The sequence below is a fragment of the Musca domestica genome, unplaced genomic scaffold (assembly GCF_030504385.1).
Source record: "Musca domestica strain aabys unplaced genomic scaffold, Musca_domestica.polishedcontigs.V.1.1 17, whole genome shotgun sequence".
Taxonomy (NCBI): Eukaryota; Metazoa; Arthropoda; class Insecta; order Diptera; family Muscidae; genus Musca; species Musca domestica.
The window spans coordinates 3,831,477-3,955,397 of NW_026712230.1; the positions used below are offsets into that span (position 1 = coordinate 3,831,477).

Genomic DNA, 123,921 nt, shown 5'->3' on the forward strand with positions numbered 1-123,921 from the left:
TCCACAAAAAATGGATAACATTCTAAATTCTCCAATTATCGCCCGACCAAATATGAAAATTATTTTTTCTTGGAAAGATTTCGTTTGCATCAATAACACTATGCGACAAAACTCAATGTTTTCAATAATTATCAAAAAATCCAGTAGGCCTAAGTAGGGCCAAAAGGAAGACACTTTTATCGGCGTTTTGAAAGTTTACTTTGAATAGTAACCTAAATAGAGAGGGAAATTCCCCCTACTTCCACACTTTTAAAAAATCTACTATGGGTTCTAAAAGACTAGAAGGATCTAAGTCTTAGCTACATTGCAGAAATCCATAAATATTAAAAAAACATTTTTCATAATCTGCTGGATTTTCCCCGTAATTTTTTTTTTGTGTTGCATAGTGTAATCAACTCAAATGACCTTATTTTTCAAATAAGCTTTATTTTTGCTATGGTAAAGTTGTTTATAAATAACACACATCAACTATTACTGACAAAGACATAACACCTTCCCAACTTTTTAATGCCACACTTTCCATACATCGTATCTTCTAATTTGAAAAGCCAAGAAATTTGTTTTGCCAAGAAATTCTTGCGATTTCACCCAATTCTAAAATCATTTATAGATTATTGGAATTAACTGCGCATCGTATTATGAAAGAACAGATATAACAGAAATTCAAATTTTTTCGCCAAATTTAGAATAAAATTGTCCAACTGTTTTTTTGTGAGTTTCTGTTTTTTTGTTTAGGAATTTGCTTAAGGTTATGTAATTAAATGCTGTCTGTAAGAACTCAATTAACAGTATCTTTCGTGGCTAATTAAATATCACGCTGAGACGCTATTGAAAAATAAAAAAAATGTTACTCCTTTGCGTCGTCTTTGTTGATAAATCACGATGTGCTTGTTTCTTAAGTCTTTCGATTGAACTCTCCCTCTCGCCAGGTGAGTAGCACAGAAAATGAGACAAGTTTGTGTCTTGAGTCTTTTGTGGAATTTCTACCAATCATTTCTTTAAAATCATTAACAATTCCAACGACATCAATAAGAAAAAAAAACAGACGACGAAGATGATGATGAAGACAACATGAACCACACACAAAAAGAAGACTACAAATATGCAAATTACATCAACATTTTGGGATCAGACAAACACCAACTTCTCTGGTATTTCAGTTGGTAGGCATCTTGAGCTGGAGAAGAAACAAAAAACCAAATTGTTGGTATTTTTATGTTTGGGACCCTATACAATTTTTATGCTTGGAGAGCGGAGATATCGGTTTCTCAGACGACACCCATACACAAGAAGAAGAGATGGCGAATCCCACCACACTTTCTTGTTTCTTTTACCACACAGCCTGTGCATGGCCATCTAGCCATGTGCTGGGGAGCTCCCCAACAGTTTAGTGCGAACCGTGCTTGAGTTAACAACGTCTTTTACCGAATTGGTAAGTGAACGCGAATTAAACGCTGGCGCAAGCGAGAAAGAAAAGTGAACAGCAAACAAACAAAAACAACAAAAGCAACAGTGTTGTGCAAGAAAAAAAAAACAACAACAACCGGCGGTTTGGTGTGCCTCAACAACAACGGTTATAATTTACACACGACAAGACAAGTGTTTGGGTATGTGTATTGGTGTGCTCCAACATCCATATGTTTTTTGGTATGTGTCGGAGAGTTTGTGTGAAAAGTGAATAATCAACAATTTGTGCAGGCGAATAGTTCGAAATTGATATATGTGTGTGTGTGTGTTCGTCTCTCCGTGATACTCCATATGTGAGGTGTAAAACGCAATATCGCAACAATAGTGCATGAATGACATGCTTGGCTGAGACCATACATACACACATGCTCGGTCGCTTGCTCAAACCATACATCTGTGCACAATTCAAACACATGTACAGTGGAGCTTAACAAAATTGCCTTTAGCCGCTGCTGTTGCTGCTGCCGTTGAGCATTGTTTGTAGAGCTACAAAACATATTTCAAAATGCGATTATAAAAAAAACTTTCTTTTTTGCCTTTTGCTTTGTTTTCCATTACATTTAACTTCACTATTTTTACTATACCATGCAAAAAATACAAAAAATAAACACAAAGTAAAATATTAAAAAAACAACAACAACATAAGAAAATATCATGTGAATGCGAATGTGTATTGAGGGGGTAAAAAGGAAATTGAATTAAATAAGAAAAATATCTCCAGTGTAACTTGAAAAAATAAAAAGAAGAAAACAAAAACACAAAAAGAAATTGAGAAAAGCTAGATGCAATTTAATTTAATACAAGAGAAAAACAAAAAGAAGTAGAGAAAAATCCAAATAAACCAAAGGATGAAAATATGTGCAATATAATTTGAAAAAGCCGCGTGCAGCAGCATAAAAGTGCAAACCCAAACGATTTTTGCAAGTGTATGCAAGTGCAAAGAAACAAATACACACACGCACACATAAATAAATTTTAATTAATTCCAATTAAATCAAGTGTTTAGAAAAGAATTCGCGTGTTCTGTATGCATGAGTGGTGTGTGAAAGATCTGTTTATTTTCTTTTGTGAGTTTGTTTTGTAATGCCAGCGAAAAACTCCATACATAAATTGTTTTTGACCTGCATGCTACACAAGATGGATGGTGAAGATTTTACACAGTAAAGAAACAAAATAATATTCGGATTTCTAAATATTATGGAATTTTTTTTGAATCGTACTGAAAATATCCTATCCAAACATTTCTGAATATTTGGGGATATTTTGCAAATGTTTAAATTTAAGGTAACCTTTTTAAACACCAAATGGTTTGTAATCCTGGATCACATCGATAACTAAGTAAAAATTAACAATTCATATACATTTTTCCAAATATTTTCCCTGTTTGGTTTTACTTTTCTTAAATAATAGGTATCTTACTAACCGATGGCATGAATTAAAAAAGGGTTTATTTCTTCGGCTGGATTTTCGTAAAAAATAAAAGGATATTTACATATTTTGTGGATTAAATGGTACGTTTGCCGATCAGCGGTTTTAGAATACACAGTGGATATAAATCGTCAAATCCATTGCATATACATCACATAAATCCCCATAAAGAATGTTAACCCGGCAAAAAGCTCAAATGTAAACATAGTATTAGATAGGCTTGTACAGGCTGCGGAAAATCAAAAATCATATTAAGAAGTTAAAAAGTATCAGTCTGATCTTCCGACAGATTCCTCTATGGAGGAGGTTCCGAAAGCGTTGTCCATTTCGAATTTGAAATAAGTCTGACATAAATGTTTAAAGGTTCCAGATTTGGCCTATATCGACTACTTCCTATACTTTATACGAGATTTGTAATAATTTTTGTAAAGTTTTGAAATATGCAGAATGAGGTCGCCGATAGACTCCACAATCACACCATGTCTCTGGTTGAGAAGTTAGAAAAGCATCGCTGACTTGATTGACAAATTATGAGAGATATAAATACTGAAAATTGTGACTCTTTGTGGGCGAGGTACCAGAAGGGCGATATCTACCGTTATCACAACAGATCCTGTGTTAGTAGAAATGTTGGAATTTGTCAAGTTTACAAAGATTTTCGCATTTTATGAGAGATAGAATTATTCAAAATTGTAACCCTTTGTGGGTCAGGTACCAGTTGTTCCATTTCCCACCTAACCTAACACTTCTAAAAATTTTTGGATTTGAAAAGTTTGAGTAGTGGTGCGATATTGCCCATACGATGTACCAAGTTTGGATCAAATCGGACACTCCCTTTGAGAGTTATAGTGCGCACCAGCCAGACAGATAGGCGAACACCCTTATGTCCTGAAACGGATTTGGTCCAAAGAGACCTAGGGCCTAAAATTGCAATAACGACTAGGCATGCCTAGTCATTGTAATTTCGACGATCTAGCCATATGATTGGTATTAAAGTATAGGAGCTTTACACCAATAAAAATGATTTTAATCAAATTAACATTTTCGGTTTTAATAGGGGTACACTGGCTCCCATAAAATTACAGATTTTAGGATTTTTAATGGTTTTAGTCGCTGTTTGTAATCTTTGCTCTTGATGGATTTCTATCCAACGAGAATCTACTATATATAGCATTTATAAAACGATTATCCTTAATTATACAACTATGCGCTGCCCAATTGCAACTCTTCGCTGAAGTGACAGTTATGAGACAGTTAGTGATCGCAGTATAAAAAATTCTACCTCAGAGAGTTTTTAGATAGAGTCCAATTTTAAATATCCTTCATAAAGCTATACGAAAATGACACATTTTCAATTTAAATGTCTCCAAATTGTGTTGAATGAGTCATATGAAAAATACAATATTGATACATATTTCAATATTCATTTATTTCAACCGAATCGAGTGATATTTCTCATTTGAGTTTTCAATTGGAAGTAAGTCCCATAGAACGGTATTGCCATACTAATGAGATTTTGAGAGCCTTATACGTATTTTCCAGGCGATCAATACTCAAATAAGTATTACTCCTTATTCTATTTATATGACTTATCAGTGCTTCCGGATTTTACTAATTCATGACTTCCGAATTCAAAGGAAATTTTAATTTTTCATAAATCCAGAAAAAGTCAGTCGATTTGTTCGAGCTTTACACATATCCATATCAGATACGCTGAAAAAGCGATAAATCTTTCTGGTACCACTGACATCTTTCAATCACAACTTCACAACTGCAACAAAGTCAAACGCCACATTTTTCACATTTTTTTTTAAATTTTATTGAATGAAAGCAAAAAATTTCGCATTATTTGGCACGAATTATGACCTTCAAACGGCCAATGAAACCGTCACACGCCATCCGAATTTTGTTCTGCGGTATTTGGCCCATTCCCGGCGAAGGGCTTGCTTGAGGTGATTGACACTTTGGTATTTTTTAGTGCCAACCTAGCATTCCAAAATACTCCAGACACAATAGTCCAACGGATTGGTATCCGTAGATTTTGGTGGCCATTGTGTGCAGGAAATGAAGCGAGGAACCTTATTTTGTAACCATTCTTGGGTGGTGCGTGCTGAGTGCGATGGTGCTGATTCCTGTTGGAATGTCCAAGGCCTGCGGCCAAAATGTTTGCATGCCCAAGGCTTTAAAACACCTTCCAGAATATTTTCGCGATAATATTCGGCATTTATTCTGATGATTAATACGAGCGGAGAGCGACCATCGGCTGTTATGGCGGCCCACACCATCACCATGGATGGCGCTTGAGTTCTGGTGGAAGGTGCACATTTTCAGCTGCCCTCTTTGGCAAGTAAACACGATCATTTTGTTTGTTTACAAACTGCTGCACAACGAATGTTTTCTCATCGGAGAAAACCAAATTCGGCAGTTCACCACTTTCGGCCAAGTATTTAGCTCCTTTGGGTCTATTTTCTTTCTGTTGCGGTGTAAGTTCTTGCATATTTTGGTATTTCAATGGGTTTACCTCGAGCTCATTTTTCAATATTTGGAATGGAATATTGTGATATGTTCAGCTCACGAGCCATTTTTCGGCCATATAGCTTCTTTACTTTTCGAACCATTTCTGATGATGATGATGTTTTCTTCCGTCCACTTCCTTGACGTCGGGCTACGCTACCAGTATCACGGTAACGAGCGATGGTACGAGAAACAAAAGATTGATTCACATTTAAATGCTGGAGTGCTCTTATGATAGCCACTTGTGGTTTTCCAGCCAAATGTGAAGAAATCACACTACCACGCTGGAATTCCATCACGAATAACTTTTTTTTTTGGAAAATTCTCACCAAAATGTTTTTGTACGCTTGTAAACAATATAATGAGCTGCCACTGGAATAATTTTAACGGCTGTCGGAAAAGTGGCTTAGAAATGACAGTAGTCTGAAGTTTGTTGCAGTTTTTTCATCTCACTCTGTATGGAAAATATTGCTCACTCACTACTTTCTAAAATATCGTACATATGTGTTATATAAAACGTATATTATTTAACATAAAATCTGAGGAGAGTGCCCGATACAGTCCAAACTTTCCACAATTGACAATATTGAACTACTCTGATCTTTCCACACAATATGTTAACATTTTGAAGAATAATTATTCTCTTAAATCAGGGAATCAATGACCGATTTTGTTTATATTTCACGTTCCAATCATTTTTGTTTATACAAGAGCAAATGTGAAAATTGAATATATCGGCTCACTTTTTCTAAGTTAAAAATTTTCGAAACATCTCAGATAAATGAGTCGAGTACCCGATATCTTTATCAGATTCAGGTCAGGAGAGAACATGGGAAATATAAGCCTTTTGTTTCTTAAACCTACCTCCCAAAGGTAAAGATTTGGATACTGAGGAGGTGATTCTCTGATGGTTCATATGTTTGTCTGTAATTTAAAGCACTTTTAATCATCGTAATAGGCGAAATTTTCAATACTTATTAATAGAACAGCCTCACCTGACAACGGGATCTTTTATATCAGTTCGACTTCCTAATCCAATCCTATTTGCCTGTTTCTCTTTCTGATTTAGCCAACAATAATTTATTTATGTCACTCCAAGTAACATCCATTATGATGCTTCTTTAGATGGAACCACTTTGTCAAATCCTAGCTCCAATTTTCTTTGCCAAAAATCTCCAGTTACCCATTCCACAATAAATTTATGCTCCATATACTTTCGTTTGTCGCTAATGAACCGCCTTGCTAATTATGTTCGTACGGTCGGATAATCTAGAAATCCAATGATTAATTGGCCAACATCTTTGTTAATGGCACTGCTAATAATTTAGAATTGGAAATCGAAGCAAAAATTCACGGACGTTTTACTCAACGCCAATTTATTGCAAATGATGTTGACCATTTTGAAGGAAAGAAAAAAAAAAAAAAAAAATCGAAAAAGAAACAGAAACAGAATAGTGTGTCCATTAAATAACTCAGTGTTCAACACGGATGTGGACAGGTACACCACATGTCCAGCGATGCTGTACTGTGTGTAACTGCACCACCAGCATGGTCTCCTCTAGAAAAACAAGAATCCAGTGGAAACAGGCAATGACCACAAGTTGTGCCCACCATCAGTGGTGGTTGGCCGCAAACGAAAAAAAACTAGAAATGTTATCTCCGCTCTGCTTTGCCATTTATTTGGATACATAGCCTCAATTTCCACGCACACACACACCAACACCAAGGAAAACAACGAAAAATCCGCTATAACCAGCTTTGGCAAAACTAGATGCTTTACATTGCTCGGTTTCAATATCAAAGTCATGGTGCAAAATGTTTTCCTACTTGTCATACTCACCCCAATCCCAACAAAAAACTTGATCTGAGGCAAATGGATACACTGTTGTCGGCAAATGAGTTTCAATTCTGCAAAGAAAAAACAAAACAACATCAAAAACGAGAATTTATTGATAACACCAAATGATAAATCGGATTCGTGTAACTATTTTTATTTTGGTTGCCATTGTTGTTGTGTTTTCAATTCAATTCTCTACTTCTTTTCTAGCCACAGTACTTTTATCTGTTTCTCTCTGTGGTAATCAAAAATCTCAATCTTTCCACAACCATTCACCATTGTCGACTTGTGTCCAAGATCATGGTAGTACCATTGAAATAATTTAGATTCTTTTTCATCGCTGATGGAGGAACCCCATTTATGTGCCATGCTAATGTTCACTCGTCTCCATCTCTTGTTGTTTTGAATATTTTCAAGGTTACATTTCCCTCCGCTTTCGTTTGTAACCAACTTGTCTCCGTTTCCAGTACTTCGAAGAAGAAATCTAAGAATATAAATCATTAATTTGATAGCCAGTCGGTTTTTTTTGTATGAATATTTTTTTGAGGGTTTATTACCTAATGTCTCTTGAGAAGCTTTTGTTGTTTGCTTTTTAGTGGTTAAATTTCTTAATTCTGTCATTCTGAAGTTCATTGCCAAAGATTATCTAATTTTTTTTAAACTACCTTTGTATAGAATTGCCGGTAGTTTTGTCAGATTAAAGAGATGAATTGTGTTACCTCCTTTGATGAGAACTGATATAGAAACAAGTAAAAAACATTAAGTTCGGCCGGGCCAAACTTTTAATACCCTCCACCTTAGGGTAATGGAAACACTAGAACCAATTATGACCCACAAATACCAATTTTTAGACATATTTGTGGGAAAATGTGGCAAAAATCATCAAAATACCGAATATCGGGAGGTACCGCTATATAGGGCTATACAAAATCGTGGACCTATACATATAATGTTTCGGCGCACGAACAAGGACCCATTATGACCTACAAATACCAATTTTCAGACAAATCCGTGAAAAATGTGGTAAAAATCATCAAAATACCGAATATCGGGAGGTACCGTTATATGGAGACTATACCAAAGCATGGACCGATACATACAATGTTTCGGCGCATGAACTAGTACAAATCCGTGAAAAAATGTGGTAAAAAACATCAAAATACCGAGAAGCGGGATGCACCGTTTTATGGGAACTATACCAAAACGTGGACCGATACAATAAAAATTATTTTGCTAAATTTTGACGTTCTACATCATATAATGTGGGCTGTATCGTGATTTCAACAGACAGACAGACGGACATTGTTAAATCGTCTTCAAACGCCGTCAAACGCGATGATTTTTTATTTTTTTTTTTTAATTTTATTAAATGAAAGCAAATAGCATTAAATTTTACAATAAGTTTAGATTTGTTCGAATTGTTCACCTTTAACACGAATTATGGCCTTCAAACGGCCAATGAAACCGTCACACGCTGCCTGAATGTTGCTCTGCGGTATTTTGGCCCATTCCCGGCGAAGCGCTTGCTTGAGGTGATCGACACTTTGGTATTTTTTAGTGCCAACCTTGCTTTTCAAAATACTCCAGATACAGTAGTCCAACGAATTGGTATCCGGAGATTTTGGCCATTGTGCGCTGGAAATGAAGCGAGGAACCTCATTTTGTAACCATTCTTGGGTAGCACATTCTGTGTGGAATGTCCAAGCTCTGCAGCCGAAATGGTTGCGTGTCCAAGGCTTTAATACACAGAATGTGCAGAATATTTTCGCGATAATATTCGGCATTTATTCTGATGCCACGGTCGATAATTACGAGCGGAGAGCGACCATCGGCTGTCATAGCGACCCATACCATCACCATGGCCGGCGCTTGAGTTCTGATGGCCAACCGAAGGTGCACATTTTCAGCTGACCTCTTTGACAAGTAAACACGATCATTTTGTTTGTTAAGAAACTACTGGACAACTAATGTTTTCTCATCGGAGAAAACCAAATTCAGCAGTTCACCACTTTCGGCCAAACGAAGCAACTCTTTAGCTGTGAGTTCTTGCACTTTTTGGAATTTCACGCTTTCTGGAAAATTCTCACCAAAATGCTTTTGTACGCTTGCAAACAATATAATGAACTGTCATGGAATAATTTTAACAGCTGTCGGACGAGTGGCTTAGATATGACAGCAGTCTAAAGTTGGTTGTAGTTTTTTCATCTCAGCCTGTATGTATGAAGTTTCTTTCGAAATTGTTTGTTTTTTATATTGGAAATATCAGAATGAGTAGAGCAATGTTGTCCATTTTCGTATCTGACATATTGCGATGCATCAAGTGTGGACTTTATCGGGTGCTCTTTTGGTCCAATATGAGATTTTTATGTTTTGTCCAGAACTTCGGAAATTTAATAGGGGTGGTGCCAGTGAGAGCAAATAACTTTTTTAAATTCACAATTAGTGCAATGGAATTTCTAAAGTAATATTTGAAAAAACAAACAGAATAATTTCTCATTCTTTGTCTCCGGAGTATAAGTATATCACACGAAGATATTGTTTTTCGGCGTGTTCTTAAGGGTTTTAAAACGAAAACAACAATTTAGGACCTGTTTGTATATGACGATAAGAAAACAATTAAGAAAAAAACTTTAAAAACTCTTTTGGAATTGGGTTTGTCAGTCGTTCTCACTTTCGTATCGTCATACAGAAGCAGGCCCTTATATATGTGACAAGTATGTTTTTCATAGAAGAACAATTGATTTTCTCGCAGAAGAGTTTGTTGTATACAAATAGAATAAAATTTAGTCCTCTATAGGGAAATAGAGGTTTCTCTTGAACTACCACTTACCATGGGTGAGCTATTTGAATAGTAGTTATAGTTCTTTACATTAGAGCTTTTTGGCGTGTTATCTTCCTTTAACTTCCAGTTTTGCCATGTAATTGAAATATTGAACAGTTTGGATAATTATTTTTCACATTTTTAACTAGTTTCAAAAAAGAGGGAAAAATAAAAGAATAACATATTGCAACCAGTTACAATAAAATATTTTCAAAATCAATGATTGGAAGAAACTTAAATTGCGGGGCGCGAATTAATAATATTAACGAGACTTGCCATGGAATTGAAAGATTGAACACTTAGGATCATAGTTTTGAAAGAACATTCAGGCATTTCATTCATCTTTCGTGCTATTTGACTCATTCTAGAAATGAACAAAAAATATCAAACAAATGAAAACAACTTGTTGCCTATAATTTTGAATAATTCTGACGGGAAGCGGGCATAGCCTCAGAACTGTATTTCTGTAGTTTTACGAAGCTGTTAAACCTCCTTATTGTACCAATTATGAATAATAGCCTCAGGGTTGTATTTCAGTAGTTTTTCGAAAGTGTTGTACTTCCTTACAGGGTGAGATGGAAAAACTGCAACCAACTTCAGACTGCTGTCATTTCTAAGCCTCTCGTCCGACAGCTGTTAAAAATATTATTCCAGTGACAGCTCATTATATTGTTTACAAGCGTACAAAAGCATTTTAGTGAGAATTTTCCAGAAAAAAGTTATTCTTTATATTTGGCTGGAAAACCACAAGCGGCTATCGTTAGAGCACTCCAGCATTTAAATGTGAATAAATCTTTTGTGTCTCGTACCATCGCTCGTTTCGGTGATACTGGTAGCATAGCCTGACGTCAAGGAAGTGGACGGAAGAAAACAATAACATCAGCAGAAATGGTTTGAAAAGTAAATGGTTTGAAAAGTGAGCTGAACATATCACAATATTCCATTCGGCAAATATTGAAAAATAAGTTCGGGGTAAAGCCATTAAAATTCCAGAAAGTGCAAGAACTTACACCACCACGCAAGTGGTGATCTGCCGAATTTGGTTTTCTCCTATGAGAAAATATTCGTTGTCCAGCAGTTTGTAAACAAACAAAATGATCGTGTTTACTTGCCAAAGAGGTCAGCTGAAAATGTGCACCTTCGGTTGGCCACCAGAACTCAAGCGCCGGACATGGTGATGGTGTGGGCCGCCATAACAGCCGATGGTTGCTATCCGCTCGTATTAATCGACAATGAAACCAGAAAAAATGTCGAATATTATCGCGAAAATATTCTGGAGGGAGTATTAAGGCCTTGGGCACGCAAACATTTCGGCCGCAGACCTTGGAAATTCCAACAGCACTCAGCACCATCGCACTCAGCACGTGCCACCCAAGAATAATTACAAAATGAGGTTCTCGCTTCATTTCCAGCTCACAATGGCCACTAAAATCTCCGAATGGACTATAGTGTCTGGAGTATTTTGGAAAGCAAGGTTCGGTCACTTCAAGCAAGCCCTTCGCCGGGAATGGGCCAAAATTTATGATTTTTTGGCAACATTCGGGCAGCGTGTGACGGTTTCATTGGCCGTTTGAAGGCCATAATTCGTGCCAAAGGTGACCGAACAAATTGGTCGAACAAATCTAAACTTATTATAAAATTTGATGCTATTTTCGACATTTTTTGCTTTCATTCAATAAAATTAAAAAAGTAAAAATTATGGCGTTTGACTTTGTTGCAGTTTCTTATTTCACCCTGTATAAGGCAAAAATTTCAAAAAAAAACCTTTTTCGTAATATGTCTACTATTGGCTTCCTAGTTCAAATTATGGAGCGAATTCAAAGTAGGCTATCCTAAATTAGTTTTTGTTTTATATTAAAAGCGGAGCGATGAGTTATGCCTGGCAAAATAGCTTATATCTAATTCATTACGATACAAATTCCTTTACATAAAAAAACGAATTGCAGTTAGACAATGCAGCCAAGAATGCAAGAACCTAACCAGTTACAACTGGTCAATCAACCAGCCAAGCGGTTAGAGTGGGCAAGTGAAAAAAATTCAAATATTCCAAAAAATATGTTGGCGTGCCATTTTCCTAAATACCTCTGACTCTGACTTAGCCAACACACTCACACAGACACAAACGGCCAAACACCAACTGGAGTTGGTGACTGACAAGAACCAAACAAGTTAAACGGCATTACAAAACAGGTCAACAAAAATAAATTTAGTACATTCTAATTCTGACACCCAAGAAAAAAAGTGATTTTATTTCTATAAAGAAAACCTTGCAAACTGTGTCAAAATATTTATTTTTTTTTGTAAATTCTTATTTGTGAAAACTAAGGCAAAAGGCAAATATTAAACTCTATGGAACATATCAATCAATATTGGAGGTGATGTGGTGTAACAGAAGAAAATTTACGTTATCAACGTTTTTCATTTTTGTAGATTAGCAGTCAAAAATAGTGGTGAACAAGAGTAAAAAAAACAAAACAAAAACAACAAATATTTAAAAAAGAGAGAAAGAAAAAATAAGTGATAATTACATTCTATCCAGCTGCAGCAAAAACAACAAACAAATAAACAACATTTAAGAAAACAAATCGTAAACTAAGCTAACGATCATCCATCCGTCCGTCCATCCATCCATCCGACCAGCCATCCAACTTTTCTTAGCAACCACGTTGAGTGCTGGCGGAGTTTGGCAAATTCATCTTCATCACCAAAAGCTAAAAAGAGACCTGTTCATATTCTTCCATTACATTCTGTTGCTGTCGCTGCTTCTCTTCTTCTTCTTCGTCTTCTGTTTCACTTGTTGTTGTGTATGCGGATTAAGGTGAATTCCAAGCTAATGTGGACCAACGATGCTGTAGTCTAAGGTATGTACATTTATTGCCAACAACGATAACTTGGCTAAAAAGCAAACATGAAAAATAAATGGCTAAATAAACGTAGGCAGCAAAGATGAGGAACGGGCGTTTTTACTTTTTTGTCTGTTCGTTGTTGTTATTTTTGCTGTGCGAGAAAGTTGCTTAAATACTTTCCTTGTTGTTGCAGCATCAGGTTATTGGGAATGCGAAATTTTGAATGTGATTTTGTTTTTGTTCATTTTCGCTCAACTTCATAAAACTTAGTTTTTGGATATGAAATAAAAAATAAAAAAAAAAAACGCATTTCTGCTCATACATTGCAGCACGCCTTTATGGGTGTTCACATTGTGGAAGGTTCATTGCCAAAATGTAAAACAGGATTTGGGAAAGTTTATTTTGTGTGGCACTGGTATTAGGCAAGGGAAAAATGCAATTTCATCAGTTTCAATCCAAATGATTGTCATTAATCAGGGCTTGAAGCGAGTTTGAGTTTTTTTCTGTTGATTGGGAGTAGCAATAAATAATGTTCATAACATATATCAGTGTATGTTTCAGATTATTATTTGGTTTAATATAATGTAATAAATTAAAAGCTAGCCACAAAATCATAGCTGAAACTTCCAGCCATGCATGTGCACATGTTGGCTAATAAATATTTCACCTGTATTTGGTGTACTATGTTGCGTATGCCCACTGTCGTAAAGTATACGTGTGAAAGGTTTTGTTGAGCCTCCAACTATATATATTTACAATTTTAGATATAAACAAGTAAACAAAGGCTACAGTCGAGCGGGGCCGACCGTTGAATACCCTACAACACTACAATAAACGATACAGTTTATATAGGCGAGATACTCGAAAGAATTCCACAAGATATTGTGACAAATAATAAAAGAAAACCATCAGGTTTCGTTCTTTAATTTTCGAATAATAGCAACTTAAACTAATTTGCTCATTTCCAATTTATTGGTTGGATGTTGCACTTAAATGGTCTTCCTAGATCTCGAACCAATATTTCCCAAAGACCTATAATCTCTCAGAAGTGGCAAAAGATTAACATTTATTATTGGTTTTTGACTGAACACATCTATATGAGATACAGCCATTTGACTATATTCTTCAACGAAATCAGCGTTAACGAAATAGTGAGAAGTGCGTCTTTCCTGTATTTGTGAATTCTCCAAAAAGTCACTGGAATGGACATTTTCGTATTTTGTCTACAAAAGTTGGCAAACTCCTTTACACATTGAATATTTTTGGATGGCCATCCAAAACTGCTTGGCTTTTGCAATGTCCGGTAACCCCCATTCAACTGTGCCTAAGGATCGGGCAATAATTACGACCTGCTGACAATTTTGCAGTTTTTTGGTCCATTTCAACCCCTAAATATATGGCGATCATCTCCAAAAATAGTAGGCTTCTATTCTGACCCTCATCTTATCCCCATGCAAAATTTCGTAAAGATCGGGCCATAAATGCGATCTGTATATGATATCCTGATATCCTAATTACTTAGTTTTGTTAGCTGTAGAAATATTACCAAATGTTTAATTCAAAATGAAAATATACCAAAAATATGACAAAATTGAAAAAATATGAGAAAATTTTACAAAATCAATATTTTCATCTTTAGAGAGATATTTTTATGCGATTTTTTTAGACCTTTTTTCTTTCCTGCCAAGAGGCCATTCTGAATTAATGAGAACTGTCGAAATCAGTTCAGCCGTTCTCGACATAAAATAGATCTTTCAAGCATATCTTCTTTGATAGACATATATATCGCACATATTTTGCTATATATTCGATTTGTTGGATCTCAACATCAATGTAAAGATCAGAAGTAACCTTTTCATGGCTTTGTGATTTCGCCGGGATTTAAAATATTCGCGGTTTAATGAAAAATTTTGAATTTTTTCAACAAAAAAGAAATGGTCTATTTTAGCCGCTAAATATTATCCGATGACCACCCAAATTGGTAGGCTTCTTCCCCGCCCTAAACTCTAGCTACATGCGAAATTCCGCGTCGATTGGTCTATAATTGCGACCTGTATAGCTACTGCAAAATCCGAAATTTTTTCAGTATTTGGTCCATTTCAACCCCTAAACATTTGGCGATCATCTCCAAAAGAAATAGGGTTCTATTCTGACCTTAACCCCACCTACGTTTTAAATTTCGTGAAGATCGGGCCATAATTGCGACCTGTAGAGTGATTACAAATTAACATGGACAGACGGACAGACGGACGGACGGACATACATAGCTAGATCGACTCAGCTCGGCGAGCTAGGAAGATCCATATATACTTTCCTATATGGGAAACCAATATTTCGAGGTGTTACATAATTTTTGGGCCAATCAAACTTATAATACCCCCAACACATAGTGTTGTAGGGTATAAATATAATATAATTATTTCTTCCTTTACCGAGGATGGCGGTACAAGAGTTGGAAACAAAAGAACACTATTTTAAAAATGTTTGTGTTGACAAAAAAAAGACTAATGTCTCTCCTGTAGAATTAAAAAAAAAAAACACACAAAATTATGTTTAAAATGTCAACATTTACACCAAAAATGTATATGTTTTCGTACAAATTCCCATTAAAATCAACAAATGAATATTTTGGAAAAAAGGGAATTATGTTACTATGAATTACGAATAGTGCCTATAGTTCTGAGAGCGAAAAACGTGATTGAAATTGCAATGAGAATATAATATACTGTAGGGGGTTTACCTCCGGTGTTCACCAGTTCACTCGTAGAACTGTGGGGGGTACCTTTATAAAAAGGTAAACTTACTAACTAGAGACGATACTTTTTGTGGACTATTTAAATCAAATCGTTGGGTCAATATTATGATTGAGATGAAATCATTTGTTTGGTGATAATCCCATATATATAATACTTATTTCATAAGTATTGTGCACCAAATGAGTAACATCTGTCCGAATCAAATGACTTTTAGCACATGAGGCAGTGTCCATAACTATGTCTGGCAATTTTGATGAATATCGGGTCCGATTTAGATATAGCTCCCATATGTACATACGTTTCATCCGATTTGGGGTTTTAATTGCCTCACATTCTTAATATGCTCCCCACAGCAATGATAGTTGGAACCATATAGCTCCCACACATATCTTTATACGATTTGAGGTTTATTGTGCACCAAATGGGTAATATCTGCCCAAATTGGATAAATTTTTAAAAATTTGGTAAAACACGGTTCCTATTTATCTATTGCTATGATATATATTTTCAATACAATCCTTCTCGAAGTTATATTATGCTCTCTATAACAATGTTACTAGATACGAGAGGTACAAATGCCTTTGTCAAATTTACTGAAAATCGATTGAGAGTTGAATAAACATCCTATATATTTGTTTCTTCTGATTCCGAATTTTAACTACTCTAAAGCTATACTACGCATTCAAAAGAGGTTGGTAATTGGTACGATCCCAATTACTTTTAATTCCCAATATAAATATTTATTTGTAACGGGTAGCTCTAAATAGTGGTGAAGGGTATCATAAAGTCGCACTCGTTGTATATTCAGCCATATGACTAAAGAGGGGAATATACCATTTGATACGGAAAAAATGTCTGTCTGTGTGTGCAATTACTATCGAAGGTTGATCGACTTCGGAGATGGGCAATATTGGTCCAGTCCTTCGATACCTCGCCCACAAACATTCAAAAATTTGTGAAAAAACACATCTGAAACAAACACTCCTTCTAATGGTTGATGTTTCAAGAGCTGTTTTTTTTTTTTTTTTCAATAAATAATAGAAAAAAGGAAAATTTATGAAATCTTTTATTTTATGCAAATATTAACCGCGACTGAACCTCAAATTGTGTATCCGCTAAGCCCAATTTTGGCATACTATTTTCAGCATTTTAGTCGGTAATTCAAAAATAAATGCTTCAATGTTGTCTTTTAGTGCGTCAATTAAAGCTGGCTCAATGATTTGCAAGCAATGTTCGCTTGTAAGACGATTCATGGTTAAATTATAGATCAAAACAAGTTAAAAAGCAATGAGTTCACCCGGGCCGAAGTTTGAATACCCTGCAACATTTGATGAATTTGCAAATTTCAAAAAAAAAATTACTGATAAAATTATTGAAATCATCGAAATGCCGAATATCCGGAGGTAAAGTTATATGGACAATTTTCTGTCATAGGATGTAGTACCAATTAGGAACTTCAAATTAAAAAATTTGAAACTTTTCCGGTAAAAAGTGTGACATAAATCCTCAAAACATCGAACAATTGGAGCTACAGTTATATGAGGACTATTTCAAAACTTAGACCTACTCTGACAGTTCCATACAAATATGTTTCTTACATAATGAGAACAATGGGAAACCAATTTTGAGAAAATTTGGGTTAAAATTGTGACTAAAGTAGACAAAACAAACCTTAAATCTGTACCTACAGTTGTGTGGGTCTATACCAAAACGTGGATCCATATAGTCCATTTTCAATACCAAATGTCCTGCAGACCAAACACACATTTGAGTAGAACTTTATCAAACTACTTCATTACTTTCGGGGGCTAGAGTGATTTCCACAGACGGACGGACATCGCTAAATCGATGCATACTTTTATGCTGATAATGAATAAAAATACTTTGTGGGGTCTAAAATGTATAATTCGAAGTGTTACAAATTGAATGACAAACTTAAAATACCCTCCATACTACGGTAGAGGGTAAAATGAAGATGTTTGACAGTTAAACAAAACGCGTAAAAAATCACCCTTGAAAACCTTCCCCACAAGACTAATAAATCTCGTAAAATTTCTTCAAAGTTTGCAAATATCAATTTTCGAACCAAATTAGAACCAATGTGAAAATGGATGTATTTCTACCATGGTCCATAGAAATATTTATATCAAATGTAGTTTTGGAGCGATCAAGGATAATATTGGTCCACGACTTTTTGTAATTGTAAAGCAAATAGTACAATTTTCTAATATTTTATGTAGTTGTACCACGATTATACCTACTGAAGTTCCAATCTTCATGGTACGTCCCATGACACAATTACCAAGGAAATCTCATGCAATCATAAGATTACAACTTTTAAAATATTTTGTAATTTTCAAGCCTTTTAGAGGGTACAAATGTCTAATATTCAAATTAAATGATTACCCTCAAAAGTCATGCAAGGCTTGATTATGGATGGGTTAAATCTTGTTTCAAAGTATCATTTTGCGGCAGCTATGACATGTATGAAGATCGACAATACCGCGAAGAGTGTCATCCCGAAATTTATACAGAATCCACAAAGCAGATATTGTGAAGATTTTGTCGGGATTTTACATTACGGTTATACTGGGGTTTTGATCCTTAAAGATTTACTCGTCAGATATAAAAAAGCCATCTGAATAATATCAAGGTCGAATCCTTAAGAAAAAGGTTGCCATATTCGAAGAGAAGTAGATTTTGTTAGTAGCTTTGATTTTCATTCATTTTTCGTGGGTTTCATGTGCTTATGGCAATTCTGTCAGTACAAGCCATACACAACTTTTCCAAACTTATCCTACTTTGTATTCATTGCACCATGACACTAATATATTTGCTAGTGTTAAGTCATTTGTCTTCAAAAGTGCCATTTCAAATATGTATAACAAATGGCTTTCCAAATTGTATCCAAGTTTTAATTTAACTGTGGGAAAAAATTGGCCCCAATTAAAAGTAATTTCTGTTCTGCTAAGCCATTATATATTCCTCACACATATGTAATAGGAAAGCAACTCCTTCAATTTCTTCTTTGCTAAAATCTTACAATCATAGGAAATTGCAATGAATTTGAAAATAAGTACAAGTCACTGCAACGAGCACAAGAAATAAAATGTAACCGAGTTCATGAACCTTTCACAAAACCTTTCAAAGGCCACACCAGAGAGAAAGAGGGAACGAAGGAGAGAGAGGGTTAGCGAGTGTAATAACAATTATCGCTTTCCACTCGACTGAACCGAACAAGAGAATAGACTTAAGAAAGACTTGCCAAAAATTACTTAATAAATGTAGTTAAAGTTGAATGTCGGCAAGGGGTGCCAGTTGCCGTTCAACTTCTTTAACTTTGCCTTCTTCGCCATCTTTGACTACCAAATAAGCCAACTAACTGCCTTATGACTTCATTACATGTATTTTGGCCAAGTATTTTTTCTATTTTACTACAAATGAAGCGAATAAATGAAAGTAAAAAGAAATGGATGCAAAGAAATAGTTTAAACCCTAACACCAACATGAGACTCAAAACTCACAGGAAAGCAATAACAATCGAACAACGAAAACAACAACAACGAGGTATAAACAAAGGCATTAAACATGGCCAATAATGGCAGGCAGTTTGTGTTGGGTCCTATGTTTCGAACACTCTCGTACACACATCGAACTATAAACTTCAAGCCATAACCTATACCAGGGCTCAAATATATAAAAATATTGTTCACCCATTTGCCAGACACACCACACCAACCAACAGACATGCAGATCCAAATCTATCCTCACCATAAAGTCTGGAAAGGCACAATGGATTAAAGCAAATGAAATAAAAGACAGCAACAACAACACAATTACGAGATCGCTGTTTTTTTTTCTTTTATTGCAAAATGAAAGTGAAAGCAATGCCATCGCACTATTGTTGTTGTTGTTGCTGCTGTTGTTACCTTTTATTTTTGGTTCAAAACAAAAAAAATCGCTTGTCTTGCATGTTTGCTGTTGTGGAAAGGTTAAACTCTAATAATTGTCTATGGCCCGCTAAATTTACCATCAACATTCAGACTAGACATTATTCGAAACAGAAGCTTAGTGTTTGGTGGCCGTTGTTCGTTGTTGTTGTTGAAAGAAAATAACGGATATTGCCCTAGCCAACGGACCAGCCAACCATCCAGACTTACGTTATTTCCGGCGTTATTCTTCAAGGTGATGGCTAGCATTTACAAAAGGGCCTTAATTTGACACATGAAACATTTAACGTTTTTGTTTGTTTGGGGGCATTTACAGCTGGGTGATTAATTGATCGGCGACGATTATGTAAACCTTACACGGAATGGGTAGTAGTAAAGCTCTTTCTTTTATGGTCATTTCTTTGTGTATTCGTATGGACTTTCAAATTTAACGGATAATTTAAGTTGTATTGTTTCAGATATAATGGTTTGTGTATGTAATAGGTGTATCGAATAAGATTTTGTGTGTGGGGTTAGGTGTTTAATAGGCTTGCCAGAGTGTAAAACCTGATTAATCCCAAAAATACTTTGTGTCGTAAAGTCGGACCACATTTCTTAACATATTTATTTTCCACGGGATTTATATTATAATATGGGTTTAATCATAGAGTTTTTAGAATTTAAAATGGCATACGTACATATAATGCAAACAAAAATTTTCTGGAAATCGATACAGATTAAGTTCAACCACTTCGATATCGAAATTCAACCAATATGAAGCTTTAGTACACATTCCATAACGTTCTGAGTTCGTATAATTTACTCCATACATATATCAATGTATATTTATTTACGGGTCGGACGCGTTCTTGTATTTTTTTTTTGCTGTTCCTTACTCACAATAAAAAATGAATAACACTATTGAACCATAGATACTGTATCCGATTTAATCCGAATTTATAAAATATTATTCAAATTTATATTATGTTCGATGATAGACTACATCAGGTTCTCCTTCATAGATGGATATTTCTACAGAAATTTAATAATTGAAGGAAAGTATCCCATATTCGAAATGACAAGGCACAATCGCCTTCGGTTCAAAAATGAGGGTTGGTCCTAAAATTGTTTTCAGTTGGTGCCCAAAATACAAATAATTTGCACATAGGGTCATATTGAACCTAGACCTTAGACCTATTTTTATACCCTACACACTGCTTGTAACTCCTCGAAATAACAATTTTAGACCTTACAAAATAAAAATATGCTATTGATCAGCTCAGCTCTTTATCTGTAATTCACTTTAGTGGAACGAAATGAGCTAGGTGTTCGTAGAATTGTATTGAAAATGGAATATGTAGATGTAAGGCTTTTTACAGCCCCATATAATGGTGTAACCAGGGGATAGAAAACGTTCTTGTAAAGAACTGACCATAAAGGTCCATAGTGTGATGTTGACACCGTGTAACGACACCTCCCGATATTCGGTATTTAAGACACATTTTTCAGCGGAATTTTATAAAGCTTGGTGTTTGGAAGATAATTGTCTATGTATGTCTACGTTTTCGTATAGCCTCGATATGAGATTAGATTTATGACACCATTTCAACCAAATTTTCTCAAGGTTGCTATTTGGAGTTCTTAATAGGTACAATTTTCTCAGACAGATAATTGAATACTATCAATGATCTTTGATAGATAATTGTCAGACAGGTCCACGTTTCGTGTAGCCCCCATATAAAAAATCATCCGAAACTCAGTATTTCAATGATGATGAGTGATCTTCATAAAGAAATGCATAATTGTACTACAAAATTTAGTACCATTTAGTACAGTTCTTACGCTTAGTACACATTTCCAAAACCAACTAATTATATCTACCCGTTTTCTACGAATTAAATCTTATAAAAATTTTCAATTTTTTATCTCTATCCCGTCACATGATTAAAATTTAGTGAATTTTAGTACGTATGGTACACGTATTCTTCGAATTTCGAAAAACCCTTTAGTTTGCATATCCTACACAACATCAAAGACGCTCATTCAAATTTCAGATTTTCAGCTGCATTCCTTCCCCAAATACCAAAGTTAATGCTATTTAGTAATTTTCGTACTTGTTTTCGTACTGCACACGATGTGATCTAAATGCCAAATTTTAGACTTCCAAATCAATCTCTTACCCAAATACCAAATTTAATACCATTTAGTACATATTTCCGAAACCACCTCAAAATCTCAACCATACACACTAACAGTGATCCTAATGCCATATTTCATAGTTCAAGCAGTATCCGTTCGCGAAATACCAAATTTAGTACCATTGTCTATCTTAAGTTCACATAAGTACGAATTTCCAAAACTACCTCCATATCTAAATACTACACGCCGACAGTAATATTGTTTCCAAATTTAAGGATACCAGCTCTCTTCGTTCACCTAAATCCAAAGTGTACCAAACTAAGGACCATTCAATACACATAAGTACAAATTTCCATAACTATCTAGATTATACAATGTAATAGAAATCTTATTATGGGTGGAGAGCCTAGGACTTTCGTCGCGTTAATTAGATGTAAAACCGTCAGTTGCATCGAAAACTCGAACCCTAGTCGTGTGATCTCGTCTACACATATCTAGCTGCAGAGCTCTGAAATGTAGCTCAATAGTGCTGTGTCTAGAATAATGGGTAGTAAAAAATATTTTATCGTTTCATGTCTAGGCAAATACCAAGGACGAATGTACCTCCCTACCTTTGGTATTCTAAATTTTCAGTCACAATTTCTAACCAGGTAAAATTTCAATTTTGTGAACCTTGGAAATATTGTCTCATAAATTAAAATATGGCCAAGCTCCACATTTGTTAATGGGGTTTGAGACAATTGATTTTACCACAATTTTCGTTTTTTCGTGGTGAGAGGTATATAAAGTTTGGTCTGGGTGAAACTACGTGGTGTTTACTAGTGTTACATTGACTTTAGTTTTTAATATTACTTCAAATAAATTAAATACTGATTCTTCTGGGCATATTTTGTTTGGTCCAGAAGTTTGTATCAGATTTTCAAACCCCTTGCTTATCTAGCCGATTAGGGACAGTTATCAAAACCTTTTAAAGTTTTAAATTTTTCAAAACTTGTAGAATTGGTCTTCTATCCTTGATTGAATAAACTCCCGTCTATTACAATTATCGAATATTACACAAGTAACCCTACATATTCACCCCATTTTTAAAAATTTCGAACTATTTAAAATTGACAACAAACTTAGTGTGATGTTCCTCTCTTAGAAGTACGTTTAATATGATCTTCTTTTGACTTTCACCCTTATTCTAGTTCAGCGTGGAATTCCTTAATTTATTGTATTCTTACCATTACGCTTCTAAATCAGTTTCTCTCTTTTCACAAGAAAATGAGTTTTTTTCATAATGTTTTTTGACGGCCTATTTTTGGGAACAAATTTGTTTTGATAAAATCTCTAAGATAAAAGTTTCTAATGTCACGTTTTGACAATTGATAATGATGTCAATATCAATGAGTCGTAGGTGTGTGACGGCAGACATTTAGACTTATGACACATTTTGTGTCGTGTATTCTTTCTTTTGTTTCGTCATGGCAATTGAATTTTTCTATTAAGAAAAGAATGGGGGAGAAAAAGTTGTGGTAATTCTTTCATCATTGAGTCGAAAGATTTAGGCCACAAACTTAGTCTTCTTCGCTCATTTCACATTACACTTCTCTTTCATTGTCATCCATGCCGTACCTACATCGGCACAGTCGGTGTAATAGATATTTTCAAAACCACAGACAATGAAAATAAATGTGATCGCATTACATTTGGCACACTTCTTCTATTATTAGTATGTATGTATGCACGTATGTAGGAGCGTCTGATACGCATAGACATGTCGAGTTGACATTAAGACTTTGCCAAGAGAGTTGTTATTTTTGATGGAGGGAAATATTGGGTCAATAGGTTGTGTATGTTGTGATATATAAATTAGGTGAAATTGTGTGAAATTATTTTAAAACGCAAATATAAAAGATAGCACGTGGAGAATATTGGAAAAGAAATTTGAATCTGGTATCTATCATTGAATAGCGTTTAAAATTTCCATAGGATTAAGTTTTAAGTCCCTTCCCTTACGTAGAAAGTTTGAGACCTTTTGAGATTAATTTATTTGGTTGTTCCGGTTCAGTCTAAGGATGTTCCAAGGACTCAATTTATGATAGTTCTTTTTTGTTCGAGCTATTGGTTTTTTATACTCTCCACCATAGTATGGAGGGTTGATGAAGTAGGTTGATAAAATTTTACTCAATGTGTATTATGTCTGCAGGACTTTGGGTATTCAAAATGGGTGATGTAGGTCCTCGTTTTTGAATAGCCCCCATATGTGATACCTCCTTTTTCGGTATTTTGGTGATTTAAGCGACATTATTCACCGGAAATGTTTCAAATTTGGCATTTGAAGTTCGTAACGGATGCTACAGCCTATGACAGAAAATTGTCTGTGCAAGTCCACGTCTTCATATAGCCTCCATAAAACGGTACCTTCCGATATTCAGTACTTTGATGATTTTAGCGACATTATTCACCGGTAGCATCCGTTACGAACTTCAAATTTGGTATATGAAGTTCGTAACGGATGCTCCAGCATATGACAGAAAATTGTCTGTGCATGTCCACGTCTTTATATAGCCCACATATAACGGTACCTCCCGATATTCGGTACTTTCATGATTTTAGCGATTTTATTCACCGGTATTGTTTCAAATTTGGAATTTGAAGTTCGTAATGGATACTACAGTCAATGCCAGAAATTTGTCTGTGCAGGTCCACGTCTTCGTATAGCTGCCATATAATGGTACCCCCGATATTCGGTATTTTGATGATTTTAGCTACATTGTTAATAGAATTTTTTTATTCAAGTCTCGCATTTGAATATTGTAATGATTTATTATTAAAGTTGCCTATGCAGGTCCACGTCGTCGTGTAGACCCTAATATAACGGCTACATTCGGTATTTTTATGACTTTAATAAAATTTTTAACGGATTTTCTGTTTTTGAAAATTGCCAAAATCGTTCCAAATGGTGGGGGTATTCATAGATTGGCCTTACCGAACTTACAGCTTTTTATACCTTACACCACAAGGTGGTCAGGGTATTATGCCTTTGTTCATTTGTTTGTAACAGGCAAAAGGAAACGAGATAGACCCATAGTTCCTTTAGATGATCTGCATAGAATCACATTCTGAGTCGATTTATGCATGTCCGTCCGTCCGTCCGTCCGTCCTTCTGTCCATGTATTTTTGTAAACAAAGTACAGTTCGCATTTATTGCCCTATCCGGATGAAATTTTGCACAAATCATTTGTTTGGCCCAAGGACGAACCCCATTGAAATTGGAGATAATCGGTCAAAATTTAGATATAGCTCCTATATATCTCTTCGTCCGATTTGCTTTTTATTGTGCACCAAACGTTTAATATCAGCCCGAATAGTATGAAATTATGCACATCAAAACAACCAAATTAGGCCTGGAAATAATTTTATCGAGATTGGTTATGATTTGGATATAGCTCCGATATAAATCTTCGACCGATTTACGTTTTATTGTGCACCAAATGGGATGGAATTTGGCACTTACGACCGAATTGAGTCTAAGCTAGTATGTCAAATTTGGTGAAGATCGGTTCAGATATAGCTATAGCTCCCATATATACTGTTCATCCGATTTGTTATATTTGTTTATAATAATTATAATTATATATAATTATAATTATGATTATAATTATAGAGTGTATGTTGAATTCTCCCATTAAAACGTTTAATTGTTATGCGGAGCTCTACTAAAACAGCAAAGTGGTGTAGGTATCATAAAGTCGGCCCGCCCGACTTTAAGACTTTCTTTACTGGTTTTACTTGTTTTTACTCCATTCGCTTTTTATTGTAGAACACCCATAATCAGATTCTTAACGTCATTATCCGAACTCAGGAGTTTGTCTTTAAGCTTCTTTGTAAGCATGATAACTAAACGGTATATTGAATGAAATCTTTGATTAGGTGAAATCTTTGATTGGTTTGCGAACTAATTTTATTGTTTGGTTCAAATATGGTCTGTTCCAGAACTGGGAGAATGTTCAAATTTTTACTACTATAACCGATAATAGAAAAAAATTCTAAAATAGTAGATTCTTGAAGGTTATGAAATAGAGCAATAATATGTATTGCAGACCACCCTGATTGATATGTTCTCTTATACTTTCTGAAATATTCACAATAAAACATTTTCTAAGGGAGAGAAATCAACAAATTTTCTTCTACCTAATTACGAGTATATGTCCACCTCGCTGTAGTTGTCTGTGAAATAATTAATTGTTGGGGGATACAACATTTTTAATGAGTTTGGCATTGAACTGAATTGCTTGACTGACTCATTTCACTTTCCTTTGCTCAAGAGACCCGTCAATTTACATTTTACGTTTGTGTCTTAAGTCTTTCGTATTTTCCCATGTGTGTGTGTCTCTCTCCCATGCAACCAAAATGAAAACAAAAGTAACGCCACCAAATCAAATCAAAACAAAACGAATAACACAATCCCTCATGATTAATATTATTTTCCGAAAAAAAAACCCAAGCAACAAAGGCACGCACGATTACAAAATCGATGAAAGTCCAGCAAAAGAGACCAAAATAAAATAAATAAAACACTTTAAGCAAATGGCTCTTACATAATATCGGTTATATGGTTAGCGTTGTCCAGTGACCACCAAATAGGCACACTCACCATTACTGGGTCAGAAAAACAAAAAAATATTGAATGCATTTGTAATGAATCATTTAACAGCACTTCAAATATAACACAAACTGACATACATGTGTATGACACAGTCTGAAGTGGCTTGGCAAAGGTTAATCAGGGAAATACCAACACCACCACAATAGCCACCACCGTCATCATTGTCGTCATTGTGGACGAAAAAAAATAAACATCCAGAAACCTCAATTATTTCTAGGAAATGGGTTTGTTGATGTGGTTACATACCCATATAAATACATATTTGGGTGTTTTAATTTGGTTGTGAACTTTTAAGTGTTTTATTTTTTGAAAACATAAAAACCGGTTTCAATTTCAATTGCTGTAATAAAAAACCCATACTCATTGTCTAAATATAAATGAAAACATACAAATTGGGTTAATTTAATGGAAACATAAACGGGTAGTTGTGATAAATTCTCAGAAAATTTTGAAAAATTTACTTCAAAAATTAAAGAATATGGTTTCAATATTTTAATGTTCGCCGCTAATTTGGACGGTTTTATAGCCGAAGATTTTAATATGATCTGCTTATTTGTCATTTCGTTTGCAACATTTAGGAATATTCGTCGGAGGTTATCTAGCGTCTATTGGGTAAATACCCTGGTATTTGCTCAAATGCTGGTTATGGATTAATATTAAGAGTATTTTGCTAAAAAAAAATCCTTTATTCTGTGGAATTTCCGCATTTAATAGTGAACTTTAAGAAAAAAGTAATAGAACTGTGTTGACATGTTCGTTCGGGATACCGTAGTATTTTATTGTTGCAAAATAGTCAGGCTTAATCCCATTATTGTGGGTTTTATAAATACAACGTTTGTTTATTAGTTGTTGTTGTTGTAGCAGTTTTACACGTTCTGTTGTTTTTTTTTTTCCGACTAATCTGGTTCTTCCTCAATGTCCAGGTTTAGGAATTCTGCTACCTTTATGGGCTGTAGCCATAGATCCTCTGGACGGAGTTGGGTAGGTTTGGCAGGACAATTAAACAAGTGCAGCGTGTTGTGCGGGCCTGTATCACACGCTGGGCAGGCGTTCCGCACATCCTCATCAATTCGTGCCCAATACGAATTGAGACGGCTGCACCATCCTGAACGTAGTTGGGCCAAAACTACCCTGGTTTGCCTAGGCAGCCGACGTTCTTCAGCTGCAATGGATGGGGGGTGGACTCCGAGTATGGCATTCATACTGTAATTATTAACTACCTCTGTGACTGCATCAGTATGAATGCTATTCAGACCCGCTTGATAGGCTTCATGATCTAGAGGCTCTCTCTTATATCGCTGGACCTCTCTCTCTAGATCGTGCAGGTCCTTCCTGACACGCCTGGGTGGAGGAGTTCTATCCACCATATGGTGGTTAGGGTGACTCCCGCGATAACACCCAAGCAGGTACTGCAACGAAAGCATATGATTATGCTGACGTAAGGGAAGAACCTTCGTCTCCTCATGTAAGTGGTCCACAGGTGTCATGAGGAGGCACCCTGTTGCAGTTCTCAGGGCGGCATTCTGGCAGGTCTGAATACATTTCCACTGCGTTGCACTTGTATTCGCCGACCACACTGGAGCCGCATAGCTAACCACAGACCGACCTATCGCTTTATAAGAGGTCAACAAGGTTTCCTTATCCGCACCCCAAGTGCTGCCGGCTAGCGCCTTGAGGACCTTGTTCCTACTTTTCATTTTATCGCAAATAGCTGTGGCTTGCGCGGAAGACTTGAACATGCTATCGAATGTGACCCCAAGGATTTTGGGGTAGTTGGTGGTCGGAATTATATGCCCCTCGACCTGCACATTCAGCTGTGTTCTCATCTCCGCAGTCCATGTGGTAAATAGTGTGGCCGTCGATTTAGTGGCGGATATTTTCATATTCCTCGCGTGGAAGAAGGCGGCAAGCTCCGCGAGATAGTTATTCACCCTGACACATATGTCATCAACTACAGGACCCGACGCCATGATCGTACAATCATCCGCATAAGTTACGATCTCGATGCCGTCTGGAGGGCGCGGAATTCCGGAAAGGTAGAGGTTAAACAGTTCCGGAGATATCACCCCACCTTGGGGAACTCCCTGTTTCACTCTACGAGGCTTGTACTTCTTATTCCGGAATTCCACGTACGACTGGCGTCCACACATATAGTTGACTATCCAACGTTTCAAACTTGGCCGGAGGGTAGTGTTCTCAACGTCCTCGAACAGCGTGGCATGGTTGACCGTATCAAAGGCCTTTGATAGGTCAAGAGCCACCACTACTGTTCTGTGGCACGGCCTGTTCTGGTTGAGTCCTCGACTGATATGTGTGGATATGGCGTGCAATGCTGTTGTAGTGCTATGTAGTGGACGGAAACCGTGTTGATGGTTAGCAACTGAATAGCTTCCTCTAATACTGGGGAGGAGTAAAGCCTCGAGAGTCTTTGCTACTGGCGACAAAAGCGAAATTGGCCTGTATGATTCGCCTTTGCTGGCATCCTTGCCAGGCTTCAGTAGCGGGACCACCCTGCCCATTTTCCAGGCTTCGGGAACTATGTGGGTGGCTAACGACAAGTTAAGGACTTTGGTTAAATACTCAACTCCCGGCGTATCCAGTTGCTTCAACATTACCATTGATATTCCGTCCGGGCCCAACGCTTTAGATGACTTAGCGTTTCGGATGACATTCGCAACATCACCCATCGTAAACTGTGGAGGTACATCCTCGGCGGGAAGAGCTCTTATACGACGTAGTACTCTTCGCCTTGCCCTATCACTCTCGGGGTGCTCGACAAATTGGCGGTTAAAACAGCCAGCGCACCTCTTCGGATCAATCACAGTTACGTCGTTAAATGTGACTGCTGTCCTATCATCCTTTTTTCCAGGGTTCGAGAGTGACTTTACCGTTACCCACAGTTTACTCAAATCGGTTCCAATGTTGCAACACTTCAGATTGTCTAGCCACTTTTTCCGCTTATGCTCCTGTACCAACCGGTTGACTTCCACTGTCAGTTCACTGACTCTGGGATCAGTAGGGTTGGTACGTCGGAGCTCATCACGCTCATTCGCTAATCCCGCTGCCTCTGCTGGGAAATTTGGTCTTACTTCGGGTATTCGACCAGCAGGTATATAGCGAGCGGCTGCAGCTTTGATGATGTCCCGGAAAATCCTTTCAGCCGAACATCAGAAGGATTGGGCAGTTCTCTGAAGCGAAGGTTGGTGAACTCTCTGAACTCGGGCCAGTGGGCTTTCCCATGGTTAAGGAAAGTGCGGCGTTCAGAGGTTATGAAATCGGGCGATCTGCTGATGGAGACGATTATCGGGAGATGGTCTGAGCCAAGAGAAATGACGGGTTGCCAAGTCACGTCATTTATCAGACCGGGTGACACGATGGTTAAATCTGGCGAACTGTGACACTCTCCTCTTATTCGGGTGGGGGCATCCTCGTTTACCGTGCAAAATGTGGAGCAGTCAATCTGCTCTGCCAACGCTGATCCCCTCTGGTCATTACCTAGGACGGAATGCCACAACTCATGGTGGGCATTGAAGTCCCCTAGTACCAGGCGGTTATTGCCTTCCAAAAGTGGGCTTATATTAGGCAAGTAACGCGGTTCACAGCTATTAACCGGCGGGATATACACATTAAGCACCTCTACCTCGGCAGTACCACACTTGACTGCTACCCCCATACACTCCATGTACGGGTCACTAGAGACTAGCTCAAGCGAGATAGGTCTGTATTGAACAGAATGGTGTATCAGGAACGCTAATCCCCCACCTCCACTTCTGGTGCGATCTTTCCTCAATACGTTGTAACCATTGCAACGTTGTAAGCTACAATTTTCATTGAGCTTGGTTTCCTGCACCGCTGCGATCTTAATATTCCTCCGATTCATAAAATCCACTATCTCATCAATTTTACCTCGGAGTCCGTTGCAATTGAACTGCAAGAACGATGCATTGTCCGGAATTGGAACAGCAACATGTGGCGTTAAGTGCTGCGGTAGAGGTTGCTGTTCTGGAGACTGCGGGGGAGTTCCATACTCCGACGACGACTCGGAAGTTGACGACGAGGTCGTGGACTCACTGGGGACTACGTTGGTGCAGCACGAAGCAACATAGTCCCTATCGCTATAGTCTCGCAACCGGGTTAAACCGGAACAATTTCTAAAATGCACCCATCCTCTGCATCCATTACATCGCACCGAGACTGATCTATGGTGGATGGTGTTTTGGCAAACCGTACAGAACCATGGTCCGGGGTTTTCCTCAAGCCCGGCACGGACCAAAAGAATCCGGAGCAAGCATTCCGGGATGTGCTGCTCCCAAAACAGAAAAATAAACAAACACGAACATGTATACACTGGGTTGGCAGCCGCTGGCCGAAACTGGAGTGTTGTTGTTTCGGGTCAATCCGGTGTCGTAGCTGCCGTGGGATTGTTTGTTTATTAGTGGGGAAAGGTGGTGACGTTTGCCAGGGGTAAGACAGGGAATACCTAGTTTTCGGAAAGAGCCACCAATTCTCACCAGTTCCTGTTTTTTTTTTTGTCTGGGATATTCTCCCCAAAAGTTATTTTTAAAATAACTCTTATGACAAAAAACTTTTTTTACCCAAATGAGATCGTAAGCTCAATAGAAGAGGAACCAAACAGTTACATTAAACTAAAATTCTTTTGGAAAATCTTCTAAATCTTACAACCGCACTTATAAACATTTTCATCTCTTCAGCGTATGAATTGTAATATTGGTACATCATAGGAAAATATTTGTACCAAACTAAGATCGAGTTGGGAGATGGACAATATCGCCCCACTCCTGGAACGTTTTTGACAGTAACTCAAAATATTGCAATAAACCAATGAATAAATAAAAAATCTCATACAAAGAAATTGGAGTACCCGATATAGTTGAAAGTTGCCACACTGTAGGATTTGACTGTCTTAGGTCAGGTGGGAGAATTGACAATATTTTTTGGTACTTTTCCGACAAATGACCAAAATCTTGAAAAAATACCCTCGTAATATATGATATCAGTGTATGATATTCTTCAAACTTAACCTCCTAATATAATATTCATATATTTTTTCCTCATTTAGAACAAGTGTTAAAATAAAATATATTGTTCCTCTCCTTTTGGTACCTCCCCCAAAAATTGAAAAATTTTCCAAAAAAAAAAAAAAAAAAAAAAAGAAAAAAACAATAATAATAACAAGTAAGAAAGCTGTAAGCCCGGGCCGAAACTTTAATACCCTCCACCATTTCGAATCATTTAGGCAATTTTCAAAAATATAATCCGTTAAAAGTTTTCTTAAAATCTTAAAAATAACGAATGTAGCCATTATATTAGGGTCTATACGACGACGTGGACCTGCATAGGCAACTTTCGTCATAAGCCATTACAATATTCAAATGCGAAATTTGAAAAAATTGGTGAATAATGTAGCTAAAATCATCAAAATACCGAATAACGGGGGGTACTATTATATTGGGGGGCTACACCAAAACGTAGACCAGCACAGACAATTTTCTGTTATAGGCTGCAGTATCCTGTATCCATTACGAACTTCCAATACCCAATTTGAAACAATCCCGGTGAATAATGTCGCTAAAATCATCAAAATACGGAATATCGGGAGGTACCGTTATATGGGGGTTATACGAAGACGTGGACCTGCATGGACAATTTTCTGTCATAGGCTGTAGTATCCATTAAGAACTTCAAATACCAAATTTGAGACATTTTCGCTGAATGATGTCGCTAAAATGATCAAAATACCGAATATCGGGTGGTACCATTAAATGCGGGCTATTCCAAAACGTGGGCCTACATGGCCCATTTTCAATACCAAAAGTCCTGCAGACATAATATACAGTTGAGTAAAATTTTATCAACCTGCTTCATTTCGTTCGGAATCTAGAGAGAATTCCACAGACGGACGGACGTCGCTAAATCGACATATCGACATTTTATGGTGATCAGGAATATATACTTTGCGGGGTCGAAAATGTATATTTCGATGTGTTACAAACGGAATGACAAACTTAATATACTCTCCATATTATGGTGGAGGATATAAAAATTCTCAGGTTGAGCTAAAAGAGTACCTAATATAATCATCATAAAAATATATTCCACTTTTTCTAGTATCCCCCCCCCCCTTCATCATCCCCCTAATAGGATAAAGTTCGTATAATAAAATCTATAGTAAAATGTTTAATCAGTTTGCGATTTTCTTTGAACTTTCCACAACACAAACTGCTAGAATTATACCTTACAAGATGGTGTGATTTTTTCGGATTACTTTCTCAGGTATCTTATCCACTTTGCAATGTTTGAACTAATGTTAAACCTAATGTAGGGTTGGGATATGTAGATTAAATTTTTTTGGTACGAATCGATCAAATGCTGTTGATATGTACCGTCGAAATATATTAAAATTCAAACCAGTAAAGAATGTCTAAATGTCGGTCGACCCGACTTTATGATACTCTACACCCCTTTGCATATAGTAGAGCTTCACATAATTATGGGGAACTTGTGAGAATTAAATCATACCAATTATGATTATAGTTATAATTTAGAGTCCAAAGGAACTGATATATGAGAGGAATATCCTCCTCTGAATCGATTCCACTTGATTGGCCGAGGCATTTGAGCCTTTCGATTCGGGCTCATATGTTCATATATTTGGTGCACAATTAACTTGAAATCGGATAAAGATATATATCAAATTTGAACCGATTTCGATAAAATTTTTCGTAGGTGTTTCTGAGTTGTATTTGATATATTTCCCCGAATATTGTTGTTAAGCAGTGCATATTACGGCTGTGAAGAACAAATGTAACAAATCGGATGAACAATATATATGGGAGCTATAGCTATATTTGAACCGATTTCGATCAAATATATAATTATTGCCAAGCTTAATTTGGTTGTATATACAAAATACCATACTATTTGGGCTGATGTTACACGTTTGATGCATAATAAAAAGCAAATCGAACGAATATATACATATATGGGAGCTATATCTAAATTTTGACCGATTGTCTCCAATAGGGTTCGTCCTTGGATCACGCTCAGCTAGTGGCATGTATATTTAAGCTGCAAAGTACTTGGATATTAAATTGGATGAATATATATATGGTTGCTATAGCTATATTCGGACAATCCAGCTAAATTACTCGACTCTGGTTTAAATCCAATCCAATAAGAGTACATATATTTTTCTTAACTCTCATAGATTACTTTCCACACACACACACATAAACACAACTCCTATGTCTCACCTTCACCCAAATTCTCATAACTCAATTATCCAAAACAAGTAATTACACTACAAGAAATTCAACCACAGAGACGTGAACAATTTCAACACCCAAAATAATGAAATTATCAACAAATCATTACCTGACTTGAACTCAGCAACATCACTCAACTATAATTACCCACAATCTGCATAGCTCTTCTAACCGACAAAAAAAATGTGACAGTCAGAAACAAACAAAACAAAACCTAACCTAACTTAATTTGTGAAGATGACAGAGAGAAATGTGCAGGGCCAGCGAGAAAAACGAAACAATTTCATTCAATTGGAACACAAAGAAGACAACAAATTCCACTGCTCCAGTAAAATAGCTGTTGAGATCTTGTGAATGGAATGGAAATTGTAGGTACTGAAGGGGTGGACAAAAAAATGAAGTCTTGTTTCATTAACTTTCTATTTCGTTGGCATTCTGTTCACAATGTCGCCGTTGCAGTCCACGGCCACTTTGTCCGTTTGTTTCTCTGGCTGTCTCACTGTCTTATGCCTGATGTCTTATCTCACATTTCAGACTCATTTTTTTGGTCGTGGTTTGTTTGTTTATTTTCTTTGATTCGTTTTCTGTTGATGTTAATTTTATGGTATTTTTGATTTGAATGATAGTCGTTACCAAAGATGAAGAAAAAAAACATTCAATCAATTTTGTTGAGACAAAAACCAAACATAGACAAAAAGGCGTTTTCAGTGATGGATGAGTGGGTATTATGAAGTTTCTAACGGTGGAATTTCTATTGCAAAAATAAAACAACAAAATTGCAATACATTGGAATCGAAGTTTTGAACAATGACATGTTATAACTTAAAAAAATCGAAAAACACCTGAACAGACCATGAAGAGACAACAATGTATTTAATGACAAATGTTTTAGGGAAATTATGTAGAAATATGAGAGCATCGGAGAAATATTTAAAATGTCGGAAATAGCCTTCAAACGGCTAATGAAACCGTCACACGCTGCCCGAATGTTGCTCTGCGGTATTTTAAAATTCCCGCCTTGCTTGAGGCTATCAAGACTTTGGTATTTTTAGTGCCAACCTTGCTTTCCAAAATACTTCAGACACAATAGTCCAATGGATTGCAATCCGGAGATTTTGGTGGTCATTGAGCGCTGGAAATGAAGCGAGGAACCTCATTTTTTAAGCATTCTTGGGTGGCGCGTGCTAAGTGCTGAGTTCAGTTGGAATATCCAAGGTCTGCGACCAAAATGTTTGCGTGCCCAAGGCTTTAAGACCCTCCAGAATATTTTCGCGACAATATTCGGCATTTATTCTGATGCCACGGTCGATTAATACAAGGGGAGAGCGACCATCGGATGTTATGGCGGCCCACACCATCACCATGGCCGGCGTTTGAGTTCTGGTGGCATTTTCAGCTGACCTCTTTGGCAATTAAACACTATCATTTTGTTTGTTTACAAACTGCTGCCAAGCAAAGCAATTCTTTAGCTCTTTTGAGTCTATTTTCTTTCTGTTGCAGTGTAAGTTCTTGCACTTTTTGGAATTTCGACGGCTTTACCCCGAGCTCATTTTTCAATAATTGCCGAATAGAGTATTGCGATATGTTCAACTCACGAGCAGTTTTTCGGCCACTGCGACGCGGATTAAGTCGCTTCTTTTTTTCTGGCAAATTCTCAACAAAATGCTTTTGTAGCTGTAGCTGTCACTGGAATAATTTTTACAGATGTCGAGTGCAGTTTTTTTCATCTCACCCTGTATATAGGCAATTTTTAACTAGGGAAAGACAATACCAAAATTTATAAAGGGGCTATATGTAATCGTAGGCCTATCTGCACAATTATTTGTTAGAGTTATAGGTACCTATTAAGTGCTTTTCATATCGGATTTCAGACAAAATCATTGTAAAATTTAGCTAAAGTCATTAGAATATCGAATATTCGGAAGTACAGTAAAATGGAGGCTATATACTATCATGGACCTATATAAACCATTCTATAAAGTAGCTAAATGAACTTCATGTGCAGAATTTCTGAAAATTCCTTTAAAAAATATGAGGGTACCGTTATATGGAGGCTACAGGCAATAGCAGATTTATTTACACAATATTTGTCAGATTCATAAGTACCTTTTTACTTACTTACCTTCGACTTCACACATCAGATTCCAGAAAAATCCATTTAAAAATGTGATTACAATCATCATAATACCGAATATCGAGAGCTACAGTTACTCAAAAAAATTCTTTTCTCGGTGAAAAAAAAAATAATTTTTAGGGTTGGCAATTTTTAATTAATTTAATAGGGATTAATTAATTGGATAGGGAATTAAAAATCAAAACTAGCTTGTAATTTTAGAGTTTTGCCTCAAAATTTTTACGCATGAATACTAAAATTCTGCATATGTTTTCCTACATGCACTGCTATATAATGTAATTTATATAAGTAGGATTGAAAGTTCTTCCTCATAGAAGCAAACTTTTGTTTGAAAATTATCAAAGGCGTTACCTATTTTGACTTTTGTACAACACCTATTCTCAAAAAACTAATTAGTGCTTTTTACAACAGATGGTGCTATGCGTTTCAATATTTTTTTTCACTTTCATATTTTTACAGTTTTTTTTTTAGTTCCCTAAACTTTCAAAAATAGATCACTGTTCAACACCCTACTTCCCAAATCCCTGCACTTCTATCAATATTCAATTTACTCGCGTACATTTTTTGTTTAGTATGTTTTAACTACTTTCCATTTTATCGTTAGCAAGCAAATTAAATGTGTGATATATAATATTTTAAATAACCCACACAAATGCATACCTTTCTTTCTTTTCTTACTTCGCTAAACACACACACACGCAACATTATCTACGCTTATTAATACATTAGAAAAATTTCACTTTTTTCTTCATCTTCGTCTAATTTGGCAAATTAGAAAGACACGCAACCAACGCACAATTGTCGATGTATCTTTAAGATTGATTTGTTATTGATTTTTTTATTTTTTGTTTTTTTTTATTTCTTTAAAATATTTATCAATAAATTGTAATCATCAATAGCTAAAAAGGCTCTTACAATTTGTGCAAACTGTCAAAAGAAAGAAAAAAAAAAAACGGCATCAATGACCACCCTCTCCCTCTGGTTTGGCCTTCCTCCAGCCACCAACTAATCGAATAAATAAACAATGGCAATAATGGCGTAGCACAAAAGCATCGTTACGATGATTTGACGCAGGCGCAACTTTCGCCCATTAATGTTTGCAAAAGACACATACAGACAGCGCATAGACACAAGTAGCCGGTTATTTATTCGCATAGCGTCTTGAATTTAAATTGTTTTTTTTTTTGTTTGAGTCTGGTATTCTCTTACTGTCTGCGAACCTGTGAAGTACTTCATGCAGTGGTCATGTAAGTCCTCGGGTTATGGATATGAGATAAAGAATTTGGCGGAAAATTTATGTTTTTAACTCTACACAATGTTCCATGAACATTTGCGGTTCCTTTAGAATACAGGTCCGGTATGTACATAATAGTAAAATCTGTAATAATTTTCCCACTAAAAATTTGGTCAGTCCTGAAAAGAAGAAAATCGTTTTAAAATTGATATTTTGGTGGTGAAAAATTAATTATGTATAATACAATGTTGTATGCTTCTTTTCTGAAGATAATTTAAAAATATATGATTTGTATCCTGACATTTTAAACATTTTCACATGTGTCACAAAAGAGCTAATTTTCAATCAACTGCTTATACTGGATAATTCTTACCGTGAAACGTGTAACATTGAAATTAAGATTTTAGAAAGTATGCCTTTTTGTGGGAAATCCGTTTCAGTAAAATTTAAGGCTATCTTGTCATGGCCGTCCTTCTAGTTTTCTGTTTGGCTGGGGAAACATCGGTCCATTCCTTCTGGCACATACGAGGTACGAGAAGCAGATGCCCTATGTTCCCTCCTAACCTATGTCTGAAAAAAATATTACCAAGGACCAAGTTTGTACTATGTCGGTCGACATCAACTCGACTTTTCCAAAATTTTGTGTGGGAAGTTTTGTGGGAGAACTACCGGAATGATATGGTCAAATTTCGATTTTTCCAAAATTTTGTGTAGGAAGTTTTGTGGGGGAAGTATTTCCATTTCACACTTTCTCTCACATAGTCATATATATTAGGATGCACAAATTCGAATATTGATCTGCCACTCTAAGACTGTTATTATTTTTCAAAATTTTGACCTTTTACTGTTACAAACTGTGGCTAAAATCATCAGAATACCGAATATATATCCAATATTCTACTGTAGGTAAAATCCACTATGAACTTAAGTACCAATTTCTAGACAAATCCTTTATAAAATGTGATTTAAATCGTCAAGATGCCGAAGGTAGGGAAGTATCGTCGTATGGGAGCTGTAAAAATACCTATAATAAGAAGGCTATCGTCCTATGGAGTGTAATCCAAAATTTCAAGTTAAATTAAACAAATTTTGTGAGAGGGTTTTCTATCTATTGCTATAGGAAACTACATCCTCTAAAGCTACCAATATGACCAGAGCCTTAAAAACCCTCAAATCGGTCGATGCCCCTATGTACCTTACGAAAATATTGAATATCGAACCACGTTTTGAGATATGAAGCTGACCTGATATTCAACAATTTTCATAAGGTGCATTTGCGGTTTAAAATTGTGGCCGACATATTCGAAATACTGAATATCAGGAAAGACCAGAATATGGAGGCATTACCTACAAGGCATCTTCATCAAAAATGTTCTCGGTAGGGGTTTATTCCATTGAGAATTGAAATCATATATAAATTAGTTAACAATGCGAATAAAACTTACAAAATACTTCAAATCCGCAGTTACAGTTATGTGGTGTCGATACCAATTAATGGACCTATACTGCAAATCTTTGTAGAGAGAGAATCTGGTTGATGTCCCCATATGAAGATGGTGACAAAACATGGACCGATATTTTATAATTTTCTATTGGTCATTTTTCTTCCAGTTAGATCATAATCAAAACAGATGCTTTCGAAACACAAAATATCAGAAGGTATCACAATAAGGGCCCAATACCAAAAAAGAGAACTGAGTCGTAAATACAACTAATATCGTTCCAAAACTCTTCTGGACCCACAAAACGCTTAAATTTGGAAATTTCAGTTATGGCGTGTCCACACCAATAAGTGGACCTATACTGAACATATTTGTAAATGGGGAATATGACCTACCCATAGCTCTCACTATAAGATATGGTTGGAAATTGTGGCTGAAATATTAAAAAAAAAAAAAACGAAAAATTCAATAATTCAAATATACGGTAATAAGGAGGTATATAAATATAGACTAACACAGCCTATTTTTAACAACAATTATCCTTGAAGTACATCAAACGTTTGTATCAATTTTTATTTATTCTTATTAAATATTATAACTTCTATCTTGATTTCAACTGACGGATCAGGAGAGAGACGAAAGGAAATTGTTAGATCGATATAGAACTGTATTCTGAACATGAATATAAACATTACAGGGTGAGATGAAACAAAACAATAAAATTAAAAAAATGTAAATATTATAGTGTTTCACTTTGTTGCAGTTTTTTATATCACCTTGTGTAGAGTCCAATATAATTATATTAAGATATTGGAAAGGGGAATGACAAAGTTAATAATATACCCTGAGATAATAATATCATTTTTAAGTGGTCACTGGCTATTTTTCAGTAGTAGCCAGACGTTTTACTAAGCTGAGGACAAATCCCTCTTGTTGTTTTTTAAAATCGCATGCATTTCAAAACTTTTAACCATTAATCAGACTTACAATAAAGTTTAAAAATACTTGAATGTGGTTTTGAAAGATTTTTTTTATTTTAAAAAAAAATATGTATTTTTTATGGCATACTTTATGACATAATTCTGCAAAATTATTGTGAGAGAAATATAATTCAGTGCAAACAAAAGAACTGTTATTTTGATTTATGCAAGAACCAACATTTTAAATCAAAAATTATATCATCGGCTTAAATAGACCAATTGATTTAATTAGTTGAAGGGTATTTATTCCTTTTCGCCGAAAGGTTATTGCACCAAAAAGCAAATGGAAGATGTTTTCTTATCTTTTGATTTAATGCCTCTAAACATGTCAAAATATAGAATTAAGTGTTGTTTAGCAAACGTCAAAAACCACATTAATTCGTCTATCAAATAGCCACACATTCATCTAAGTCATTTATAATTAATTCAAGAGAAGAAACAAAAGACTTAAGAAACGAACTTTTTAAAGAAAAAAAAAACTACAATATTAAATCGCCTAATGTAGATAAATGTTAATTATATATCTAAAACGACTCGTTTAGGTTTATGCAGCAATAAAAAACATTTGATGATTTTTTAAAAAAAATTGCATTTCATTAATATTATAGAACACATTTCTTAGACTTTATTCAAATTAGTGTGGGTTGTTAGACAGGCGAATGTACTGTTTGCTAACCAAAGAGAAAGTTTGCAAAATACGCTACAAAAAACATTTGAATTGTTTTTGAAAATTTACATATGAATCTTTATCTTTTTAGAGAAAATATATTTGAATATTCGTGTATTGTTAGAGATTGCATAAACTTGATTCTATTTTAAACCGCTTTTGGTTCAATAAAATACCGAATTTTTGAATTGGTTACATCAGCATAGCGCACAATTCTCCATTTTTATTAAACAAGACATGAGATTTGTATTCGTCATTTAAAGATAAAAATTTGATTTAATTGATTTGAAAAAAATTGTTTGCCATTTTGACCTTGAAATATTATTAATAGGAAAGTCTTCACTGATATCATATAAATACTTGTGTAGCTGATAGTCTTGTAAAACTTTCAACTGTTTGGTATTTATGGACCGGACAAGTAGAGAAAGTTGGAAAAAATATTTATTTCTAAAATTTCTTTTGCAATTTTTTCCTGTTCATATGTTCCTACCAAGAAAATTTGCTTTTAAAAATCGAATTTTCAATTTTTAGATCGATATTTTTGTTGAATATTTCTGCTACCTTTGATGCTTCTGTTTTTTTTTTTATGTTCTGCCCATAAAAGAAAGCGTATGTCAAATTTATAACTATTATTTTGATTATTCCTATTATACCCGAAATATTCGTCGTTGAACCTGTTTGTAAGGTATATATTTATCATAAAAATATTTGTCTATTTAGTTACCACCCTCTATTGAATTTATCATGGACTTCACACTATTAAATATAAGATATTCACAAATATTTATATTGGGGAGGATTTTGCCCCAATTTCCAACCAAATCTACAGCCGAATAGAGTTACTTCCCAATGTAGGTTAATTTTCTGATAAAGACGTCATATAACGTCCTCCCGATCTTCGGTATTTTTGGAACTTTCAAAAATATTTAATAGAGACTTATTTTTCTTGGAATAGCACCAAAGAGCAGATTAACTTCTTTCAATATAAGTGTAGTTCCCATATAAAGGAATTTCTAAGACTTAAGGAAAGGACCTTAAATTTGGGGATAGCCCAACATGGTAGCCCGCTTGACTCAATCTCACGGTGCTCTAAACGCCAGATGAATAAAATGCGTTGACCTGCGCCCACACCGAAGTATGAGTACCAATTTTTTCATACGTATTTCGACATATGTCACCCCCTTGTTTAGGGAACGAGCCAATCTAAACACCGGCCTTTCTATAGGGCAGGCACCCAAATACACATTCAGCAGCATCGGATTGGCCCCTTCTATGCAAAAACCATTTAGGAAACCGTGACCTTTCAAATTAATCCCAAGGCTGAGTCGAAACCATTGATGACAAATGTCACATCCGGAATAAAAGCGAACGTGACTCTCTTTCATTTGGTCTCTCATTCCATCTATTTGGCCAACCAAACACTCTGGAAAAATAGCCTTATTCCTCCTTACGTCATGAGAAATACCCACCCAGTCATTCGCCCTCTTAATTTTAAATTTAGCTCGGGGACCCCTTCTAAAATGGTCAATTAATTTCGGAACATTTAGCTTGAAAAATATTTTTATTGTTTATGGGGCCTTCGCACAATGGTTTCGCAAGATATTTTTGGCTGTGTAAAGAGTCGATGTACCAATGCCTGTTAACTGAATATTTTTTTCAAATAATTTTTACAGCCTATCATTTTAAACATTGGAGCAGATTAGACTTACCGAACATTAGGATGTACCTCTACATTGGCGCTATGTTACTGAACATTTTCTGACTGTGGCTAAAATAATATGGCCCTTGACTTGATTTTAAGATGCATACAGCCGGACATAGCTAAATTGAACTAGACGTGATCATACACGATTATCTCGATAAGCAGTGCTGAATTTAAAATAACTCCCATCTTATGTATAGAAACAGCAGATGAACATTCTCATTCCTCTCCCTTTCCCCTTAATTAATTTGCTGTTTTCAATATATCATTCATATATTTATATAATTTTCTTGATTTTCTTTACTAATTAAATATTTTTTTTTCTATTTTTCATTTCAGAATGGATGGTGTGAATGAGATCAACATAAAATTACCAAATAGGTTGTTGATAATATCAATTGAAAATTATACTTAAAGAAATATTTATAACATCAACAATTAAGAACATTGCAGAACAATTAAAACATTCCATCTATCTGGCTCAAATATAAACACAGATCATGGGCCGGAAAGTTCAACCCAAAATTAGTAGTCTCACAACAACAACAACAAGTAAACAAATGCCGCTCAAAATGTTAAAACATCAGAAAAACAATAAAACTTTTGTTGCCATCAAGAGTTGGCAACTCTTCCACATTTCAATGCTGCTCACTGTTATTGCCCTGTTCGCAAGCAATGCTGGTAAGTGGAGTGAATTTGAAATGAATTCCAAATTAAAAAATGTTATCAAGTTTATATGCAACCCAAGCCAGCAGAATGCTAGCTGGCTTTATTGTTATTTTAATTGTTATTGTAAAATATTTCTTATCTTGGCAAAGTTTTTGATGATGGCAACCTGCTTTCTGTCCCCAGAATTTATGCATTTGGGTTCATTTTTCGAAATTGCTCTGAGAAAGTTTAGTTATTTGCATTCATACAAGGAAGGAATGAAGTATTTGTCAGATAAGACTGTAAACACATTTGTAGTGTATGTATGTCAAACTTGTCAACGATGAGAGAGGTTTGGCAGTAACCGATGTTTTGTTTTGAAGGGGTTAATAAATTTTAACTGTTCTTGTTTTGGATTGTGGTAATGTTTGCTAAATTAAAATTCACACGAAAAAGTAACAAACAAAGTCCACAGGCAATTGTGTTCTTTATTCAAGTTTAGTTTTGTTAGTGTTTAATACTAAGATCAGATAATATGCTTTCATTAAAAAAACAAGGTATCCTATTACTAATGTTAATCGTCAGATATTAGCAACACCGCGCAATTTTTCTGTGTATTTTTTATTCGCTCTGTCGCATGGCCTTAGAAGGCATACATCCTTTGAAACGTCCAGCCAAAATGACTGTTTGGCTGGCCGGCTGGAAATCTCTATAACCCTCGAAGGGAGAATTAGGCTCAAAGTAAGCACATCCTTATATTTATACCCTCTGCCATATGGCTAGAGAGGGTATATATCATTTGATACGGTCAAAAGCGTCCCTAGGTCTCTTTGGATCAAATCCGTTTTAGGACATTTGGAGTCGATTTAGCGATATCCGTACGTCCGTCCGTCTGTCTGGCTGGTGCGCAAGATAACTCTTGAAGGGAGTATCCGATTTTGTCCAAAATTGGTACATCGTAATATTATTATCAAACTTAGATCCTTCTGGTATCTCCCCCCCAAAAGGTCGAAATTATAAAAAAAAAAAACAAATCATTTCACTGCACTGAAAGAGAAAGGATAATCCGATTTTGCTCCAACTTTGCAAATCCTAGTATTTGCATCAGCGCAAAAAATGGACAATGTCGGTCCGCTCCATCAAGTACCTCCCCCACAAAGGGTTAACATTTTGAATAATTATAACTCTTATAAAATGTGATGTAAGAGCCCGATTGTTTTCAAATTTCACACATGGTAATATTTTTATTAACCCAAGCTCTGGTGATAAGATGGAATATATCGGTCCACTCCTTCTGGTACCTCCCCCACAAAGGGTCGAAGTTTTGAATATCAATGAAGCTCATAAAACATCCGATTCCATTCAGACTCCTTCTGGTACCTCCTCCACAAAGGGTCGAAATTTTGAATATCAATGAAGCTCATAAAACATCCGATTCCATTCAGACATGGCACATCTGAATATTTCCCTCAACACAGGATCTGTTATTAAGATGGTAGAGATCGGACCATTCCTTCTGGTACCTTCCTCACAAATGGTCAAAGTTTTGAATAACCAAAACGATTATAACTTCCGAAAATGCATCCGGTTTTCTTCATATTTCACACATCTTTTTATTTACTTACTTAAGACCTGCTGTGAATATGGGAGGTACATCCCCTACAAAGCGTCAAAATTTTAAATATCAATGAATTAACATCCGATTCCATTCAGACTTAGTACATCTCAATATTTTCTTTAATATAAGATCTGTTATAAAGATGGTAAAATCGGACCATTTCTTCTGGTAACTCTCCCACATAGGGCTTAATATTTTGAAAAACAAAACGCGAAATAAGCATCCGACTCTCTTCAAATTTCACACATACCAACATTTGTGCTCAAGATCTCTTGTGAAGATGATACATATGTATCTTCGAACCCCTGGTACTTCACCCACAAAGGGTCACAATTCTCAATACTTTTATCTACCATAACATGCTAAACAAATCAGCGATTTTTACAACTTGCTATATCTAAATATATCTCACAACCGGAAACCTGAGATAAATATGGAATTAATGATTTCGCATAAAATTGGATATAAATGTTCGACTTTCTCGTAATTTTGCCCATACCAATATTTTTATTTGTATTAGATGAGGTATAAAAATGGAATATTTGGCAACTCACGTACATCTCAACATTCATTAAAAATAATCACACATCTCATATAAAATGAAGGAAGTTGTTGATATAGTCCGAAACTGGTACGTCGCAATATTTATATCATATATTTATATCATTCCTTCGGAACCTACTCCCTAGAGGGTCAATAGTTTGAATAATCATAACACAAGCCAATATATATTTTATAATCAAACATTGGCTGAGGGTATACATCTGTCGGCAACCCTGACTGATACTTTTTAACTTTATTATGTAACATAGATCAAGTTCGAAGATGGACATCATCGACCACTCGCTCCCCTTCTGGCAAAAATTTCCAAAATTATAAAAATTAAGTACTTCATAGATTTGCATGTGTAGTTGTTGTTTTTGACAACGTTAATCAATGAGGGCTACACAAGAATACAAAATTCCATACAAAATGCAAATTGAAATGACAATAGTACAGCAGTGTGTGTGTTTGGGTACGGGTATAACCCACATTTGATTGGATGTCTACAACTTCAATTCGAGAAAATTGAGAGCGAGTACGTGAGGTGCTCGATGATGGTTATTTTTGGCATGTGAAATGTTTTCACAAAACATACCTGGCCGCCCAACTACATGACTCACTGACATCATCATCTGCTGACTTTTGAATTGTGCTATTGTGAGGATTGTAAAATTTCTATCAAAAATTTAGATTTTTTGTTTGGTATGTAAATATAAATATGTATCTATCCATCTATGTTGTATGCCATCATAACTTATTCCATGGCCCAACCCTGTTTTTCGCTTTGATGATGAATTTATTAATTTCGTTTATTGTTAACGGATTTCGTAACTTCGTTAATTCCCGCTCACGATGGGTGATTGTGCTATTATTAATCACAATAAAAAAAAGAAATAATGAAGATAATGCCAAAAGATTTCAAACTGATAATATTTTGCAAATTAACTGAGTTTTTATGTATGCGAATGTGTGTTTGTATGCAAAATTGTTTACAAAAATTTTAAAATAGTCGTCATTAAATTTTTAATAAATTATTTACAATTGTGCGGAAAAGAGTGTTGTAAAAAATTGGGGAAATGTGGTGTTTTATAAATCTAACAACTTGCCGGAATTAAACGCTTGGTTTCGTCAAACTATTTCGCTGAAGCTCTGATTTAATGCATCGTTGATCTTGACGCATAGATTATATAAGATTGCCTGAAGGTGGTAGTGATATTTGGATGTATACCACTACAGCCGGAAGGAAAAACCTAAAGAAAGAAACAGCTCGTCGACATGAGGAGATCGATGCATATCGATATCGTGGGTCTAGGACCAATATTTCCAAGTGTTACGAACTTTTTGGCCCAATCAAAATTAAAAAAAAAAAAAAAAAAACAGCAAATAGTGCTGTAGGGTATAAAAATCTATTGATATTGAGGCAATAGCTTCCATATAACAGCACCGTACTGATTTTGGAAATATCTATTGTAAGAATTGTTTCTTGAAAAAAACTTCAATCATAAGCCAATGATCGGTCCATCCCGATTTGAGGTATTATATTAAAATATTTTTACTTTTATTAAGAGGTTTTTCCAAAATTCAAACTATGAAGAAGTACTAAAAGTTAAAAAAAAAATATAAATGCTGTGTGTTGGTACAATTATATGTTTATACCCTACAACACTATGTGTTGAGGGTATTATAAGTTTGATTGGCCCAAAAATTATGTAACACCTCGAAATATTGATTTCCCATATAGGAAAGTATATATGGATCTTCCTTGCTCGCCGAGCTGAGTCGATCTAGCTATGTATGTCCGTCCGTCCGTCTGTCCGTCTGTCCGTCTGTCCATGTTAATTTGTAATCACTCTACAGGTCGCAATTATGACCCGATCTTCACGAAATTTAGAATGGAGGTGGGACTGAGGTCAGAATAGAACCCTATTTCTTTTGAAGATGATCGCCAAATGTTTAGGGGTTGAAATGGACCAAATACTGAAAAAATGTCGGATTTTGCAGAAGCTATACAGGTCGCCATTATAGACCAATTGACGCGGAATTTCGCATGTAGCTGGAGTTTAGGGAGGGGAAGAAGCCTACCAATTTGGGTGGTCTTCGGATAATATTTAGCGGGTAAAATAGACCATATCTTTTGTGTTGAAAAAATTCAAAATTTTTCATTAAACCGCGAATATTTTAAATCCCGGCGAAATCACAAAGCCATGACAAGGTTACTTCTGATCTTTACATTCATGTTAACATCCAACAAAACGGATATATAGCAAAATATGTGCGATATATATGTTTATCAAAGAAGATATGCTTGAAAAATCTCTTATATGTCGAGAACGGCTGAACTGATTTCGACAGTTCTCATTAATTCAGAATGGCCTTTTGGCAGGAAAGAAAAAACGTCTAAAAAAATCTCATAAAAATATCTCTCTAAAGATGAAAATATTGATTTTTTAAAATTTTCTCATATTTTTTCAATTTTGTCATATTTTTGGCATATTTTCATTTTGAATTAAACATTTGGTAATATTTCTACAGCTAACAAAACTAAGTAGTTAGGATATCAGGATATCATATACAGATCGCATTTATGGCTCGATCCTTACGAAATTTTGCATGGAGATAAGATGAGGGTCAGAATAGAAACCTACTCTTTTTGGAGACGATCGCCATATATTTAGGGGTTGAAATGGACCAAAAAACTGCAAAATTGTCTGCAGGTCGTAATTATCGCCCAATCCTCACGCACATTTGAATGGGGGTTACCGGACATTTCAAAAGCCAAGCAGTTTTGGATGGCCATCCAAAAATATTCAATGTGTGAAGGAGTTTGCCAACTTTTGTAGACAAAATACGAAAATGTCCATTCCAGTGACTTTTTGGAGAATTCACAAATACAGGAAAGACGCACTTCTGACTATTTCGTTAACGCTGATTTCGTTCAGTCAAAAACCAATAATAAATGTTAATCTTTTGCCACTTCTGAGATATTATAGGTCTTTGGGAAATATTGGTTCCAGATCAAGGAAGACCATTTCAGTGCAACATCTACCAATAAATTGGAAATGAGCAAATTATTTTAAGTTGCTATTATTCGAAAACTAGAGAACGAAACCTGATGGTTTTCTTTTATTATTTGTCACAATATCTTGTGGAATTCTTTCGAGTATCTCGCCTATATAAACTGTATCGTTTATTATAGTGTTGTAGGGTATTCAACGGTCGGCCCCGCTCGACTGTAGCCTTTGCTTACTTGTTTAATTCTGAAATTTGAAATAGTAGTTACTCTTGGAGGTGGGGTCAGTATGAATCATGTTCCATTTAAGAATAAAATATATAAGCTTAAAATAATTCAGAAACTCAGAATTTTTAGATATGCGAACTAAAATCTGGTTTGTGATGATAGCAAATCAGCCGCGATGGGAGTCGGATGATCTTCTAGGATTGGATTCACTCTGTATTCCTCCATAACTTCAGTGACCGCGTCACATCAGATATTTTGTGAATAAACAAGTAAAAAAGCAGTAAGTTTGGCCGGGCCGAACTTTGAATATCCTCCACCATTTGGAAGAATTTAAAACCTTTCAAAACAAAAAAAAAAAATTAAAATAAAATCAGTTAGAAATTCTGTTGAAATCTCAAAAATACCGAATATAAAACGGCTACATACATTGGGGTCTATACAAAGGGGTGAAGCTGCAGAGGCAACTTTTGCCATAAGCCATTACAATATTCAAATACGAAACTTGAAAAGAATATGGTAAATAATGAAGCTAAAATCATCAAAATACGAATATAGGGAGGTTCCGTTATATCGGAGCTATCCGAAGACCTGTACCTGCATAGACAATTTTCTGTCAGAGGCTGTAGCATCCATTACGAACTTCAAAAAATTTCGGTGAGTATTGTACCTAAAATCGTCAAAATACCGAATATAGGGAGGTACTGACATATAGGGCCTATACGAAGACCTGGACCTGCATAGAAAATTTTGTGTCACAGACTGTAGTTCCAATTAGGAACTCTAAATACGTAATTTGAAACTAGTCCGGTGAATAATGACGATAAGATCATCAAAATACTGAATATTGTCATAGGGGGGCTTCTATCTTAATTCGTTCGAAAAATAGCGCGATTACAACAGACAGACAGACGGATATCGCTAAATTGACTTAGAATTTTACGCTGATCAAGAATGGCCGGTAAATAATGTAGCTAAAATCATCAAAATACGAATATAGGTAGGTACCGAAGACATTTGGCTATACGAGGACATGGACCTGCATAAACAATATTCTGTGTCAGGATGTAGTACCTATTATGAACTTCAAATACGAAATTTCAAACAATTAGTACCATTGAAAAATGTGGCTAAAACCATGAAAATACCGAATATCGGGGGTACCTTTATATGCCGGCTATAAGATATCGTGTGCCTATAGAGATATTTCTCTTCCAGGGAGTAAAGTACTTAAAAGGAACTCTTTAGTGGATTTTCAGACAATTCCATTGAAAATTTTGGCTACAATCATCAAAATATCGAATCCATCCAGCGCAATTCCCCATCATTACATAGGATTGAATGCCATAATTCATAAAGGGCATTTAAATTACCTTTCCCCAAATGGTTATTGCTTTCCAAAAGTGAACTTATGTTGGGAATATATTTAACGTCTGAATGTTCATGTTTAGCACCTCTACCTTGGCGTTCCATACTTGGCCGCTACCCCCATACATTTTACGTATGGCCACTAGATTCAGGTGAGATACGTCTGTATTGGACAGAATGGTGCAATAGGAGTGCTTGTATAAGTTTGATACGTTCCACCTCAACTTTCCGAGTCCAGTCAATCATGGATTCTGATTGACACCACGGGCATCTCTTCGGCAACTTCCCTCGGAGAAGACGGATGGTGGTTGTTGAGTTTGCTTTCCTTGCTTTACCTTTCTCTTATTGGAACATTTAGTTGTAGTAGTAATCGAAAAAGATCCTCGGCGATCGCAGCGATCCTCTGTAATTGCATGAACCTCGACGTTCACAGAGGATAGCGGCGTTCGCCGAGTTTCTTTGTCGATTACTTCTACAACTAAATGTTCCAATAAGAGAAAGGAAAGCAAACTCAACAACCACCGTCCGTTGGCATCTGCACTCTACGGTCTCCTCCGAGGGAAGTTGCTGAGGAGATGCCCGTGGTGTCAATCAGCATCCATGATTGACTGGACTCGGGAAGTTGAGGTGGATCGCATCAAACTTATACAGTGCTAATGCTTTATCTCAGCATCTGGTGAGATTCTTTCTCAGTACGATGTATCTATCACAACTATGAAGTATGCGGGTATTATTTAACTTCGTATCTGGGATCGCAGTTACAATAATGATCTTCCGACTCATAAACTTTGCCTTGACAATCTCAGTTAAAGATGCTTTATTTAGAATTACAACACCAACGCTAGATGTCAAATGCTACATAGACTACTGTTATAGAGATTGCGGGGGATCTCGTACTGCGACGACGATGCAGACGAGGGCGACGAGAATAATGACTCACTGGGATCTAGCAATGTTGTCACGACCATCGCGGCATTAAATAAAATGTGGTTCTTACAATTGCAGCTAAAATAAAATTTTGACACCAAGTTTAACCGCATCTGTCTAAAGCACACTAAAATTTATTTTAGTCAATTCAGGGATAAATTCCCTACTTTTTTTCCTGATAAATTATTGCACATGTCTTCCGAAAATTATTTTTAAGTTTCTATTATGTTTACGAATATATCTGAGACAAAAGAAGAAAATATCACTTTTAAATTGGTGTCACAAAATGTGATATATAACTAAATCCATACAGATGTGCCACTTTTAGGCCCACATTTTTTTCAATAACATAGAAATATATTTAAATGTTCAAAACATAGTTATCCCATTCAGTCCCACTATGAATTCTTTCAGCACTCATTATAAATTCCACACTTCGTAAGAATCAATTTTTCATAAATCTTCAACAATAAACCTTTTAACAGTTATTCTATTGTTTTCTTTACAAGAATTCCACTGAATGCACACACACACTCATATATCCCCATACTTACATCCATATTTCCACATACATGGTCATGTACATAAAAGGTCATAAATCAATAAAGAAAAGCCCACTGACATTCGTATGCCAACTGCTCTTTTGTCAGATCACATAAAGTAAGTCATTCGCGGGATGAAAGAAATGAAAGAAATTTCACTTTTTCTTCATTCATACGGCGAACAAAATGTTTGCCATACAAATAAGCCAGCCAACCAGTCAGTCGTATATTCCCCAATCATCAGTTGGTTTTTTTTTCTTTTTTTCGTGAACATCTTCTCCCCAAAATGAAGTTAATAAAGCAAGTGCAAGGCATAGAGAATTGTTACGAAAAGAAACGAGCGATACGAACGTGCCACTTGTATCTGTGGAATTTAATTTGAATCTTCTTCTTTTTTCTTGATCTTCATTCTTTAATTCATTCACGTGCTGTGTGAGAGTGTGTGTTTTAAGTTTTCATGTCAGCAGTGAAAAAGAATGAAGAATGAGCTGTAATTAATGATGTATGCGCCGAGAAGTGTTGGCATCAGTAGCGGCAGTTGTTATGCAGCAGTTATTCGTCGGTAGGCGTTTAGGTATCATCGATACAGTTAATACCCAGCCATCTTTTTGGGATAATTAATGTAAAAGAAACTGTTAATTTGAAGTACTCCCATGCAAGAATTTACATAAATTTTATTAACCGTTTACAGGTTTAGAATTGGGGGCACAGTGGGAGCTTTAATTGAGAATGCTTAAAAGATAAGCTTTGCCTAACAAATATCGGTTTTAATTTTAAGTATTTTCGAACTTTTATGGGTTTTTACCTACGAAGTATGCACTACATCGTATACTCAAATAATTTCCCAATATGTATTTAAGTATTTTTGAAAATTGTGAATTTTCATGAGAAAGTTGCCAAAAGGAGTGGACCAATTTTAACCATCTTACACTACATATAGTGCGATTTACAATTTATAATCCAGGGTCGATGTATTTTGTTCCCACACCTAACTAAAATGTGTTACAAATACCTCAATGTGCAACGGTTCAACAAAAATGGATACACCCCACGTTTTATTTGAGATTTATAGTTATTTTGATAATTATGATCTTCTGTAGAGAGGTAACAGAAGGTGTGAGTTGGACAAAAATATTATGATGTTCATTGTTTGGACCAAAAGGGATTTTCCGGTCGGGAGTTGTTTTATGTAATACACCCAGGCAGACAGACGGGCGTTTCTGAAACGACTACAAATGCCCGAAACGATTGAGAACATAAACCCCATTATGGGATAGGTATTTTAAACTGATTACAGCAAAATAATTTTTCGCGGGGGATTTCCCCAGATGTTTACCCGGATATTTGACCCAAATTTTCGGATAAAAATCCGGGTTATATCCGGTTTTATACATCTGATGTACAATATGGGTATCAACTGAATCATATCATCATGACTAGTGTGAAAATACGCCGAAAGGACGTTTCTTCGATATTTCACTTCTGGGTTCTTTTCTTGGCAACTTGAGAATCTTAAAAAAAGTAAAAAAGCCGATATGTTCGGCCGGGCGAACTTTTTATACACTCCACCATTCGAAAGGAACTTGAAAAATTAAAAAAAAATCCGTCGAAAAATATTGCTCGAATTTAAACGTTTTTATGGGCTATACGAGGACGTCATATGCTGTAGTAATGAATCCGAACTTCAAATACGAAATTTGACGCAATTCCGGTGAATAATGCCGCGAAAATCCTGGAAATAGCGAATATTTCGGGGTAGTGTTAAATTGATTCTATACTAAAACCTAGACCTATACAGGGTGAGATGAAAAAACTACAACCAACTTCAGACTGCTGACATTTCTAAGCCACACGTCCGACAGCTGCTAAAATTATTCCAGAGACAGTACACTCGCGTCAGGGAAGTGAACGGAAGAAATCAGCATAAATGATTGGAAAAGCAAAGAAGCTACTTGACCGAAACCCGCGTCGCATTGGCCAAAAAATGGCTCGTGAGCGGAACATATCGCAATATTCAATTTGGCAAATATTGAAAAATGAGCTCAGGGTAAAGCCATTGAGATTCCAAAAAGTGCAAGAACCTACACCGTAAGGGAAAGAAAATGGACTCAAAAGAGCTAAAAAGTTAATTCGCTTGGCCGAAAGTGGTGAACTGCCGAATTTGGTTTTCTCCGATGAGAAAACATTCGTTGTCCAGCAGTTTGAAAATAAACATAATGATCGTGTTTTCTTGCCAAAGAGGTCAGCTGAAAATGTGCACCTTCGGTTGTTCATCAGAACTCAAGCGCCTATGGTTGCTCTCCGCTCGTATTAATCTACCGTGGCATCAGAATAAATGCCGAATATCATCGCGAAAATATTCTGGAGGGTGTTTAAAGCCTTGGGCATGCAAACATTTTGGCCGCAGACCTTGGGCATTCCAACAGGACACCATCGCAATCAGCACGCGCCACCCAAGAATGGTTACAAATTGAGGTTCCTCACTTCATTTCCAGCGCACAATGACCACCAAAATCTCCAGATACCGATCCGTTGGACTATTGTGTCTGGAGTATTTTGGAATGCAAGGTTGGCACTAAAAAGTACCAAAATGTCGATCACCTCAAGCAAGCGCTTCGCCGGGAATGGGCCAAAATACCGCAGAGCAACATTAGGCAGCATGTGTTTCATTGGCCGTTCGAAGGTCATAATTCGTGCCAAATGTAACCGATTCGAACAAATTTAAACTTATTCTAAAATTTTATACTATTTCCGATATATTTTGCATTCAATAAAGTAAAAAAAAAATGCAAAATTATGGCGTTTGACTTTGTTGCAGTTTTTTATCTCATCCTGTATATACTTTGTTGGGTCTAAAATTATTATTTGGATGAGTTACAAACAGAATGTCCTCCATACTATGTATGGTGAAGGGTATAAAAATTGTGTATGTAGGTCCTCGTCTTCGTGTAGCTACCATATATCGAATTTTGAAGTTCTGCTGGTCCAGCTAAGCTTATGTGCTTTTTTACTTGTTTATAGAACAACAAATATTGTTTATTCGTCTTATAGACTGCTATTGTTTCCCATTGCAAGTACGATTTGAACTCAAGTTCGACTGTATTGTTATTCATATAATTCTGAACCGATATTCAAAGAAATCCCTAAATGTAATAAAGTAACCCATTGTGCAATGGTGGTCCCCGTTACAGGTGCAACGAATTACGCCCCGTAATTAGAAGTTTAATTTCCCAAACATCAACACATTTCTCATTTCGGCAGCCTAACACCGTTAGTGGTGGGTGAAAAATTGCCGCTTTTGATAAAAGAAAATGCTACTTCAGGGTTTTATCAGAGGAGGGCTTAATTCATTGTTACTTTGTGCTTTATTATTTTTTTTTCGGTTTAAAGGCATCTTCATGGTATTGTTGTTTTTATTGATTTTCTGGTTTAACCTGAAAGATGTGTATATTTGTGTGTGTTTGTTTGAATAGCATCCAAATGAAACATAAATCTATGAAAGTTTAAACATCAATAAGAAAAAATCTGGGGAAAATGTTAAAGGTGAAAATATTTGTTTTTGTTGTTGTTGTTGTTTTCTTGTCTGACAACTTCAGACACATGACTTGTTGGGATAAGAATCACAGCCAGTGTCGATCGACGACTTTTTAACCCACAAAAGAGACAAACAACAATGACAATATTTGTTTAGACACCACATCGGAAGTATTTGGAATTTGTATGGACAGATGAACAGTTTGCCTTGGAGCAAGATATACCATTTCATTGTTGGGCCACATAGCCTGTCCACGGTTAGAATATTTGAACAAAATGAAAGTTGTTTGTTTTGAATAAAATTGGGTGTGTGAGTGTTAGCGTCTTTGAAAACTAGGAAATACCACTGAAAAAAGTAAACCAAAACTGCAAAAGTTAAGTTCATTATTCGAAATACTAAAGAGTAAACAAGAGTAAAAATGGACTTATTAAATCTGAAAAATATCTGACCTCTTTCACTCTTCATTCACAATACACTCTGAAAAGAGGATCACTTGGAATAAGACATTTTGAGAATCTGAGTTTTTCGAATACGAAACTTGAAAAAATCCACCAATCGAAAGGAATATGAAAATTAAAAAAATACGTTGAAAATTTCTGATAAAAATCATAAAAACAGAATATATACGAACACTTGGATCTGCATAGACAATTGTTCGTTACAGGCTGTAATACCTATTATGAAGGGCAAATACGAAATTTTAAATAATTTCGGTGAATTTATGGAGGTTCCGTTATATGGGGGCTATACGAAGACGTGGACCTGCATAGTCAATTTTCTGTTAAAGCTTACAATACCCATTAGGAACTTCAAATACGAAATTTGAAATAATTCCGGTGAATAATGTCGCTAAAATCATCAAAATGCCGTTATTTGGGGGCTATACGAAGACGTGGGCATGTATTAGCAATGTTCTGTCACAGGCTATAGTACCCATTACGAACTTTCATTATGAAACTTGAAACAATTCCGGTGGATAATTTCATTAAAATAATCAAAATACCGAACATAGGGAGGTTTCGCAATTCCTTTGCTAGGATAAACAAGTAAAAAAACATTAATTTCGGCCGGGCCAAACTTTTAATACCCTGTACCTTATGGCAAAGGAAAAATTAGAAGAAATGTGGCAAAAACCATTAAAATGCCAAATATCGGGAGGTACCGTTATATGGGGGCTATACCAAATCATGGACCTACACATGCAATGTTTCGCCAAAGGAGCTAGAACCCATTATGACCTACAAATACCAATTTTCAGACAAATCCGTGAAAAAATGTGGCAAAAATCATAAAATTACCGAATATTGGGAGGGCTATACCAAAACGTGGACCTATAACTACAATGACTCGCCATACGACTGGGATCCATTATGAACTACAACTACCAATTTTTTGAGAAATTCGTGAAAAAATGTGTCAAAAATCATCAAAATACCAAATATTGGGAGGTATCGTTATATGGGGACTATACCAAAACCTATACGTACAATGGACCTATACATACAATGTTTTGCCGCACGAACTAGGACCCATTATCACCCACAAATACCAATTTTTAGACAAATCCGTGAAAAAATGTGGCAAAAATAATCGAAATATGGAATATCGGGAGGTACCTTTATATGGGGGATATACCAGAACGTGGACCTATACATGCCATGTTTTGCCACACGCACAGGGACCCGTTATGACCTACAAATACCAATTTTCAAACAAATCAGTGAAAAAATGTGGCATAAATCATCAAAATACCGAATATCTGGAGGTACCGTTATATGGGGACTATACCAGAACGTGGACCGATATATCTCATTTTCAATACCAACCATACTAGACACAATACAAATTGCTCTGCTAAATTTTGGCGTTCTACGTCAAATAATGTGGGCTGTATAGAGATTTCAACAGACAGACGGACAGACAGACAGACGGACATCGTTAAATCGGCTTAGAATTTTATGCTGATTATGAATATATATATATATATACTTTATGGGGTCTACGACGAATATTTAAGGATGTTACAAATGGAATGACAACGTTAATATTCCCTCCTTTCCAAGGTGTAGGTTATAAAAAGGTACTAAAAAAGGTATTTAATGGTTTCAGTCTTATTTTCCAATTGGTTCATTATTCGGTACAATCCTTATTTCAAATATATACTTGCTTTTTATTATTATAAACTATTTTAGTTATCACTACATAACTACATCACCTGCCTTCCAAATTTTCTCTGTAATCTGTGCTGACTGAATTAAATATCAATCACATTCCATAAGTTAATATCCACCTTAAAACAAGGAACGTCTTCTTAGATGTCTGCTGGCGACGTGAGATAAGAATTTCATGTTTCTTTTGTTGGAATTAATTAGGGATGAAGTGAAAACTATGAGACCTACCAAATTAGTTTCGCTTGAAATTATGCTTCTCTTCTCGTTTTCTAGTTGGCATTTCATTTCGTCTATAAATGTCCAAGAAACAGATATTTGAAATCTACAGTTCAATATTTGACCCAGATGCGAACAAGTTTGAAACACACAAATTTATGTTAATAGCATAGCTCGTCAGCTTGTTAGACAAATTTTAGTTTTTAACCTGACCAGAACATTTGATCTGTGAAAAATAAAAATGTTTTAAGGGGAAATTGGAATAAAGTTTACATAATTAACCCCTAAAACAAAAACGAAGCAATGGGTGGTCTTAAATGAAATTCAATTCCACAAATTAATGTTCTCAAAAAATAATGATGTACATACTCAGTCATATGGCTACAGAGGGTATATACAGGATGAGATAAAAAAGTGCAACAAAATCGAACCCCATAATTTTTACATTTTTTTTTTAAATTTTATTGAATGAAAGCAAAAAATGCCGGAAATAGCATCGAATTTTAGAATAAGTTCAGATTTGTTCGAATTGGTCACCTTTGGCTCGAATTATGGCCTTCAAACGGCCCATTCCCAGTGAAGCGCTGGCTTGAGGCAATCGACACTTTGGTATTTTTTTAATGCCAACCTTGCATCCCAAAATATTCCAGACACAATAGTCGAAGGGATTGGTGTCTGGAGATTTTGGTGACCATTATGCGCTAAAAATGAAGCGAGGAACCTCATTTTAAACCCATTCTTGGGTGGCGCGTGCTGAATGAGATGGTGCCTAGTCATTTGGAATGTCCGAGGTCTGCGGCCAAAATGTTTGCTTGTCCAAGGCTTTAATACACCCTCCAGAAATTTTTCGCGATAATATTCGACATTTATTCTCATGACACAGTCGATTAATACGAGCGGAGAGCGACCATCGACTGTTATTGTGGCCCACACCATCACCATGGCCGGCGCTTGAGTTCTGGTGGCCAACCGAAGGTGCAAATTTTCAGCTGATATCTTTGGCAAGTAAACACGATCATTTTGTTTGTTTACAAACTGCTGGACAAGGAATGTTTTCTCATCGGAAAAAACCAAATTTGGCAGTTCACCTCTTTCGGCCAAGCGAATCAACTCTTTAGTTCTTTTGAGTTTATTTTCTTCTTCTGCAGCGGTGTAAGTTCTTGAACATTTTGAAATTTCAATGGCTTTACCCCGAGTTCATTTTTCAATATTTGCCGAATGGAATATTGTGATATGTTCAGCTCACGAGCCATTTTTCGGCCACCGCGACGCGGTTTTCGATCAAGTCGCTTCTTTACTTTTCGAACCATTTCTGCTGATATTGCTGTTTTCTTCCGTCCACTTCCTTGACGACGGTCTACGCTACCAGTATCACGGTAACGAGCGATGGTACGAGACTTGAAAGATTTATTTACATTTAAATGCTGGAGTGCTCTAACGATAGCCACTTCTGGTTTTCCAGCCAAATATAAAGAAATCGCACTATCACGCTTGAATTCCATCACGAATAACTTTTTTTCTGGAGAATTCTCACCAAAATGCTTTTGTACGCTTGTAAACAATATGATGAGCTGTCACCGGAATAATTTTAACAGCTGTCAAACGAGTGGCTTACAATGACAGCAGCCTGAAGTTGGTTGCAGTTTTTTTTCATCTCACCCTATATATAACTCGCACAGTTGATTTTGTATATATATACCCTCCGGAGGGCACATTATGTCATTTCGTTTGTAACACCTTGAAATATACATTTTAGATTCCACAAAGTGTACATATTCTTGATCAGCATAAAATTCTATGTCGATTTAGCGATGTCCCTCCGTCCGTCTGTGGAAGTCACTCTAGCTTCCGGACGAAATGAGGAAGGTTGATAACATTTTACTCAGATGTGTGTTTGTTCTGCAGGACTTTTGGTATTGGAAAGGGGCTATGTAGGTCCCCGTTTCGGTATAATTACATATAACGGTGCACCCTTATATTCGGTACTTTGATGTTTTAACGACATTATTCACAGGAATGTTTTCAAATTTCGTATTTGCACTACGTAAAAGGTATTACAACCTGTGTCGGACAATTGCCTATGCAGGTCCAGGTATAGACTCCAATATGACGGTAACTCCCTATATTCGGTATTTTAATTTTTAATAGTATTTTGAAACGTATTTTTTTTATTTCCAAATTTCTTCCAACTGTTGGAGGGTATTCAAAATTTGGCCCGGCCGAACAAACTGCTTTATTACCAGTTTATATTAGTTTGTATTTATGTTTGTATTAGTTTGTATTCAATTGAAACGTTTTATTGCATTGAAAATACTTCAAAATATAGATTTAGTGATTATAAAAAAAATCACACTACAGTTTTGGATCCACATTCTTTTTATTTCGATTTTGTTACAAACTTCCCGTTGTTTGTTTCCAGCCATTTATGTGTGATAGTTTCATTGAAAGCACAGATTATTTAAGACATTTCTTTTTTTTGGGAACTAAAACTGGTTTAAAACTTTGGGTTTAACAGACTGCATTTCCAATAAATACCAAGACCCGCATTATTTTGTGAACTGTTTTCTTTTTCTTTCTTCCGATTAAAGTTACGATTCATTTGTTATATTATGTGTGTGTGTGTGGATGTGTATGTTTATGTTCCAGCAAGGTGCGGCGAATGTAACTTTATGCCATCGATTTTACACCTGTGTTCTTTGTTTTCGTTTGTCGTTTTCACTCTCATTTTTTGATTAATAATACAAGATATTGGTTGGTTTTCAACTCTTTCAATGATGGGGAACAGAGTATTTTTATGGGAAAATGAGAATGAAATAAAAATAATATACTTTGAAGTTCTCATGTCACATAAGCAACTCATGTGAAAAGTGCGTTAAATGTTGGAAAATGTTCAAAAAATATTATTGAATTTGGAAAATTTGGAAAACATTTTGGGGAATTTCGTAACCATAGCATGTGTTTGTTTTGTTGTATATTTCACATCATCTCATTCCTCATTTTGTACATTTCCACCCTCCTTTTGAATGACTTTTTTGCTGAGGGATTAGAGGGAATTTAAATGATGATGCTTACCTTTAAAACCTGTTTCGACTTAATCCCCCAATGACCAATTGTATGCAGGATATACACATGTCCATCATATTTGGAAAGGGAAAGTTGCAAAGGTTTTGGCCATATGTTCACAAAGTGAGCATATACTGCAAATTAATGTTGCCAATGTCCGACACTGAACGTGTTTTGCTTAAAACTGAAAGCAAATCGAAAATGATTAATTATAATTCTGTTTTCTAAATTTCTTGCCATCGTGCGAAGAAAATCCATTTATCGTATGTGGAGAGAAGACACCTGAACGTGTGACCTTGTGTGTGAATAAAAGATGTAGTTGTTGTTTAGTCACAGCTTGTCAGTGGATTTGTAAATAAAATAATATATAGTACTTGAAATTTCTCCGGAATATATATGCATTGTATTTAATTTGTTTATAAAAAGGCCAGATATGTTAAATTATACCCCCGCCAAGGGCAAACTTATTTTGTAAGCAATAAAATCGGTTGTTAAAATATCTAACATTTCATTTCACCATTCAATAGGTAATATGCCGAACCCTTTAAAAATACTAAATATTTTTCGAGGTCTTCTACGGATGACGAAAGTTCAAGTTCTTCAACTCTCCCACAATTGCAGGTTACCGCAATCTAGGGGTTTCTTTTTGAAATTTTAAACCTCAACGGCACAGTGCTGGAGTGATTTCTTTTATGATATCTTAAGAAAATAAACCCATTTACTGAAGAAACTAAATAAACTCTTAATAGTTGTTGAGAAATGACTAATTTTTTCCTTCAGAAATTAGCAGGTAGTTCGAATTTTTAACAAGTTAGAAAATATCAGACGGTTTTGCCGACAGATGTATAATCTCTGCCAATGTTCATTTATTAAAATAATTTTAATTTGCGTTATGATTATTTAAATGTTGACCGCGGATGGTACCGAAGGTATAGGCCAATATTTATTATCTAGAAGTTTATATCGACTGTTTAATGTTTAATTGTGCGTGAGGTTAGAAATATACAGGGTGAGATGAAAAAACTGCAACCAACTTCAGACTGCTGTCATTTCTAAGCCACTCGTCCGACAGCTGTTAAAATTATTCCAGTGACAGCTCATTATATTGTTTACAAGCGTACAAAAGCATTTTGGTGAGAATTTTCCAAAAAAAAAACATTATTCGTGATTGAATTCAAGCGTGATAGTGTGAATTCTTTATATTTGGCTGGAAAATCACGACGTCAAGGAAGTGGACGGAAGAAAACAGCAACATCAGCAGAAATGGTTCAAAAAGTAAAGAAGCGACTTAATCGAAACCCGCGTCGCAGTGGCCGGAAAAGGCTCGTGAGCTGAACACATCGCAATATTCCATTCGGCAAATATTGAAAAATGAGCTGGGGGTAAAGCCATTAAAATTCAAAAAAGTGCTGGAACTTACACCACAACAGAAAGCATAATAGACTCAAAAGAGCTAAAGAGTTGCTTCGCATGGCCGAAAGTGGTAAACTGCCGAATTTGTTTTTTCTCCGATGAGAAAAATTCTTTGTCCAGCAGTATGTAAACAAACAAAATGATCGTGTTTATACCAAAGAGATCAGCTGAAAATGTGCACCTTCGATTGGCCACCAGAACTCAAGCGCCGGCCATGGTGATGGTGTGGGCCGAATATTATCGAATGCCGAATATTATCTTGAAAATATTCCAACAGGACTCAGCACCATCGCACTGAGCATACGCCACCCAAGAATGGTTACAAAATGAGGTTCCTCGCTTTATTTCCAGCGCACAATGCCCACCAAAATGCCCGGATACCAATCCGTTCGACTATTGTGTCTGGAGTAGTTTGGAGAACAATTTTGGCACTTAAAAATACCAAAGTGTCGATCACCTCAAGCAAGCGCTTCGGCCAGAATGGGCCGAAATAGTGCAGAGCAACATTCGGGCAGCGTGTGACAGTTTCATTGGCCGTTTGAAGGCCATAACTCGTGCCAAAGGTGACCACCACGAATAAATCTAAATTTATTCTAAAATTTGATGATATTTCCGAATTTTTTTGCTTTCATTCAATAAAATTTAAAAAAAAAAAACGTAAAAATTATGGCGTATGTCTTTGCTGCATTTTTTATCTCACCCTGTATAGAATAGAGTGTGACATCCTAACTTTTTACTTCTTAAGATTCCTTTCTAACCTAAATGTATACTGGATGTACGAAAATGTCAATCTTCGCAATATACTTAAAATTAGCTCGTTTTTGTGTCATACCAATGAAAGTTTAATTGATATTTCTAAATTGCTTAATTTTACTTCATATAAGTATATACATTCCACATACTCATTTATATACTCTCAAAAGTTTTGACCTTAAAAAGAATTCTAGATCTTCAAATTTTATTTCATTTCACTCTTCAAACCACATCATTTTTGAAAACCAAGTAATTGCTCTCACATTTTTCACTTCATCTTCTTCTTTGTCATAATTTATTATTGAAGGATTACAGAAATTTCCCACAAAAGCGAATGCCAACCACCAGCTGAACATTTACGTTAGATTGACACAAAAGTAAAATAAATGGAGCATGCCAAGCTTGTAATTGGCATTACCTAGATTTTCATTTGGGCCACACTCTTCGCTCACTGCTGGCACTGCCAATCAATAAACGTTGCTTAACAACTAATGGTCGAGATGTTTATTTATATTTGTGTAACGGTCTACAAACACATACTATATGTGTGGTAGAGTGTGTGCGTGTGTGTGTTGAGTTAGTTCCGAATTATAAACAAACCTTTGGCGATACTGGTGGCATGCGTCTTGGGAGTCCCCCCCTATAGCTTATTACATTGTTCCAAATACGAAAATATAAAACGAGGAAAAAATCATCATTAAAATGTCAAAATACGAACATACACAGAAGCCAAACGCACACACAGCAGTTGTTATTCGTTCAACGCTCAGCAGCAACAGTTAAAAATCCAAACGGTCAACTGAACACAAACTAGAACCCGATGGACAAGTGCAAAACGTTTATTCGTTGAGAGCCAGCGGGGATTTGACTGCGTCGTCTCTACGTCACAGAACATTTTCTATGCGGATAAAATGAATTGAACTCGATGAGACTGTGGCGAACCAGAAATAAAATTCCGTTAAGTTTTCTTTCTATAGAAAGAAAGATGATCACACACACACGTTAGTTAGTGTGTGTGTGAGGAACATAAATTTGTCGAATGGAGAATGTTGTGTGTTAAACGTAACAGCATGGTACATAACCACACATTCATTCATTCATTGGTTGTTGGATTGGAAGGGTTATAAGAATAGAACCTAAAAAGGGTGTAAAATCGATAAAAAAAAAAAGAATTAACATGGTAAATAATTATATCCACCATTTGATGGGAGGTCCATTTCCTATGAGCCTGTAGAATTTTTGGCATCGAAAATGGTTCTTTCAAGTCCGATACTCCAGATTTAAGATATTTTGGTTGTTTTAGTCTTTATTTTATATCGAATCAGACAAAGGCAATAGCTAAGTCCGCTATGTCTAAATGTTCACCGATTTTACAAATTTTTCGTAAGGCTAATTTTCATTCTTTCGTAATTAAAAACGGAATGATAAAATATGTGTTGAAGGGTGAAAAATTAACATCGAAGATTATTATATAAATATTACATAATATCAAAGTTTTATTAATTGATATTTGAGGAAACGTAATTAAAAACAAGACTCTGTGATACCCTACAATATGGTAGAAGTCCCCTTATTTCCAAATCCATTTTTGAAGATTTCGCTTTTGGAATTATGGCATAGAGCTCTGTCCAGATATTACCCTTAGCATTTTGACCAGGGATATTGGCCCAATATTTACGCACTCCGTCGTATACGTGATATATATATCCGATATATTTACTATCGGCATCTACATAACGGTCAGAATTGACATTTCTGTCTATTTGTGATTGCGCCGGGATTAAAAATATTCACGGCATAATAGAAAATTTGACTTTTATTTAACAAAAATGTTATGGTCTATTTCACCCACTAAATATTATCCGATGACCATCTAATTGGAAGGCTTCTGCTCAGCCCTAAGCCACGTGCTATTTGTGAGCAACTGCCAAATCAGGAAATTTTTCAGTTTTTGGTCCATTCCAACCCCTTAATATAGGCTTCTATTATGACCATAACCCGTATAACCGTATATGCAAAATTTCGTGAGGATCGGGTCATAATTACGACCTGCAGCGTGATTACAAACTAACATGGACAGACGGACGGACATACATAGCTGGATTGATTCAACTCGGCGATATAGAAAGATCCATATATACTTTCCTATGTGGGAAACCAATATTTCGAGGGGTTACATAATTTTTGGCCCAATCAAACTTATAATACCCCCAACACATAGTGTTGTAGGGTATAATAAATAATGATAAAATAATAAAAATTAAAACTTTCCATTAAAAGTATGGTAAACATTTAATTGAAAAAATATATAGAAATATGTCTCTTCTATTAAATTTCTTCAATATATTGCAACCGGTTTTTTGGTGTCCAACGTCTTCTTTGCTGTCTTTTATAGTACGTTTTTATCACAATATTCCTTCTTTATTCCCGACCTTGTTCTTGAATTCTTTTTGTTAAAGAATATAGAATAGATTTGTTCATAAATGGAAATGTATATTTTTATTTCTTTTAATCGGAAGTTATAAAATTTACATCAAGCTTTTAAGTAACACTTCTTTTTTATTCTAGGTGAGTACTATTCTCTTTTGTGGACTATTTAAGATGACTGCTAAGCAAGTACCTTGAATTTAAATAAAGTTATGCAAAGTATTTCCACCTAAACATATTATCAATATTTGTTTTGTGGTCGATTTTAAGAATATTAAAGGAAATTAGAAGTATCAGTTGAATTAGACAAAAGTGAGAAATTACAACAATAAACTAAAGATAAAAAAGATTGCAATAAACTTCGAGGAGAAAAAGTTAGGGCTAGATTTCGGCATGTAGGCAACTATTGGCGGGAATGCGGGAGTAGGGACTGGTTTTTTCGGAAATTCGAACTCAAAAGATACTAAGAAGTTCTAAAAACTGTGTCTTTGATCATAAACTCTATATTTTTAGGTCTATCAACTCACTGATTGAATCAGTATTGCTACAAGACATCCGATAATGTGTAGCTTTGGAAAATTTGAACTAAAAATGTAGGTCACTATTAGTGCGCGGCATCAGAAATGCAATGAAGTTCAATTCATTTAAAAACACCCTCCACCATTCGAGCAGATATATTTTTTGTTATTTGAAATTTTCAATGCTAAAAATCCCTTTAGAAATGTGGCGGCTAAAACATTCAAAATACCGAATACCAGGAGATACGATAATAAAGCTGCTGTGTAATGAACCCAATACGAATTTATAATAAAAAATTGAAACAATTGTGGTGAAAAAAGTGACACGAATCAGTCATAGTAATGTGGGGATTATACCTATAGGGGGCGGGGGGCTACCTAGGGGGGCTATATTAAAACATGGACCAATATTTCCTGTTTTCAAAAATTCTAAAAACCCAAAATCGGAGCGTAAATTTCCTCATTTTTTCGTGAGCAAAACTTTGGGGAATTGCTGGAAGAGTGGGATTTTTTACGGTATTTACTCTTCACTCATATTTTATGTTCGGATGATCTTTCGAGACACTCCTGCTTTAAAAATTAAAGTGGGAGTTAAAACGCCCAAAATAGAACAAGTGTTTGCTCTAAGAATTGGTGGATAACAATTTTTTGCTTGAGTTTAACAGCAAACCGGCTTGGCTTTGGTCTCTTGTGTCCGTCCACCATATCGTATGGCCTCCAACGGAATGCCTAATTTTTGTTAGTATTTTAGATGAGTTTAGTGACATTTAATACCCTCAGTCATATGGCTAGAGGTGGTAGATATCATTTGATAGGGCCAAAACGTGCCGAAATAACGATTTTAGACCTTGGTTTTAACCAAATCCGTTTCATATCGGTTCACTCCTTCTGATGCCTCCCCCACAAAGGGTCAACATTTTGAATATCCATGAAGCTCATAAAACGCGGATTCCATTCAGACTTGGTTCATCTCAATATTTTCTTCAGCACAAGATCTGTTATAAAGATTGAAGAGATCGGGCCATTTCTTCTGGTACCTCCCACATAAAGATTCGAGGTTTTGATTAAATCAAACGCTCACAAAATCCGAAATAAGCATCCGGTTCCCTTCATATTTCACGTAGAAAACACAAGATCTGCTGTGAAGATGGTACCACTCCTTCGGGTATCTCCCCCACAAAGGGTAAACATTTTGAATATCCATGAAGTCCATAAAACCGTTTTCCGATTCGACAAAGGGTCACAATTTTCAATACTCTTATCTGTTATAATAAGCGAAACAAGTCAGCGATTCTTTACAACTTGCTATATCTAAATATTTCCCTCAGCTAGAAACCTGAGATGAATATGGAATTTATAATTTCGCATAAAATTGGATATAAATGTTCAATTTTCTCGTAATTTTGCCCATACTAGTATTTTTAAGTGTCGGCTATAACTAACGCACATTTTAACATTTTCTCAAAATTATCACATTTATATCATATGTATTTAGCTCCTCTACGAAATGAACAATTTTGGCCCATTCCTTCGGAATCTACTTCATAGAGGGTCAACAGTTTGAATAATCATAACAGAAGTCAAAATATATTTTATAATCAAACATTGGCAGAGAGTATATATCTGTCGGCAAAACCGACTGATACTTTTTAACTTGTTTAAAAATATTTAATGTTTCAACTTTGTAATGCATACTAGAACCTCTGCCTAAATCTGTCATCGTTTTTATATAACTTCTATATAACGGTACCAAATTTCCACAAGCGTATTAGAATTTAAGATTGTTAGCAAGCAACTAATTGAGAACAAAACATTTTAAACGACTTTATTTCTGACTGGCGGTATAAATATACATCCAAGCAGCCCCTTTTTATACCCTCCACCATACTATGGAGGGTATATTAACTTTGTCATTCCGTTTGTAACTCCTCGAAATACTCATATCAGACCCAACAAAGTATATATATTCTTGATCAGCGTAAAATTCTAAGTCGATTTAGCCACGTCTGTCTGTCTGTCTGTTGTAATCACGCTATCTTTCGAACGAATTGAGATAGAAGGCTAAAATTTTGCACACATGTTTATTTTTCCAGTAGGCAGGTTAAGTTCGTAAATGGTTCATGTAGGTCCACGTTTTCATATAGCCCCCATATAACGATACCTCCCTATATTCGGTATTTTGATGATTTTAGCTACATTATTCACGGGAATTGTTTCAAATTTGGCATTTGAAGTTCAAAATGGATACTACACCATAAGACGGAAAATTGTCTGTGCAGGTCCACGTCTTCGTATAGCCCCCATATAACGGTACCTCCCGATATTCGGTATTTTGATGATTTTAGCGACATTATTCACGGGAATTGCTTCAAATTTGGTATTTGAAGTTCAAAATGGATACTACACCCTAAGACAGAAAATTGTCTGTGCAGGTCCACGTCTTCGTATAGCCCCCATATAACGGTACCTCCCTATATTCGGTATTTTGATGATTTTAGCAACATTATTCACGGGAATTGTTTCAAAATTAGTATTTGAAGTTCGTTATGGGAACTACAGTCTGAGACAGAAAATTGTCTGTGCGGGTCCAGGTCTTCGTATAGGCCCCATATATCAGTACCTCCCTATATTCGGTATTTTGACGATTTTAGGTACAATACCCACCGAAATTGTTTGAGATGTGGTATTTGAAGTTCGTAATGGATGCTACAGCCTGTTACAAAAAATTGTCTATGCTGGTCCAGGTCTTCGCACAGCTCCGATATAACGGCACCTCCTTATATACGATATTTTGATGATTTTAGCTACATTATTCACTGTTCATTTCAAGTTTCGAATTTGAATATGGTAATGGCTTAAGACAAACAATGCCTATGTATATCCACGTCGTATAGACCCCAATATAACGGCTATATTCGGTATTTTTAAAATTTTAAAAGAATTTTTTAAGGATTTTATTTTTTAAAAATTTCCAAATTCGTTGCAAATGGTGGAGGGTATTAAAAGTTCGGCCCGGCCGAACTTACTGCTTTTTCACTTGTTGTTTGTTCAAATTTGCTGTGCATCTATGGGGTTATCCAATTTCATAACCAGGAAAATGGCAAATTGGAATGTTGTTATTAAGTCTGGTCCACTTTGCGTGGCTCTGTGTCATTTCTAACTGAAAACCAGTCAGGAAAAGTCAAAGGTCGTAACAAACGAATTTATTAAAAGTATATCATACCACCTATCAACCTTTGGCTTTAGATCAGTTATTATTTGGTTTCAGAGGGAACTAATAAAAATCTCAATCGATTTTCCCTTAATTTGACACGACATTTTTGTCTTTTATACCAAATAACATTGCTATAGCAATGTTTATATATAAAGTGCATAATATCACTACGAGAAGGATTATTTTAAAAAAAATATATATCGGGGCCGAGTTCCACCAAATGGAAACGTGCGTTCCGAAATTATCTTCATTTGGGCTGATAATAGCCATTATTTGTACAACAAACTCGAAATCGGATTAAGGATATATATGAGTGCTATATTCAAATCTGAAATGATATCGATAAAATTTGGCAAAGGTATTTCCGAGGTATCTGGTACCAAATATTATTGTTGTCGAATGCATATTACGAATGTGAGAAATCGGATGAACTATACATATGGGAGCTATAGCTATATTTGAACCGATTTTCACAAAATTTATAGTATTTCTAGACTAAATTCGGTCGGATCACCAAAATTCCGCACATTTGGATATGGGAGCTATACCTAAATTTGAACCGGTTCTCACTCATTTCAATTATGTTCGTCTCTCGGGCAAAAGAATATTGTTTGGAAAATTTCATCTCAAACGGATAATAAATGCTACCTGCATTTTGTTCACAAAAATATATGGACAGGCAGACGAACATGCACAAATCGATTCAAAAACGTAATTCTATGAAGATCCCCAAAAGTAACTATGGGTCTATCTCACTTCCTTCTCTATATTACAAACAAATGCATAAAGAAAAATGCCCTTACCAGTATGTGGTGTAGGATATAAACAGTCTTTATAATTTCTGGCCGCAGATGACTTCAATGTTTTTCAAAATATTTTTGAATAATTGTCTATATTTTTATAATGCTTAAATCAAAGGCATTTGTCTTACCTTCCAGTTCTTCGCTTTGACTACACATGTTGCAACTATTTTAAAAAATGTGTTATAAACAAACCATGCTTATTTGTACAATTTATTATTGGCTTTTGCTAATTAACACCAAATCACCGTCGACCCACTTTACCGCAATTTCCAATCCAAATCTATTTTCGTTTTTTGCATGTAATCACTAAATAACTTATCTTTGGAAGTGAGCGAAAAAAAACTTGCCAAATTCTTTTAAGCCTTATATAGTCCTAATGTCGACTTTCTTTTACTTCTGCTCATGCGTGTAGTTTTCTTCTTTCCCCCATCTGGGTACGCATGATTACAGTTGTCATTGTGGAAATGGTGTGGTGTGGTGCTGGTACTACTGGTTGCTGGTGTTGCTACTGGCTGTGATATAAAGGCCTATTTGTTATTGCATTCACCCTACAAATGCTGGCTCGCTGGTGAGCTATCAGCAGCAGACAGAGTCAGTCAACACCACCAGCCAGTATCGCCTCTCAGCGGAATGGAATTGGTTGACATAGTTTTTGTTCTTTTTTTGTGTTTATTTTTCTACCAAAGCGACATACATTACAAAAACCAACAATAACAACAACAAGATATAAAGATGTAAGCTTTGGCGCTTTTACGGTTCTTAACTTGTTAGTGTTATTGTTGTTGTTTTTTTTTTTTTTTTTTGGTTTCTATTGGCTTGTTTGTTATTTATCTTCATTTAAACACATATCTTCTTTTGTATTCTTCATTTGCTTCCATGTGTACGGCTTGTCTTCTGCGTGTTGTGTTTATTCATTTCTATTTTTTTTTTTTGTTCTTTTGCACCAGTCATCCTCGCCAAGAAAAAGCTGTGGAAGAGAGAGAAAAACAGCAGCAACAACAGCCCATATGAACAGAAACATAAAAAATATAAAATAATTTTGTAATTGCCATAGATCTTTCAATAGATCAATAGGAATCGTCTATTGGCCATATTTAAACATGGCTAACTGACACTATAACAGTAACACACTTTGTGGCGATGATGGCGCAAATCAAAGAAATTGAAAACTAGTTGAAATTCTTTAACACTGACATCGTTATTGGCGTTGCTCTAATTACAGAAATGTTGTCTGACGTACGGAACAGTTCTTCACAGTTCCATTTCCCGCCGAAGATATTTCGCAAAAATAAAAGAGTCAGATGAGCCGGGTGCTTCGTGAAAATTGTTATCTAAATTACATACCTAGGTTTAGCAATTTAATCAGGCAGTTTAAATAATAGACACGATAGATGGATAAAATAAACGAAAGACGAAAGAAAGGAAAGAAACCTACATTAGGTCTAAAGTACTGAATATATTCATGACAGAGATGTCATATCTTTGCGAAACTCTTAAATAGGTTCTTGTCTCTATAGATACAGTTTGTAACTAGTTTTAGCCTTATTATAATATGGGAATTTTTTGTATTTTAGATTCCATGCAATGTATGTCATTATTTAAATCTTGTTCAACAGTATAAGATGAGAAGAAATGTATAATATGATGTATAAAGGGTGAGATAAAACAAGTAAAAAAGCTGTAAGTTCGAGCTGAACTTTGAATACCCTCCACCATATTAGGGTCTATACGACGATGTGGACCTGCATAGGCAACTTTTGTCATAAGCTATTACAATATTCAAATACGAAACTTGAAAAATATGTTTATAATGTGTATACCGAATATAGGATGGTACCATAGGGGTTATAAAACGTGGACCAGCACAGAAAATTTTCTGGCATAGGCTGTAGTATCCATTACGAACTTCAAATACAAAATGTGAAATAATTCCGGTAAATAATGTCGCTAAAATCATCAAAATACTGAATATCGGTGGGTTCCGTTATATTGGGGCTATACGAAGACGTGGATCCGCACAGACAATTTTCTGTCATAGGCTGTAGTATCCATTACGAAATTCAAATACCAAATTTGAAATAGTTCCGGTAAATAACGTCGCTAAAATCATCTAAATACCGCATATCGGAAGGTACCTTTATATGGGGGCTATGTGAAGACGTGGACCCATATGGCCCATTTTCAATACCAAAAGTCCTGCAGACATAATACACATTTAAGTAAAATTTTATCAACCTACTTCATTTCGTTCGGAAGCTAGAGTGATTTCAACAGACGGACAGACGTACAAACATTGCCAAATCGACATAGAATTTTATGCTGATCAAGATATTCTTGATCAGCATATACATATTTTGTGTGGTCTAAAATGTATATTTCGAGGTATTACAAACGGAATGACAAACTTAATATACCCTCCATACAATGGTGGAGGGTTTAAAAACTGCAACATAGCATCAAATTTTAGAATAAGTTTAGATTTGTTTGAATTGGTCACCTTTGGCACGAAATGCAGCCAATGAAACTGTCACTCGCTGCCGTATGTCGCTCTGCGGTATTTTGGACCATTCCCGGCGAAGCGCATGCTTGATGTTATCACACTTTGGTATTTTTCAGTGCTAACCTTGCTTTCCAAAATACTCCAGACACAATAGTCCAAAGGAATATTTTCGCAATAATATTCGGCATTTATTCTGGTACCACGGTCGATTGATACGAGCGGAGAGTGACCATCGGCTGTTATGGCGGCCCACACCATCATCATGGCCTGCGCTTGAGTTCGGGTGGCCAACCGAAGGTTGATATTTTCAGATGATCTCTTTGGCAAGTAAACACGATCATTTTGTTTGTTTACAAACTGCTGGAAAACGAATGTTTTCTTATCGGAGAAAACCAAATTCGGCAGTTCACCACTTTCGGCCAAGCGAAGCAATTCCTTAGCTCTTTTGATTCTATTTTCTTTCTATTGCGGTGTAAGTTGTTGCACTCTTTGGAATTTCAAGGGCTTTACTCCGAGCTAATTTTTCAATATTTGCCGAATGAAATATTGTGATATGTTCAGCTCACGAGCCATTTTTCGGCCACGAGACACAAAAGATTTATCCACATTTCAATGTTTTTGCAGCCAAATATAAAGAAATCACTCTATCACGCTTCAAGTCCATCACGAATAACTTTTTTCTGGAAAATTCTCACGAAAATGCCTTGGTACGCTTGTAAGCAATATAATGAGCTGTCAATGGAAGAATTTTAACAGCTGTCGGACGAGTGGCTTTGAAGTAACAGCAGTCTGAAGTTGGTTGCGGGTTTTCCCTCCCACCCTGTATTCTTCCAGTGACATATATATATATATATATATATATATATATATATATATATATATATATATATATATATATATATATATATATATATATATATATATATATATATATATATATATATATATATATATATATATATATATATATATATATATATATATATATATGTCACTGGAAGAATACATTTTCGCACGGATTTGCCTAAAAACTGGTATTTGTAGGTCATAATATGTTCTAGCTCGTATGCCGAAACATTGAATGTATAGTTCAATGTTTTTGTATAGTCTCCATATAATATAACGGTACCTCGGTATTTTGATGTTTTTAGCTACATTTGGAATTCGTAAATGGTATTGAATTCTGCTGCTATGAAGGTCCTCGTTTTAACACCTGATATTCACATGAGTACATGTACATAGGCTGAATTCGGTTCGAACATTACAAATTTGGAACACATAAAATCGGACTATCTAAATTTGGACCGATTACTATCAATTTCAATAGGGTTCGTCCTTGGTATCAACGAATGATAAATGGAAAATCCCCGAAAAAATTCGACTTGCGACTTCACAAATATGCATTGTGGTGTCGGGTATACATAGTCTAAAGGCATTAAATCACACTATATAGGTGGCCAAATTACCGGTCCCGAAAATGTTCCCTGTACTCGCCTCCCTAAAAGTTCATTGTTACGCGTGTTGCGTTTTACAATTCAATCTCTTGCATTTAGGCAAAAGAAAGTTGGGTGCCGTCTCACGGTAGCGGTCATTATTCGCAGTTACGTTACGATTCATAGCATCTTTAAAATTATACTCTCCAATGATGACTGATATAATAATATGCCATATTATGCTTTTGAGGACCTTAAATGTCACATCGGATGAATCAAATATATTGGCCTTTAAGGCAATTAAGGACCATATCGCACGGAATACATGTAATATTGACATATCGTCTGTACTAAAACTTTCTTAATTGCCTTAAAAGTGTAGATAAACATCGAAAAATTATTTTCAAAAAGCTTGTCTCTGATGTCACATTTAAATAAAAACTAAAATAACATTTGAATAAATTGTGTAATTCGAATTTGGATTTCCAAATTCCTTTAACTAGGAATAACATTCTTTATGTTATGTATAAATAATGTTCATCCTTAAGATTACATAAATGTTCCTTCCTGTGTTTTATCTCTAAAATCTTGAATACCCTTGTCAAGAATATTCTATTGTTTAAAAAAATTCTGATAAACATCTTTGGAAGATATAAATCTCTAGGAAAAAGGTAAATGTCTACAACAATGCCAAAGGCATTTCACCATTAAATAAATACATGGAACTTGTATCGAATCGTTGTTTCGGCTACTGCCACTACTGCCGAACGTTGTTGGATGGTGTTGGCAGTTAATGTAAATTCAATTACAATAACCTTTACATGTTTACTTGAAAATCTGGCCAGCATAGAACCCCATCGGCAAGATCATTGCCATCTGCATGGCTATCGTCATCACTGGCAAAATAACAACAGTCTTTGGTTTTCCCCCTCAAGTCTTAAGACCAATAAAAAAGAAGCGAATGTTAGCGAATGTTAGATCAAGGTCTGATCTAACACTTCCACTTCAATGCCAATGGCAATGCCAGGAGAGAAAATCAAACAAAAATTCATTGAAAGTTTGAAATACCAGAGGAGCTGAACTGAAAGAGGAAAAAAGAAGAAGAAGAAAAACCCAACCACACAAAGTTTGCCAAAGTGTCGTTGGGGTTTCTTTGCCAGCCAATTCTGTGGCAGTACTACCCGAAGATGTTGGTTTTGTCTTACAATGCTGTTGCATGCCACATGCATATTTAAGTATGTATGTATGTGTATTTTGATATGCTTCAATGTTGCTCTGGGCCTCAGCTACTATGGCCCAGTGACTATGGCACTGGTGTTCCAATCGCCAGACATGCCACCACATGTGTAGTGTAGATGGCATGGAATCATGAGATCCATAGCTGGCTACCTTCCTACCATGCCATGGATCTCTAGACTTCGTCTTCTCACTAGTGGAGTTCTGCGTGTTACTTGGTTGTTTAGTATTTTCATTGTTTCGTAGAAATCTTTTTGGAATTGTTGTAAATTAATGCACATTAAGTTTGTTGCATTTCTGTGTTGATGAGTGTGTGTGTGTGAGTGTTTTATGGTGGGGATTTGTGTTCCTGCTACCGAACCATAACATTTTTTTCTCTCAAACAGTAGTTGTTTGGTATTAGTTGGTCTTTTTTTTTTTTGTGTTTTTAATAGACATATTTTATGTTCCTCTGTCGTTGTTGTTGTTGCTACCATTTATAGACCCTTTAAGGTACTAATGTCATAACAAAAGAAACACATTGTTTTTTGTATGATACAATTACAATTTTTTTATAAAACTCCCTTAGAGGAAACTTGTTTTGATATAAAGTTAAACTATAGCGGGTTTGTTTCGTAAGTTTTTTGTTTTGAAAACAATTTCTGTTAAAGGGGTATCTTGAAAAGATAATTCTGGCTTTGTATGATTTGAAAATTTAAAAAATTGTGAAACATTTAAAAATATTTATGTTCGACCATGAATTGGAAATAAATGGATCGATTTTTATACCCAAAAGTGCCTCATCGAAATAAAGGTTTTAGACCCTAGGTGTCTTTGGAAGAAATCCATTTCAGGACATTTGGAGTCGATTTAGCGAAGCCCGTCCGTCTGTCTGTCTGGCTGGTGCGCACGATAACTCTTGAAGGGAGCATCCGATTTCGTCCAAACTTCGTACATTTTAATATTATTATGAAACTTAGATCAAGTTTGGAGATGGACAATGTCGGTCGACAAAAAAAGTTTTAAAAACAAATTTATATATATATATATATATATATATATATATATATATATATATATATATATATATATATATATATATATATATATATATATATATATATATATATATATATATATATATATATATATATATATATATATATATATATATATATATATATTCCAGTTTCCAAATTTGGAATGCGTAATCACTCTACAGGTCGCAATTATGGCCCGATCTTCACGAAATTTAGAATGGAGGAGGGACTGGGGTCAGAATAGAACCCTATTTCTTTTGGAGATGAACGCCAAATGTTTAGGGGTTGAAATGGACGAAATACCGAACAAATTTCGGATTTTGCAGTAGCTATACAGGTCGCAATTATAAACCAATCGACGCGGAATTTCGCATGCAGCTAGAGTTTAGGGCGGGGAAGAAGCCTACCAATTTGGGTGGTCATCGGATAATATTTAGCGGGTAAAATATACCATATCATTTGTGTTGAAAAAAATCAAAATTTTTCATTAAACCGCGAATATTTTAAATTCCAGCGAAATCACAAAGCCATGACAAGGTTACTTCTGATCTTTACATCGATGTTAACACCCAACAAAACGGATATATAGCAAAATATGTGCGATATATATGTCTATCAAAGAAGATATTTTTGAAAGATCTCTTATATGTCGAGAACGGCTGATCTGATTTCGACAGTTCTCATTAATTCAGAATGGCCTCTTGGCAGGAAAGAAAAAACGTCTAAAAAATCGCATAAAAATATCTCTCTAAAGATGAAAATATTGATTTTGTAAAATGTTCTCATATTTTTTCAAATTTGTCATATTTTTTTGGCATATTTTCATTTTGAATTAAACATTTGGTAATATTTCTACAGCTAACAAAACTAAGTGGTTAGGATATCAGGATATCATATACAGATCGCATTTATGGCCCGATCCTTACGAAATTTTGCTTGTGGATAAGATGAGGGTCAGAATAGAAGCCTACTCTTTTTGGAGATGATCGCCATATATTTAGGGGCTGAAATGGACCAAAAAACTGCAAAATTGTCTGCAGGTCGTAATTATCGCCCGATCCTCACGCACATATATATATATATATATATATATATATATATATATATATATATATATATATATATATATATATATATATATATATTCCAGTTTCCAAATTTGGAATGCGTAACGGAATTTGAAACAAAAATGAATTTGCCAAATTATATTGAAATCGGTTCAGATTTGGATATAGCTCCCATATACATTTTCGACCGATTTCGTTAATTTAATGTACCCAACACTATATGTATGCTCGATTCCAATGAAAATAAGAATGTGTGATGGGATTTTGATCAGCAAATAAATTTGTCTAATTTTATTGAAATCGGTTCAGACTTGGATATAGCTCCCATATACATTTTCGGCCGATTTTACACATTTGATGCACGATACGATATATATTTCCGATTACAATGAAATTCAGCATGAGTGACTAAATTTGGTACAAAAATTAATTTTGTCAAATTAAATTCATATCGGTTCAGATTTTAAAACAAACATATTTTCGTATATAATTTGCTTATACCAATATTTTTATCTGACTAAATTATAAAAATTATCACTTATCTCATATTAAGTGAAGAAAGTAACCAATGTAGTCCAAACCTGACACGTGGCAATATTTATATCATATTTATTTAGGATCGTATCTGTCCTAACAACATTTTCCATTTCTTCGGAACCTACTCCATAGAGGTTTAACAATTTTAATAATCTAACGGAAGTCAAAATATATTTAAATAATCGAACATTGGCTGAGGGTATAAATCTGTCGGCAAAACCGAATAATACTTACCTTTTTTAATCAAAAATTGCACCCTGTAATCCTCGAGATACACAGAAAGGAGGTCATATTAGATATTTAACACAAAATAGTTTTGCAGTTAGAATTACTTTCATGATGAATTTCCGAAAGACGAACTTCAATGTAGGCATTAACTGAATATTTTTATTTATTTAGACACATTAATATTAAATATTTATATAATCTTATTATTTGTGAAAATGTCACAAGCCCATAGAAAACAAGTAAGCAAAGGCTACAGTCGAGCGGAAGATCCATATATACTTTCCTATATGGGAAACCAATATTTCGAAGTGTTACATAAATTCTGGCCCAATCAAACTTATAATACCCCCAACACATAGTGTTGTAGCAAAGGCTACAGTCGAGCGGGGCCGACCGTTGAATACCCTACAACACTATAATAAACGATATAGTTTATATGGGCGAGATACTCAAAGGATTCCAGAAGATATTGTGACAAATAATAAAAGAAAACCATCAGGTTTCGTTCACTAATTTTCGAATAATAGCAACCTAAACTAATTTGCAGAAGTGGAAAAAGTGGCAAAAGATTAACATTTATTTTTGGTTTTTGACTGAAACGCATCTATATGAGATACAGACATTTGACTATATTCTCCAACGAAATCAGCGTTAACGAAATAGTCAGAAGTGCGTCTTTCCTGTATTTGTGAATTCCCCAAAAAAGTCACTGGAATGGACATTTTCGTATTTTGTCTACAAAAGTTGGTAAACTATTTCACACATTGAATATTTTTGGATGGCCATCCAAAACTGCTTGGCTTTTGCAATGTCCGGTAACCCCCATTCAAATGTGCGTGAGGATCGGGCGATAATTACGACCTGCAGACAATTTTGCAGTTTTTTGGTCCATTTCAGCCCCTAAATATATGGCGATCATCTCCAAAAAGAGTAGGCTTCTATTCTGACCCTCATCTTATCCACAAGCAAAATTTCGTAAGGATCGGGCCATAAATGCGATCTGTATATGATATCCTGATATCCTAACCACTTAGTTTTGTTAGCTGTAGAAATATTACCAAATGTTTAATTCAAAATGAAAATATGCCAAAAAAAAAATATGACAAATTTGAAAAAATATGAGAACATTTTACAAAATCAATATTTTCATCTTTAGAGAGATATTTTTATGCGATTTTTTAGACGTTTTTTCTTTCCTGCCAAGAGGCCATTCTGAATTAATGAGAACTGTCGAAATCAGATCAGCCTTTCTCGACATATAAGAGATCTTTCAAAAATATCTTCTTTGATAGACATATATATCGCACATATTTTGCTATATATCCGTTTTGTTGGGTGTTAACATCGATGTAAAGATCAGAAGTAACCTTGTCATGGCTTTGTGATTTCGCTGGAATTTAAAATATTCGCGGTTTAATGAAAAATTTTGAATTTTTTCAACACAAATGATATGGTATATTTTACCCGCTAAATATTATCCGATGACCACCCAAATTGGTAGGCTTCTTCCCCGCCCTAAACTCTAGCTGCATGCGAAATTCCGCGTCGATTGGTTTATAATTGCGACCTGTATAGCTACTGCAAAATCCGAAATTTGTTCGGTATTTGGTCCATTTCAACCCCTAAACATTTGGCGTTCATCTCCAAAAGAAATAGGGTTCTATTCTGACCCCAGTCCCTCCTCCATTCTAAATTTCGTGAAGATCGGGCCATAATTGCGACCTGTAGAGTGATTACAAATTAACATGGACAGACGGACAGACGGACAGACAGACGGACGAACATACATAGCTAGATCGACTCAGCTCGGCGAGCTAGGAAGATCCATATATACTTTCCTATGTGGGAAACCAATATTTCGAGGTGTTACATAATTTTTGGCCCAATCAAACTTATAATACCCCCAACACATAGTGTTGTAGGGTATAAAAACATTACCCATAGTTAATGCTCCTACCTCTCAACCGCTCACGTTTTAAAAATGTCATTATTCCACAAAAGTTTATTTAGATCTGACACACCTTAAATATTTCATAATAATATTGTGGCATATGGGTACCGATATCGCTGTCCAAAAATGAACTGTAAACGTCATTAATATGCCAAGTCATAATTACAGACATATTGTGGCGGTGCTTAAGACTCGCCCAGCCAGCCAACTTCGATGGTGGTGGCCACCACGGACACTTCTTCGAAAGGCATTACCACCATTGCGTAATCCATACAGTTCGATCGTTATCGAAATTCAATTTCATAAATTCAAAACACATTCAAGCTACAACATACGACAGAATTCCCTATAAAAATTGTTGTATTGTTTATTAATTTCTTTCTTTTGGAGAAATGGGGTGTAGACAAAACGATTGTTATTATTTGTTAATGTGTTTAAAGAATACATTAAACTAAATTTGGGGGAAATATTAATTAATTTACTACATGATTTATATTCAATGTGAAGTGTAAAACGAAAGACTTAAGAAACAAACCTTATGTAATCGAAACCTTAAGAAATACTGAAATACATACAGGGTTGCCCATATTCGACGGACTCATGGCCCATTCCAATCGAAGAGGCTTGTCCGCAGGCAACATTATTTGCGTCAATTGAAATTTGTACGGGAACAAATGCAAACCAATGCAAATAATCTGTTGTAAAGTGGACCGAGCCATATCCAACTGCTGAGAACGGCGTTTTTGGGATGTTCTTGGGGACCTCTAAACACTGGCTCGTACGGCAGCGATATTCTCGGGCGATCGCCTTTTTTGACTTTTATATGGCCTCTTCGGATTAGAAAGAGCCTTACAAGTCGAAAATTTTTCGTATAAACGCTTAATAGTGTTCTTAGAAGGCGCACTTCTCACATTTTTTAATGTTTTAAAAGCACGTTGAGTTTCCACAATTATCTTCTTCTGTTGAATGTAAATTTCATCTATTTCAGAGCGCGGTATGTCATTAAGCGATGTGACATCTCTGTCAAAAGTTATGGCGTCGACTATGGGCAACCCTGTAAAATATGATTTATTAAAATATGTTTTAATATCTTAACTTAGACCCGTATTTTACAAATTTCTGATGCGCATACCTTAAATAAAACAATTATGGCATATAATTTAATCATATTATAGTGTTTCAAATGTGTAATGAGTTTATCTCTTTTTTTTTTCTTTGCAGGTAAGTTTATGGATTTGAATGGATCTTCATGGTAACATGTTATAAAATCAGATTTTTGGTCACAATCATCTTAACATAGGTATCTTAGCAACTCCTCTTTCGGTCTGCTTAAAAGTTAATATATTGACCCACGTGCGACCAAAAAATATGGTTCGTATTTTAATACCCTCCACCATACAATGAAGGGTATATTAAAATTGTCTTTCCACCTACAACACCTCGAAATATACGTCGGAGACCCAAACAAGAATATATTCTTGATAAGAATACAATTATAAGACGATTTAACGATGTCTGTCTGTCTGTTAAAATCACGACAGAGTCCACATTATTTAATTTAGTTTGGTCCAAAGCTTTGTATTACATGCTGCATAATGGTATTGAAAATTGATCAAATTTTAGGTATATCCCACATACAGGGTAAGATAAAAAAAAACTGCAAAACGCTATATTTTTTACAAACGCTATATTTTTTACAAACGCTATATTATTTAAATTTTATTGAATGAAAGGAAAAAAATATCGGAAATAGCATCAAATTTTAGAATAAGTTTAGATTTGTTCGAATTGGTCACCTTTGGCACGAATTATGGCCTTCAAACGGCCAATGAAACCGTCACACGCTGCTCAAATGTTGCTCTGCGGTATTTTGACACATTCACGCCGAAGCGCTTGCTTAAGGTGATCGACACTTTGGTATTTTTTAGTGCCAACCTTTCTTTCCAAAATATTTTCGCGATAATATTCGGCATTTATTCTGATGCCACGGTCGATAAATACGAGTGGAGAGCGACCATCGGCTGTTATGGTGGCTACGCTACCAGTATCGCGGTAACGAGCGATGGTACGAGACACAAAAGATTTATTCACATTTAAATGTTGGAGTGCTCTAACCATAGCCACTTGTGGTTTTCCAGCCAAATATAAAGAAATCACACTATCACGCTTGAATTCCACCACGAATAACTTTTTTTTCTGGAAAATTCTCACCAAAATGCTTTTGAACGCTTGTAAACAAAATAATTAGCTGTTAAAATTATTCCAGTAACAACCCGACGAGTGGGTTAGAAATGACAGCAGTCTGAAGTTGGTTGCAGTTGCACTTTTGTGATGGAGGTACCAAAGCCGATGTGTCATCATCTTCGAACCAAATTAAAAGCATTCTTCGAGAATTATAGGGCGGACCAGCAATCCACCTGATCCACTCTAATGATTGTTCAAAGATACTTTATATAAGTTCATTAATTTCAAAGGGCATACTCCTTTATTAAGCATATTTTGGTATCATTACCTATTTAGAAAACATCATCCTAACTTCTTATTTTAATATGGGATTGTCATAGAAACTAAGTTCTTGCCAATCTGCTATCGATCCTATATCCTACCTATAAATAAGTTGGAAAAGGTTTTTTCACTCTGCGCCGCTGTTACAAATAAATTATATAGATATATAACTTATTATTTTTGACTTTCTGGTAATCTCTTAATTTGATATGTGGTTGTCATAAATTTTTGAAAAAAAATGTATACCAATAATTTAGTAGCAGGTTTTACAGCTTGCTATTACATGTCCTTTTTAAAATAATGGTTTGCTAGTCAAATTAGTACTATTGGCTAGGTAAATCGTTACCGATTACGTTACATGAAGAATTGTGCAATAAAAGGTGTGATAGGTTTTACATTTTAATTTTATCAATCTTTTTACAAACATGTAAGTAAGATTTTTTCTTATGATTCGTAATAGTTCCTAAATAGTACAATATTGGGTTTTCTCGTTTGGGGCCCTGACACATAACATTCAACCTTCCAAAAATGTTGTTTTGATTAATAGTCAAGGAAAATTACTCAAGATTACACAATTATGTTGGATATTAACTATTTGGCAACATCGACAATTAATTTTTGGCAAAATTACAGGAGGCAACGGCTTGTTGACCTAAACGACTATAATAAGTAAATGAAGATGACATAGTAAAAGTGACATTGTTAGCTGGATTTATATTAATGATAATTTTTGAGAGATTTCGTAATACCGACGACAACAGAAACAACAATCACAACCTGCATTAGTTCCGTCACATGTAAGTTTTACAATTACTGCATACAATGACAGACATATGTACATATACGTAAGTAAATATGTATGTAAGTATGGCATGTTTTTACTACATGGGGTATGTTATTGCCATCGACAATCATCATCATCATCAGCCGTTGCAGTGTAGAGACCAAAACATTTAATTAAAACCATTACAAATATAAATGACAATTAAGTTTGTGGGGGAGCGAAGTTTTTGTTTTTTCAACATTTTTCGTTAGTTTTCTTGCTACGTGTTCGAAAAGTTTTATTGCTATCCGTATTTCGGTTGTTAAACTTTAGACAAAAACCCTATATGTATGGGTAGGTAATGACTGTAGGTATTTTGGCCATGTTACGCTACCAACCAAGTCGTGCCACAACAATTACAATTTGTACAAAACGAACACTAATAAAACGATTGCGGTAGGTTGTTGAAACTTGTTGCCAGTGATGTCAATGCGATAGGTTCGGCAGTTGTCATTATTGTTTTAATCCTGTATAGATAAAAAGAATACGAAGAGAAAATGAGAGAAGTACTTGGAATGGTTAATTTTATTTTATCAATCTCTCAGATTTGTTCCTAGCTACTTACGAATTTGGGAACATTTGGTAAGAACAGTTGTGTGAATAATCCGAGTGCTGGGAGTCTGATCATAATTGCATTCTTTAAAAGCATACAATTTTAGCTCGACTTAAAGATATACATATCTTTCTTGTCCAAGATAGAATCAGTCATAACTTGTTGAGAATAGAAACACGACCGTTTCGTCTGTGTGTTATTTCAATTCTAGTTTTATTTCAAAAATATTTTCCTTACGTACTACTGAAACTAATCTAACTTAACTTAGTCGCAGCCACACAATTGTTCTTATCTATTCTAATATTGAATGGAGAACATTGCAGGGCTGCTTTACATTTCATTCAAGTGATCTTGTGCATCTACTGAGCGCATCGATATCTGTGCGTGTGGGTCATAACCTTTATTATCTGACACATTATCGTATGCGTCAGCACACAACATCACCGAATTGTTCACATGTGGTATTTTATGGCGGCTGGGAAATATTTAATTTTAGAACATTTATTTTTTTATTGCTACATTTTCCCAGCGCCTCAATCGCACTCAAAAGTATGTACAAAGTATTTTGAACATAACTAGAATAATTATTATTGAAAACAGATATATACTCTCAGTATTTATATATATCCTTTTGGGGGGAAAATATACAAATACCGATATTCCAATGTGGGAAATGCGAAGAAAAGCGGAGAATTGTTCCGATTTTTTTAGAGTAATTATTACCAAGAGAAGTACCACTAAATGGGATGTTGAATTCTGAAGAAAATGTTGACGCAAGTCAGATAAAACTGCCACCCATCTGGTTTGGACTTGCCTAATATGAGATATCAAGGAAAGTACTAAAAAGGATTGATATATTCCATTTTGATGCAATCTTTAATGTAGAAAAAATATTTGTATGTTAATGTTTTGAGGGAAATTGGACAGTGATTTTATCTATGACCTATGTTTTACATTAGGTACTCGCTCAATATGAGTTTTTTATGTTTTTATTTTATTGGAATACCGCGGTCCGCGTTGCTGGCCCATGTAATGCATACTTTTCAAAGCATAATAAATCACAGATCTGACAATTTTTATTATGAGTAATAACTAATAAATATTAATGGCAAAAATTACAATAGATGTTTACCTACCGTCGGTTTTAGATATTTTAAATAGCCTGTTCTTATTTTTAAGCCATAGGCTGCAATTTGAGCGTTAAAAGCCTATATGATAAAGAACATTTGTAACATGCAAAAGTAAACGAGATAGACCCATAGTTCCTTTTAATAATCTGCATAGAATCACATTCTGAGTCGATTTATGCATGTCCGTCCGTCTGTCTATCCGTCGGTTTTTCCATGTATTTTTGTAAACAAAGTACAATTCGCATTTATGGCCCTATCCAGATGAAATTTTGCACAAATCATTTGTTTGGCTCAAGGACGAACCCTATTGAAATTCGAGATAATCGGTCAAAATTTAGATATAGCCCCATATATATATCGAAATCGGCTCAGATATAGCTATAGCTCTTATATATATTGTTCATCCGATTTGTTATTTTTGTCCTCCGCAGCAGTAATATGCACTCTGTAACAACAATATTTGGGGAAATATATCAAATACGGCTCAGAAATACATTTGCTAAATTTTATCGAGATCGGTTCAGATTTGGATATAGCTCTCATATATAACTTTGTCCGATTTACATTTGATTGTGCACCAAACGTCTAATATTTGCCAAAATTGGATGAGATTTGGCACTTTCGACCGAATTGAGTTTAGAAGCTAGTATGTCAAATTTGGTGAAGATCGGTTCAGATAAAGCTATATCTCCCATATATACTGTTCATCCGATTTGACATATTGGTTACCCACAGCCGTAATATGCACTCCGTAACAACGATATTCAGGGAAATAAATCAAATACAGCTCAGAAATATCTTTGCCAAATTTTATCGAGATCGGTTCCGATTTGGATATAGCTCCCATGTATATATTTATCCGATTTCAAATTAATTTTGCACCAAATGGGTAATACAAATCCGAATTTAAAAGATACAAATGCTTTGGCATATTTAGTCCTTTGAACTTTAAATTATAATTATAATCATGGCGTGTATGATTGAATTTTCCCATAAAAACTTTTCATTATTGTGTGGAGCTCTACTAAATTAGCAAAGTGGTGCAGGATATCATAAAGTCAGCCCCGCCCGACTTTAAGACTTTCTTTAGTGGTTTTGTCATTTTAATTGTGCTTTGGAGACCCCATAAAGTCCATATTTTTATACCCTCCACCATACATAGTATGGAGGGTATATTAAGTTCATCATTCCGTTTGAACTCATCGAAATAATCATTTTAGACATAACAAAGTATATATCTTCTTGATCAGCGTAAATTTCTTAGACGACTTAGCCCTGTCCATCCGTCCGTCTGTCCGTCTGTTGTAATCACGCTAGAATAAAGATAGAAAGATAAAATTTTGCACAGATCAGTCTTTAGTCTGCAGGCAGGTCAAGTTCGAAGATGGGCTATATCGGTCCACGATATCGTATAGCCACCATATAACGGTATTTTGATGATTTTAGCCACATATTTCAATTTAATTGTCTGAAATTCCACACAAGGAGTACTTTACCCCCTGGAATAGAATTGTCTATATAGATCCACAATATCGTTCCTTCACCAGCTTCACCTATCGGTACTTTTAAGATTTTAAGAGAATGTTTAATGGATTTTTTTTTTTTTTCAAAATTTTCTGATTCGTCCCAAATGGTGGGGGGGGGATTCAAAGTTCGGCCCGCCCGAACTTACATCTTTTTTACTTGTTGTATCTGTTGCGCTTCACGACTTACAGCCATTTTGTTGCTTTAATTTGAAAACGTGTATTTTAAGAGTGACTGATTCGTTGTCCAGAGAAGACGGCTGAAGCTAGATTTTGCTTTTGAAATTTGCAGTTTGTCCTCAAAGGGTCCGTAAAGTTCACAAATGTATTAATTATTGTACTTTTAATATTGAGTGATTGAGATACGCTAGATCTTTGAAATTTTATACCCGACTCCACACTGTGGTACAGGGTATTATGTCCTTGTGCATTTGTTTGTAACTTGCAAAAGGAAATGAGATTGACCCATAACTACTTTTGATGATCTTCATAGAAACACATTCGATGTGTTCGACTGTGATAAAATTGTACATAAATTATTTGTTTGGAACAAGAACAAATGCTATTGAAATTTGTGATAATCGGTCTAGACCCCATTATATATCCCATTATATATTCGCCCGGTTTCACGCTTATTGTGCACTAAATGCATAATATATGCCAAAATTTGATAAATTTTAGCACGAACGATCAAATTTAGCCAATAAGCGATGTCAAATTTAATGAACAGATATAGCGTTAGCTTTCATATACATATATGTTACATCCGATTTTATATCACAAATCCGTATTATACACTCCATAACAAGGATTTCCAATACAAGATATTGGGAACATCCTAAAAATATTTTCCAAGTTTTGTCGAGGTTGGCTCAGATATGGATGTAACTCCCACATATATTTCCCTCTAATTTGGTGTAAAGCATCAAGGATGCTACATTTGCCCAATTAAGTAGTTTCATCTATGCACTACATAGCAATGATATTTGGTTCGTGGGGTCACATACCACATAAATTTACCTCAAGTTTTAAGTTTAATGGAAAACGATTAAGATATAGCTTTTATAGTTCGATTTTAACAGATTAAACCACTCTAAAGTTTTAATGAGAAATTAATACTAAAACTCTAACTCTTCTAAATATTCATGATGGTGCTGGGCAGCATAAATTCAGCACTGCCCTACTTTTAGTAGTACGTAGGCTTGTCTATGATGAACAAAATTATGTCTATCAAGAATATTTTGGAAGTTCGTACTAGAAATGTACTTAAAGTATTAAAAGGTACTAAAGTAATGGGTTGTTTTTAGAACTGGAGTTATGACTTTTTCTATTAGGATAACTATGAGTTTGAAGCGTTTAGATAGGGAGGTGATTTTGGAAATGCAATGAAAATGAAAATCTCCGCCAAGATAGGTATCCGAAGCAGGATATGGAATATTTTATTGCTGAGAAGTTTTAAAAGCCCTAGAAATTATGGTAGAAATACGGAAATTGAATTGCTCTACATAGACCGGAGTAAGTACATGTGCCATAACAAAGCTTAATGACCCTAACAGGCTTTGGGTCCTTTGAAATGATGACTCCTTCTACTGGCTCACATCCTCTCCATTACGAATTTTTCATGTGATTTTATTCAGAAATATGTAGACACCACTTTAAAAAAATCGTAAGGTCTTTAAGACTGTTATCGTGTCATGCATGTTCCCTAAAGGAAGTGATACACATAAATGAATATACAAAACGTCGCCACCACCGCAAATCGCATTATGTTTGTTTGTTGGTTTTTGTCTGTTTGTCGTTGTGTTTGCTTGTTGTCGTTTTCGATTTCAAAAGGCAGATCGAAACGAAATAGAAAGTAAAACTTAAAGCCATTACAGCCGTTTGTGGCCTGCAATGATACCAAAACAAAGTCACGCATTTTGGGATCTGTTTTTAATGTTCGTTGTTTTAGCGGCTGGTGTTTACGCTCTGCGTAGGTTTGTTATTTATTTTTGGCTTATTTTCTTAGCGAATGGAATTAAAGATGTTCAACGAAAAGAAAATGGAAATAAAACCAAGATAAACTGTATTTTATGTCATTTCAAGCAAAACTAAAAATAATAATCACATTAGGAAGATTGTATTAATTTGGCTCTTTTTGCCGATGAGGTAGGTTGAAGTATGGGGCTTTAAAACGTGAAATGGCGACGTTGAATCCGGCTATCCGCCATTAGCAGAACAAATTTGTAGTCCTTGAAAACTCAAAATGTATTTATTTAGTAATCATTTAATAAACCTGTATATATTTTGGGAACCCTAAATACTCAAAATTAAACCTATTTGATTAAAAATGCAACTGGAATATTCAGAATACGAAATATTTCGGATTGTTGCAAGTGAAATAATAAAACTGATGTACTCATAGTCTTGTCGTTGGCAGATGATAAAATATGCTCATAAGACTCATTTTCACTTCCTTTAAAAATGTCCGGTTTGTTGTCATCAGCTATTTTACCAAAAAAATCTTTAAAAGCTTTGCCGGGAAGTCCTTGAAAATATGACTTTCAGAATACTTGAACATAAAATTGGATGAAACAAGTTAATAAGACAAATGCAGCGACCTTAATGTATTATTAACATGTTAGATATATCCAAATTTGAACCGATCTCGACTAAACTTGGCAAATGTATTTTTAGGATGTACATGACATCTTCTACCGTAAATCAATGTTATGAAGTGTATAATATGGAATTGGGGTGTTTAGAAAAAACAGTAAAGTTTTAACCGATATTCACCAATTTTGACACACTTGATTCTAGGCTAAATTCGGTAGTCTCTGCTAATATTCATCCCTAATATTACACATTTGGCGAGCAATAAATATAAAATGAAATGAAGATATACAGGGTGAAATGAGAAAAGTGCAACCAACTTCAGACTGCTGTCATTTCGTGGCCACTCGTCCGACAGCTGTTACAATTATTCCAGTGACAGCTCATTATATTCTTAACAAGCGTACAAGACCATTTTGGTGAGAATTTTCCAGAAAAAAGTTATTCGTGATGGAATTCAAGCGTGAATCGTGAAACCACAAGTGGCTATCGTTAGAGCACTCCAGCATTCAAATGTGAATAAATCTTTTGTGTCTCGTACCATTGTTACCGGAAGATCAGCAGAAATGGTTCGAAAAGTGAAAAAGTGACTCGAAACCCGCGTCGCAGTGGCCGAAAAATGGCTCGTGAGCTGAACATATCGCAATTTTCCGTACGGGAAATATTGAAAAATGAGCTCGGGGTAAAGCCATTGAAATCCGAATTTGTTTTTTTTTTTTTTCGATGAGAAAACATTCGTTGTGCAGCAGCTTGTAAACAAACAAAATGATCGTGTTTACTTGCCAAAGAGGTCAGCTGAAAATGTGCACCTTCGGTTAGCCACCAGAACTCAAATGCCGGTAATGGTGATGGTGTGGGCCGCCATAACAGCCGATGGTCGCTCTCCGCTCGTATTTATCGAAAATATTATCGCGAAAATATTCTGGAGGGTGTATTAAAGCCTATGGCACACAAACATTTTGGCCGCTGGCCACGAACTCAGCACCATCGCACTCAGCACGCGCCACCCAAGAATGTTTGCCAAATGATGTTCCTCGTTTCATTCCCAGCGCACAATGGTCACCAAAATCTCCGTATACCAATTTGTTGGACTATTGCGTCTGGAGTATTTTGGAAAGCATGGTTGGCACTAAAAAATACCAAAGTGTCGATTACCTCAAGCAAGCGCTTCGCCGGGAATGGGCGAAAATACCGCAGAGCAACTTTCGGGCAGTGTGTGACGGTTTCATTGGCCGTTTAAAGGCCATAGTTCGTGCCAAAGGTAACCAATTCGAACAAATCTAAACATATTCTAAAATATTTCCGACATTTTTGGTTTTCATTCAATAAAATTAAAAAGAAGTAAAAATTATGGTGTTTGACTTTGTTGCAGTTTTTTATCTCACCCTGTATATGGAAGATACACCTAAATCTGAATCGATTTCGTAAAAAGAAATCAAGTATATTTCTCGGCTATATCTGATATCTTTTACGGAATATCATTGTAATGATATAAATATGAGGGATATGGAGGACTTCAATATGAAATCGGATGAAACACATATATAGGAGCTATAGCTATATCAGTCCCGATTTTCGCGAATTGCGACATACCTACTTTTAGACTAAATTTGATTGTTCGTGTTAAAATTGATCAAATATTTGCATGTATTGCGCATTTGATGCACAATAAATCTGAAATCGGGCGAATATGTATATATAAGAGCTATATCTAAATCTGGACTGATTATTACCAATTTCAATAGCCTTCGTTCTTGGGCCAAAGAAATGATCTATACAAAGTTTCATCAAAGTCGAACAAAAATGCGACCTGTATGTTGCTTACAAATATACAAGGTGAGATGAAGAAACTGCAACCAATTTCAGATTGCTGTCATTTCTAAGCTACAGCTTAGGTCTTCATCTTAGTAGCCCCTATACAACGGTACCGCCGAATAAAGGATATTTTGATGATATTAGCAAAATTATTCATCGGAATTGTTTCGAGTTTCGTATTTGAAGTTAGGAATCGTTACTACAACCTATGACAAAAAATCACTTATCCAGCACCACGTCTTCGTATAGCCCCCAAGTTAAGGTTTTCATTTTAGCGGTATTTTTCGACAATTTTTTTCCTCCCCGTACTGCTGACATTTTATGAGAAGGGTACAGAAAGGATTGGTCAATAAAAATCAACTTCGAGTCTGACCTATATAGATTAGAAAATATTTTTTCTTTTTTGTAATATTATAACCACGTGCCAAGATAGAATCTAATTGGATACTCCCTCCCAAAAAACTTGCCATGGAAACTTCTCGAAAAGTCCCCTCAAAAGGCTTATGCATACAGAAGACCTATAAAAAATTCGAATAAGATTTAATATTACACAAAAAATATTGTTAAAAAGCCTATAGAAGATATTTCAACAGAATTTTCCATAGAAGACTTTCGAAAACGTATTACATTCCCCAACTGTACATGCCGTCTATAGAAAATCCCCCATAGATTATATAGCATTTCATTATAAAGCATTTCGTCTGAAAATATATCTTAACTTAGTTTATTTTAAGAAGCCATTTCATTTCGATAGCTTTCAAAAGCACTCTTAAAGAAAATATTAAAACATATTTATATGTTATCGTTTATGTGCCTATCTTCGGCAATTTTCCAAATTGTTATATGTTCCAATTAAAACTGCTTTCGGCTACACATTTTTCAGAATTGGAAATTGTAACAATTTACATGTAATTAGCCCACCGACTTATATCTTCCAAAATAACAAGAAATGCTGAAAACACACACACTCACATGCACATCCAAATCCAATTAATTGTGCATGTTAAGAAAAGAGCGCGTGCGCAAAGCCTATTGTATTTTCAAAACTATTCGATCGACATTGAAAGTTGACAAAAAAATATCAATTTACGACGGGAGGCCATAACCATGCATTTCTCCAATATGGTCGGTCGGTGTGGTTGCCGCCAATCCATCGGTGGCTGGACCAACATGCAAGTTTATTGCAGTGCTCAAAGGAAGGTGGCGCTGGCTGACTGGCTGGAGGCTGTCTGCTCTGCTCTGTCTGTCTGTGTTTGGTTGTGGTTAGACCACTTTTACTTATTGATAATTTACCAGTATTACGAATATCGTGTTTCGGCATTTGTCACTAAAAAATAATCAATTTAAAAAAATGAAAATAATTTCATTTTCATTTGCAATCACATACACACACACATACATACACTTTAGGTGTATATATGTAAGTGGGGTAAATTAATGTGACCAAACAAAGGAAAAAAATCGTTAGTTGTCCAGTAAAGTGAATGACAAAGAAAGAAGAAAACAAAACGGCCTGGATCATTTACGTCAACATTGTCGAAGCCTACATGGCCTAGCCAACAATTTTTATTTTTCATCAAACGCACATCAAATTGAAAGTGAAAATGAAAGGAAATTTTGTAATTATGCATGTCTTCTCAGCATGGTGACATTGCCCAAGGCTAATTTATGCAAATGACAACAATAAACTATTAAATTGTACGGAGGATGTCGTTTATTTAATAATCGCAATGTTCAGAGAAATGCAATTTTATGTCCTGCAGGTAATTGTAAATTGGCAAAGAAAATAAATGTAAACCTGTTTATTTTTGTGGAATATTAAAACAGACTTTTTCAAGGATGTACATAAAGAAATCAAAAAGTATACTTTCACAAAAGTTGGTTCATATCCTCTTAGAACTCACTCAAAAGCTTGACCGCAGGCAAAGTCATTCACCCAGAAAAGTACGGCAAAAATAACTGCGAAATCGGTTTTTAATGCATAAATTAGTTCTGTCAATGCTTCAGTACCTGAAGATAACTCATACTAAAGTTTCTACAAAAATTTTAGTTTGAGATTTCCACGTCATTCTTTGTTATGTAGTTGATGTTTGAGGTGGAGAGCTCTCAATGCGATCTAACAAATTTTATGATCCTTAGACCGAATTTAACCCTTACTGGTGCCAATCGTTACCCATAGGATTAATCTCTCGGTCCGATAAATTAATGTCCTCCCATATGGTTGCCAGAAACTCTCTATTAATTCGAAAGTGTCTTCCCTTGTGCCGCGATTTTAATAGAGAGAGAGAGAGAGAGAGAGAGAGAGAGAGAGAGAGGGAAAGATGATCCAAAGGAAGGAATGTTGGATCGATTCACGCACCGTCTTCTATGTTTGTGAATTTTTTTTTACAATTTACCAGAAAAAGTAGTCCGTATTAAAGAATGTCTATTTACAAAAGTTATAAAATTTAGAAAAACTGTGGATGGGATAGGCGGTGTGGACATACCTCTGAGGAAAAATAAAAAATATAAGTGGAGAAAAATCTCAATTTCATGATTTTTATCACTAACATATTCGGAGCCACAAGAGATTTCAGCACATTCGGCATCATTTTGGAAAGGCAAGAGTGTAGGCTAAAATGTAGTATATAGGTCTTAATACCCCAAAATTGGACAATTTTCGACTTTCTAGGGTGTTTAAAAAAGTTCCAGTACAAAAATATCAATTTTCTTGTATTGCTCCGAAATCGGTTAAATTATATGACCACTTGTTGGATAGGTATTTCCATAAACTTTCAAACTAGGTTACGTGATATTTCCCCCACGAAAAACTCAATTTGCAGTATCAGGTTAAAAATACTTACCCCATAATGGAGTTTATGTCCGCAATCGTTGTGGATATAATCCCTATTATTATGGGGATTATGTCCGCTACTATCTGGGGACTATGTTCGATTTTTTTTTTACATTATCCCTAAAAGTGGTTACCCATAATAGTAATTGGAAGAAAATAGGATAGAAGATATAGCTATGGCTCTCATATATACTGTTCATTTTGTTATTTTATTCCCCCACAGCCATAACAACGTTTTTCGGAAAATAAATATCAAATACAGCTCAGAAAGACGTCTGCCACAATTATCAAGATCGGTTCAGATTTGGTATATCCAAATTTTTATCCGTTTTCATGTTTATTGTGCCTCAAATGGTTAACATCAGCAAAAATGGAGAATTTTAGCACATACGACCGAATTCAGCCTAGAACCAAGTATTTCAAATTTGGTGAAATTTTCCCTAGTTGATATTCAAAAAAATTCCTATTGTTTCACATAAATTGCCAATGTAAACGTTTATTTGTAACGGGTAGCCTTAATAAACATGCAGGGTATCATAAAGTCGGTCCATGATCTATCAATTATGGGAAAGGTGACTCATCCTCATTGTACGACAGTTATGATTGTTTGATATTCTGTTCTTTTGTAGGTAATGTACCGGTAGAACTAAAGGATATTTATTATTTTATTACCGGCCTTAGGTGTCATATAAATATTACGAAAGGCGAGGTTTGAACTAAATAGGATACTTACTGCACTTTTGATCTGTGATGGGATCCTAGTATAGTGAAATATATAAAGCTTCAGGAAACTTTGGCATATTTCCGACGTCATGGAAGTGGACGGAAGAAAACAGCAACATTAGCAGAAATGGTCCATGATCTATCAATTATGGGAAAGGTGACTCATCCTCATTGTACGACAGTTATGATTGTTTGATATTCTGTTCTTTTGTAGGTAATGTACCGGTAGAACTAAAGGATATTTATTATTTTATTACCGGCCTTAGGTGTCATATAAATACTACGAAAGGCGAGGTTTGAACCAAATAGGATACTTATAGTACGTTTATATATATGAGGGTTAACCCACTGGATTTGGATTTAAATTGTCATATCCATTACTTTTACTTCAAATAAATCCTCTCAAAGTAGGTTAACCCTACAAAAAGTTCTAACGTAAACATGGCATTACTGCACTTTTGATCTGTGATGGGATCCTAGTATAGTGAAATATATAAAGCTTCAGGAAACTTTGGCATATTTCCGACGTCATGGAAGTGGACGGAAGAAAACAGCAACATTAGCAGAAATGGTTCGAAAAGTAAAGAAGCGACTTCAACGAAACCTGCGTCGCAGTGGCCGAAAAAATGGCTCGTGAGCTAAACATATCGCAATATTCCATTCGGCAAATATTGAAAAATGAGCTCGGCAATGGCTTTACCCATTGAAATTCCAAAAAGTGCAAGAACTTACACCGCAACAGAAAGAAAATAGACTCAAAAGAGATAAAGAGTTGCTTCGCTTGGTCGAAAGTGGTGAACTGGCGAATTTGGGCTTCTCCGATGAGAATACATTTGTTGTCCATCAGTTTATAAACAAACAAAATGATCGTGTTAACTTGCCAAGGAGGTCAGCTGAAAATGTGCACCTTCGGTTGGCCATGGTTATGTTTTTGGCCACCATAACAGCCGATGGTCGCTTTCCGTTCGTGTCAATCGACCGTGGAATCAGAAAAAATGCCGAATATTATCACCAAAATATTTTGGAGGCTCTAGAGTAGTCACAATATCCAATTCTGAATCGTTTTTCAAAACATTTGGTGGTTGTTTTTGTACCTCTAGTACCAAATAACATTGCTGTATGCTGCATGATATGACTTCAATAAGAATTATATTAACAATTATTTATCGGAGCAATAGATATACCGGACCAAGTTTCATGGAAAAATTCGATTGAATATGAAAAAGTCTATCCAATTTGGGCTGATTTTACATGTATGGTGGACAATAACCGCAAAATCAGATGAAGATGTATGTCGAAGGTATATAAATATAGTCGGTCCCGCCCGACTTTTGACCTTTCCTTACTTGTTTCTTATACAGAATGTGCCTATATGTGTGATCTACTTTGTATATACTTTATAGGCTATGCGACGAATATAGCGATCTTGTGGTGCAGGGTCTCTATTTCTTGCTCTCTTTTAACCAACGTGGTTTCATTGCACTCTATTTTTTTATGTCGCAGACCTGTATATATATAATATAATAAACATTAATCTTCCAAAATTCTGTTAGTGCCTGTTACGCCTACCACTGCAAAACAATCTAAAAAAATTGATTAAAGGGGACCAATCACGTTGATTTGTCAGCATAGAGAATGAATTGACTGCTTGTGTAAACTATTACCACCACCAACCAAACTGTCTCCAAACGGAGTTTGAAAACTAAATTAAATTAAATTATTAATTAAAAAAAAATCCTCAAATTAATTGAATACTGTTGGTGATATTATTTGCTTACTTTGCAAAAAAATGTCCATTCCTCTCACTCTCGTTAAAAAGCACGCACACACACGCAATCTCTTTTCCAGCAACATAAAAATTATGTGTAATTATATTGTTATTTCGAAATAATGAAGTTAAATGGTTTTTTTCGCCAGTTAATTAGTGAAAATACAAAAACAAGTTTTGAGTTGGAAAGACTATTGTTTAGTCACACACACATATACATTTATACGTTTGTTTATTCTGTGGAAAACCAAACTCATTGCCATCATTTTATTTTTCTTCTTCTTTGTCTCTTGCAGATTGTCACCATGAAATTTCTCAAATATCTCCAAAATCCTCAGATCATCTGGGTTTAGTGAACATACAGCCACTGTTAACAACCACCTCTTCCGACCAAGTCCTCTCGACCAGCATGAATGATATCTCCCAAACTCAAGCTATGGTCACGTCAACAAAAATGTTTGGCGACAACGAGACCCGCAGCCATACGCGTATCCAACGTTCCGCTTTGCCAATCGTCAACGAAAAATATCCCATTTCGGGTCAAAATAATGTCCAATTTCCCATCGAATCGGAAAAGGAAGCTGTCGCTGGCCGTTATTTTCAGTATAACATAAAACCGACAAGTTCAATGGAACAGGAAAGCCCGAAAATGGAGTCGACCAAGAATGGCGAGCGAAGTGGAAAATCGGTGAAAGTCGCCACACCAACAGCTGCCAGCACTACCGGTTCTTTTTTAGTGAATGGGGACCTTCGACAACCTATGTCGGGGTCCCAAAAAGCGTCGACCAACACCAGTTCTGCGACATTGACAGCAGCTACTGCTACCGTATCGCCGCATAATCCTCGTCAAAATCCCAATCCCGATATCCAAGACATTATCACGGGCATTGTCAAGCTGTTGAACGGTAACGTGAATGTGCATGCCAATACCCAAGGTGTGCGTCGGCCCACAGCCAGTCGCATCAATAATCGTGGCCCTCCTCGGATTTCTGATGTCCAGCCACTGCCCATAGACTATGATAATGGCCACAAGACGCAGGGAACATCTTCAATGAGACCGCCACCCTATCCATTTGATCGACCGGAGAGGCCCTTTATAACGGGTGTGCCCATACCAGAACAAATTGTGCCAGTGCGTCCCGGTTTTGTAAGTAATCGACCACCATGGCATCGCAATAAGCCCAGGCCTCCAATTACCACGTCGATTGGCGGCCGTCGTCCCATACCTCAATATAAACCGTTGCCACCGGCCCAAATACAACCTCCGCAGGAAGAAGACGAGGGGGAGGAGTTGACCGCCAGTGGTATTCCCAGTACTCAGTCTACCGGGACGGCTGGGGTACCAACTGTTGATTCGGAAAACAACGATGCCATTGAGGGCCCCACTCCTACAGATACCTCATATGACTCGGAGTTTTCAAACGAAGACCTGAATACCCAATACATTGAGGTATCCGATAACGACACAGATATTATCTCCGCCAACAGAGACGCCATTCATGAGTATAAGCCTCCAATTCCCAGTCCCTCGTCCACAACCTCCACACCAGCCCCAGTGCTTGTGGCGACACATCCAACTTCGCAATCCAAAAAAGATGGAGAAAATCCCCCGGCGAAAAAGAAACCAAGCAAACATAAAAATAACGACAAGAAGAAACATAACAACAATGCGGATCATATTCATAGCAGCTCGGTTGAGCCACTGCCTGTGGTGCAAAAAACCTCCCAATATCTACCCATGCCCATGGACACAATGGAGAATTCGGGGGATGAGGTGATTTTCATGACAGCCAGCAAGACACCGGAATTGGAATCAGTCAGCACAAAACATCATAAACTGAAAACGTCGTCCTCCTCCTCTAGCTCATCGTCACCTTCTTCCTCTGTGTCAGCAATACCATCCTCTTCATCATCAAAAATCAAGAGTTCTGCCATAACAACCAAACCGGTATCGACAGAAGAACAACAGCTGGACAAAACGTCCATTAGTCTAACTTCAAATTTCGATTTAAAAACAACCATAGTTCCTACACCAATAACCTCTGTACCCATAACAACTACCACTACCACCTCAACTACTACCACTACTACTTCCACCTCTTCTACAACCTCTTCAACCTCAACAACCACCACAACCGAAACTATACCCACCTCCAATAACCAAAATCAAGTAACAACTCCAACACCTCCGGTGCCAGACCATTACCATCCTCGACCTGGCATAGTTTTGGATGATCCTGAATTCCAACCAGGTGGCCGGCCTCGACCCCAGAGGCCACCACAACCCCAACTCCCACACAATCCGGTTCAGCCACTGAATATTCAGCCGACCAGGCACCAACTTCCGCCGGGTTATGGTGAAATATTCGATGTTACCTTGTCTGCCATTCAGGGTCCCGGGTCTCAGGGTGGGTCACAACAGACCATCAACATTAAACCGTTTGGCACCTACGACTCAGGTGTTGGTGGTGCCGGTGCTGACATCATTGTTTCGGCTTCAGGTGAAGATGGTTTTGTTTCCATAGATGGTAAACGTACTTACATCAATCTTTTTGGTGATCCCACAGATCCGCCGACCAGTGTACAGCAGCCATCTCCAGCCACAGCTATACCACAACTGCCCAGTTCTCCACTTGGACCGCTCACAGCTCCCCCATCATCATCGTCGTCGTCATCTACGTCAGAGCCAAATCCAAATGGAAGTAGTGTCAGCAGTGGTAGTGGTGGTAATACTCCCGTAACCCAGAAGAATACCCCCAGTGCTGGCTATGGAGTGGCCGAGACCGAAATTGTGGACATCCATACAAATAAACCGCAGCATGTGAAGCCACAACAACAATCGTTGCCCACAACAACAAATGTTGGCACAACTCGTCCCCACTACAGGCCACGAACCACACAGCCGCCGGTGCGCATCGACACGTGTATTGTGGGCGATGACACGACTTGTGACCAGGCCCAACATGAATATTGCAAAACGGAAAATGGTGTATCCAGTTGTCATTGTCGACCAGGTATGTTGTGGAAGTAATGTATGCGGAGAAATAAAGTGACAGTTTGTTGTTTTGTTTTTAGGTTATTCACGTCGCAAGCATCGCGAGCCCTGTCGCAGGGTAATAACATTCTACATCGGCATGAGAGTAGATCGAATCTATGAGCACCGCATCGTTTGGGATAATAAATTGGCCGATCGCACCAGTGAACCGTATGGGCAGTTAAGTTTTGAATCTGTTCGAGCTGTAAGTATAATTATATGGTGGTTAAATATTTTCGTATATTTTTTCGTAAAACTTGGAAAATGTTGTCTAAAATGAAACGGAGTTCTTCCAACGATAGATTTTATATTATTGAAACATAAGATAACTGTACATCAAAACACTAATAGTAGGTTTGTCTGGTTACTTTTATGCACGAATTTTCCAGCAGCTTCTTTCTGAGAGAGTAAGGGAGATTTATTCAGAAATGTAAGCAGATGGATTCCCTGCGAAAACTACAATCAAACAGCTGATTTTTCAAACCAGAACAATTTGTCCCTAACAAAAAAAATAAATAAATAATGAAGCACGTAAAAATTAAAAGTCAGCCGAAAAAAACTATTGGGCTTGCGATTTTCAAAATAAAAATTAATTTGTTTGAACAAATGTAAATCGCCAGGTATTTTGTATTAAATTACATTAATCTCTCAATGGTCTGGTAGCCTAGTCTAGACATAAAAAACTGTGAAAGATGAGCCCAAAAGAAACGGTCAGAGATAGAATTTTAAAACATGGCGAGATTTTCGAGTTTCAGGCTAAATTGTACCAAGTTTGGTTAGGTTGAAAAGAGGGGCGAAAAAATCGCAGTTTGTCCTGGTGGACATACACTTAAGCCAGTGTAGGCCTGTTTTACACCCTAGACTAAAGGTTAAAGGAAATGTAAGAAAAGGTTCTTCGTCTTAAACCCATTGGGGTCTTCCTATCAGATTTATGTGGTCTTCCCTAAGTCTACATTTTTCCGTAGGGATATGTGGGCGATTTTTGCCCATGTCTTCATCTCTTCACACATTTCTAATGGAATTGTCTGAAATTCCACACAAGAAGTCCCTTCTGTGTACTTTACCCCCTGAAAGAGAATTCTCTATATAGGTCCACGATATCGTATATCCCCAATATAACGGTACCCCCCCGATATTCGGTATTTTGACGATTTTAGATACATTTTTCAACGGAACTGTCTGAAAACCCATACAAGGAGTTCCTTGTGGATACCATATCCCTTGAAAGAAACTTATCTATATAGGTGCACGATATCGACATATAGCCCCCATATAACGGTGCCCCGCGATATTGGTTATTTTTATAATTTTAGATACATTTTTCAACGGAATTGTCTGAAATTCTACACAAGGAGTTCTTTTTGAGCACTTTACCCCCTGAAAGAGAATCTTCCATATAGGTCCACGATATCGTATATTCCCCATATAACGGTACCCCCCGATATTCGGTATTTTGATGATTTTAGCCACATTTTATAGCACAAGAAGTTCCTTGTGGGTACTTTATTCCTTGGAAAAGAGTTATCTATATAGGTCCACGATATCGTGTAGCCCCCATATAACGGTACTCCCCGATATTTGGTATTCTGATGATTTTCGCCACATTTTCTAATGGAATTGTCTGAAATTCCACACATGAAGTCCCTTCTGTGTACTTTACCCCCTGAAAGAGAATTGTCTATATAGGTCCACGATATCGTATATCCCCCATATAACGGTACCCCCCGATATTCAGTATTTTGACGATTTTAGATACATTTTTCAACGGAACCGTCTGAAAATCCACACAAGGAGTTCCTTGTGAGTACTTTCCCCCTGAAAGAGAATTGTCTATATAGGTCCACGATATCGTATATCCCCCATATAACGGTACCCCCCGATATTCGGCATTTTGATTATTTTAGCCACATTTTCTAATGGAATTGTCTGAAAATCTACACAAGGAGTTCCTTGAAAAAGAATTATCTATATAGGTCCACGATATGGTATAGCCCCAATATAACGGTACCCCCCGATATTCGGTATTTTGATGATTTTAGCCACATTTTTAATGGAATTGTCTGAAATTCCACACAAGGAGTCTCTTCCGAGTACTTTAACCCTAGACAAAGATTTGTCTATATAGGTCCACAATATCGTGTATCCCCCATATATCGGCACCTTCCGATATTAAGTATTTTAAAGGTTTAAACTGAATTTTTTTTTTTTTTTTTTTTTTTTTTTTTTTTTTTTTTGAAAATTTTCTAATTCGTTTCAAATGGTGGAGGGTATTCAAAGTTCGGCCGGGCCGAACTTACTACTTCATAAGTTTGAAATGTAGTTTTGTCTATCGTCGTTAATATATTTTGCAGAATTTGAGATAAAAATTTATATTTTTTTGTTTTTAAATAGGTACCAATATTACTAAATGCGAAATAAGACAGAATTCCGAAATCTGCTATGATATCACTTCCTTTGTAAACAAGGTGTATAAGAATTCGTACTAAAAGTTACAAGTCTTTTTATAGTACTGACGAATGTGTTTTTGAATCTATAAATGTGATAATACATAAAACGTTTTTTGACTGACATAAATCATCGGCTGGTTTCTTCGTAAAAGGACAAAGGAGTGTAGGGTGAATAAGTATAAATTATGGACAAAAACCTGAAACTCCTTTGTTCTTCTACGAATAAGCCGGCCGGTAACTTAAGTCAGTCAAAAAAGCGTTTTATGTTTCTCTATTACGTTTATATTGTATCCCTAGTACCGAATTGTTTTAAAAAAATATTTATTGGAGCAATAGATTTACCGGACCGAGTTGCACTAAATGGAAAAATTCGGTTGAATATGAAAAAGTCTATCCAATCTGGGCTGATATTATATATGGTGGACAATAACCGTAAAATCGAATGAAGATCTATATTGAAGGTATATAGAAATCTGAACTGATCTCGAAAAAAATTTGGCAGAGGTATTTTCGAGCCGTATCTGATGTCCGGTATCAAATATCATTTTTGTGGAGGGCATATTACGCATGTGAGGGAATTAAAAATTACAAATGGGATGAAACATATTTATAGGAGCTATAATTATATCAGAACCGATTTTCATCAAATTTGATGTACTGACATTGTTAGTTTTTCTTATGGGATATTCAGATAGCGGATTAAATTAGTCATGTATTTAAATAAATTGGTACCAGATAAAATTTTTTAAATATTTTTAAACTTTTACTAGTTTTTATAACCAGCTAGGAGAGTTATTTGTGTATCACAGTCCATTAAAATAACTCCAATGTCTTGAAATCACTCTAGATTCCGAATGAAATGAAGTAGGTTATTCAAATTTTTTGGCCAAGTAGGTCCAAGTCTTGGTATAGCCCCCATATAACTGTAATGCCAGATTTATTTTTTTTTTGTTTTTTTTTTTTAACTTTGTATAATAAAATTTGTGTTCCCAGCATGTAGGCAACAGACATGTATAGAACTGTTTATATGGGATCAAGTTTTGGTATATTCCCCATATGACTGTACCTCCATATATTCGGTATTTTAAGGATTTTTCCTATATTTTTCAACAGTGTTATCTTAAAGTTGGTATTTGAAGCCCGCAATGGATACTACGTCCTATGACAGAAAATCGCCAGTACAAATGAACGTCTTCGTATAGCCATATATTACGATATCTCCCAATATTAGGTAATTTACTGATTTTAACTACATTTTTTAACAGAATTTTTATATCCTACATCAAACTGTTATCAGGGTAATATGTATTTGTTCATTGGTTGTAACACGGAAAAGGAAGCGAGATACACCCATAGTTCCTTTTGATGATCTACATAGAATCACATTCTGAGTCGATTTATACTTTTCCGTGCGTCCGTTTGTCCAGGTATTTTTGTAAACAATGTACAGGTCGCATTTATTTATTTAAAAACAACAGTTATGGGATTAAGCCTAACTATTTTGCAACAACATTCTCAAAGTCGAGAGGTACAAATGCCTCCGGGAAAATTGCTTCACATAAAGTCCCAATATAAACGTTTATTTATTACGGGTAGCTCTACTAAATATCCTAAATATGCATAGTGGTGTTACCTAAATATGTATAGTGTAGTGTAGTGTATTTGTAAAGTGGGCCACCAGACTTTTGACCTTCCATTACTAGTCTCAATCATGGTATTTTGGGTTCGTAATATGCACCACCTTCTCTGGCAGATAATTGACTGTAGAGGTCTAAACGAAAAACTCGATCGAATTCAAGTAAAGAGTGAAACAAGCGTTAAGTCGAGTTGGAGCACATCTGAGAGTAGAAAATAAGAACTTACTTTTTTTCTTGTACTAGAGTGGGTGCAAACGAGCAGATTTTACTCTGGCACCGTACACTTGTTTAGTTTAAGTCACACTTGCCAAACCAGTCAATTTCACTTTAAGAGCAAAATCTCACTCTATTTTGAGCGATTCGGTTCAAACTCTCATCTAAAATAAGATTTACCACACAAAAACAAACACAAAATAAATTCCGTATAGAACTCCCACTCTTCCAGCAATCCCACTCGCGAGCAAGTTTTATCCCGAGTGATCTGTCTTAAACAAATTATCCCACAACAATAATGGGATTAAGGCAAACTATTTTCCAACAACGAAAAATTATGCCACTATAAGATAGGTTGAAGTGATTTTTTATTCATTTTATCACAATCTCCCGCTGGTGTTGAACTTGCAATCTTCTGAAATGTATAGGTAGATTAGGATATTTCATTGTCTTCATAGTCGGTACTACCCACCGTTACTCATTACTTGGAAATTGAGAAAGTAAGTTTTCTTGCTTTGAATTTTTAAGGAATAATTCAGTTTTTAGTAAAGTTTTAAAGTTTTACTCACGTAGCTGCCAAATATTTTGCTTAAAAGGCTTGGGTTGCATGAGCCAACATCCAAAGAGAGGAAAGGGATACAGTGTGTTAGTGTAAACAAGTAAAAAAGTTGTAAGTTCGGCCGGGCCGAACTTTGAATACCCTCCACCATTTGGTACAAATTTGGCAATTTTCAAAAAAAAAAATAAATAAAATCCATTAAAAATTCTGTTAAAATTTAAAAATACCGAATGTAGGCGAATATTAGGCTATATACGACGACGTGGGCCTACATAGGCAACTTTTGTCATAAGCTATTATAACATTAAAATGCTTAACTTGAAAAAAAAATATGTTTATAATGTAGCTAAAATAAATAATATACCGAATATAGGGAGGTACCATACGTGGACCTGCAAAGACAATTTTCTGACATAGGCTGTAGTATCCATTACGAACTTCAAATACCAAATTTGAAAGAATTCCGGTAAATAATGTCGCTAAAATCATCAAAATACTGAATATCTAAGGGTACCGTTATATGGGGGCTATACGAAGACGTGGACCTTCATGGCCGATTTTCTGTCTTAGGCTGTCCTATTCATTACAAACTTCAAATTCTAAATTTGAAATAGTTCCGGTAAATAATGTCTCTAAAATCATCAATATACCGAATATTGTAAGCTACCGTTATATGGGGGCTATACGAAGACGTGGACCTACATGGTTCATTTTCTACAGTAGGATGTAGTATCCATTACGAACTTCAAATACCAAATTTGAAACAATTCCGATAAATAATGTCGCTAAAATCATCAAATACCGGGAGGTACCGTTATATAGGGGCTATACGAAGACGAGGACCTACATATTCAATTTTCTGTCTTAAGCCGTAGCATCCGTTACGAACTTTAAATACCAATTTGAAACAATTCCGATAAATAATGTCGCTAAAATCATCTAAATACAGCATATCGGAAGGTACCGTTATATGGGGGCTATATGAAAACGTGGAACTATATGGCCCATTTTCAATACCAAAAGTTCTGCAGAAATAATACACATTAGAGTAAAATTTTATCAACCTACTTCAGTTCATTCGGAAGCTAGAGTGATTTCCACAGACGGACAGACGGACAGACGGATAGACGGACAGACGGACGGATATTGATAAATCGACATTGAATTTTATGCTGATCAAGAATGTATATACTTTGTGGGGTCTAAAACGTATATTTCGAGGTGTTACAAACGGAATGACAAACTTAATATACCCTCCATACTATGGTGAAGGGTATAAAAACAGAAGTTTAAAAGTTTCAGACTAAATAATGCATGATTTTATGAGAAGGGTTGTCCCTTTGTTGGTGATATACCAGAAGAATTGGAGCTGCAGAACTGGAGTCGCATATTCTAATGAAGGTGGAAGAATAAGAAACGAAAAGTGTTAGTTGTTATGTGAAAAGTGGCTTACATAAGAAACCTATATTATTTTTCGATTTTAACTCTTTGGTCTCCGCATTATCGTAGATTAATATCCCGATAGTTCAACAACAACATAAACAAATCCCAAATATTGGTTTTCAAAATCCATTGATAATTCTATACATTACTTTGAAATTAAACTTTTTATGAATCAATTAGATTTTTTTGAATTATGTCCGAAAATTCGACGGCTCTTCCAAACCACACTTATAGTTAGAGTTGTGCCAATGTGGTTCATATTTCAGTACACCATATGGCCTATTCTGTAGCATTTATCGATTACAAACTTGTTAACATTTCTTTTGTTATGGTATCAAAATCAAATGAATTGAATTGAAAAATTTACAATGGATAAAGTTGTTCAAAAGTTAGATAATATGCCTGCAGTTCCTAAACGTATGAGTGATTTCATATATTTCCTATTACTCATACGCAGAGTTTTAATACCAACCGGACCGGAGTCCACGAAATTAGCTAAGGAACTAATTCGTTCGATCGAAAAAGATTGGCACAACTCTTCTTATAGTACGTTTGCATTTAAGTTGTCAATTCCATGGCATATATGTGCTCTGATGTAAACGTGATTAATCTGACTGAAATGATTCCTAATTATTGCTATATTTTCAGATTGATTCCGCCATGTCCATGACCCCATATTCGGATGAATTTATGGAGGCTAAGGTGAATAACATATATCGAGATCCTAATCTTGGTGGCAGTGGGGTGTTTGTAAATCTAACAATTAAGGTGAGTTCAGCTTGTAGTATAACGTTCGACTTTGCTACGACTTTTCTATTTCCGCTTTAGTTGGATGAAAGTGTTGAAACCCTTAGACCCAATCTACGCAGTGATGTTCAGAAACATTTATTGGGTGTACTGCATCGTCGAAACAATAATATTGGTAATTCGGTACTGTTTGTTAGTTCTCCCGAGGGTGCCATATCTCCGCTGCGTGATTTGGATGAATGCCAGGCCAGGGATCTAAACGATTGCCATCCGACTGCCACCTGCACCAATACGTGGGGCAGCTACCGTTGTACATGTCCTGAAGGTACCAAAGATATGTGGTCCGATCAACCGCACAGATCGGGTCGTGAATGTCAGACATGCCCCGAAACATATTGCAACAGTCGCGGAGTTTGTAGCTACAATGAAGAAGGCAACCAAATATGTACCTGTGATGGCAGCCACTATGGTGGCCAATGTGAGATTGATGGCGAGGTATTAGGTGTGGCCATTGGTGCTTCGGTCTTGGCCGTTATCATAATCGTCTTGACTCTGGTGTGTTTGATAATGTGGTCCCGCAGATGGCAGAGAGAACAAAAGAATGCAATTGGATCACCGGTGTTTGGTTACATGAATACGGCACCACTGAAGTCGGCAGCACTACCGCAACCGGGTTATCAAGTTACTCTGGAGGATCGCATGCGTTGGGCCCAAATTGCCGATGTTATGGCCCAGACCAATCATTATGGAGTAAGATACCACATTGAGGATTGATATAGGTTCTAATAAGATTTATTTTCTCTTTTCAAACAGGCTGAACCAATTGGTGGACCAACACGACCCTCTTCGGCCATGTTTGCCTATCCTAATTTACAGACTCTGGGAATGGGTACCCTGGGTGGTATGTCAATGCAAAGTACCATGCACCAGCAAATGCATCACCAACAGACCAACACTTTGGCACCGCCGGTTCCCTTGCCACGGTATGAGTGCGTATTTTACTCAAACTACAACTGGGGAACACTATTTGTTAACATTGATTTTTTTCCAGAAGACTGGGACTCAGTTCACGTTCGAATGGTATGCGAACCCTGGATAATTCTAGCTCAAGTGAGGAAGAAGATCGTACGGACTTGTTGGGAAGGAACTTTCAGGTGCCACGTCCAAAATCGCGGAGTAATGGCAGTATAGCGGTAAATATTCTCAATCAATTGTAACCGATTTACACTTCAAAATTGTCCCCTTATATCTTTGTTTAGAATCAATCTGGAATTTACTATGATGTCGATTATGAGCCATCAGCCAATGGCATCGGCAGTACTAGTGTCGATCGTTTATATGGCTCACAGAATCAATCCACAACACACTCACACGTGGGCAGCAGTCACATACCCGGTCCACAGGGGATACCGATGAGTACCTACACCTCGGGACGAGCGCCCAGTAGTTACTACATGAAGTGAATGGGAAATGCAGTTGAAAAAGGAAAAAAAAAAACAAACACAAAAATTGGGCAATAATATTTTTAAGTCATAATCGGAAATAGTATTAGAAATTAAGAATAAAAAGATTTACATATACATACACACATATATACATATGTAAAGAAATGTTTAAATTTATAACTGTAGTTTATGTGAAATATACACGTGTAATTTACTTTGTCTGTCAGTTTGTTGTAATTCACACTACCCTAGAACTAGTCTTTTAAGTAATATTGTAAATATTATTATTCATTATACATCTATAGCAGCTATGTATGTGTTTGTGCGATTGAAATATTTATTTTAAATTATTATTATTCTAACTCTATATATATTTAAAATGAAATATTTATTATAAATTATATTTAAAAAAAATTCTGTATGTAGAATTAAAACGAATTATCCATTACAATATAAACTGTACTAATCATAATGTTTAGGCTTACAATTTTAGTTTTGATGTAAATATATGAATTAAATAAAATTTAAATATAAACAAAGATTAGTTTTTTTTTATATTTTAAGTTCAATAGTAACTCTTATTTAATTGTTGAATTAAACGGTGATTGGGTCATTCCAAGATAACGTAAATTAACTACGTTCGGCATTACAAGTAGGTTGAAAATTATTTGATTTGATTTTTGAAAATTGTCATCTAAAAATTGTTTTCTTTTGGCAAAAAACAAAATCATCCGCATCCGCATGCATCAAAAAAGTTGCAGGAATTTAATAGAAATGTAGTACTAGTGGTGGAGATGCAAAAGCCCAAATGAGGGAAGCGAAAGTGTCTAGGCCTCAGGAGGCAGTGGCTGCTGGAATAAAATATGTAATAAGATTAAAAAATAAAAAAAATAAATGTTTAATACTATTACAACGAGTTAAAAAGTACCAGTCGCTTTTCGTCGGCGGATGTATTGTACGTTTATTTGAACATATTTTGGCATCAGTATTTACTATTCATCGTGTTGAGCCTTTATGGGGAAGGTTGAAATGTGCGTGAGGTGTCAGACATAGTGGATCGCAGCATTTCACTTCATATAATATCAATGAAAAATATTGGGACCTGCAAAATGTAGAGAAAATTGAACATTTAATTTCCATTTTAATACGAAGTAGGCAGAGGAAGTAGGCAGAAAAATTCATTCACATCAAATCTCTTGTTGAGAGAAATATTAAGATATACCAGATTTGAATGGAATCGATGATTTGTTTCGTAGTTTTGAGAGATTTAAGTATTTAAAATTGTGATCGTTTGTGGGGGAGGTAACACAAGTAGTAGGCCGATCTCTATCGTCTTTACACCTTGTTTTTTATACCCTCCACCATACTATGCAGGGTATATTAACTTTGTCATTCCGTTTGGAACTTCTCGAAATACTCATGTCAGACCCAACAAAGTATATATATTCTTGATCAGCGTAAAATTCTAAGTCGATTTCGCGATGTCCGTCTGTCTGTCTGTCTGTCTGTCCGTCTGTCTGTTGTAACCACGCTATCTTTCGAATGAATTGAGATAGATGGCTAAAATTTTGCACACATGTTTATTTTTCCAGTAGGCAGGTTAAGTTCGTAAATGGGCCATGTAGGTCCACGTTTTCATATAGCCCCCATATAACGGTACCTCCCTATATTCGGTATTTTGATGATTTTAGGAACATTTTTCACCGGCATTGTTTCAAATTTGGTATTTGAAGTTCAAAATGGATACTACACCCTAAGACAGAAAATTGTCTGTGCAGGTCCACGTCTTCGTATAGCCCCCATATAACGGTACCTCCCTATATTCGGTATTTTGATGATTTTAACGACATTATTCACGGGAATTGTTTCAAATTTGGTATTTGAAGTTCGTTATAGGAACAACAGTCTGTGACAGAAAATTGTCTGTGCAGGTCCACGTCTTCGTATAGCCCCCATATAACGGTACCTCCCAATATTCGGTATTTTGATGATTTTAGCGACATTATTCACCGGAATTGTTTGAAAATTGGTATTTAAAGTTGGTAATGAATACTACAGTCTGTGACAGAAAATTGTCTGTGCTGGTCCAGGTCTTCGTATAGGCCCCATATATCAGTACCTCCCCATATTCGTTATTTTGACGATTTTAGGTACAATACCCACCGAAATTGTTTGAAATGTGGTATTTGAAGTTCGTAATGGATGCTACAGCCTGTGACAGAAAACTGTCTATGCTGGTCCAGGTCTTTGCACTGCTCCAATTTAACGGCACCTCCTTATATACGATATTTTGATGATTTTAGCTACATTATTCACCGTTTATTTCAAGTTTCCAATTTGAATATGGTAATGGCTTATGACAAACAATGCCTATGTATGTCCACGTTGTATAGACCCCAATATGACGGCTATATTCGGTATTTTTAAAATTTTAACAGAATTTTTTAAGGATTTTATTTTTTAAAAATTTCCAAATTCGTGGCAAATGGTGGAGGGTATTAAAAGTTCGGCCCGGCCGAACTTAGTGCTTTTTAACTTGTTATTAGATGCTTATTTCACATTTTATGAGAGATTTAATTATTATAAATTTTGACACGTTCTGAGGGAGTTACCAGAAGGTGTGGTCCGATATATTTCACGCCAAGTCTTGTGTGAGTAAAAATATTGAGATGTGTGAAGTTTAAAGAAAATTGGACCCTCATTTCGCATTTTTGTGCGTTTTATAATTAAAATTTTGATACCTTCGTGGGTGAGGTACCAGAAGGAGCAGATCGATATACAAGGTGAGATGAAAAAAAACTGCAACCTACTTCAGACTGCTGTCATTTCTAAGCTGACAGTTAATTATATTGTTTACAAGAGGCAGCAGAAATGGTTTGAAAAGTAAAGAAACGACTTGTTCGAAACACGCGTCGCGGTGGCCGAAAAATGGCTCATGAGCTGTTAAATTATCGTGTTAACTTGCCAAAGAGGTCAGCTGAAAGTGTGCACCTTCGGTTGACCACCAGAACTCAAGCGCCGACCATGGTGATGGTGTGGGTCACAATAACAGCCGATGGCCGCTCTCCGCCCGTATTACGACCGTGGCATCAGAATAAATGCCGAATATTATCGCGAAAATATTCTGGAGGGTGTATTAAAGCCTTGGGCACGCAAACATTTTGGCCGCAGACCTTGGACATTACAACAGTACTCAGCACGCGCCACCCAAGAATGGTTACAAAATGAGTTTTTTCGCTTCATTTCCAGCGCACAATGGCCAATGGTATTTTGGATAGCAAGGTTTGCACTAAAAAATACAAAGGCAAGCGCTTCGCCGGGCACCTTTGGCATGGTGAGCAATTCGAACAAATCTAAACTTGTTCTAAAATTTGATGCTATTTCCGACATTTTTTTGCTTTCATTCAATAAAATTAAAAAAAAATGTAAAAGTGATGGCGTTTGACTTTGTTGCAGTTTTTTATCTCGTCCGGTTATATCTCATATAACCGTACCTCCCGATATTCTGTATTTTGATCATTTTGTCACATTTTTTTTTTAAATTTTATGGGTTTAACAACATTTTTTTAAATATATTTGACTTTCTGGTCCCGGTCCGCGATGCCGCTCCGTACTTTTAGTCTTTAATGCTTATGTTTTAAAGCATAAGTCACAGATCTGACTTAGGTAAGCGGCACAATTTTTTATTATAAGTAATGACTCCATAGCAATTTCTAAATATAGATAAAAATTCATGGCAAAAATTATAATAGATGTTCACCTATTAAAGCTATATGATTTAGAACATCTATAATAGCCTCAGGTGAAAACCCAACTCAATTGTTGGTATTTAAAGAGCTTAGCTAAATTTTCAATTCAAATGAGCTGTAATGTGGAATTCTATTTCCAATGTCTAGAATACAGTGCTGCGTGGTATTTAGTTTTGTCCACCTCATAAGTGAGGGCAGAATGATTTAAGAATAGTCAAATATAATTACTCTTTTACACTCAATGCCGTAAGATGGGAATTAATTGTTTTGTCAATTAATTTGTGAGTTGGAGACCCCATAATGTCCATATGTTTAATCATGGTATAATTCAATATTTTCAATATTCAATATTTTCCAATATTTGTAATTTTTCCATGTTTCTGCCACAATTTCTGACTGAATGAGTCTTAGTTTGACATTTCGGAGTTTATTTCACATAGACGTACATCCCAAATCTAGGTTCCCAACCAATATTCCTTTGAGGATAACAAATTGGGTGTACATATAATGTGGGGACTATACTTAAACAAATGCCTATGTGGACAATTATCTGTAAGATGGTTCTCTAACCCAGAATAGCCTAAATACAATTTTTAGCCAACGAATTTGGCCAAAACCAAGTTGGGCCCTACTCCGATAATTGAAAATTATATGCTAAGAGGTTTTCTACCCCTTTAGAAACAAAGATGCCAAATAAGGGCCAAAAAATGAAAAAAAGTGGCCAATCCCTGCAAATTGCTTAAATCATATGATAATTATACAAAACGTGATCAGTTTTCGCAAGGATGGTTTCTTCCCGAATTACCAACATTTGCCGAAATTGGTATGAAAATATGGTTAACATGTAAAATATACTTGAAATCGGGTTGTGCGTAGTAACCAACACAACTTTCTTTTATATATATAGATTTAAATTAGGAATACTTTGAAATGTTGACCGTTTGTTGAATAGGTACCGGAAGCAATGGACTTATGTATGCCACCTTCGCTCTTGGTCTAATGTTGACGAGACCTAACAAAATATTATGATTGTTTTCAATGTTTGCCATTTGTGTGGGAGGTACCATAAGGAACCAATATTATCTATTTTTGGTACCATAGGCCTATCGAGTTCGAGCTCCATTTAAATATGAGAAAAACACTGCAATGTGCATAGGTGGAACGTGTCTGCAGGACACGTACTTACCAGTCCGTGGACTACAAATATCGTGTCTCGTCACCTTAAGACTGAGAATAAAAATATTTCCTTCATTGTGTTTATTTCAAACCAGATCTGTTTATTTGTATTGCGCATCTATTTAGACGTCATTAAATTCATTCTATTTCATCAACATTGACACAGATGAAAACTTGCATCATTTTGAAAATGTAATTGTGAGACAATATTTACATTTTGTTGCTTCCGACTTTTATGTATGTAGAACTCAAGGTTTGGCAACATTTTTGCCCCTTTAGGTGTTACGTCTTCACCAGTTTTTTAATAGAAGGTGTTTTGAGATCTGCTCGAATATTCTAAATAGATCCAATTAGCAGACAATTCATATAAATAGATCTAGCATCAATATCATCTATCGACATCAGTATCATGAAGTATTTCATTGTACTCGGTCTTTTGGCATTACTAGCCGTTGGCCAGGCTCAAGTAAGGAATAAGAACGACAAATTGGCACGATATAACTGATTGTTTATTTTCTCTGATGTAGAACGACGAAAATGAAACTACAACTGTAGATCCATCTGAAGACGAATCGTCCCCTGATCCACCTCCACCACCACCGCCACCGAAACGTCCAGGACATGGCAGACCTGGTCATGGTAGACCGGAGAGACCAGAATGGTTAAAACCTGGATTTGGATTTTTTGAATCCGGACATAGAGCTCCATTGCCAAGGCCTTTGCAGCAACTAAGGAATGTTTTCACACCTGTTGATCCCCCCGCGAAAAGTCCCGAAGCAACAAATGCAGAAGAACGAGTCCCTGTTGCATTTGTATTTGGATCCGGTAAAGTAAAAGGTGAATCGTTTAACGATTACAGTAGTGGCCATAGCTTCGGTGGCAACACTTTTGGTGACACCTATGGTCAGGGTATAGTCGTCAGAGACAAAGAAGAAACTACCAGCACTACACCGGGTTATTACGAATATATTTATAGAAAATAGAGAACTTCAACAAGACAAAAACAAAAATAACAGAATAAAGATGTAGAATAAGAATTTAAGAATTAAATAAAAATATTAAATATGTTAAAGGGAAAAATAGGGTCCAAAGTTTGATCTCTAACAAAATGAATATATTGATAGGAAACCGAGGTCAAAGCCTTTAAAAACCAATTCCCGAGCACCAATGTTATATTTGGGCTATATCGCTTATAGAGTTTTCCTATGAGAAATTCCAAATAACCAGAAAAAATAAAAAGTTAAAATGTGGAATATAAGAATGATTACAGCTCCTTGGTTTCTGATTGTTTGTTTTACATTATATCGGCCGGTACCGGAGGACCAATTTCGAAAATTATTTATACGGAACTGACATACTTGCTGTGAACTTTAATTAATAAATTAAAGGCAATGCTGTTGGAAAGTGAGATCAAAATACCTTAAATCATGCCGGTACCGGATTCTGATTGTCCATTTCTTATTGAGAATCATATATATATTTCATAGGTGCTGTGTCATATTCCCCAAGGACATAATCCCAATTACTATTATGGATATTATCACAGTTACTTTTTGGTCATAACCCCCCGTATGTAATGGAGGTTATGTCCCAAAAAAACTGTCATAAACTCCAGAAAATAGCGGACATAATCCAGATAATAATGGGGATTATGTGCAAACCGTTTGCGGACATAAACCCTATTATGGGTTAGGTATTTTTAACCTGATTACGACAAAGTAACTTTTTCTTGGGAAATACCTGTTTAGCCGGTTATTAGACCAGAAAGTTCGGATACCAAATTCAGGTTTAATCCTGTCCAGCAAAATGGGTATCATTTGCAAGCAATTTGAAATACCTTCCTGAAAGGTGAATTTATGATAGGGTTGCTTAAACCTGTTCCGGATCTACACAAAAATTTTATTTTTGTACGGGAGCTTTTTCCATAACCCCTAAAACGTCAAAAATGTATCCATTATGGGGTATTAAGATTTGCAAATTACATTATAGCCTTCACATTTGCCTTTCCAAAATGATGCCAAATGTGCTGATATCTCTTGTAGTTCCGAAGATATTAGTGATTAAAATCATTGATTTTTCCACTAAAACAGGGTGAGATGAAAAAAACGCAATCAACTTCAGACTGTTGTCATTTTTAAGCCACTCATCCGACAGCTGTTAAAATTATTTCAGTGACATTATATCATTATATTGTTTACAGGCGTACAAAAACATTTTGGTGAGAATTTTTCTGGAAAAAAGTTATTCGAGATGGAACTCAAGCGTAATAGTGTGATTTCTTTGTATTTGGCAGGAAAACCACAAGTGGCAACCGTTAGAACACTCCAGAATTAAAATTTGAATAAATATTTTGTGTCTCGTACCATCGCTCATTACCGTAATACTGGTAGCGTAGTCCGAAGTCAAGGAAGCGGACGGAAGAAAACAGCAACATCAGCAGAAATGGTTCGAAAAGTAAAGAAGCGACTTGATCGAAACCCGCGTCGCAGTGGCCGGAATATGGCTCGTGAGCTGAACATATCGCAATATTCCATTCGGCAAATATTGAAAAATGAGCTCGGGGTAAAGCCTTAGAAATTCCAAAAAGTGCTGGAACTTACACCACAACAGAAAGAAAATAGACCCAAAAAAGCTAAAGAGTACTTTCGTTTGGCCGAATATGGTGAACTGCCGAATTTGGTTTTCTCCGATGAGAAAACATTCGTTGTCCAGGAGTTTGTAAACAAACAAAATTATCGTGTTAACTTGCGAAAGAGGTCAGCTGAAAGTGTGCACCTTCCGTTGGCCACCAGAACTCAAGCGCCGGCCATGGTGATGGTGTGGGCCGCCATAACAGCCGATGGTTGCTCTCCGCTCGTATTAATCACCGTGGCATCAGAATAAATGCCGAATATTATCGCGAAAATATTCTGGAGGGTGTATTTAAGCCTTGAGCACGCAAACATTTTCGTCGCAGACATTGGAGATTCCAGCGGGACTCAGCACGCGCAACCAAAGAATGGGTACAGAATGAGGTTCCTCGCTTCTTTTCCAGCGCACAATGGCCACCAAAATTTCCGGATACCAATCCGTTGGACTATTGTGTCTGGAGTATTTTGTAAAACAAGGTTGGCACTAAAAAATTCCAAAGTGTCGATCACCTGAAGCAAGCGCTTCGCCGAGAATTTGCCAAAATCCCGCATAGCTACATTCGGGCAGCGTGTGACGGTTTCATTGGCCGTTAGAAGGCCATAATTCGTGTCAAAGGTGACCAACTCGAACAAATCTAAACTTATTCTAAAAATTGATGATATTTCCGACATTTTTTGCTTTAATCCAATAAAATTTAAAAAAAACATGCAAAAATAATGGCGTTCAACTTTGTTGCAGTTTTTTATCTCACCCTGTAAATATTAGGATACACTAAGTTTAAAGCAAATCGCTGGCTTGCTTTGCATCTTATTAGTCTTATAATTATTCAAAAATTTAACCCCAAGTGGGGGAAATATCTGAAGGAGGTCTGATCCACTCCGCTTTCATAACAGATCTAGGATTGGTAGAAATATTGCGATATGCGACGATTGGCTTAAAGACGATTGGCCTCATCTTTTACACTTTATTAGTGTTATGATTATTACAATGTTTGGCCCTTTGTGGTGGAGATACCAGAAAGAGTGGTCCGATCTATTCCATCTTCACATGAGATCTTCTTGTGAAGGAGGTACTAGAAGGAGTGAACCAAAATTGTCCATTTCCGAACTCGATATTGGCCATTTGCACTGATGGTCTAGCCCTGATACAAATATTATAATTTGAAATATTTAAACAAAATAAAATGAATATTTTTTTTTCAAAGAGGTATATTGTTTTCTTTTAAAAATGTTGACTTTTTGTGGCTGAGTTACTAGAAGGGGTGGACCGAAATTTACCCTTATCCGAACTCGATATAAGTTTGACAATAATACCAGGTTTGGACGAAATCGGCTACTCTCTTTGAGAGTTATCGTGCGCACCAGCCAGACTTCAAATGTCCTGAAATGGATTTCGTCCAAAGAGACCTGGGGTCTAAAACTGAAGGCATAATAAAACAAGTAAAAAAGCTGTAAGTTCGGCCGGGCCGAACTTTTAATACCCTCCATTATTTGGTACAAATTTGACAATTTCCAAAAAAAATATAAAATCCGTTAAAAATTCTGTTAAAATCTTAAAAATACCGAATGCCTATACGATGGCGTGGACCTGCATAGGCAACTTTTGTCATAAGCTATTACAATATTTAAATGCGAAACTTGAAGAAAAATCTGTTATATGGGGGCTATACGAAGACGTGGACCTGCACAGACAATTTTCTGGCATGGGCTGAAGTATCCATTACGAACTTCACATACGAAATTTGAAACAATCCCGGTAAATAATGTCGCTGAAATCATGAAAATACCGAAGATCGGGAGGTACCGTTATATGGGGGCTATACGAAAGCGTGGACCTGCACAGACAACTTTCTGTGATAGGCTGTAGCATCCATTATGAACTTCAAATGCAAAATGTGAAACAATTCCGGTAAATAATGCCGCTAAAATCATCAAAATACCGAATATCGGGAGGTACCGATATATGGGGGCTATACGAAGACGTGGACCTACATGGCCCATTTTCTGTTTTATGCTGTAGAATCTATTAAAAACGTCAAATACCAAATTTGAAACAATTCCGGTAAATAATGTCGCAAAATCATGAAAATACCGAAGATCGGGGGGTACGGTAGACGGGGGCTATACGAAGACGTGGACCTACATGGCCCATTTTCTGTTTTATACTGCGGTATCTATTACGAAATTCTGTCTAAGGCTGTAGTATCCATTACGAACTTCATATGCCAAATTTGAAACAATTCCGGTGAATAATGTCGCTAAAATCATCAAAATACCGAATTTCGGGAGGTACCGTTATATGGGGACTATATGATAACTTGGACCTACATGGCTCATTTACGAACTTAACCTGCCTACTGGCAAAATATACATATGTTCAAAATTTTAGCCTTCTATCTCAATTTGTTCGAAAGATAGCGTGATTACAACAGACAGACAGACAGACGGACAGACAGACAGACAGACAGACAGACAGACACACAGACAGACAGACGGACATGGCTAAATCGTCTTAGAATTTTACGCTGATCAAGAATATATATACTTTGTTGGGTCTGACATGAGTATTTCGAGGAGTTACGAACGGAATGACAAAATTAAAAGAAACTCATGAAACCCATGCCTTGTTTCATTTTCAGATTACTAGGGTTTTAGCTACCGATAATAAAAAAAACATTTTTTTTACGAATATTGTGAACGATTTGGAAATTGAGTTGATTTTACCGTAGACTAAAAAGCCCGATCAAAATCGAGCGAATAGTCAATTATTGGTTAACATTCCTATATAGCTTCCCTACCAATGCACAGTGGTCGAGGTCGTATGGGAACAGCGGCCAAAAATACTTTCAGTGCAGATATCAATATGAATCTTTGGTTATGGTACTTTGATGGGATAAATATAAAAAATGTGACAAAATGGATATGGTCGATGCATGTTTTGTCATGGTCCCCATATAACGTAACTCCCGAATAAGGGTTATTTGCCCAATTCTTGTCACTTTTCTACACCAGATTGTAATGTTATTTGACATTTTACGTTCTAAGGAGCTAAAAAATAATCTTACTGAAAATTATTTTAAAAACAGCCCGCCATCAGGTAGAGTCCCTTCAAGGGTCCCTTCAAAAATAGAAGCATTTTTTATACAAATCAAGTCCAAATTTGATTTTTTTGTAAACAAAATAAAATAAAAATTTAATGTAAAATTAAATCAAAGATAAATTTTGCACAAATAATTAGTTTGACTTAAGGCCCTATTGAAATTGTATATAACCGGTCAAAATTTAGGTATAGCTCCCATATATATTCATCCAATTTGCCTTATATTGTGCACCAAACTTGTAATATCAAATAGTATGGAATATACGTACGACCAGATGGGACCTGAAAATAAGTATGCCAAATTTGATCGAAATCGGTTCAGATATATATGTAGCTCCCATATATATTGTTCATCCGATTTATTATTTTTGTCCTCCGCAGCCGTAATATGCACTCTGTGACAACGATATTTGGGGAAATATATCAAATATAACTCAGAAATACCCTTTCTAAATTTTATCGAGATCTGTTAATATTTGGACATGGCTCAAATATATATCTTCGTCCGATTTGCCTTTTATTGTGCACCAAACGTGTAATATTAGCCCAAATCATATATATCTATCCGATTTCAAGTTAATTGTGCACCAAATGGATAATACAAGCCCGAATTGAAAAGGCGCAAATGCCTCGACAAATTGAATAGAAATCGATTCAGAGGAGGATATTCCTCCCATATATTAGTTCCTTTGGACTTTTAATTATTACTATAATCATTGTTGGTATGATTTAATTCTCACAAATTCCCCATTAAAACCTTTATTTGTTATGTGACGCTCTACTAAATATGCAAAGTGGTGAAGGGTATCATGAAGTCGGCCCCGCTCGACTTTAAGACTTTCTTTACTGGTTATTGTTTGGTAAGGTTCGCTGTCCCATTATTAAAGGGGTCAGAGCTCAGAAGAAGACGGTTAATAAGATCGGTGTTTGTTGAAACACGAGCATTTTTTCTGGCATGATTTTGTCGAAACTTGGAAGATAGTGCCATGGATATAAATTTGTTAACTCTTTAGCAGTTTCCAGTGCAAAGGCCTTAAATTAAATCGACATAAATATTATACCCAGAGGACAATGCTTGCAACATTATTGAACACCCCTTAATTACATCCTTATCAATCCCTAACAACAAAAACATATTCTATGTCACTAGCACCATAGAACTGACAAAATTGCAGCGAAGTCACTTCAGTATATTGGGCATAACGTACACATCTGACAAAATCTGAAAGTTAAATTAGCACTTTTAGAATCTTAGGACCATTACTAATGGCGTGAAAAAAATGACATTGGAGGATTCAGGGGGGAAAACAATTAAAACTTTAACTGAAATCCAATTTTATTTTCAAAATTAATCTTAAAGGCAACTTAGAACACTCACATCTTCTATATTATACACATATACTAAACACACAAATTACTGCTCTAAAAATAAGTTAATACCTTGCTTTTCAATAATAATGCCAAGATTTGTAATTTTAAAATGTATTTAATTTTGTAATACAGTTCTATTTTTACTCCACTTTTTCTCTGATCCCACTGAAAAAAACAACTAACTATATTTTCTCTTTTTTGATGCTATTTTCGAAGGGTCCCGTTAGAATGAAGCCAAGATTATTATGTTTTCTAAAAAGCTTAACCCCTTAAGAGTTCATTTGTACACATTTGACAATAAATATCTTATTTTCATTTTTTGAATTTTGGCCAATGGCAGCGACCACTGTGCAATGGTGTCTAAAATCTGCAAACAGCTTCATCAAAATAATATCTTCATTAAACATTGCATTTAACTACGTATAGCATCTGTGTAAACCGATATTATTATGATAATTTTATATCGATGAAGAGTTATTTAACAACTGTAAATCATCAATATTGACAAAGCTGCCACAATTGTTTGCACTGTCCACTTGCTTTCCATCTCTGAGTGATGTAAGTCCCTATTATTTAGTTCAATTTAAATGGTACCTTCCCCTTTCTCCTCGTCAGTTAATATCGAGAGTAACAATTCATATAAATAGATGCAGTCGGAATGTTTTTATTCAGCATAGGCAACATGAAGTACTTTGTGGTTCTTGGTCTCTTGGCACTCTTGGCTGTGGGCCAAGCTCAAGTAAGCATACCTAGTTTTTTTTTTCATTACTAACTTAAATTTAATTTAATTTTTTTCAAGAATGATGAAAACGAAACAACAACTGTGGATCCATCCGAAGATGAGGGAGATTCTTCTCCATCACCTCCTCCACCCCCACCACCACATCCACCTAAACGCCCGGAACACGGCAGACCTGGTCATGGCAGACCCGGTCCAGGACAAGGACATGACCGTCCTGAGCCAGGACATAATCGTCCAGGGCCATTGGGATTCTTCCAACCTGAACACCGGCTACCTTTGCCAAGGCCTTTGGAATTTTTAAGAAATGTCTTTTCGCCCGTTAAACCCCATGGTGATTCACAAAGAGAAGGTCCAGAAGCCAACGCCCATGAGCGTGATCAAGTTGCATTTATTTTTGGCTCGGGCAAAGTAAAAGGTAAAAGTTTCTCCGATTACAGCTCTGGACACAATTTCGGTGGCAATTCATTTGGTGACACCTATGGACAGGGAATTGTCGTTGGTGAAGCTTCTACGCCAACCACTACTACCACTGCCGCAGCTGAATAAGGTTAATACCTTATTTTATTTCATATCTAACAAAATTTGACAATGAAACCCCGTTCTACATGGCTTTGGATTTTTTAAGAAGTTAAATAAACAAAAAAAAAAAAAATAAAAAAGTTTTTTTTTTTTTTGTAATTACTAATTAGGAAGGACACTTGAAATCATTGAAGTCCTTTTCTAAAATTATGGATCAACATAATATTTTACAACAATGCTCGCAGTTGTCCTGGTTAGACAGGTGTTTTACCACAGTAGTTTAATTTGAAAATGACTCCCGCACTAATGAGACATGGGATCAGATGGACAATAAGGCTTGTGTGGGACGGCAAATACTTATTTGTCGTAAAACAATCACTACTTATTTAGAGTGACATTTGTAATGAATTTTTGCTTTTTGCTGGGATATTAGTTTTCGCCGAATATAATTTGTTTTTTGGAACTCTACCTTCATCCACCATGAGTGGTACATTAACTTGATAATTCCCATTCTCCCAGCTGATTATTCCCTACAACACTATGTGTTGGGGGTATTATAAGTTTGATTGGGCCAACAATTTTATAACACCTCGAAATATTGGTTTTCCCACATAGGAAAGTATATATGAATCTTCCTATCTCGCCGAGCTGAGTCGATCTAGTTATGTCTGTCCATGTTAATTTGTAATCACTCTACAGGTCGCAATTATGGCCCGGAGGGCCAGAATAGAAGCCTATTGCTTTTGTAAATGATCGCATAATATTTAGGGGTTGAAGTGGACCAAAAACTGAAAAATTTCCTGATTTTGCAGTTGCTCTACAGGTCACAATCATAGACCAACCGACGCGAAAGTTAGCATGGGGCTAGAACTTAGGGCTGGGCAGAAGTTTTTCGATTTTGAAGGTCATCGGGTAATATTTAGTGGGTATAGACCATAATATTTGTGTTAAATAAAAGTCAAAATTTCCATTAAACCGCAAATATTTTTAATCGCTGTGAAATCACAAATAGACGAACAAGTCAATTCTAACCGTTACATAGATGCCAATGGTAAATATATCGGATATATATCGAAATATATACAATGTATATATACAAAGGAAAAGGATGTTAGCTAGAATGCTTATATTTCAAGAAAGGCTGGGCAGATTTTGACAAATTTTGTCAATTCACAATGCCCTCTTGTCATAAAAGTATAAAATCTAAAAAAATCGCATAAAAAGATGTCCATAATGATGCTAATATAGATTTTGTAGTATTTTGTGACATATTTTTATTTCTTCATATTTTTATCACATGCTATTTTTTTTAATTTGACTTATAATATTGAGTGTATATTTTGTAATATTTTTTCACCTCACAACACAGGCTGGGATTATTATATACATATTGAAATTATCGTCCGATCCTCACGAAAATTTTCACAAGGGTAGGGTTAGGCTCAGAAGGGCTCAGAACTCTTGCTGATTTCGTTAACGAATATAGCCAATAATCGTAGACAAACAAATCATACATTTGAGTCTAAAAGATATGATGTTGTTATTATTTTTAAGAAAAATAAAACAACATTATTTTATTTCACGGGTATCTCTTTATTAAATTGCGGTAATGCGCAATTATAGCCAAGATGAAAACTAAAACTATATGTTTTTGTGTCTCTTATTTATATCAATAATCATAGAATGGAACAGAGGAAATGGGCTAATTTGACCAGACAATATACCGGGAATTGTTTATTTGTTAAATAGCTGATAGTTTAATATTCACATTGATAAATTATAGCCAGCCACGATCAAAGTGATACAAAGCAATTCCAATGAATTATTGGATCAACTTTGGTCGCGAAAAAGAAGTGCATTTGCGTATTAAGAGTTTTATATGTAAATATTGGGTAATTGCAAAAAGTAAATTTCCAAGGAATTAATATTTGGTCGATTTTGACTGTTGCAAAAGTGCATGTTACTATTTTGTCGTTTGGACAATGAAAATTAGTGGCCTGATAAAATTCTGGGTAATTATTGGAAGACTGATTCGGATTGTGGCGGAAGTGTTACACGTGCCGGCATACAAAAGAAATTACATACATAAATATGCTAATGTGTGTATGTGTTCATTATATTGTGAATATTGGCGTGACCGTAAACTCAACTTACAGCTCGGCGGAGTGGGTAATTATTGAGCAAATGCCCCAGGTCAAAATGCTAAGGGTAATATCTGGGCAGTGATCCGTGACATAATTTCAAAAGCGAAATCTTCCAAAATGGATTTGGACAAAAAGGGGCTTCTAACATATTGTAGTGTTGTAGGGTATCACATGGCCGGCCCCGCACGACTATAGCCTTTGCTTACTTGTTTTAATATGTTTGTGAGTGTTTAACTCATTTTAGAAATTAAAAAATTAAAGTAATAAAAAAAACTTGTTGCATCTCATTTTGAAAAATTCTGACAGAAAGCGGCATAGCATCAGGGCATGATTATTCCATTTAGAACACCTCGGAATGTTGGTGGGACATCAATAAAGAATGTATTCATGATCAGTACGCAATTGTAAACCCATTGATTGAAATAAGGAATTCTCAACTAAATTGAATGTAATTTGCTGTTTTTTGATTATCAAAAGACATAAATACTTCCCGCGGAGCATTGTCAATGTCTGCCCTCGTATTGCCATACATCCTTAATATTTCGTCGGTTTTAGTGATATTTTGCAACCTATTTAGCTGTCCTGCTGCTTTTTATACCCTCAAACGTGTGCCTACAGAGGGTATATATCATTTGATACGGCCAAATAACGGTTTTACGCCCCAGGTTTCTTATACAAAATCCGTTTCAGGACATTTGAAGTCGATCTAGGGTTGTCCGTCCGTCCGTCTGGCTGATGCTCACGATAACTCTCTACGAAATTATTCGATTTGTCCCAAACTTGGTACATCGTAATATTATTATCAACAATCTTAGATAGAGTTCAGAGATGGTCAATATCCGTCCACTCTTTTAGGTACCTGCACCACTAAAAGTTAAAAAATTTTCGTAGAAAATAATTTGCCCTGTACAACATCGAATGATCCCTTCGTTTTTGTGAAAAATTTACAAATCCCAATATTTTTGTCAGTGCTAGATCATGTGCGAAAATGGACAATATAGGCACACTCCATCAAGTACCTCCCCACAAAGGGACAGCATTTGGAATAATTATAACTCTTATAAAATGTGAAATAGGAGTCCGATTATCAAAATTTATAAGAGCCAAAAGTAAGTAAAACGCGAATATTGTCTTAGAGGTTTAAATCAGTTAACATTGGTAACTATGTTCTTATGATATCATAACAACAGAGGTATTTTCACAGGGTTGCTATAATATGACTCTGTCTTGTCTTATCTTAATATTTCTGTGGCCCGTTCTTATATTTTTCCGTTATAGTCCACTTTTGTTATCCCTTACTTTAGGAAAAATGAAGTATAAAGTTCACATTATCGGGTTCTCACTATTACATTTTCCCTTTAAAATATATGCATTTTTTACAGAGATATGGCAAGTTTTTTTAAACTGGTATTCACTGTATTTTTATCACAATGGCATCGTCATTTCAGTTAAAAAGTAATAAACAAAATGCGAATTTGTAATTAATTTCGTGAAGCAAAATTTATAATTCAGTTCTTCAATATAAAATAAACGATTTGCGTTATCCCTTTGTTATATATATAAATTATGCTGTTATTGCCATATTATCAATATAAAATATGGCAACATGAATTTAGTAAACTTTACGTTAAGAGATAAAGGTAAAATGGTCTGACCTTTTGCTTATCGGGCAGTTCATACTTAAATGAAACTTGTAATAACGAAAAACAATTTATGTGTCCGACAACATCACTTTTTTATCTATCGGGAAGATGTAATAACCGGCCTATGTATATATAATATAATAATATAATATAATATAATATAATATAATATAATATAATATATAATATAATATAATATAATATAATATAATAATATAATATAATATAATATAATATAATATAATATAAATAATAT

General features: G+C 35.7%; 3 protein-coding genes across 6 annotated transcripts; all 3 read left to right on the forward strand.

Moving 5' to 3' along the window:
• Positions 1-1,315: 1,315 nt before the first annotated feature.
• On the forward strand, positions 1,316-107,116 carry LOC101901305 (uncharacterized). Of its 4 annotated transcripts, none has more exons than XM_020036361.2 (10): positions 1,316-1,607; positions 12,498-12,928; positions 42,176-42,517; positions 95,363-98,080; positions 98,142-98,305; positions 105,048-105,167; positions 105,228-105,896; positions 105,960-106,135; positions 106,201-106,339; positions 106,406-107,116. In XM_020036361.2, the coding sequence occupies exons 3-10, from the start codon at positions 42,337-42,339 to the stop codon at positions 106,607-106,609; spliced, it is 4,371 nt and encodes a 1,456-aa protein (XP_019891920.2). In that variant the 5' UTR covers positions 1,316-1,607; positions 12,498-12,928; positions 42,176-42,336; the 3' UTR covers positions 106,610-107,116. The 4 variants fall into 4 exon arrangements, with proteins under 4 accessions (XP_019891920.2, XP_019891921.2, XP_019891922.2 ...); XM_020036362.2 differs by having other exon boundaries at positions 105,960-106,129; positions 106,198-106,339; XM_020036363.2 differs by having other exon boundaries at positions 105,960-106,129.
• A 4,706-nt stretch (positions 107,117-111,822) lies between these two features.
• Positions 111,823-112,785, forward strand: LOC101901138 (hypothetical protein). The gene is made up of 2 exons (XM_005182320.4): positions 111,823-111,982; positions 112,044-112,785. The coding sequence occupies exons 1-2, from the start codon at positions 111,926-111,928 to the stop codon at positions 112,497-112,499; spliced, it is 513 nt and encodes a 170-aa protein (XP_005182377.2). The 5' UTR covers positions 111,823-111,925; the 3' UTR covers positions 112,500-112,785.
• A 6,413-nt stretch (positions 112,786-119,198) lies between these two features.
• LOC131801684 (uncharacterized) lies at positions 119,199-119,993 on the forward strand. Its single transcript, XM_059120610.1, has 2 exons — positions 119,199-119,356; positions 119,417-119,993. Exons 1-2 carry the CDS (start codon positions 119,276-119,278, stop codon positions 119,903-119,905), a joined length of 570 nt encoding a protein of 189 aa, XP_058976593.1. The 5' UTR covers positions 119,199-119,275; the 3' UTR covers positions 119,906-119,993.
• The last annotated feature ends 3,928 nt before the right edge of the window (positions 119,994-123,921 follow it).

What these genes read in the sequence shown, in the direction of transcription:
- LOC101901305 (XM_011293717.3), top strand. Translation starts at nt 42,337, where the DNA reads ATGGGCCGGAAAGTTCAACCCAAAATTAGTAGTCTCACAACAACAACA. An exon ending in CCCAGACCAATCATTATGGA is followed by an intron (nt 105,897 to 105,959) that starts GTAAGATACCAC and finishes CTTTTCAAACAG; the next exon opens with GCTGAACCAATTGGTGGACC. An exon ending in GTTCCCTTGCCACGGTATGA is followed by an intron (nt 106,136 to 106,197) that starts GTGCGTATTTTA and finishes ATTTTTTTCCAG; the next exon opens with AAGACTGGGACTCAGTTCAC.
- LOC101901138 (XM_005182320.4), top strand. Translation starts at nt 111,926, where the DNA reads ATGAAGTATTTCATTGTACTCGGTCTTTTGGCATTACTAGCCGTTGGC. An exon ending in TAGCCGTTGGCCAGGCTCAA is followed by an intron (nt 111,983 to 112,043) that starts GTAAGGAATAAG and finishes TCTCTGATGTAG; the next exon opens with AACGACGAAAATGAAACTAC.
- LOC131801684 (XM_059120610.1), top strand. Translation starts at nt 119,276, where the DNA reads ATGTTTTTATTCAGCATAGGCAACATGAAGTACTTTGTGGTTCTTGGT. An exon ending in TGGCTGTGGGCCAAGCTCAA is followed by an intron (nt 119,357 to 119,416) that starts GTAAGCATACCT and finishes ATTTTTTTCAAG; the next exon opens with AATGATGAAAACGAAACAAC.